The sequence below is a fragment of the Coregonus clupeaformis genome, chromosome 23 (genome assembly GCF_020615455.1).
Source record: "Coregonus clupeaformis isolate EN_2021a chromosome 23, ASM2061545v1, whole genome shotgun sequence".
Lineage (NCBI taxonomy): Eukaryota > Metazoa > Chordata > Actinopteri > Salmoniformes > Salmonidae > Coregonus > Coregonus clupeaformis.
The window spans coordinates 34,416,326-34,526,283 of NC_059214.1; the positions used below are offsets into that span (position 1 = coordinate 34,416,326).

Consider the following 109,958-nt stretch of genomic DNA (forward strand, 5'->3'; position numbering starts at 1 on the left):
AGTAGGCTAGCTAGAGGATCAATTGTAGAGAATGAGAATGTGAAGATTATGCAAGTCAAGACCACATTCATATGATTACATTGGTCACTGTAACTGTATATGCCCGAATCACCTCAAAGAGCTGAAAAGGTTGAAGTGCCAATCCCATCAGCTTCGTCTGGACTATGTTGTTGGAGAATTACGTCAAGTGTGGTGTGTTACTGTAAATGACAACCAGGTAGAGAGACAGAGAGGGAGGGAGGGAATGAGAGAGACAATTGGCAACATAATGAAAGAGAAAGAATCAGGCGAGGTAGAAGGGTAAAAGGCCTATACATTTTACATTTACATTTTAGTCATTTAGCAGATGCTCTTATCCAGAGCGACTTACAGTTAGTAGAGATAAAATCATAGGGTGGAGTGGAGAACAGTGAAACATAAATGAGAGGGGAGGGAAATAGAGAGACAGAGATATTGCGCAAATGTGTACAGTGCAGTACTTCTTGTAGACCCAACCAGAAACTTGCATAGGCCATAGGCATAGCAGTGTATGGTATCCATGACGAGAGTGTCACGGCCGTCTACGGAAGGAGTGGACCAAAGCGCAGCGTTTGTAGCGAACATGACTTTATTAAAGTTAAAGTGCACGAACGAGAAAACAATAAACAATGACGGATAGTGAAGTCCTCAGTACACAGACTGAAACATGGAACAAAAACCCACAACCACAAGGTGAACACAGACAGTTTAAATATGGCTCCCAATCAGAGATAACGAGCCGACAGCTGACACTCGTTACCTCTGATTGGGAGTCACTCGATCAACCAAGAAAACACAACCAAAGACAACCAACCAAAACACAACAAAACGAACACACCCTGGCTCAAAATACAAAGTCCCGGAGCCAGAGCGTGACAGTACCCCCCCCTAAAGGCGCGGACTGCGACCGCGCCTCAAAAACCCCAAACAGGGGAGGGCTGGGTGGGCATTACTCCTCGGAGGCGGCTCCGGCTCGGGCTTGACCACCACCCTTCTTCAATCCCCCGTAGCGCCCCGGTCCGATCTGACCCAGCTGGTAGGATCTGGACTGACGATACGCACCCTAGGCTTGGTGTGGGAGCCGGAACGGACCTCACCAGGCTGACGACTCGCATCCCTGGCTTGGTGCGAGTAGCAGGAATGGGCTGGATCAGGCTGACGGCTCGCACCCTTGGCTTGGTGCGAGTAGCAGGGACGAGCTGGACCAGGCTGACGACTCGCACCCTTGGCTTGGTGCGAGTAGCAGGAACGGGCTGGACCAGGCCGACGACTCGTACCCCTGGCTTGGTGCGAGTAGCAGGAACGGGCTGGACCAGGCCGACGACGCACACCGTAGGCTTTGTGCGTAGAGCAGGGACAGGCCGGGCTGGGCTGTCGACGCACCCCGTAGGCTTGGTGCGTGGAGCAGGAACAGGCCGGGCTGGGCTGGCGACGCACCCCGTAGGCTTTGTGCGTGGAGCAGGGACAGGCCGGGCTGGGCTGGCGACGCACCCCGTAGGCTTGGTGCGTAGAGCAGGGACAGGCCGGGCTGGGCTGTCGACGCACACCGTAGACTTGGTGCGTAGAGCAGGAACAGGCCGGGCAGGGCTGTCGACGCACACCGTAGACTTGGTGCGTAGAGCAGGAACAGGCCGGGCAGGGCTGTCGACGCACACCGTAGACTTGGTGCGTAGAGCAGGAACAGGCCGGGCAGGGCTGTCGACGCACACCGTAGACTTGGTGCGTAGAGCAGGAACAGGCCGGGCAGGGCTGTCGACGCACACCGTAGACTTGGTGCGTAGAGCAGGAACAGGCCGGGCAGGGCTGTCGACGCACACCGTAGACTTGGTGCGTAGAGCAGGAACAGGCCGGGCAGGGCTGTCGACGCACACCGTAGACTTGGTGCGTAGAGCAGGAACAGGCCGGGCAGGGCTGTCGACGCACACCGTAGACTTGGTGCGTAGAGCAGGAACAGGCTGGGCAGGGCTGTCGACGCACACCGTAGACTTGGTGCGTAGAGCAGGAACAGGCCGGGCAGGGCTGGCGACGCACACCGTAGGTTTAGTGCGTGGAGCAGGAACAGGCCGGGCTGGGCTGGCGACGCACACCGTAGGTTTAGTGCGTGGAGCAGGAACAGGCCGGGCAGGGCTGTCGACGCACACCGTAGGCTTGGTGCGTGGAGCAGGAACAGGCCGGGCTGGGCTGGCGACGCACACCGTAGGTTTAGTGCGTGGAGCAGGAACAGGCCGGGCTGGGCTGGCGACGCACACCGTAGGTTTAGTGCGTGGAGCAGGAACAGGCCGGGCAGGGCTGTCGACGCACACCGTAGGCTTGGTGCGTGGAGCAGGAACAGGCCGGGCTGGGCTGGCGACGCACACCGTAGGTTTAGTGCGTGGAGCAGGAACCGGCCGGGCTGGGCTGGCGACGCACACCGTAGGTTTAGTGCGTGGGGCAGGAACAGGCCGGGCTGGACTGGCGACGCACACCGTGGGCTTGGTGCGTGGAGTAGGAACAGGCCGGTCCGTACCGGGAACACACACCACTGGCCTTAACTGGGGATCAGGAACGGGCCGGACCGGACTGGTAACACACATCAGTCTCTCACGCCGTGCCACAACAACTTCCCTCCCTCTACTCGCCAATGGCTCCCGTAATCCGATAGCCTTCTCTCCACATCTCCCTGTGGCAGCCTCCTGCTGCCCAGTCGCCCATGCCGTGTGCCCCCCCCTAAAAAATTCTTGGGGGTGCCTCTCGTCCTTCCGACGATGGCCCTGCTGGACGCCGTTGCTCCTCTCCTGCCAGGTTCTCCCCCTTCATCGCCCTCCGGTACCGGACGGCCTCCTCCTGCGTAATATGTCCCCAGCCGAGGAGGACATCCACCAGCGTTCTCTCCTGCGGGTGTTCCTGTATACGCTGCTTGGTCCTTTTGTGGTGGGTTTTTCTGTCACGGCCGTCTACGGAAGGAGTGGACCAAAGCGCAGCGTTTGTAGCGAACATGACTTTATTAAAGAACGAGAAAACAATAAACAATGACGGATAGTGAAGTCCTCAGTACACAGACTGAAACATGGAACAAAAACCCACAACCACAAGGTGAACACAGACAGTTTAAATATGGCTCCCAATCAGAGATAACGAGCCGACAGCTGACACTGGTTACCTCTGATTGGGAGTCACTCGATCAACCAAGAAAACACAACCAAAGACAACCAACCAAAACACAACAAAACGAACACACCCTGGCTCAAAATACAAAGTCCCGGAGCCAGAGCGTGACAGAGAGTCCCATCCATGTGAAAGGAAAGCAGTAGGGGTTTTGTTAACATGGATGGAGGGAAACAAAGGCAATCGTATGGTGATATGGGTTTATAAGGAAGTGTACAGGAGATGTCATAACCACTGTGACTATTAAAATCTACCGTAACCAGAAACCGTGGACAGAAAGAAGCATTCGCGAAAAACTGAAAGCAAGAACCACCGCATTTAACAACGGCAAGGTGACGGGGAATATGGCAGAATACAAACAGAGTGGTTGTTCCCTCCGCAAGGCAATCAAACAGGCAAAACGTCAATATCGAGACAAAGTGGAGTCGCAATTCAACGGCTCAGACAGGAGACGTATGTGGCAGGGTTTACAGACAATCACGGACTACAAGAGGAAAACCAGCCACGTCGCGGACACGACGTCTTGCTGCCAGACAAGATAAACAAGTTCTTTGCCCGCCATGAAGATAACACAGTGCCACCGACGCGGCCAGCTACCAAGGACTGTGGGCTCTCCTTCTTAGTGGCCGACATGAGTAAGAAATGTAAACATGTTAACCCTCGCAAGACTGCCGGCCCAGACGGCATTCCTAGCCGCGTCCTCAGAGCATGCGCAGACCAGCTGGCTGGTGTGTTTACGGACATATTCAATCTCTCCCTATCCCAGTCTGCTGTCCTCACATGCTTCAAGATGGCCACCATTGTTCCTGTATCCAAGAATGGAAAGGTAACTGAACTAAATGACTATGGCCCCGTAGCACTCACTTCTGTCATCATGAAGTGCTTTGAGAGACTAGTCAAGGATCATATCACCTCCACCTTACCTGTCATCCTAGACCGACTTCAATTTGCATACCGCCCCAATAGGTCCACAGATGATGCAATCGCCTGCACACTGCCCTATCCCATCTGGACAAGAGGAATACCTATGTAAGAATGCTGTTCATTGACTATAGCTCAGCATTCAACACCATAGTACCCTCCAAGCTCATCATCAAGCTTGAGGCCCTGGGTCTCAACCCCACCCTGTGCAATTGGGTCCTGGACTTCCTGACGGGTCGCCCCCAGGTGGTGAAGGTAGGAAACAACATCTCCACTTCGCTGATCCTCAACACTGGGGCCTCACAAGGGTGGGTGCTCAGCCCCCTCCTGTACTCCCTGTTCACCCATGACTGCGTAGCCATGCACGCCTCCAACTCAATCATCAAATTTGCAGACGACACAACAGTAGTAGGCTTGATTACCAACAACGATGAGACAGCCTACAGGGAGGAGGTGAGGGCTCTCGGAGTGTGGTGTCAGGAAAATAACTTCTCTCAACGTCAAAAAAACAAAGGAGATGATCGTAGACTTCAGGAAACAGCAGAGGGAGTACCCCTATCCACATTGACAGGACAGCAGTGGAGAAGGTGGAAAGTTTTGAGTTCCTCGGCGTACATATCACTGACAAACTGAAATGGTCCACCCACACAGATAGTGTGGTGAAGAAGGCGCAACAGCGTCTCTTCAACCTCAGGAGGCTATAGAAATTTGGTCTGTCACCTAAAACCCTCAAAAACGTTTACAGATGCACAATTGAGAGCATCCTGTCGGGCTGTATCACCGCCTGGTACGGCAACTGCACCGCCCACACACGCAGGGCTCTCCAGAAGGTGGTGCGGTCTGCACAACACATCACCGGGGGCAAACTACCTGCCCTCCAGGACACCTACAGCACCTGATGTCACAGGAAGGCCAAAAAGATCATCAAGGACAACTGCAAGATCTCACCCCGTGGGGTCAAAATGATCACAAGAACGGTGAGCTAAAATCCCAGAACCACACGGGGGGACCTAGTGAATGACCTGCAGAGAGCTGGGACCAAAGTAACAAACGCCTACCATCAGTAACACACTACGCCGCCAGGGACTCAAATCCTGCAGTGCCAGACGTGTCCCCCTGCTTAAGCCAGTACATGTCCAGGCCCGTCTGAAGTTTGCTAGAGTGCATTTGGATGATCCAGAAGAGGATTGGGAGAATGTCATATGGTCAGATGAAACCAAAATAGAACTTTTTGGTAAAAACTCAACTCGTCGTGTTTGGAGGACAAAAAATGCTGAGTTGCATCCAAAGAACACCATACCTACTGTGAAGCATGGGGGTGGAAACATCATGCTTTGGGGCTGTTTTTCTGCAAAGGGACCAGGACGACTGATCCGCGTAAAGGAAAGAATGAATGGGGCCATGTATCGTGAGATTTTGAGTGAAAACCTCCTTCCAACAGCAAGGGCATTGAAGATGAAACGTGTCTGGGTCTTTCAGCATGACAATGATCCCAAACACACCGCCGGGCAACGAAGGAGTGGCTTCGTAAGAAGCATTTCAAGGTCCTGGAGTGGCCTAGCCAGTCTCCAGATCTCAACCCCATAAAAAATCTTTGGAGGGAGTTGAAAGTATTGAGAAACTTTTGTTATTGACCAAATAGTTATTTTCCACCATAATTTGCAAATAAATTCATAAAAAATCCTACAATGTGATTTTCTGTATTTTTCTTCCTAATTTTGTCTGTCATAGTTGACGTGTACCTATGATGAAAATTACAGGCCTCTCTCATCTTTTTAAGTGGGAGAACTTGCACAATTGGTGGCTGAATAAATACTTTTCCCCCCCACTGTATATACTGTATTCTATACTATTTATTGCATCTTAGCCTATGCCACTCTGATAATGACATTGCTCATCCATATATTTATATATTCTTATTCCATTCCTTTACTTAGATTTGTGTGTATTAGGTTTTTGTTGTGGAACTGTTAGAAATTACTTGCTAGATATTGCTGCACTGTCGGAACTAGAAGCACAAGCATTTCACTACACTCGCAATAACATCTGCTAACCATGTGTATGTGAACAATACATTTTATTTTATTTTATTTGATATCAGTTGCCAGGGATTGCCCTTGAACTGTGGAAGGTTGATTTTACTCAAATCCAAGCGACAATGTTCAACTTCCCCTAATGGTAATGGTGGGACACAAAGGAGGGTCCTCCATGTGTAGTAAGTTAATAGCCAGGCAGGGAGAGAGAGAATACCCCCTGCCCCTTTTTTCACCATAGGATCCAGTGTCGGGCTGTGTAACAGGATATTGCAGGCTGAGTGGCTGACTTTACAACTAAGATATGTCCATTCATGACCAGGTTTCATCTTCTATTGTGAGCTGAATGGAGCATAACCTGCTTATAGGCCTGGTGACAATAGTGTCAGTGTGATAAATTAAACAAAGCAACAACACAATGTAACAGTGATATATAACACATTTCTAATTGTCACTGGACATTATATTAAATGTGTAGGATTGTTGGGTAGCCTATGAAAGCCCACCTATGCAAAATGCCCCCCACCCCATTTTACAAATGTAGGCCAAGTCTCTACTTTCTGCTCTTTTGATTTCTGAGAGTGAACCATAGGAGAGGACCAAGGGGACACCCACGTAGAGGGACACACACTACCGTGAATAAAGCTTTTTTTCATTCTGGCAATCAGCATCAGCGCAAGGCTTGTCCTGTGCCCTGTTTCCAAGGAGACTTCGTTAGTGAAGAGGGCTGTATTACAGCGTTGTACATTGGGGAAATGAGTGGTCCCCCTCATGCTTTCGCAACAAAGACAAAATTATACCTATTATATATCTTGACTTTGAAGAAGAAAAAACTAGTGCGTTAAAACGTCAGCAAATCGATGAAAGCCAAAGCGCAGACGTGCGAGTTTAGCTGCAAGTGACACTGTTGGTCCGGGATTCGGACCATTTGGAAAGGGAACCTGCTCGTGATGCGATTCTCTCTGAGGAGGTGTTACTTTGAAAAGTAGCCTACTATACATGTAAGTAGGCTTTCAAATATATTCCTTTGAATGTAGCAATTTGGAAGATGATGGCCCTTGCTGATTACAGTAGCGGTTATCTGTTGAGGGATACGGAACGATGCGAGCTGTGATTGTAGCTAATGTCGAAGTAAACGATAGGCTTTATATTATATTGTTTTGTGACTGAATGTGTCACCTATTTGGGATGATTTTATTGCATTATATTAGGATTCTATTGTTGGGAGGGCAACAATTATACAGCCGTTATGCATGCACTGTACAGTAGGGTAGCCTCACCTTTCCACTCATTAGTGCTCATTCCGAGAAAAGGTGACAACAGGAAAAGCTTGCCTTTGTCCATGCCAAGATAAGAGTGTATAAAGACAGGTTATGGGCTCATTGGGCTGACCAGTAGCTCTGTCTTTAATATTTTTGTCCGATGAGTATAATTTGGCTGGGGAGCTGTAGGACCATTTATAGGCTACTTCCATCAGTCTGTGTGGTCTGCTTGTTGTGTCTACCACCTATCTATCTCACACACCCTATCTAGGTGCAGGGAGAAGTGAGAGCTGCAGGAAAGATAATAAACAAAGCAACCTATGCCGCCTGCGTGCCTGTAAATAACTTAAGCGCATTACCTGAATAAAAGGTGTCAGGGCTGGAAACAGCTGCCACACTGAGCTGTAATCTCACCTGGGGAGTTCTGCTTTAGAGCAGCCTGCACTCTGCCATCAATGGTACCAGGGCTGGCTCTAGCCTTTTGGGGGACCATTCACGATTGACAGTGATGATGGCCTATTTTGAAATTTGGGATGCCTAACTTGGGTTTGAGGGTATTAAAAATATAACATTTTCTTGAGACAATATGTGTAGACATAGGCAGACGTTGCAATTGGAGGATGCATTTTATGCATATTCTACTGAACGAAAATATAAACACAGCATGTAAAGTGTTGGTCCCATTTTTCATGAGCTGAAATAAAAAATCCCAGAAATGTACAAAAATGTTGTGCACAAATTAGTTTACATCAATGTTAGTGAGCATTTCTCATTTGCCAAGATAATCCCTCCATCTGACAGGTGTTGCATATCAAGAAGCTGATTAAACAGCATGATCATTACACAGGTGCACCTTGTGTAATGACTCCCGAGTGGCGCAGTGGTCTAAGGCACTGTCGTAGCCGGCCGCGACCGGGAGACTGGGGCGGCGCACAATTGGCCCAGCGTCGTCCAGGGTAGGGGAGGGAATGGCCGGCAGGGATATAGCTCAGTTGGTAGAGCATGGCGTTTGCAACGCCAGGGTTGTGGGTTCGATTCCCACGGGGGGCCAGTATGAAAAATAAAAAAATAACTGTAAGTCGCACTTGATAAGAGTGTCTGCTAAAATGACCAAAAAAATAATAATAATAATTGTGCTGGGGACAATAAAAGGCCACTCTAAAATGTGCAGTTTTGTCACACAACACAATGCCACAGATGTCTCAAGTTTTGAGGGAGCGTTCAATTGGCATGCTGACTGCAGGAATGTCCACAAGAGCTGTTGCCAGAAAATGAATATTCATTTCTCTACCATAAGCCACCTCCAATGTTGTTTTAGAGAATTTGGCAGTACGCCCAACTGGCCTCACAAATGCAGACCACGTGTAACCACGCCAGCCCAGGACCTCCACATCCAGCTTCCTCACCTGCGGGATCGTCTGAGACCAGCCACCCGGACAGCTGATGAAACTGAGGAGTATTTCTGTCTTTAATAAAGCCCTTTTGTGTGGAAAAACTCATTCTGACTGGCTCCCCAGTGGGTGGGTCTGACCCCCAAGTAGGTGGGCCTATGGCTGCACCCATGGCTGCGCCTGTCACGGTTTCGGCCGAGGCTGCCTCTCTCCCTTGTTCGGGCAGGCTTCGGCGTTCGTCGTCTCCGTGTCACGATCGTCTGAGGAAACGGACCAATACGCAGCGCGTGGAGTGAACATGATGACTTTATTTAAATAAAAGCAACCACGAAAACAACAAACAAATGACGAATGTGAAGTCCTACGGTACACTGACCAAAAGGAACAAAAACCCACCATACCCACGAGAAAACACACAGTATAAATATGGCTCCCAATCAGAGATAACGAGCCGACAGCTGACACTCGTTACCTCCGATTGGGAGTCAAAGACCAAACCTAGAAATAAACGTGACAGAAATGCAACCATAGAAAATCACCCAAAACCCAACAAAACACAATACACCCTGGCTCAAATATAAAAGTCCCGGAGCCAGAGTGTCACAGTACCCCCTAAAGGTGCGAACTCCGGGCGCACCAGCATACAGTCTAGGGGAGGGTCTGGGTGGGGCGTCTGTCCATGGTGGCGGCTCTGGCCCAGGTCGTGGTCCCCACCCCACCTTAGTCACTATCCGCTTCCGTAGCCCCCTCCACATGACCACCCCCAACTAAACCCCACTGGATTAAGGGCGGCACCGGACTAAGGGGCAGCACTGGACTAAGGGGCAGCACCGGACTAAGGGACAGTACCTGACTGAATGGCGGATCCTGGCTGGCTGGCTCTGGCGGATCCTGGCTGGACGGCTCTGGCGGATCCTGTCTGGCGGAAGGCTCTGGCTGATCCTGTCTGGCGCGGAAGGCTCTGGCTGATCCTGTCTGGCGGAAGGCTCTGGCTGATCCTGTCTGGCGGAAGGCTCTGGCTGATCCTGTCTGGCGGAAGGCTCTGGCTGATCCTGTCTGGCGGAAGGCTCTGGCTGATCCTGTCTGGCGGAAGGCTCTGGCTGCTCCTGTCTGGCGGAGAGCTCTAGCGGCTCCCGGTCTGGCGGACGGCTCTGAAGGCTCATGGCAGACGGGGCGGCTTTGCAGGCTCAGTACAGACGGGCAGTTCCTGCGGCGCTTGGCAGACGGACAGTTCAGACGGCGTTGGGCAGACGGGCAGTTCAGACGGCGTTGGGCAGACGGACAGTTCAGGCCCCGTTGGGCAGACGGCAGACTCTGGCCGTCTGAGGCGCATCGTAGGCCTGAGTGCGTGGTGCCGGAACAGGAGGTACCGGGCTGAGGACACGCATCTCAGGGCTAGTGCGGAGAGAAGCAACAGGGCTTGCTGGACCCTGGGAACGCACATAACGCCCTAGTGCGGAGAGCCGGAACAGGGCATGCTGGACCCTGGGGACTCACATAACGCCCTAGTGCGGGAGAGCCGGAACAGGGCATGCTGGACCCTGGGGACTCACATAACGCCTAGTGCGGGGAGAAGGAACAGGGCATGCTGGACCCTGGGGACGCACATAAGGCCTAGTGCGGAGAGCCGGAACAGGGCATGCTGGACCCTGGGGACTCACATAACGCCTAGTGCGGAGAGCCGGAACAGGGCATGCTGGACCCTGGGGACTCACATAACGCCTAGTGCGGAGAGCAGCAACAGGACGCACAGGACTCGGGGAACACACAGGAGGCTTGGTGCGTGGTGTAGGCACTGGTGGGAAAGGGCTGGCGACGCGCACCGTTTCCCTGGTGCGAGTGGCCGGAACAGGCCGGGCCGGGCTGGCGACGCGCACCGTATCCCTGGTGCGAGTGGCCGGAACAGGCCGGGCCGGGCTGGCGACGCGCACCGTATCCCTGGTGCGAGTGGCCGGAACAGGCCGGGCCGGGCTGGCGACGCGCACCGTATCCCTGGTGCGAGTGGCCGAACAGGCCGGGCCGGGCTGGCGACGCGCACCGTATCCCTGGTGCGAGTGGCCGGAACAGGCCGAGCCGGGCTGGAGACGCGCACCGTACACTTGGTGCGAGGGGTCGTAACAGGCCGGACCCTACTGGAGGCACACACCACTGGCTCTACCCCGGGAACTGGAACGGGCCGGACCGGACTGGTAATACACCCCAGTACCACTCGCCGTGCCTCTACATCTCCTTTCCCTACTTTGCCCAGTGACCCCCGTAACCTGGTTGCCTCTTGAATTCGCCCCTTCTCTGCCTCCGTCAGCCCTGTGGTAGCCTCCTGCTGCCCAGCCGCCCAAGCCATGTGGGGTTGCCTCTCGACCTTCCGACGATGGCCCTGCTGACACCGTTGCTCCTCTCGCCGTCGCCTCTCCACCGTTTCGCTCCATGGACGGCGATCCATCCCATCCAGGATCTCCTCCCAAGTCCAGGACCCCTTTCCGTCCAAAATCTCCTCCCATGTCCAGGAAGCCTTTGGAGCTGGGTCCTGTTGCCGCTTGACACGCTGCTTGGTCCTTTGATGGTGGGTTTTTCTGTCACGATCGTCTGAGGAACGGACCAATACGCAGCGCGTGGAGTGAACATGATGACTTTATTTAAATAAAAGCAACCACGAAAACAACAAACAAATGACGAATGTGAAGTCCTACGGTACACTGACCAAAAGGAACAAAAACCCACCATACCCACGAGAAAACACACAGTATAAATATGGCTCCCAATCAGAGATAACGAGCCGACAGCTGACACTGCGTTACCTCCGATTGGGAGTCAAAGACCAAACCTAGAAATAAACGTGACAGAAATGCAACCATAGAAAATCACCCAAAACCCAACAAAACACAATACACCCTGGCTCAAATATAAAAGTCCCGGAGCCAGAGTGTCACACTCCGGAATTCTAGCTGCCACCGCTAGATGTTTCATGTTTGTTTGCTTTTGTCTGTTTGTTTACACACCTGTTTCTGTTTTGACGTAATTAGTGTCCTATAAGTTTCTCGTTGTGTTTGTCTAGTGTTGTGTGTGATTGTTTCCGTCAGTGTTGTGTTTTGCTCGGTTGAGCGTATTGTCTCCACTGTGCTGGAGCTTATTTTTGCACTTGTGTGTGCACCGTTACATTTTGTCGCACCTGTTAGTGCGCATTTACCTTCGCCTTCGTGCGGGTTTTGCTGTCGGGCTTAGTTGTCCTGTTGCCTGTGTTGGGCCAGTAATACAGCCTTTGGAACATTCAGTCTGCGTCCTGCGTTTGATTCCTACACTACACCTACAACACGCCCTGACAGAATCACACACCGCAACAATGGAATCAGCAGGAGCCGAAGCAGCCCAGACGAGACTGGAAGCCCAGGTTCGGGACCAGCAAGAGCAGCTCCTGCAGATGGGGACCGCCCTGCAGGAGGTGATTACCACACTCCGAGGCTGGGGTTCGCCTCCACCGCCGCCCGCCCTGCCAGCACCATCGGCCAGCCCGCCCATTCCAGCGCCGGAACCTCGAGGAGTCCGACTATCTCTCCCGAGGGCCTACGACGGGACCGCGGCTGGGTGTCAGGGATTCCTGCTCCAGCTAGAGCTATACCTGGCCACAGTGCACCCGGCACCTTCAGGGCATGAGAGCGTGTCCGCCCTGATCTCCTGCCTGGCCGGAAAAGCGTTGGAGTGGGCCAACGCGGAGTGGAGGAAGATCGACGCCACGACGATTACGTACACCGAGTTCTCCCGCCGCTTCAGGGCGGTGTTTGACCATCCCCCGGAGGGGAAAGCGGCGGGGGAGCGTCTGGTCTTCCTCCGGCAGGGGAGGAGAAGTGCCCAGGAATTTGCGCTCGAATTCCGTACTCTAGCGGCAGATGCAGGGTGGAATGATCGGGCCCTCATCGATCTATACCGATGCAGCCTACGAGAGGACGTCCGTCGGGAGCTGGCTTGTAGGGACACCAGCCTCACTTTCGACCAGCTGGTTGATATGTCCATCAGGCTGGATACCTTGCTGGCTACCCGCGGGACGTCCTGCGGAGGGTCCGTCCATTCCACCCTCCAGCGTCTCCGAGCCTTGTCCTATGGAGCTCGGGGCGCTGGCGCTAGAGAGAGGAGGAGTCGGCAGGCTAGGGGGTCCATCCACTGCACCAACTGTGGTCGGGGAGGACACACCGCGGCTAGGTGCTGGGGATGGCCTCCTAGGGGAGATGACGACAGGTCCCGCACTGGGGATTCCCTCCAGGTGAGTAGGCGCCCCACTCACCCAGAGCTCACTGTTGCCCATTTTTGTATGCCTGTACGTTTTCCACAGGTAGCACCTCATTCCCAGCATAAGGCGCTGGTAGATTCAGGCGCAGCTGGGAATTTTATTGATAAAAAGTTTTGTTTAGCGTTAGGGATTCCCCTCATTCCTGTTGATGTTCCTTTTCCCGTTCACGCCCTAGATAGTCGTCCGTTGGGTACGGGCTTAATCAGGGAGGTCACGGCGCCACTTAGGATGTGTGCGCAGGGGGATCATCAGGAGATGATTCAGCTGTTCCTGATTGACTCTCCTGCGTATCCGGTGGTGCTGGGCATGCCCTGGTTGAGTACCCATAACCCAGCGATTTCGTGGCAGGAGAGGGCTCTGATGGAGTGGTCTGCTCAGTGTGTGGGTAGGTGTTTGGGCGTTTCCGTAGGGGGCTACCTCGGTGGAGAGTCCAAACCAGGTGCCCGCATTGCACGTTCCACCTGAGTATGGGGATTTGGCTATTGCGTTTAGTAAGGCGAGGGCGACGCGGTTGCCACCCCATAGGCAGGGGGATTGTGCGATAAACCTCCAGGCAGGAGCTGCGCTCCCACGGAGCCATGTGTATCCTCTGTCTCAGGAGGAGAAGAAAGCTATGGAGATTTACATAGACGAATCGCTGAGACAAGGATACATACGGCCGTCCACTTCCCCCGCGTCATCGAAGTTTCTTTTTCGTGAAGAAAAAGGATGGTGGTTTGCGTCCGTGCATCGATTACCGTGGTCTCAATCAGATTACGGTGAAGTATAGTTATCCACTCCCGCTGATTGCGACCATGACTGAGTCGTTGCATGGGGCGCGTTTCTTCACGAAATTAGATCTCAGGAGCGCGTACAACTTGGTGCGCATCAGGGAGGGTGATGAATGGAAAACAGCCTTTAGTACCACCTCGGGCCATTACGAGTATCTGGTCATGCCATACGGGTTGATGAACGCTCCATCAGTTTTCCAATCATTTGTGGATGAGATCTTCAGGGACATGCAGGGGCAGGGGGTGGTGGTGTACATTGATGACATTCTCGTGTACTCACCTACCCGTGTCGAGCATGTGGCCCTGGTGCGCAGGGTGTTGCGGAGGCTGGTGGAGCACGACCTGTATGTGAAGGCAGAGAAGTGTCTGTTTTTCCAGGAGTCGGTCTCCTTTTTGGGTTATCAGTTGTCTGCGTCAGGGGTGAAGATGGAGGTAGACCGGGTGTCGGCCGTGCGTAATTGGCAAACACCAACCACTGTGAAGGAGGTGCAGCAGTTTTTGGGGTTTGCAAATTACTACAGGAGGTTTATCCGGGGTTTTGGACAGGTGGCAGCTCCCATCACGTCTCTGTTGAAGGGGGGTCCGGTGCGTCTGCAGTGGTCGGCCGAGGCGGACAGGGCGTTTGGGAGGCTGAAGGACCTGTTTACCTCGGCCCCGGTGCTGGCGCATCCGGATCCCTCTTTGCCGTTCCAAGTAGAGGTGGACGCGTCGGAGGCCGGTTTAGGAGCCGTGCTTTCACAACGGTCTGGCGCGCCACCTAAACTCCGCCCCTGTGCTTTTATTCTAAGAAGCTCAGTCCGGCGGAGCGGAACTATGACGTAGGGGACAGGGAGCTGTTAGCCGTGGTACAGGCTCTAAAGGTGTGGAGGCACTGGCTTGAGGGGGCTCAACACCCTTTCCTCATTTTGACGGACCACCGTAACCTGGAGTACATCCGGGCGGCGAGGAGGCTGAACCCTCGCCAGGCAAGATGGAGTATGTTCTTGACCAGGTTTACTTTTAAGATCACGTACATCCCTGGGTCACAGAATGGCAAGGCAGATGCGCTGTCTCGGCGGTATGACGCGGAGGAGAGGTCCGTGGAGCCCACTCCCATACTGCCTGAGTCGTGTCTGGTGGCACCGGTAGTGTGGGAGGTCGATGCTGAACTCCGAGCGGGCGTGCACGCACCGACCCTAGTCCACCACAGTGCCCGGAGGGTCGGAAGTACGTTCCGCTCGAGGTTCGGGATCGATTGATCTATTGGGCTCACACGTCACCCTCCTCTGGACATCCGGGTATCGGCCGGACAGTGCACTGTCTTAGTGCCAAGTACTGGTGGCCCACGTTGGCAAGGGATGTGAGGGTTTATGTTTCCTCCTGCTCGGTGTGCGCCCAGTGTAAGGCGCCTAGACATCTACCTAGGGGTAAGTTGCTACCCCTGCCCGTTCCACAACGGCCATGGTCCCACCTATCAGTGGACTTTATAACAGACCTTCCCCTCTCCCAAGGGAATACTACCATCCTGGTCGTTGTGGACCGGTTCTCTAAGGCCTGTCGTTTGCTCCCCATGCCGGGTCTTCCTACGGCCCTGCAAACTGCCGAGGCACTGTTTACCCATGTGTTCCGGCACTACGGGGTACCCGAGGACATTGTGGCTGATCGGGTCCCCAATTCACCTCCAGAGTCTGGAGAGCGTTTATGGAGCGGTTGGGGGTCTCGGTGAGCCTCACCTCGGGTTACCACCCGGAGAGCAATGGGCAGGTGGAATGCGTAAACCAGGATGTGGGTAGGTTTCTCAGAACATACTGCCAGGACCGGCCGGAGGAGTGGTCAAGGTACGTTCCCTGGGCCGAGATGGCCCAGAATTCCCTACGCCCTTCCTCCACTAACCTAACTCCATTTCAATGTGTGTTAGGTTACCAGCCGGTTCTGGCACCCTGGCAGCAGAGCCAGATCGAGGCTCCTGCGGTGGATGAGTGGGCGCGGCGCTCGGAGGAGACTTGGAACGCTGCACACGTCCACCTGCAGCGGGCCCTCCGACGTCAGAAGGCGAGCGCTGATCTCCACCGCAGTGAGGCACCGGTGTACGCACCTGGTGATCGAGTCTGGCTCTCTACCAGAAACCTGCCCCTCCGCCTGCCCTGTCGGAAACTGGGTCGGCGGTTTGTAGGGCCATTTAAAGTCCTGAGAAGGTTGAACGAGGTATGTTATAGATTACAGCTACCTGTGGAGTATAAGTGTATTAACCCCTCGTTCCATGTGTCCCTTCTCAGGCCGGTGGTAGCGGGCCCACTCCAAGAAGATGAGATCTTGGAGACTCCTCCGCCCCCGTTGGACATCGAGGGGGCACCGGCGTACTCCGTAAGATCCATCTTGGATTCGAGACGTCGGATGGGGGGTCTCCAGTATCTAGTGGAGTGGGAGGGGTACGGTCCGGAGGAGCGGTGCTGGGTGCCGAGGAGAGACGTGTTGGACCCGTCGCTCCTGACGGAGTTCCATCGGAGGCATCCGACGCGCCCTGCGCCGCGTCCCCCTGGTCGTCCCCGAGGCCGGAGTCGGCGCACGTCTGGAGCCGCGCGTCAAGGGGGGGGGTACTGAAACGGTTTCGGCCGAGGCTGCCTCTCTCCCTTGTTCGGGCAGGCTTCTGCGTTCGTCGTCTCCGGAATTCTAGCTGCCACCGCTAGATGTTTCATGTTCGTTTGCTTTTGTCTGTTTGTTTACACACCTGTTTCTGTTTTGACGTAATTAGTGTCCTATAAGTTTCTCGTTGTGTTTGTCTAGTGTTGTGTGTGATTGTTTCCGTCAGTGTTGTGTTTTGCTCGGTTGAGCGTATTGTCTCCACTGTGCTGGAGCTTATTTTTGCACTTGTGTGTGCACCGTTACATTTTGTCGCACCTGTTAGTGCGCATTTACCTTTCGCCTTCGTGCGGGTTTTGCTGTCGGGCTTAGTTGTCCTGTTGCCTGTGTTGGGCCAGTAATACAGCCTTTGGAACATTCAGTCTGCGTCCTGCGTTTGATTCCTACACTACACCTACAACACGCCCTGACAGCGCCCTTGCCCATTCATGTGAAATCCATAGATTAGGGCCTCATTCATTTATTTAAATTGACTGATTTCCTTATATGAACTGTAACTCAGTAAAAATCGTTGAAATTGTTGCATGTTGCGTTTATATATTTGTTCAGCATATAATGATTGTGATGAGTGTGATGGAAGGAGTCAGGCGCAGGAGGGTAATCACCGAATACAGAGTTTATTCCTTCGTTACACAAAATACGCTGGAATAGCGACAAACAAAACAGGCACAGGGGAAACTATCTACCCTGGCAATACACTGTAACGGTATCTCCATACAATACATAGGCACAGGGGAAATATCTACCCTGGCAACAAAATGGTACGAGTAGCTCCACTACTCTCACGTTCAAACAATCACCCACAAGGACAAGGGGGCAGAGGGAACACTTATACACAGACTAATGAGGGGATTAGAACCAGGTGTGTGTGATTGACAAGACAAGACATTTACGTCATTTAGCAGACGCTCTTATCCAGAGCGACTTACAGTTAGTGAGTGCATACATTTTTTTCATACTGGCCCCCCGTGGGAATCGAACCCTGACGTTGCAAGCACCATGCTCTACCAACTGAGCTACATGGGACATTGTGAGATGATAATTGGGGCGGCAGTGGTTAGTAAGCCGGTGACGACGAACGCCGAAGCCTGCCCGAACAAGGAGGGGAGGCAGCCTCGGCGGAAGTCGTGACAATGATATTTAATAGCCTACATCTGTCAGTAGAAACTTTGTTTGAGAAATGAAGACATCATAAAAAAAATGTGGGGGCGCTCCGCACCTAAAAAAATAGCACTACACGAAAACATTTTAGTGGCTTCCCTCTTGACGGCGGAGAGAAAAATGTACGTTTTAAGGTACATTTCCTGCAGTTCTACACATTTTGCGGCAGAGAGAAAATTTTGAAATTTTAAAACTAATTTCATGCAATTCTATAGATTTTGTCATTAGGCAGAGAGAACAAATTGGCAGTTTACAGCTCATTTTCTACAATTCTACCCATTGTTCCATGGGGTGGAGATCAGTTTATTTTTTCAGTTTTAAAGCTAATTTCCTGCAATTCTACACATTTTGCAATGACTTATGCCATGTTAATGACAGCTAAGTGAGAGTGACTAAAAAAGTCAATGGGGGCCCCGCTGGAGGTCAGGGCCCCTGGATATGCGCCCTGTGTGCCAGGTCGGTATTCGGGTATGATTACTGACTAGACTAACTTACCAACCACATTTTTTTTTCCTGACATGGCTAATTGAGTGACTGTCAGTGACTGACATAACAATAATAACAGCATAACATAATAGCCCTGTGTAGCTCAGTTGGTAGAGCATGGCGCTTGCAACGCAAGGGTTGTGGGTTCAATTCCCATGGGGGGCCAGTATGAAGAAAATAAAAAATTATGCACTCGCTAACTGTAAGTCACTCTGGATAAGAGCATTTGCTAAATGACGTAAAACAAGAGAAAAATTGCTGATGCACAACCACATTTGTAACTACTACTATTCTAATACGTACAAATGTATGCACACATGACTGTAAGTCGCTTTGGATAATAGCGTCTGCTAAATGGCATATTATATTATTATTATAAATCTCAACAGTAAGTTCAGCCCCCCGACTGAGCTCCTAATAAAAAGCTTTACTTTTTAAATAATGGGGCCTTAAGTGACCGCTTATGTTGCTTATGCCTGGAGCCAGCCGGCCCTGAGTAGTGCTAAGGCTTAGAATGACATGTAGGGCTAAAGCCAAGTATCATGATTTTGGTAGAGCAGGAGGAGTCGATGCACTCCAGCCTTTAGGGAGCGACACGGGTAAATGATGACTAAGCTCCTGGCGTTGATAGGGCCCAAGAGGGGTAGAAGTTTTATAGAGCCAGAAGCTCCTGTTCAAACCTGCAATATGTAACTTTTTGGGCGATCCAAACAAATTCACATAGGAATGTGAGTTATAGATCTGTCATTCTCATTGAAAGCAAGTCAAAGAAGCAGTAGATTTGTTGTTTGTGCGCAATTTCTATGCTTCCCGTTCTTAAGTTTTGTTTTTGCGTCTTTTACTTTTGGTTTTGTACACCAGCTTCATACAGCTGAAAATACAATATTTTTGTTTATTGAAAATGTCTTTGATAGCGGTTTAGATGGTACAATGATTCTCTACATTATACTTGCTTGTTTTGTCACATAAACTGAAATTAGGCAAACTATTAGAATTTTTGCAACCAGGAAATGTTAAATCATTGGGCCAGGATGAAATGAATCAGGAATGATGTGTATCAGGAATGATGGCGATTGAACTTTGTTCACAAGACCACACAATACAAGCAAGAAAATCATTGATAGAAAACATTCATTCTATCTGAGAACATTATTCTCCATCCTATAAGCCCATGAAATATTGATGAAGATTGATATTTTCTTCTGAGTGGTTTGAATTGAAGATGAGACCTCCCATGGTCAGCTGACTGGAGATGCATTGACTCTGGTCATGAGTGCACTTAAAGCATATAGCCAGTGGTGATTTTAGCATGTAAATCTTGGTGGGGCAAACTCAACCAATTTTTGTAGATGCATGCCAGCAAAGCCACTACACAACACAACACTAAACAATACATGAATTGTGCTATAACGGTGACCAACGGTGCCCACAAACTGTTAGTGCCTACATAAAGCTGTCCCGACATCGGAACATTCCTTTCAGCACCATGAAGTGAATCCTTACCACCGCTACACCAGGCTATCAGCGGAGCCTCGTCTGGCAGCGAAACAATTCATTCAGCCACATTTACTGCCCTTTTAAAAACCATAGCTGATATGGCTGACTTGCTTAAATAAAAATGGTTTCTACTGACTCCTTGTGGATATGTGTAACTCGATAAGAACCACATTCTCCTTCAATAATAACGAATGCTGACATGAGTTTAGATGTTTGAACCATACACAAACATTATTACATTTATGTTCAGTAAATTCATAAGGTTTTCTCTTATATCATTAACACTTAGCTCTAAGTATAAACAAGTGTAAGCAAACGATCTGCGACAAGGTAGGCCTATTCGTTCAGCACTTTCGAAATGGACACCAATAGAAATTCAGATAGATGTTGAGGCCTTAACTTTACTCTTCTTTATGTCACCACATAGAGAGAGAGAGACGAGGGGGACACAGTTAGCCTACCATTTGAATAATTTTATTAGGCCTATTTCATCTAAAAAGTAAGGAAATTACAATCACGAGCACATGGCGCAAACAAAACAACCTCCGCAATATCAACTGGAATTACATGGGTCTATTACTGAACATTTTGTGAGAAAAATTATATTTGAATGGGAAGAGACTGTCACTGGAAATGGTTACAGACCCAACAACATTATATAGTATCCCCTCCTCATGGAGAAAAGCACATGTTAATTATAATACACAAAGTAAGCAAAACAATGAAATGCATCATTCCAACATTGCCTAAAATAATGAATAAGGTACTAATGAGATAGACCTATATAAGCAATATAACAATGGAGATGTACAAACTATGGCATAAGAGAACAATGAGCGGATCAGAGGCAAGCTGTAATTTCCATTAAGACAATAATGAGCGAGCTAAGACGGACGTTGTCTATATGCCTATTTGTTCAGCACTTTTGAAATGGACACAACAGAATTCAGAACAATGGGCAGTTCTTATAGTATTCTCCCTGTACACCAAGTCAGAACCGTAGGATAAATAATAGGGGCATATAAGCAGACAATGAAAGCTCTTGCAATATTTGATGATGACATTTCTCTAAAACAGGCTAATGTTATAGGCTACATGTGCACCACCAAGTCAGAACAGTAGGCTAAGTTCTGAGGGGGAGAGGGACCAAATTCTTAGGGTGAGACACATGGGCTACTAACAGCTTACCACACAACATACAGTCGTGGTCAAAAGTTTTCAGAATGACACAAGTATTTATTTTCACAAAGTCTGCTGCCTCAGTTTTTATGATGGCAATTTGCATATACTCCAGAATGTTATGAAGAGTGATCAGATGAATTGCAATTAATTGCAAAGTCCCTCTTTGCCATGAAAATGAACTTAATCCCCCAAAAACATTTCCACTGCATTTCAGCCCTGCCACAAAAGGACCAGCTGACATCATGTCAGTGATTCTCTCGTTAACACAGGTGAGAGTGTTGACGAGGACAAGGCTGGAGATCACTCTGTCATGCTGATTGAGTTAGAATAACAGTCTGGAAGCTTTAAAAGGAGGGTGGTGCTTGAAATCATTGTTCTTCCTCTGTTAACCATGGTTACCTGCAAGGAAACACGTGCCGTCATCATTGCTTTGCACAAAAAGGGCTTCACAGGCAAGGATATTGCTGCTAGTAAGATTGCACCTAAATCAACCATTTATCGGATCATCAAGAACTTCAAGGAGAGAGGTTCAATTGTTGTGAAGAAGGCTTCAGGGCGCCCAAGAAAGTCCAGCAAGCGCCAGGACCGTCTCCTAAAGTTGATTCAGCTGCGGGATCGGGGCACCACCAGTGCAGAGCTTGCTCAGGAATGGCAGCAGGCAGGTGTGAGTGCATCTGCACGCACAGTGAGGCAAATCATTTTGGAGGATGGCCTGGTGTCAAGAAGGGCAGCGAGGAAGCCAATTCTCTCCAGGAAAAACATCAGGGACAGACTGATATTCTGCAAAAGGTACAGGGATTGGACTGCTGAGGACTAGGGTAAAGTCATTTTCTCTGATGAATCCCCTTTCCGATTGTTGGGGCATCCGGAAAAAAGCTTGTCCGGAGAAGACAAGGTGAACGCTACCATCAGTCCTGTGTCATGCCAACAGTAAAGCATCCTGAGACCATTCATGTGTGGGGTTGCTTCTCAGCCAAGGGAGTGGGCTAACCACTGCAGCTAGTATTGACATTATAAATAAATCACAATGGATTAGCTAGTTTCCATGAAACAGCAGCCTGTGTTAGCTGCCGAGTTAGTGCAGTGTCCTTAGCTAGCTAAATTGTGCTAACGTTTGCTAGCTAGTGTGGGATTATGGCGAGTTAATTAAATTGCATCTTCGTCATCTTGCTAGGTAGTTATCTAGCTGAGGCCATCTGGCTAGTATCAGCAAGGGCTTTCTACAAAATAGCAACATTAGCGCAGCTAGCTAGCTAACATTAGAATCTAGACACACACAAACATGCATTGCCAAACAACGCTACTGCCACCTTCTGGTTTGGAGTATTTTATCAAGGCTGAGTGGCTGACGACTTCAAGGTCTTTGCTGTGTGAATACAAAAGAGATTGACTGGCAGGCAAACTTTTTAAAATCCTACCGGTGTGTCTGAGCTTTAAGACACAGGCTTGACATTGAACAACAAGAGTGACCATGGCTGGCTCATAGCCTTAACAGGTGGATTATTCACGCTGTGCCTCTCAGAGCTCAACAGGGATTTAATCAAGCGATGTGCTGTGGACAAAGGTCAGGTAATGTTGCTGTGGGTTCCTACACTACAGTAAGTCTCTAGCTGGCCACACATTCACTCACACACACACACACACACACACACACACACACACACACACACACACACACACACACACACACACACACACACACACACACACAGTGTAGGTCACTAAAAGGAGTCAATAGCACTAGACGTAATTAGACAGACAGGCAGTTTACTCAGGCTGAAGCAGCAGATATCCCTGGCAGGCAAGTAGGTGAGGGGACTTATGCTGATGTACACTTGAGACAGTCATCGTACCATAATGCAATCTATTTTCATTTGGAGCATGTTGGCATTACTTTTCTGCTCTGAGTGTAATTGTGTTCATTCCATTAAGCTATTGGCTAAGATCAGGACTTTTAGGTCCATTGACTTCCAAATATATAAGTAAAAGCTATTAGAGAACAGTCATTAGGTGATTACGGTAATAACTCATATTCTGCTTTTGCATAGTATACCAATCAAGATGCAGTTACACCCCCATATTCACTGCATAACTGAGCAGAATCATGTACTGAATCTTACCGTAAGGTTTGAGGCTCCTTAATCTCTGTCCTTCTCAAATTGTTTAGGTTAAGCCTATTTACTGTATCTAGCAAACACAGCTTGTGCTGCTGAGTGGATCTCTAACATACTGGCCTTTGGATTTCGGTATGAGTCATCAATTGGCTTCTTATTTACACAATCTCCACTGCTGCTGTCCAACATATTTGTGACAGACAGGAGATATTATATTTTCATACTTGGATGAAAATCATTGGGTGCCATAAATATTGCTTCATGTGTAGCTTATTTGGAGATGGTCTGTGTCCTCCAGCATTGGTGGAGACTGGAGCGCTTTGGTCCCTCCTTCCCAGTGCAGCAGCTCCAGTAGCCCTGACTGGACTGATGGAGGGGAGGGTCTACCGTGTACCCCCCGCGCCTTGAAAACACAGACGTCAAATCAATTTCTTGGCACTTGCCCTTGATCAGAGGAATGCTGCCTTCTTTCAAGAGCACCATTATCCCTCTAATGTAAAAAGAATGTGGAAAATGACAAAAATGACAAACTGATAAAATAACTCGATCTCCACTATCAAGTTCCCTTGATATGGCTGCCTCATAGGGTGAAGTTCGGAATAAGTGGGACACTTTTTGCATTTCCGCCTTCTGTAACCTCTTTTGACATTTGTCCAACATATTAGCCCAACACATGATACATTTCTGAAATGTTCAAGATGTTTCCTAGTCACAAAAAATAACAACACAAATGTTGATATCGTATTCACAGGAGGCATGACACACCCATTTGTGTACGCTGAGTCAAAACCATATTTTCAGTTCGCATTTGGTAGACTGGGACAGCAGGTTAGATAAACTGGGACACCGTTATTATAGTCCTAATTGTACCCCAGTGACAATTCAATTCAATTTTGTGTAATTAGGAAACATCTTAGGATTTCAGAAATGGGCTAATATGCTGGATAGATCTCTGAAGAGGTTACAGAAGACAGAAATGCAAAAAGTGCTACAATAAAATGTAGGACTACAAAAACCAGAGCCCTGCCTAACCTATGTACAGGTGGTACTAATGTAAACTGGATCTCTTTCCTCCATTGGAAAAGCCTATGTAAGACTGTCCCACTTGACCTACTCCATGCCTTCCTACTTTAGCAAGCTATGGTTGATAAATCGAGACAACAATGTTTTTTTGTAAATTACAGTGGCGCAGTGGTCTAAGGCACTGCATCACAGTGCTAGCTGTGCCACTAGAGATCCTGGTTTGAATCCAGCCTCTGTCGTAGCTGGCCGCGACCGGGAGACCCATGGGGCGGCGCACAATTGGCCTAGCGTCGTCCAGGGTAGGGGAGGGAATGGCCGGCAGGGATGTAGCTCAGTTGGTAGAACATGGTGTTTGCAACACCAGGGTTGTGGGTTTGATTCCCACGGGGGGCCAGTATGAAAAATACAAAAAATAATGTATGCACTAACTGTAAGTTGCTCTGGATAAGAGCGTCTGCTAAAATGTAAATTACAAAATGTAAACATAATATTGGTAACTTGTATGTATTTTAATGGACCAGTACATAGTATGCACGTTTACATCACAATTTGGCACAGTGGATTATTTATGACAGTTTTACAACCTTAACATCAAAACAGAAAAAAGCTATGTCACTGATCTTACCGTGTGCTTTGTGGGGTGAGCTTCCTGTTTGAAGCTTGCTCTGCCCCCCTCTATGATGTCACACCAATTGTCACGACTTCCGCCGAGGCTGCCCCCCCTCCTGGTTCGGGCAGGCTTCGGCATTTATCGTCACCGGAGTACTAGCTACTGCCGATCACATTCTCATCACTCCACTTGTCATGTCTTGTCAATCACACACACCTGGTGCTCATTCCCCTAATTAGTATGTGTATAAGTGTTCCCTCTGTTCCCCTTGTTGTTGTGAGTGATTGTTTGTTGTGAGAGCGTGTAGCTCGGTTGAGCTACTATTCACTGTGTTTATGCCAAGATGGATGTTTTCCCTTGTAATAGTTTCGTTTGACGCTTGGAGTGTTTGATTTATGTAAACGGAATAAACTCTGGACTTCGGTATTTTACCTCCTGCGCCTGACTCCTTCATTCACACCTCGTCACACCAATGAGGTGATGTGATTTTGATCATGTGGTTTCTCTGCAAGGGCTTAGTAACAATAGTTTAGATTTTCTCTTGTCAAGCCAAGATAAAAACGCGTTAGGATTAAGCAGTCCCAGCTTATATGATGTCCCACTCTTTCCGAATTCAGTTTTGCTATAATTTATTGGTTACTGGTCAACGTTCTAATGGAAAAACAAAACAATACAATGGCAATTTGATAGTGTCAGCCAGGTAAATAACGACTGCAGAAAGCCTGTTCATTTTAGAGGGCACACTCCTCCTCCCCCCCCACCTCCACAGTAACCTCTTCCCCAGGGACCTCAAAGCAACCTTTTTTCCTGGCTGGTGGCTAAACAGATCCCATTGTGTCTTGTTAAAACATCAGTCACAGCTGCATGAAGAGAGGGAGAGAGAGAGAGAGAGAGAAGGATAGGGGTATGAGAGAGAGAGAGAGAAGGATCCCCCTCCCAGATATACAATCAACAAAAGGGCATCAGGCTAGGCAGGCCCGGGGCGGTGGTGCAGCAGAGAAAACACACACACACACACACACGGCTGTTATGGAGAGCCAATAATTACCATCACTGGGGTATTTAAAGACTATACAGCTGGGGCAACAACACACCACTAATGACAGACTGCACTCTGATCTATAGCTGTTTAGGATAGTGAAATGGTTAATTAACACACACGCACATACACACAGGCACGTACTCACACACACATAAGGCTTGTTTTCAGCTGTCATCAGTTGACAGGGTTTCCATCCGAGAACAAGGAGAAAAAAAAGCCAAGTGGAAAATAAATGCCACTTAGTCAAAGAGGAAAGCAGCAAGGTCACCAGTCAGTCACCACTAAATAACATGCTAATACCCCTGCACTTACTGTACTACCCATGCTCTGCTCTGTCAAACAAAACAAACCAAACAAGGCCTGTCTGTTGGGGGTTAGACTTTCCCCAATCTGTAATTTGGTTCTGCGTTGCTGAGATTAGTTGGAGGTTAAACCTCTCAAAATGGGAATGGCTACAGAACATACGTCATGGGCCTTTTAGACTGACTACTGATATGTATGAACTACACTGAACGAAAATATAAACGTAACATCTAAAGTGTTGATCCCATTTACATTTTAGCAGACGCTCTTATCCAGAGCGACTTACAGTTAGTGAATGCATTTTTTTTTCTTCATACTGGCCCCCGTGGGAAACGAACCCACATCGCTGCCGGCCAAACCCTCTCCTACCTTGGACGACGCTAGACCAATTGTGCGCCGCCCATGGGTCTCCCGGTCGCGGCCGGCTGCAACAGAGCCTGGACACAAACCAGGATCTCTAGTAGCACAGCTAGCACTGCGATGCAGTGCCTTAGACCACTGCGCCACTCGGGAGTCATGTTTCATGAGCTGAAATAAAAGATCCCAGAAATGTTCCATGCGCACAAAAAGCTTATTTCTCTCAAATTTTGTGTACAAATTTCTTTACATCCCTGTTAGTGAGTATTTCTCCTTTGGCACGATAATCCATCCACCTGACTGGTGTGGCATATCAAGAAGCTGATTAAACAGCATGATCATTACACAGGTGCACCTTGTGCTGGGGACAATAAAAGGCCACTCTAAAATGTGCAGTTTTGTCACACAACACAATACCAGAGATGTCTGAAGTTTTGAGGGAGCATGCAATTGGCATGCTGACTGCAGGAATGTCCACCAGAACTGTTGCCAGATAATTTAATGTTAATTTCTCTAACATAAGCCGCCTCCAATGTCGTTTTAGAGAATTTGGCAGTACGTCCAACTGGCCTCACAACCACGCCAGCCCAGGATCTCCACATCCGGCTTCTTTGATGTGGGATCGTCTGAGCTAGCCACCTGGACAGCTGATGAAACTGAGGAGTGTTTCTGTTTGTAATAAAGCCCTTTTGTGTGGGAAAAACTAATTCTGATTGGCTTGGCCTGGCTCCCCAATGGGTGGGCCTGGCTCCCCCCACCCAACCCATGGCTGCGCCCCTGCCTAGTCATGTGAAATTGACTGATTTCCTTATATGAACTCTAACTCAGTAAAATCATTGAAATTGTTGCATGTTGCGCTTATATTTTTGTTCAGTATAGTTAAACATAGGCGTGGTCTTAATGGGTCAATCCATTCCTACTGTAGGCCTACAAACAGGCCCCTACCTGTCATGATGTATGTTGTTTCACCGTCCATCGGAATTCCACTATCGCATTCCCATGCACATGCTATAGATTGTTTTGTCATCACATGATGCCCCTGGTCCACTGACAGCCTTTGTAATGATGTCAGTACCTTTTCTCTACAAGATTCAACCTAGCCTATGGTACTAGGACCTGTTTGCATTTACAACACGCTATTAGTAAGATAGCTTGCAGACCAGCGGGAAAATATGACCCATAACACCCATTGTTGGTGTCTGACTGAGTCACTGCAAAAATATTATCTCCCATTAATTATCTCCCATTAATAACCTAGAGATTAGCCATTGTGCTAGTTTAATCCAGCCAGGTTTATTACGCTCTAGCATTAGCATATTTCTGAACAAAGAAACTAGCAGGATTATCTTTGTTCAATGCATGATTTAACAATTTTCTTTGTTTCTTAAAGAACATTCAAGGTGGATGAAATCTATAGGTGTAGGCCTGTACCTATTTTGTGATACCTGTGGTAGCCTATAGCTGTTCTGTCATAATGAAAGTCCCTCTTGCGCTAAAAGGCAGACATATCACAGTTCACAGCTCTCTGCTCGGTAAAAGCTCCCCCAGTGTGCACACATCATTGGACTAGCCATGAGTAAATATATAGAGAGGCTCCAGCTGTGCTCTTTCCCACCCCTGTGCCTCAGCCCTCTTAACCCCCTCCCACCCCACCTCAGCCCTGCCTGGCTGGCTGGCTGGTCCTTCTGCCTGCCTACGGACTGGCTGTGGTTGAGTGGCTGGAAGGCTGAAAGGTAATGACTAATGACTCTTCTCTGTGGGGTGCCCATGCCAGCAGCCTAGCACACAAGACCCAGCCTACAGACTACAGCCAGCCACATAACAGCAGTAGCTCACCAGGAAATCCCATCAGCTCCTCTGGTGGAATTAGCCGCTAGCCACAATTCACTGTACCATTATGACTGAGTGGTTTGAGGTTTGGCCTTAAGAACATTTTAGAGGAAAGAACAAAGAAAAAAATATCATACAAAGAGCTATTGTTCTTTTATGCCTATACTCCATATTTTTCAACTGTTGTAGAATATCTCCACAGTTTCTAAATGGCCCGAAAGGTATTCCTCACAGAGGGAGATGCATGTAAGCATGCCGAGAGAGCAATCAGCACACAGATGTGGAATGGTCATAACTTTAAAGGCATGCAGCATATCTCCTTTACCTGCACGGTTGAAGGCAGGCAGTGTGTAACCTACGAGCAAAGGAATACGTTTCCTGGCAAAGTAATACATTGTTGACTCCCAGTACAACAGGATAACTATTGAGATTCAGGCCAGGCTTCAGACTCTGGCCCTTTGTTGTTGAGTTGGGAGGATTATCCTCAAACGAGCTGAATCATCATGCTTCTGGTTCTGCTCTCCACTGACTGTGTTTAGGTAAAAGGGTCAGTCTCAGTCAGTCAACGTCCCTCCCAATGATAAGAGAAGCATTCTGATTAAAGAATTCTAAGGCTCTGTCTGGTTTAATAGCACCCCTTGATAGTTGCTACTCACTGCATATAATTATTTTCAGGGACTGGTGAAGCAGTAAAATCAAACGGCTGGTCTGACGGACTGTAATCTCGGTTAACTCAGAACTAAAGTCTCACATAATTGGTCAGCAGCTCGATTAAGTTCTGTAGTCCCGTGTAGCTCAGTTGGTAGAGCATGGCGCTTGCAACGCCAGGGTTGTGGGTTTGATTCCCACAGGGGGCCAGTATGGAAGAAAAAAAATATATATATGCGCTCACTAACTGTAAGTTGCTCTGGATAAGAGCGTCTGCTAAATGACTGAAATGTAACATAAATGTTAATAGAAGAGTTCAAGAAATGCTAGAATGAGAAGTGTAACCAGAACGAGGAGCTCCACCCTCCCTCTTTGCAAGTTAAGGGCAAATCTCCACTCTACTTCCGAAATATGAAAGATGCGCCTAACACCTGCGTAATCATGATTTTTCCAAATAACCAGAGATGAAAAACACCAGAACTACTGCTGGTTTTATCCTACACATCCCATTTAGTCCCGACATATTCTCTTGGTTTACACACAGAATCTTTCCACAAGAGGTTAGACGGACTGGAACAATGTCCTTTTCTTTCTTTCTCTGTGGCTCCCTGAGGCTACAGTGGCTTCTGTAGGATGGTAAATGACCATGCAACCTCTCAGAGTGGGACGTCCATGTTGGGTCTCTCTCTCCAAAACAGAAATGGAGCCATTCTGTCATGAAAAACAATAGAAATTCTCTCCTTATCTGGGCTGAATGGATAGAGATAGAGACTGTAAGCATGAAGCTCTCCAGTGTGTGTTTGTGTCTTTTGTTCAGAAAAATGAAACCCCACAGGCACAATATAATCCTGTGATACTGTACTGCCTGTAAACTCTCCCTACCGTAACAAAGGATGTTTTAATGGTGTTGTATTGTTTCTGCAAGTTAACATTATCACTTTTCAAACAGGCATAGTTTTTATTCAGTTCATAGCAGCTTCTACTCTCATGGATGCTGCTCTTCGTTTGAGCTGTCTGAGGTGGAATACATTGTTGATTTTCAGTAGTCAAGATCTGTTTCTCAGGAGTGGCCTTTTTTTCTCAGGTGCATTTCCTAGTAAACATCCATGTGTGTTCTTGAAGGTTTTTTACTGTAATACTGAGTGTTCTGTGTTGAGTTCTAGAAGCAGGAGGCTGGAGAGGTATTATCAAGTCATCAATGATACTTGTTGTCCTCTTTAGTATGACACATCATTTAGGGCTGAGATTATGGTTTCAAAAGCAATGAGATGGACATAGACCACAGTGCAGGGTTTTTTCTGGATCAAAATGGGGCTTAGGTGGTGGGTGTGGCGGGGCATGGCCAATGGCGCGTTTGGCAACCGGAACTTTTAGATGCCCTCCTATTGGCCACAGAGACAAAATGTTGCTGTTTTAAAGCTAATTTCCTGCAATTCTACTCATTTTGCCATGGGGCGCAGATAACATTTTACAGTTTTAAAGCTAATTTCCTGCCATTCACATTTTGCAATGGCTTATGCTGTGTTCTTATACTATTTGAGTGATTCAAACATTATAACAAAATCAATGGGGGCCCCATGCCATAACAAAAATACTCCTGAATGCATCATTTTTTGAATTCTATATTCTCCCTGACTGTCTAGTTTTTATTTTGGTGATTGTTAGTTATTTACATTTTAGTCATTTAGCAGACACTCTTATCCAGAGCGACTTACAGTTAGTGAGTGCATACATTATTTTTTATACTGGCCCCCCGTGGGAATCAAACCCACAACCCTGGCGTTGCAAACGCCATGCTCTACCAACTGAGCTACATCCCTGCTGGCCATTCCCTCCCCTACCCTGGACAATTGTGCGCTGCCCCATGGGTCTCCCGGTCACGGCCGGCTACGACAGAGCCTGGATTCGAACCAGGATCTCTAGTGGCACAGCTAGCACTGTGATGCAGTGCCTTAGACCACTGCGCCACTCGGGAGATATCGAAGATGATCTTATAAAAAAATATATAGATCCATGATCTTTTCTACATACTTTATATCTGGTTTTAGCAGTTTAAGTTTACACTGAAAACGTTTTACCATCCCGACTTAGGCGGACCGAGAAAAAACGTAGGTGGCCCGCCCAATACTTTTCTATGCAGAAAAAACCCTGCAGTATCTGTAATGGACTCATCCTTGCCCATTGCCTTCATCAAACCGTCGTGAGCCCAGCACAATGCCTTGAGCACACTGAATATTCTGCATCATAATACTCCCATCTCGGTGGCTTCCTTACTATTACCATAAATTTTTATGTGGATGGCTAAAGTGTGTGGGTCTTAAGTTCCTCCCCCTCAACACACACACATACGGGCCAGTGGGTCCTTAAGGATGAGGGATTTGGATTGGTTACTCAGAGAGTAACCAGCCAGGTCTATTTGCTGTGCAGTGAGACTCCTTAGGGTTGAGTATGGAACAATACTGATCTAGCTGTGATGTGATGTGATGACCCTCATCTGGGTATGAGAGGCTAAGCTCCTCCTGGCTGTGAGAGGATGATCCATGGATGATTCCATTGGCAGATTGTCGTCTGTATCGCCTATTCAATGCTGCTTCCCCTCTGTCTGTATGGCTTGTTACTGAGGCAGATGCATGGACACACACAAACGCGAGCACATGTGCACACACACACAGACAGATGCACCATTCCATTCCTAGACATCATCAGTGGCTTGGGGCCAGTATTTAATATATATCTGGTGAGACAGTTGATTAGGCTTCCCAATGTAATTGTCAGCCATTTTGCAGATGAGTGAAACTCAATCATAATATTGTGCCCGGTAGAGAGGATTAACCATACCATGTCATTTCCCTGTAGAGATTGTCTGGTCTGGTTATATTCAGTATTCCTAGTCATAGTAATAACAGCACTTCTAGCCACCAGAGGGTATATATTTGTATTCAGATATATAAGCCACTGGTAGCCACTAGCCTAGCCACTAGCCTATAATTACCTTACAGCAGTGGTATTACCTGACTGTGGTATCAGCCAGCTACTGATTACTAGTATAGTGAAAGGCAAGCCATGGATGCTTCCTTTAGCGCGATCGTATTCCCAGGCAGTGTACTGCAGAGAGATAGAGATGATGGATAGATAGGGAAATTGGATTTCATGGGTTCCCATCAGGACCCTCTCCCGTGCCCAGCGTGATTGTGTTAGCATGCTCCCTCAACGTAGATAACATTTAATCAGGACCCCAGACCTGGCCGTGCTAGGGATCTGCTGTAGCTACAGTATGCAGGGAGCCAGAGAGTCACGTTATGGACAGACAGACTCAGAGGTTGTGTCCCAAATGGCACCCTATTCCTACATAGTGCACTACTTTTGACCAGGGCCCTATAGGGAATAGGGTGCCATTTGGGAGGAAGCCAGAGAGCTACAGTATGACCTCTAGAGCCACCATGTTGCCAGGGACTATACAGTAGGTTACAATACTGTCTGTGGCTCTATGCAAAGGATGGCATGTCCCTCCCTCCTAGTGAGTTGTGTGGTGTTGTTAGTGAAAGCCATCATCACCCACAGTAAGAGTAAAATGGAAAACGCTAACCTAACCTTTATTCTTATATTGGATATTTTTTACAACGTCTGGTGGTCCTGTGTTTAGGTATCCCCCTCAGTAAACAAACATTTCCATGTAGCTTTAGTGAGGCCACAAACAATGCATTGTTCCTCTCTAGGGGTATCACACTAGTAGCCATTGTGTGGTCCTGACTGTAGCAGAATGCAGCGGAAGGGGTGCTCTGTTAATTTACACAATGTGACTATAAACACAGTGCCTGTAAAATGGTTCCTCTTCCTCTCTGCAGTACGGAAAAGGTCTATAGATGGTGATGGTCCTAAGCAGACTCTTATAACCTGTGTGCGTGTGGTGGAATGAATGTATTTCCTGTTGTGCTCATTTGTATTGTGTTGGGGGAAACCCTTTTCCATGCTGCATTCTCTCAGCATCATGGGCTGCTAACGTCATACACCTGAGAAAGAGATGGGCCACCCATAATTCAGCATTATTCTCACACTGTGCCAGTCCCTGCTACACCCCCTGAGTCTTGAGCCACACTAAATGTAGTATCCCTAAAGAATACTCTCTCTCTCTCTCTCTCTCTCTCTCGCTCTCGCTCTCGCTCTCGCTCTCGCTCTCGCTCTCTTTCTCTCCATCCCTCCCTAAAAGGCTGTCCGTGACTCAAGGCCCCATGCATTATTGAGTCCGGTGGTGGAGCCCTCATAAATTATCTATCTCTGAGTCGCTGGCCGGGTCAGGTCGGGCAGAGTAGGGCAGCGGACGCAAAGAACATCACAACGTCCCTGGGTGTCACACACAAACACCCCTCTGTCCCCCAGCGGGACACACTCAGACTCAGCCCAGAGATCACATTTAGCCAACCAGCTAGCCAGCCAGACAGCCAGCCACCTAACCAACCATATAGGCAGTCAGCCAGCCAGCTAACCAGCCAACCAGCCAGCCAGACCAGAGAAGATAAATCTTTCTCACCCCAAAGCTGAAGGCCACACACGGCATGTCGCCCTGCTAATCTTTCTCCTTTAGTGTCATGTACAGTGATGTGTTTGAATTTAATGGGCAGATCAATAGATACATTTTATATAAAAAATTTAATTTCAAGCTTTTACGCTGTATTGGCTATGCAAATGTTCACTGTGAATAATTTTTCAGGCAATACCCTTTGAGATGTGGGACGACTGTGTGTTGATGGTTGGTTGTGTTAAGTGGTTTTTGATAATATGAATCTCAGGTGATTATTTGCTATACATAATCCCTCTCTCCTCCTCCATGCCACAATCGATCCCCTGACTTGTGACCTCGCCGAGCCGTAAGCCATTACACACCATAGAAGCATTTTAACAGGGCTGCATGCCTTTAGTGTGTGTGTGTGTGTGTGCTCCAACCCTGGCTTGGAACAACCGACAGTGGAGGGAGTATTTTGTGTATGCAGCCCCCCCTGGAGAGATGGAGGGAGGCCTGACCCTGTAGCTGTGTTGAGTGCTGACAATGGACAGGCTGGAGGCTGATGCCAAGGTTTCTCCTTTCTACATCACTAATGTATTACTGAGAGACAAACCAAAACAATGAAGTTTTTATAAGGTCCAATGGTATTGACCAGGGCTAGTTCAGTACAGATGTAGGATCTTAATTTGATCACTCTTTTGTTGCTATGAATTTTCCTGCACAGCAGAAAATGCAAACTTGTAGTGTATTCAAGGTTTAAAAAGGCTTCTAAAGTTTAAAATGTCAGACTTGATTTGCCCTAACAACAAATGTATCAACGCCCTAAGAAAATATCCATTCATTATAATCCACATAATAATTCACATTTCCTGTTGCTGCAGGATTATTTTCCTGCTGTAGCAAACTTGCTCAAATTTAGATCCTACATCTGTAGATTGGCGTTGACTGGTAGGCAAGGGGTGCAGGGGCACTACTGTTGCTCAAATAGGTGGTGTGGTACCCCGAACACACACACACACGCACACACACACACAGTCCCCTACCCCCTGGCTTTCACCCATTCGACCTTATGGCTGCTGTCTTTTGCTGTTCAGTTTCACTGCAGGCTATGGGCGCTGTTGTTCCCATAGGAAACAGGGCGGGTGCTTGGGTCATAGCTGCTGGAGGATTATCCCTGTGGTCCATATGCCCTGTAACTATAACAGGCTGTAAATACCAAGCATCATTATAGAGTAATTACTAGAGCAACCTGCAGGCTAAATACCCTCAGTGAGCTGACACTGACCCCTGGGAATGCAATGCATCAGAATGCTGTAGGACCATCCCTTGATTTTGTATATTTTCACCTGAAAAGAGCAGTGAATTTATCCCTTCTGGGACATATGAGATTAATTCTGGTACATAACATTGGTCATTTGTCGCTCAGTGGGTAGAGCATGGCGTTTGCAATGGCAAGATTGTAGGTTTGATTCCTGGGACCACCCATACGTAAAATCTGGATAAAAGCATATATTATATCAGTTATAACTTCACCAATGTCATATTTGTACGATTAAGATAATAATTTCTTTCAGCACAAATATCCATGTAATTTAAATAATAAATGCTTTTGATTACATTAATTTGTTTAGGTTAATTTAATTCAATTTCGGTTAATGGGACAGATTAGTGCTATTCAGGACACATTGTGAATAAATGGGAAGCTTTTATTTAGCAACGGTCATTATAATTGTTAAAATGTTTTCAAAACAATTCTAATAAATGCAACAGTTCGACAATGGATGAAGATACTCCAAACTTTTTGAATTTTAAAAATCCATCAGATATTGACTGAATTATAGCACATAAAACATTTTACTGGCACGGTCAAATAATGAATGGATTTCAGGGATTTTGGTGGAAATTCATGTATTCAATTTATTGTAAAATTTCACTTGCCTTTTCTTAGAATTCATTCATATGTACATTTTGTGTTAAAATAAAGAAAATTACAGACCCGGGTTCGATCCCAGGCTGTGTCATAACCGCTGTGACCGGGAGTCCCATAGGGCGGCGCACAATTGGCCCAGCGTCGTCCGGGTTAGGGGAGTGTTTGGCCGGGGGGGCTTTACTTGGCTCATCGCGCTCTAGCGACTCCTTGGGGCGGGCCGGGCGCCTGCAGGCTGACCTCTGTCGTCAGTTGAATGGTGTTTCCTCTGACACACTGGCTTCCGGGTTAAGTGGGCGGGTGTTAAGAAGCACGGTTTGGCGGGTCATGTTTCGAGGACGCATGACTCGACCCTCTCCCGTGCCCATTGGGGAGTTGCAGCGATGAGACAAGATCAGAATTGGATTGCAATTGGATATCACGAAATTGGTTGGATATCACGAAACCCCCCCCAAAAAATTATAATATATATATATATATATATATATATATATATATATATATATATATATATATATTATATTGTTTGACAGGTCAGTGTACAGTTTAAAGTGTTTGACGGGTCATTACAAACATTTCCGCGGTCGTAAAATTAACGGGAAAAAAGTACAGGCGCAAGCAACAGTATGAAAGAGTCGCAGGAGTAAAATGAAAGCAATCAATCCAGCAAGATTTAAATGACAAGTGGATTTTGCACCCCTCAAACACAGGAAATAGATTGCTGAAAAAGACACAGGGCATGCGTGATGCTACTTTATTAGTCAGGTTGTCGTTACATCACTGTCAGGCTGTGTGATTAAGGAGAATGAACAGAATTAAAGGACCATGAAACAGCGCCCCTGCCTTATATGTGTGTGTGCAGGCATGTGTGTTTGTGAGAGAGAGAGAGAGAGAGAGAGAGAGAGAGAGAGAGAGAGAGAGAGAGAGAGAGAGAGAGAGAGAGAGAGAGAGAGAGAGAGAGAGAGAGAGAGAGAGAGAGAGAGAGAGAGAGAGAGAGAGAGAGAGAGAGAGAGAGAGAGAGAGAGAGAGAGAGACAGACAATGTGTGCACACTGGGGAATAGAGAAGAGGGAATACCCTTTTAGCCCCCCCGTGAGTTGAGCATGTGTGTTTCAGAGAGAGAGAGAGAGAGAGAGAGAGAGAGAGAGAGAGAGAGAGAGAGAGAGAGAGAGAGGAATAACAGAGAGAATAAAGAGGTTGAGTAGAAAGCACCTCAACACTTAAACAGGGCTGCTGCCTGCCCGCTTCCCGGTTTCCATGCCGACGGGGAGGGTTGTTCAGTTGGAGCATGCTCAGTAGGGCTCCCTACCGCTGCCTGTAACAATAGCCAGGCAGAGAGAGGGCTGGAGTATTCATACACACATACACACACGCTGCTAGAGGAGAGAGCAGAGGAGAGGGTGTCTGCCTACCTGCTGTACTAAACTGAACTCGTAGGGACGGCTACACACTCTTACTCACAACAAAGGTGGGTCGGCAGAGCTTCATGTCTCTCATGTCTTATGCATGTTTACAATTTTGTTGTGTACTATTTTTCTCTTTCATGGGAAAAGGACTGGAGAGAAGACTGATGACAGTTGTTGCTAATGAATGGGCATTTCATGAAAGGGCATTTTGCTGAATACTCTGTCATGGTTAATGATTTGAGGAATGATTGTGTGAACTGTACTCATTATGTAGTAAATTAAAACATATATTTTTTTGTGAGCAATCTGACTGTGTGAGATAGTCAGCCTTCTGCATCAGTAGGCTGTTGATGGTCTGTAGGTGCCGTACCAACATGCAGCTATGTAGAATATCCAGAGCATTATTGTTGGTGTGAAGTGCACATTTTGATTTTATTCTGAATGGTTATAGTAAGCATAGCTTAGGGAAAGCATCTCTTGCAAGGTGTTGTGTTTTTAAGGATGCATGTATTTGAGAGATACTTTAAATCAATTATTCATCAAGTAACGTTGAATAGCAAACTCCTCGGATGACACATGGTGAATTGTGTGCTCTGCATGTACCACAGTGCAACCTCTGTGTTCTGTACTGTACACACTTCTGACAGGACTGGAGACAAACACGATTTACATGTTTGCTTATTCAGAACAGACATCAGATGTCAGCCTTTAGCCCTGGGTTAGCTGTGTGTGTGTTCTCATGTCCTTCCCCTCCGGTGAGCAGAAAAATGCTGAATATAAGGATCTTCATCCAACACCCCTGTCACATGACTGGTGTAGGGTTGGGCGATATTTGGGGAGACCTCTTGCTACTCCAAGTATCCTGATATTCAATATAATCATTTTGCTCTGTTAATGACTAGATAATTCCAGACTCTGACGTTTTTGTGCTTATTTACAATATTATAGTCACATTCTTATTAGATAATCTTAGTATGCTGAAAAACTAAGGCTTGTTAATTCATTTAGACTTCATTTTAAACATATTGATACAGCCTAACAGATAAAACTGCACCGTTTTTTTTGCGAAGTTCAAATAGAGTATAGTCTTGCACATCACGATATATCGTCTTGCACTTCACGATATATCATCAATGTCAAATATCACAATATTCGATTTAATCATGTATCGGCCCAACACTAGACAAGTGTGTCGTGAGAAGGAACTTTCCAGTCACTGACCCTTGCTGACCCTCTGACGCTTATGTTGTGGCAGAGCAGGGCAGAGGCAGGGCCCAGGGTCATAACCATAGACATAGCAATAGAATTACCAGTCATTCAGTGTACCCAGGAGTCAAATTCCTGTGGTCTGAGGGGCATTTTCCGTTCTAGTAATTCTATGTTTATGGTCATAACACTGAAGGGCTGGTCTGTTATCCCATTATACTGTATGTAATCTCTCATCTCGCTCCATTTCTGTCTGGCCCACATGGATTGGGATTAGTCACCCGGCCTCCCACCAGATGAATTGGGCAAGCTCGATGGGAGGATCGATGGTGTGTTCCTGTGCACTGGATCGTATCATGGTCTCATCTGATCTGGTCTGCAGCCTGCAGAAGAGACAATGCTGTGTCTATTGGCTCTGGTCAAAAGTAGTGCACTACATAGGGAATAGGGTGCCATTTGGGATGCAGATATTGACTGGCTCTGTCTTCTGACCTCAGTCGCACCAGGACGACCAGGGAGTAGGGAGCAGCCAGAGGAGAGGAGAGGAGAGGAGAGGAGAGGAGAGGAGAGGAGAGGAGAGGAGAGGAGAGGAGAGGAGAGGAGAGGAGAGGAGAGGAGAGGAGAGGAGGTAGCAGAGCAACAGCAGTCAGAAGCGTTAGGTGTCAGCTACCAGCCATGTGGTGGAAACAGCACAGCATGCCGGCTCCCCTGAATATTTCATCTACTGAAAGAGAGCGCGAGAGAGAGAGCAGGAGAGAGACAGAGAGAGACCGGGAGCAGGAGAGAGAATGAGAAAGAGAGCGAGAGGGGAGAGAGAGAGAGCGGTAGAGATAGAGAGAAAGTAGGAGAAAGGTAGAGATAGATGGAGAAGGTGAGATGGGGGGTGGGGTTAAAAGAAAGGGGAGAGTCACCTCACAGGAAATGGGAAAATATTTAGTTGACATGGCCAGGTTTGTACAGTTTCCGTCAGAGGAAAATGGAGGTTGTGTAAAGGGTTTGGGGCCAAACAGGTTCAAATGGTTTTGATGCCTACCAGTCAGGACTAGTAACTAGAGGATATCCTAGGGTCATTCACAATATATGGCTCCCCCACTCACTACACAAAAATGGCACTTGAGCTACCTGCTAAAAGGGTAGATTTTTACATTTTTTAAAACATTTTAGTCATTTAGCAGACGCTATTATCCAGAGCAACTTACAGTTAGTGAGTGCATACATTTTTCATACTGGCCCCCCGTGGGAAACAAACCCACAACCATGGTGTTGCAAGCGCCATGCTCTACCAACTGAGCTACAGGGGACTCTTTTTCAGTTGGCATATTTATGTTTTTTATTCAGTATTAATGGAAACCCCCTCTGATGTTAGCTACAATTGAAGAAATCAGACACACTAATGCTGAACATGCTTCCAGGATGAGAAGGAGTTGTCACAGCTCACAGGTAAAAATACTGTACTCCTATTTTTGGCTCAGTAGAATTGAAATAGTGGTAGACAGTTCAGGCTGCCAAATTTCATTCCTAAATGGTACAGCATGTTGTGTAGGACTCTATGTGGCTCTGAACTGGCAGATAGTGTGACTGTCTGTCTCCCTGTAACCCAAATATGATGGCAGCACCATATCCCTACTGTGCTCTGTTGTCCTGGGTCTGTCTGGATGATAGTGATTGTAGAGCTGTGAGGAGTGATAGACAGCTCTGTGTTCATCACACCAGCACGAGTGAGAGAGAAGGAGAGAGACAGAAAGAGAGAGAGAAGGAGAGAGAGAGTTATACCCTTTACAGACAGACTTTACGGTATGTTGCCTGTAAAAAAAATAAACAGCCAATGTTTTTAGAGCCCAATTCATACAGTCAATATTTTTACCACATTTTTACTAGTATAAGCCTTTCATATCTCCCGTGCACATGCTGGCAAGTTTAGGAGTGGGGGTAGATGTGGGCCGATGTGGGTGGACATCTATTTTAATAAATCCATTGAATATACACCATCACAAAGAAATCCATTATTAATGGATTTTAGGCAGGTCCTAAGAAACATTATAAGACTAATAAAATATATTTTCTGAAGAATAGAATCGCATATTTTGAATGTAATTATGTTACTGGTCTGTGCAGCCTATATGCTAAATGGCTGCGCCATGCACAATCAATAGTTATTTTGTTCATTAAACAGACAAGACACACTTCGGCTACCCTGATCACAGTCAACACACATACAGGCTATTTAATAGTAGGCTAAGAATATAAGGAAATATAACAGAATATAATACAAATAATATTTTTCCCATACATCTTGCGTCACGGCAATGGGTGGAACCGCTGTCATATAAAAAAAGTTATATTTTGAAACAGAGCCCAAGGCAAGCCCATGCTTTTTTGATCCACATTTCATATTTTTCCTACCCTCACTCCGCTTTGTTAGGGAGTGTCAATGCTGAGGTGTATGCGGCGGTGAAGTCAGGCGCAGGACACAGAGGATCAGTAACGACTACTTTACTTTCCAAAGTAAAATACGCACAAAACAAAAGCCTCCAAACACAAGAGGAGAAATGTACGCAGAGTGCGTAATAAACAAGATGGTCAATGCCGAACATACATACAAGAGACGCGGACAATAACACACAAAGGCAAACATAAAACAAGGGAACTTATATGGTAAATAATCAATACAGAATACTGAAACAGGTGTACCAACTAGACAATACAAGACAAACATCGAAACATCGAGCGGCAGTAGCTAGTACTCCGGGGACGACGAACGCCGAAGCCTGCCCGAGCAAGGAGGAGGAGCAGCCTCGGCGGCATCCACGACAGTACCCCCCTTGACGCGCGGCTCCAGCCGGCGCGACCCGGCCTCGGGACGGCCAGGAGGACGCGGAGCAGGGCGCGTGGGATGACTCCGGTGGAACTCCGTCAGGAGGGAGGGATCTAAAATGTCCCTCCTAGGCACCCAGCACCGTTCCTCCGGACCGTACACCTCCCACTCCACGAGATACTGCAGACCCCCCATCCAACGTCTCGAATCCACGATGGACCGGACTGAGTACGCCGGAGCCCCCCGATGTCCAGTGGGGGCGGAGGAGTCTCCCGTATCTCATTGTCCTGGAGGGACCAGCTACCACCGGCCTGAGGAGAGACACATGGAACGAGGGGTTAATGTGATAACCATTAGGCAGTTGTAACCTGTAACATACCTCGTTCAATCTCCTCAGGACTTTAAATGGCCCCACAAACCGCCGACCCAGCTTCCGGCAGGGCAGGCGAAGGGGCAGGTTTCGAGTCGAGAGCCAGACTCGATCTCCAGGTGCGTACACAGGACCCTCACTGCGGTGGAGATCGGCGCTCGCCTTCTGCCTACGGATAGCCCGCTGCAGATGTACATGTCTCCTCCGAGCGCCGAAACCACTCATCCACCGCAGGAGCCTCGATCTGGCTCTGATGCCATGGTGCCAGAACCGGCTGATACCCCAACACACACTGGAAAGGGGTCAGATTCGTAGAGGAATGGCGAAGGGAGTTCTGGGCGATCTCTGCCCAGGGGATATACCCCGACCACTCCTCCTGCCGGTCCTGGCAATAAGATCTCAGAAACCTACCCACATCCTGGTTCACTCTCTCCACCTGCCCATTACTCTCAGGGTGGAAACCCGAGGTAAGGCTAACCGAGACCCCCAAGCGTTCAATGAACGCCCTCCAGACTCTAGAGGTGAATTGGGACCCCGATCAGACACTATATCCTCGGGTACCCCGTAGTGCCGGAAGACGTGGGTAAACAAAGCCTCAGCAGTCTGTAGGGCAGTAGGGAGACCCGGCATTGGGATGAGGCGACAGGCCTTAGAGAACCGATCCACAACGACCAGAATAGTGGTATTCCCCTGGGAAGGGGGAAGGTCCGTGACAAAGTCTACCGATAGGTGAGACCACGGCCGTTGTGGAATGGGTAGGGGTTGTAACTTCCCCCTGGGCAGGTGTCTAGGCGCCTTACACTGAGCGCACACCGAGTAGGAGGAGACATAAATCCTCACGCCCTTAGCCAATGTTGGCCACCAGTACTTTTCACTAAGGCAGTGCACTGTCCGGCCAATACCAGGATGTCCAGAGGAGGGGACGTATGAGCCCAATAAATGAGACGATCACGAATCTCGAGCGGAACGTGACGTCCGCCCGCTGGACACTCTGGAGGAGTAGGGTCGGCACGTAACGCCCCGCTCGAGTTTCGCATCGACCTCCCACACCACCGGTGCCACCAGACAAGACTCCGGCAGTATGGGAGTGGGCTCAATGGACCTCTCCTCTGTGTCATATCGCGGGACAGGGCGTCTGCCTTAACTTCTGGGACCCTGGGATGTAAGTGAGAAAAACAAACCGGGCCAGAAACATGGCCCACCTAGCCTGACGAGGGTTCAGTCTCCTAGCTGCCCGGATGTACTCCAGGTTACGATGGTCAGTCAGAATGAGAAAAGGGTGTTGAGCCCCCTCAAGCCAATGCCTCCACACCTTTAGGGCTTGAACCACAGCTAGCAGCTCCCTGTCTCCCACGTCATAATTACGTTCCGCCGGGCTGAGCTTCTTCGAGTAAAAAGCGCAGGGCCGGAGTTTAGGAGGCGTGCCTGAGCGTTGAGACAGTACAGCCCCAATACCGGCCTCAGACGCGTCCACCTCCACCTGGAACGCTAAAGCGGGGTCCGGATGCGCCAGCACCGGAACCGAGGTGAACAGGTCCTTCAGTTGTCCAAACGCCCTGTCCGCCTCAGCCGACCACTGCAAACGCACCGGGCCCCCCTTCAGCAGGGAGGTGATGGGAGCTGCTACCTGTCCAAAACCCCGATAAACCTCCGGTAGTAATTGGCAAAACCCAAAACCGCTGCACCTCCTTAACCGTGGTTGGAGTCTGCCAATTACGCACGGCTGAAATGGGTCAATCTCCATCTCCACCCCTGACGCGGACAACCGATGGCCCAGGAAGGAGATGGCCCTCCTGGAAAAAACAGACATTTCTCTGCCTTGACATACAAGTCATGCTCCAACAGCCTACCCAACACTGACGCACCAGGGCTACATGCTCGGCTCGTGTAGAAGAGTAAACTAGAATGCCGTCAATATACACCACTACACCCTGCCCATGCAAATCCGGAAGATCTCGTCCCACAAAGGATTGGAAGACTGAAGGAGCATTCATTAACCCGTATGGCATGACGAGATACTCATAGTGACCCGAGGTGGTACTAAATGCTGTCTTCCATTCATCTCCCTCCCTAATGCGCACCAAGTTGTAGGCGCTCCTGAGATCCAGTTTTGTGAAGAAACGAGCTCCGGTAATGATTCCGTCATACTCGCAATCAGAGGGAGAGGATAACTGTATTTAACAGTGATCTGATTGAGACTACGGTAATCAATACACGGGCGCAACCCTCCATCCTTCTTCTTCACAAAAAAAGAAACTCGAGGACGCAGGAGAAGTGGAGGGCGTAGTATCCCTGTTCAGAGACTCGGCTATGTATGTCTCCATAGCCGCCGTCTCCTCTTGAGACAGAGGATAACATGACTACGCGGAAGTGCAGCACCTGCCTGGAGGTCTATCGCACAATCCCCTGTCTATGAGGTGGCAACGCGTCGCCCTCGTCTTACTGAACACGAAGTGCCAAATCATCATACTCAGGAGGAATGTGCAGTGCGGGATTTGGTTGGACTTTCCACCGTGGTCTCCCCTACGGGAAACACCTAGACACCGCCCCGACACACTGGTCAGACCACTCCTTGAGAGCCCTCTGTTGCCACGAAATGGTGGGGTCATGGGAGATTAACCAAGGAAGTCCCAGCACCACGGGATACGCAGGAGAGTCGATCAGATACAACTGAATGATCTCCTCATGACCCCCTGCGTCCTCATCTTTAGTGGCGCTTGTGACCTCCCTAATCAACCCAGATCCCAACGGACGGCTATCTAGGGCATGAATAGGAAAGGGCACATCTACTGGTAGGAGGGAAATCCCTAACTAACACAAAAATTACGATCAATAAAATTCCCAGCTGCGCCTGAATCGAATAGCGCCTTATGCTGGGAATGAGATGCAACCTGGGGAAATACTACTTGTATACACAGGTGAACAACAGAGAGCTCTGGGTGAGTTGGGTGCCTACTCACCTGGAATGACTCCCCCAGTGCGTGACCTGTTGCCTCGATCCCCTGGAGACCCTCCCCAGCACCGAACCGCAGTGTGTCCTCTACGGCCACAGTTGGTGCAGAGGACGGCCTCCTCCGGATCTCTCTCCTCCTCTCTCTAGCGCCCAGCACCCCCTGAGCTCCATAGGGCTCGGCTCGGAGGTGCTGGGGGATGGAATGGACGGCCCCAACTCCGGACGTCCGCGGGTAGCCAGCAGGGTATCCAGACGGATCGACATGTCCACCAACTGATCGAAGTTTAGATTGGTGTCCCTGCAGGCCAACTCTCGCCGAACGTCCTCTCGCAGGCTGCACCGATAGTGGTCGATGAGGGCCCTCTCATTCCACCCCGCATCCGCCGCTAGAGTCCGGAAGTCCAGGGCGAACTCTTGTGCGCTCCTCTTCCCTGTCGGAGGTGGAACAGACGCGCCCCCGCCGCTTTACCCTCTGGGGATGATCGAAAACAGCCCTGAAGCGGCGGGAGAACTCTGCGTAGCTGATGGTGGCGGCGTCTATTCCCCTCCATTCGGCAATGGCCCACTCCAAAGCCTTGCCGGATAGACAGGAGATGAGGGAGGAAACGCTCTCGTATCCCGAGGGCGCCGGGTGTATGGTTGCCAGGTAGAGTTCCACTTGAAGTAGGAAACCCTGACACCCGGCTGCGGTGCCATCATATGCCCTCGGGAGCGAGAGCCGAATCCCACTGGACTCCGGAGATGATACGATGGGGCTGGCCGATGGTGGTGGTAATGTAGGAGGAGGTGTGGGCAAGCCTCCTCTTTCCCATCGGCGCAGGGTGTCCATCACGTCTTGCATGGCGGAGCCGAGTCTATGGATCATGGCGTCTGGTTGCTGACCCGATCCTCCAGTGACTCGGTCACCGCCGCTGCTCCTGCTGACTCCATGGGTGGTGTGTTATTCTGTCAATGCTGAGGTGTATGCGGCGGGGAAGTCAGGCGCAGGACACAGAGGATCAGTAACGACTACTTTACTTTTCCAAAGTAAAATACGCACAAAACAAAAGCCTCCAAACACAAGAGGAGAAATGTACGCGGAGTGCGTAATAAACAAGATGGTCAATGCCGAACATACATACAAGAGACGCGGACAATAACACACAAAGGCAAACATAAAACAAGGGAACTTATATGGTACATAATCAATACAGAATACGAAACAGGTGTACCAACTAGACAATACAAGACAAACATCGAAACATCGAGCGGCAGTAGCTAGTACTCCGGGGACGACGAACGCCGAAGCCTGCCCGAGCAAGGAGGAGGAGCAGCCTCGGCGGCATCCGTGACAGGGAGCCGGTGTAGGCTCTTGCATTGAGAGTAGGCCTATCTTCGTCATGATAATGATAGAAAATAATAGCAATCTATATTTTCAAAAGTCTTGTGTTCATATTTCACAACCTCCGCGGGCTTTTGCAGTTGCCTATACGTGATCGAGCAAAATAATAGGCCTACACTTGATTTAGGCTACATTATTGCATGCTAAATGTTTCTGATCAGTGATAGATGAGCAAACAAATAGATGAGCCAAACCTATACCACCTCCACTTATTTGCCCAGCCAGAAACACATGAACCAAATAGCCTATACAGACAGAGATTTAGTGAAACAAAATCACATTGATTGATAAAGCAAAGTCACAGGCTTTTGGTCGGGAGTAGGCCTAGGCTACTAAGTGACTGTGAGTGAAGAGCAAAATAATCCACTTGTTAAGCTAAATAACATGCTGTTCAGATCACTAGCTAGGTTTCCATCCAATCTACAGATTTTCATGTGACTATTCAAAAATCTGCATAAAAACAATATGCGTATTTCCCCATCCATGTGTTTCCTTCCATCAAATTGACTTGTTGCGGATAAAAGGCTGTGCGTGATGACATAGTGCACATAAAAATTACTTTTGCGGTTCAATTCCCATGTACTGAATAAAAAAATACAAGTTAAATGGATTTCCATTGCATTTTCAACTCTACTGATGGTTTTCTCACAAAAAATGTTGCGTTATATAGTGAGTGTGCGCTCTAGCCAACAGCTTGCAGATACAGATAGCCTACATGATAAGATTATTATGGACAAAAGAACGAGATCATTTTATGTCAAACGCCAGCAAAGCATATGTCACCAGAATAAGACCCTTGATATTTATTGGAAAGGAGCATCAAGCTCATCACCTTGCACTTTCACCACCCTGTGAAGTTCATCATAACTTATTTAATCTATAGCCTAATAAACTGCATGCTTTCCGGACAAGTCATATTGTCACGACCGTCTTCAAAAGGAGCAGACCAAAGCGCAGCGCGTTGAGTGAACATGACTTTATTAGAGTAAAGACACGAACGACAAAAACAATAAACAAAGACGGCTAGTGAAGTCCACAGTTACAAATACTGAATACGGAACAAAAACCCACAACACCCACAGGAAAACATACAGATAAATATGGCTCCCAATCAGAGATAACGAGCCGACAGCTGACACTCGTTACCTCCGATTGGGAGTCATTGAACCCAACAAAGAAATACAACACATAGAACCACCCAACCAAACAAAACACCACGAAACGAACACACCCTGGCTCAACACACAAAGTCCCGGAGCCAGAGCGTGACACATATACAGTGGGTCAGCCACCAATTGTGCAAGTTCTCCCACTTAAGAAGATGAGAGAGGCCTGTAATTTTCATCATAGGTAAACGTCAACTATGACAGACAAATTGAGAAAAAAAATCCAGAAAATTACATTGTAGGATTTTTTATGAATTTATTTGCAAATTATGGTGGAAAATAAGTATTTGGTCACCTACAAACAAGCAAGATTTCTGGCTCTCACAGACCTGTAACTTCTTCTTTAAGAGGCTCCTCTGTCCTCCACTCGTTACCTGTATTAATGGCACCTGTTTGAACTTGTTATCAGTATAAAAGACACCTGTCCACAACCTCAAACAGTCACACTCCAAATCCACTATGGCCAAGACCAAAGAGCTGTCAAAGGACACCAGAAACAACATCGTAGACCTGCACCAGGCTGGGAAGACTGAATCTGCAATAGGTAAGCAGCTTGGTTTGAAGAAATCAACTATGGGAGCAATTATTAGGAAATGGAAGACATACAATACCACTGATAATCTCCCTCGATCTGGGGCTCCACGCAAGATCTCACCCCGTGGGGTCAAAATGATCACAAGAGCGGTGAGCAAAAATCCTGGAACCACACGGGGGGACCTAGTGAATGACCTGCAGAGAGCTGGGACCAAAGTAACAAAGCCTACCATCAGTAACACACTACGCCGCCAGGGACTCAAATCCTGCATTGCCAGACGTGTCCCCCTGCTTAAGCCAGTACATGTCCAGGCCCATCTGAAGTTTGCTAGAGTGCATTTGGATGATCCAGAAGAGGATTGGGAGAATGTCATAAGGTCAGATGAAACCAAAACTCAACTCGTCGTGTTTGGAGGACAAAGAATGCTGAGTTGCATCCAAAGAACACCATACCTACTGTGAAGCATGGGGGTGGAAACATCATGCTTTGGGGCTGTTTTTTTCTGCAAAGGGACCAGGTCGACTGATCCGTGTAAAGGAAAGAATGAATGGGGCCATGTATCGTGAGATTTTTGAGTGAAAACCTCCTTCCATCAGCAAGGGCATTGAAGATGAAACGTGGCTGGGTCTTTCAGCATGACAATGATCCCAAACACACCGCCCGGGCAACGGAGTGGCTTCGGAAGAAGCATTTCAAGGTCTGGAGTAGCCTAGCAGTCTCCAGATCTCAACCCCATAGAAAATCTTTGGAGGGAGTTGAAAGTCCGTGTTGCCCAGCGACAGCCCCAAAACATCACTGCTCTAGAGGAGATCTGCATGGAGGAATGGGCCAAAATACCAGCACCAGTGTGTGAAAACCTTGTGAAGACTTACAGAAAACGTTTGACCTGTGTCATTGCCAACAAAGGGTATATAACAAAGTATTGAGAAACTTTTGTTATTGACCAAATACTTATTTTCCACCATAATTTGCAAATAAATTCATAAAAAATCCTACAATGTGATTTTCTGGATTTTATTTTCTCATTTTGTCTGTCATAGTTGACGTGTTCCTATGATGAAAATTACAGGCCTCTCTCATCTTTTTAAGTGGGAGAACTTGCACAATTGGTGGCTGACTAAATACTTTTTTTTCCCACTGTAGGAGGACCACACAACATGTCATCACGTGACTCCAAGTTTACTTCGATATGATGGTTATTATATTATATATTTGCGTATAAAAGCGATTCCACCGACAATTTCGCATAATTCATTTTACAGACACAAAAAGATCCCACCTTGTCTAGCGTATTTAATTGTGTCGACATTTGGAAAGTTTACCGACAAAGGTTCTGATTCCATCAGGACTGTCCTGACATTTTTTATCCAACATCTACTTTACTCGCATAAAAAGGTTGGATGGAAACCTGGATAGTGCTAATAAATGAGCCAACTAGACAAGATGATCATGAGCAGCACTGACCTCAACTTAGCTAACAGTTCCACAGCCTAATTATAGCCTAACCAATATCCAAACAGTGAAAAGAACAATCTAAGATTAATTGATTTATCAAGACCCCACTCTTGTCTCAAAGCAGCGCGAAACGTGCGAAATGGATCTGAAATAGTTGACCACACGTGAGTAGGCTATTGCTTCAAATGTATTATAACAGTTGGATGACTTTGGGAGTTTCAGTAAGCAACCATTTGATGCCGTCAATTGCATTAGCCTACTTGAATACAATATTTTCTTAATTCAGTGATATTTATTCCCACAGTAATTCTTTATGGATCCATCCAGTTGTGGTTAAAAACAACAGTGCATGTGGTGGGCTATGCGAAGAGATGGGTGAAGTGACATGCCTCGCAAAGTTTAGAACTGCCAGGAGGATAGTAGTAACGGGCGCTGCCTAGCAACCATCAAGAGCTTAAGAGCGTAGTGTATTATGGCTCCATTTCATACTAAGTCGTAGGCAGAACTTTGCCGCAATCATGACTAGGTCTGTTGGCATAAAAGTAGAGGCTTTGTCACCGGCAATACCTTTCATATATAAAGAAAGGTTGGCAAAAAGTTGGCGGGATTTTAAAGTTGGCGGAAAAACATATTCGTTTGAATGGTGTGAAAGAGAGAGAGCGAGAGAAAGATGGTTGTTAGCTCAGGGTAAAAGATGGCGCCGACAGACATGGCAGCTCTGCTTCTAGCTCCTAAGCAACTTTGCAGTATTTCATTTTTTTGTGTGTTATTTCTTACATTATTAGCCCAGAACGTTTTTGGTGTTATTACATACACCCGGAAATAACTTTTGGATATCAGAGCGGCGGTAACTCATCTGCATTATGACCAGGAATACGACTTTCCCGAATTGGATCCTTTGTTTGTACCCCCCAGGGCAATTGAACTTATCCCAGAGGCTGCTCCAAGGCGCCGCCGGCAGAAAATAGGTATTCGGAGTGTACTTCTAGTCTGACTCAGGAGGCGGGCACACCATCCACCGCTTCTTAATATATTACTCATGAATGTTCAGTCTCTGGACAATAAAGTAGACGAGCTCAGGGCAAGGATTTCCTTCCAAAGAGACATCAGGGACCGTAACATACTCTGTTTCACGGAATCATGGCTCTCTCGGGATATACTTTCCCCGTCCACACAGCCAGCTGGGTTCTCAGTTCCTCGCGCAGACAGGAATAAAGAACTCTCCGGGAACAATAAAGGTGGGTGTGTATGTTTCATGATTAACTACTCATTGTGTGATTGTGATAACATACAGAAACTCAAATCCTTTTGTTCACCCGACCTAGAATACCTCACAATCAAATGCCGACTATTACCTCCCAAGAGAACTCTCTTCGGTTATAGTCACAGCCGTCTATATTCCCCCTCAGGCCGATACCATGACAGCCCTCAAGGAACTATACTGGACTTTATGCAAACTGGAAACAACATATCCTGAGGCCGCATTTATTGTAGCTGGGGATTTTAACAAAGCAAATTTGAGGAAAACGCTACCGAAGTTCTATCAACACATTGACTGTAGTACTCGCTTAGGAAAAACACTAGACCACTGCTACTCGCCTTTTCGAGACGCCTACAAGGCCCTCCCTCGCCCTCCCTTCAACAAATCAGATCACGACTCCATTTTGCTCCTCCCTTCCTATAGGCAGAAACTCAAACAGGAAGTACCCGTGCTAAGGTCTATTCAACGCTGGTCTGACCAATCGGAATCCATGCTTCAAGATTGTTTTGATCACGCGGACTGGGATATATTCCGGGTAACTTCAGAGAATAACGTTGACATTTACACGGACATGGTGACTGAGTTCATCAGGAAGTGTATAGGGGATGTTGTTCTCACAGTGTCTATTAAAACCTACACAAACCAGAAACCGTGGATAGATAGCAGCAATCGCGCAAAACTGAAAGCGCGAACCACCGTATTTAACCTTGGCAAGGTGACTGGGAATATGGTCGAAAACAAAGTTGTAGTAGTTATTCCCTCCGTAAGGCAATCAAACAGGCAAAACAAAACCTCAGTACAGAGACAAAGTGGAGTCGCAATTCAACGGCTCAGACACGAGACGTATGTGGCAGGGTCTACAGACAATCACGGATTACAAAGGGAAAAACGTCTTGCTCCCAGACAAGCTAAACACCTTCTTCACCCGTTTTGAGGATAACACAGTGCCACCGATGCGTCCCGCTCCCTAGGACTGTGGGCTCTCGTTCTCCGTGGCCGACGTGAGTAAGATATTTAAGCATCTTAACTCTCGCAAGGCTGCCGGCCCAGACGGCATTCCTAGCCGCGTCCTCAGAGCATGCGCAGACCAGCTGGCTGGAGTGTTTATGGACATATTCAATCTCTCCCTATCCCAGTCTGCTGTCCCCACTTGTTCAAGATGTCCACCATTTCTGTACCCAAGAAAGCAAAGGTAACTGAACTAAATGACTATCGCCCCGTAGCACTCACTTCTGTCATCATGAAGTGCTTTGAGAGGCTAGTTAAGGATTATATCACCTCTACCTTACTTGACACACTAGACCCACTTCAATTTGCTTACCGCCCCAATAGATCCACAGACGATGCAATCGCCATCGCACTGTACACTGCCCTACCCCATCTGGACAAGAGGAATACCTACATCAGAATGCTGTTAATTGACTATAGCTCAGTATTCAACACCATAGTACCCTCCAAGCTCATCATTAAGCTCGGGGCCCTGGGTCTGAACCCCGCCCTGTGCAACTGGGTCCTGGACTTCCTGACAGGAAGTGAAGGTGGTTAAGGTAGGAAACAACACCTCCACTTCGCTGATCCTCAACACAGGGGCCCCACAAGGGTGCGTTCTCAGCCCCTCCTGTACTCCCCGTTCACCCATGACTGCGTGGCCACGCACGCCTCCAACTCAATCATCAAGTTTGCAGACGACACAACAGTAGTAGGCCTGATTACCAACAATGACGAGACAGCCTACAGGGAGGAGGTGAGGGCCCTGGCGGAGTGGTGCCAGTAAAATAACCTCTCCCTTAACGTCAACAAAACAGCAGAGGGAGCACGCCCCTATCCATATCGACGGGACCGCAGTGGAGAAGATGGAAAGCTTCAAGTTCCTCTGCGTACACATTACTGACAATCTGAAATGGTCCACCCACACAGACAGCGTGGTGAAGAAGGCGCAACAGCGCCTCTTCAACCTCATGAGACTGAAGAAATTTGGCTTGGCCCCTAAGACCCTCAGAAACTTTTACAGATGCACAATTGAGAGCATCCTGTCGGGCTGTATCACCACCTGGTACGGCAACTGCACCGCCTGCAACCGCAGGGCTCTCCAGAGGGTGGTACGGTCTGCCCAACGCATTACCGGGGGCACACTGCCTGCCCTCCAGGACACCTACAGCACCCGATGTCACAGGAAGGGCAAAAAGATAATCAAGGACATCAACCATCCGAGCCACGGCCTATTCACGTCGCTATCATCCAGAAGGCGAGGTCAGTACAGGTGCATCAAAGCTGGGACCGAGAGACTGAAAAACAGCTTCTATCTCAAGGCGATCAGACTGTTAAATAGCCATCACTAGCCGGCTACCACCCGGCTACTCAACCCTGCACCTTAGAGGCTGCTGCCCTATATACATAGACATGAAATCACTGGTCACTTTAATAATGGAACACTAGTCACTTTAATAATGTTTACATACTGCTTTACTCATCTCATATGTATATACTGTATTCTATTCTACTGTATTTTAATCAATGCCACTCCGACGTTGCTCGTCCTAATATTTATATATTTCTTAATTCCATTGTTTTACTTTTAGATTTGTGTATTGCATTTCGCTACACCCCCAATAACATCTGCTAAATATGTGTATGTGACCAATAAAATGTGATTTGATTTGAGCTCCTCAGCAAACAGATGACAACTGATCAAGACTCTCCTCCCCTTTAATTCCATATCACCTCCCCTGACCTGTCCTCATCCTGTCCTTCTCTCCCCTCCTCCCCTGGCTCTCACCTCCTCACCCCCTGTGTGTAAGACCATTACCAGCCTGTCCTTGGTTTAGGGAGACTGGGAGACCCAGGGAGCCCACCACTCCCCCGCTTTGATCTCTCCTCTCCCCCCTTTCCTCTCCTCTCCTCTGTGTTGGTTGTCACAGTTGGCTGTGTGATCCCTGTTCTGACACCAGACCCCAGAGCAAGGAATGAAGGCCTCTGGGGGAGCGATCCTCTTTAGGTGTACGCCAATACTTTGATCAGCACCTCATGGGGAATAGTTACTACTTACATGACATTCTCAGGCAGCAGGGTGAAAGGGCCATCATTGATCTGTTCTTTAAAAAGACACAAACCCACGAGAGCATGTGGTTGTCTGATTGAGTGTTTTGAATGCAAGTATTGGTTTGTAGTCTTATTTAGTATGCATTTTTTACGATGGCATGTCTAACCGTTTTCTATTGTAAGGAGTTCCCATTATCTTATTTGATGTTCCGTCCCACTGTAACAGAGTGATTTCTCTGAGAAGAGAGCCTTTGAAACAGGAGGTTTATTAATAAGCAGACTAACATCGGTAGAATTTATATTCATATTTTTTTCTCGTGTGAAGTCAAGGACAGAGCAGTCAGATACACCAAGGGTGGTGATGTGATGGAAGACATGAATGATATTAATCACTCTAGACAGGATCTACTGTAGGCCCCCCTTCTCCCTCCTCTCCTTCTCCCTCACTGCCCCTATCTCTCTCCATCTTTCTCTCCTTTCTCCACTCTCTCTCTCCATTCCCGTCAGTGATATGAGTGAGTAATTCTGCCATCTGTTCCTGAGTAAATTTTCCCTTATTACCCTCTCTTTGTTTATCGACAACACTCCTGGGATTAACTCTCTCGTTCTCTTTCTTTATCTCTTGCTCCCTCATTCTCTCTCCTATCTCTCTCTCAATCTCTCTCTCTCACACTCTTGCTGTGTCTCTCTGTCTCGCTCTCTCCATCTCACTCTCTCCGATTCACCCTGTCTCTCTTTCTCGATCTCTCTCCGCCCTCTCTCTCTCCCTCTATCGCTCTCTCTTTTTCTCTCTTTCATGCTTCCTCTCCCATGCTACCTACCATCTTTCGTTCATGCTCCATCATTATTTGTTTTCTCTCTACCTCTCTCGCTTTCTCTCTTATCCCATTTCCCATGCCGCCCTCCTCTTCCTCCTCCTGCTCCTCCTCCTCCTCCTCCTCCTGCTGCTCCTCCTCCTCCTGCTCCTCCGTTTCCTCAACACATATTCTTTCCACAAAGCTTTTATGTTCCCCCCTTCCCCTCTCTCTCTCTCTCTCTCTCTCACACTCTACCCCCGGCTCTCTCTCCTACTCTCTCTCTCTCTCTCTCTCTCTCTCTCTCTTTCTCTCTCTCTCAGGAGATTTATCGTGTAGGAATGGTCACACTCATCTCACAGAGGTCCCTAGATTGTTTTTGTTATTGTTACCGTTGCCGCGGTGGTGTCGGTGTTGATGTCATTACCCCCTGTAGCAGTAACAACAACAAAAATAGGAAAACACTGTAGAGGCGACAGCCGAGCCAAGAAGCCTCACTACTACACTACACTACTGCCTGGGCTTACAGAGACATCTACCTGAACCCAAATACTGTACTATACTGGATCAGATCAGGTTGTTTTGTTTTCATCAGCCTGGAAAACAACAAAGTGTTGATTCCATTGCATTATACATTTCTATAAGGCATAAGGCATATTTAAATGAGACAGCAAACATACATATTTGATTTCAAGTAGTTTATCAACAACAAGAAACATACAGATGTAGGATCGTATTTGATCACCCTGTTGCAGGAGAACTTTCCTGCAATGCCGTGTATTTTAGGTTTAAAAAGGCTTCTGAAGTTTGTAATTTCCACTTTGAAATTTCAGACTTGATTTTCCCTTATGAAAAATGTATCAACCCCTACAAAAATGTCCATGAATTATAATCCACATAATAATTCACATTTCCTGTTGCTGCAGGATTATTTTCCTGCTGTAGCAAACTGGCTCAAATTAAGATCCTATATCTGTAGTTCCCAACGCCGGTCCCTGAGTACACCCAACAGTACACATTTTCCGGGGATACAACAAAAATGTGTGCTGTTGGGGGTACTCGAGGACTGGAGTTGTCCATTGCATTAAATATTTCTATAGGGCTTATTATTTAAATGAGACAGGAAACATATTTGATTTGAGGTAGTTATCAACAATCAGGTCCTGTGTTTATACAACGAGCCATTGAATTGTGATACTCTTGCATATAAACTAGGAATTAAATGCCTCATTGACAGAGCGCCCCAAGCCCTGAGCTAGGATAGTGTGCTTCATTTAAAAAATGGTGCAGCTCTTTGTCTCAGAAATGCCAAAAGTGTCCGAAGACGAGGGACGGGAGCGCGGCCACCATCTCTGCCTCCTGTTGTCCATGCAGCTGAACAGACCTAGGTCCAAAAAGTGAACACTATCCGAAATCGTTCAAATACTTTGAGCGATTGGTTTAGCCTGTCTGGAATGCCTGGTGGGCGTGTGTATAATTTCATGACAATTCTATTGTTTCCATTTCGCCAGGCAAGCTCAATAAAACACAGCTGAAGCATTTCAAATGATGTCAAATAGTATTTGAACCCAGGTGTGCAACGGACAGAGCCCAGGGTTTCATATTCTGTAATCTAATCAGGGTGATCACAGGAGAAGAAGAACAGCCTTCAGGGATGGAAGAGAGAGAGGACTGCTGCCTGCATGGCCAACATTGATTCATAAGTCTTCATTCAGAGTCCTGGCGAGGAAATCAGCTTACTATTGGCTTATGTTACATGATATACTGTACAGCAGCCATGCTCCCTGCATGCCTACTGCACTGTCACATGTGGATAGGAATGATTATATTACCAACAATACAGTAGCATCTTCATCTCACTAAGGGCTGTCTGACTGTCTGCCTGCCTCTCTCCAGGCCTACTGTACTTTATTCATCAGCTTATGCACTGTCACATGTGGTTAGCAATTATTAGGCTACTGTACAGTACAGTACCATGTCATTAAGGGCTGTCTGTCTGGAACTCGATGGACTGTTTGATTGCGTAAGAGGGGAGAGCAGTCTGCAAATGGGAAAAAGGGCCCATAGGGCTCTGGTCAAAAGTAGTGCACTATTTACAGAATAGGGTGCCATTTGGGACACAGACACTGTTATTGGGTTGGCTGCTATTTACAGTGGGGGAAAAAAGTATTTAGTCAGCCACCAATTGTGCAAGTTCTCCCACTTAAAAAGATGAGAGAGGCCTGTAATTTTCATCATAGGTACACGTCAACTATGACAGACAAAATGAGAAAAAAAATTCTCCAGAAAATCACATTGTAGGAATTTTTATGAATTTATTTGCAAATTATGGTGGAAAATAAGTATTTGGTCAATAACAAAAGTTTCTCAATACTTTGTTATATACCCTTTGTTGGCAATGACACAGGTCAAACATTTTCTGTAAGTCTTCACAAGGTTTTCACACACTGTTGCTGGTATTTTGGCCCATTCCTCCATGCAGATCTCCTCTAGAGCAGTGATGTTTTGGGGCTGTCGCTGGGCAACACGGACTTTCAACTCCCTCCAAAGATTTTCTATGGGGTTGAGATCTGGAGACTGGCTAGGCCACTCCAGGACCTTGAAATGCTTCTTACGAAGCCACTCCTTCGTTGCCCGGGCGGTGTGTTTGGGATCATTGTCATGCTGAAAGACCCAGCCACGTTTCATCTTCAATGCCCTTGCTGATGGAAGGAGGTTTTCACCAAAATCTCACGATACATGGCCCCATTCATTCTTTCCTTTACACGGATCAGTCGTCCTGGTCCCTTTGCAGAAAAACAGCCCCAAAGCATGATTTTTCCACCCCCATGCTTCACAGTAGGTATGGTGTTCTTTGGATGCAACTCAGCATTCTTTGTCCTCCAAACACGACGAGGTTGAGTTTTTACCAAAAAGTTCTATTTTGGTTTCATCTGACCATATGACATTCTCCCAATCCTCTTCTGGATCATCCAAATGCACTCTAGCAAACTTCAGACGGGCCTGGACATGTACAGCTTAAGCAGGGGGACACGTCTGGCACTGCAGGATTTGAGTCCCTGGCGGCGTAGTGTGTTACTGATGGTAGGCTTTGTTACTTTGGTCCCAGCTCTCTGCAGGTCATTCACTAGGTCCCCCGTGTGGTTCTGGGATTTTTGCTCACCGTTCTTGTGATCATTTTGACCCCACGGGGTGAGATCTTGCATGGAGCCCCAGATCGAGGGAGATTATCAGTGGTCTTGTATGTCTTCCATTTCCTAATAATTGCTCCCACAGTTGATTTCTTCAAACCAAGCTGCTTACCTATTGCAGATTCAGTCTTCCCAGCCTGGTGCAGGTCTACAATTTTGTTACTGGTGTCCTTTGACAGCTCTTTGGTCTTGGCCATAGTGGAGTTTGGAGTGTGACTGTTTGAGGTTGTGGACATGTGTCTTTTATACTGATAACAAGTTCAAACAGGTGCTATTAATACAGGTAACGAGTGGAGGACAGAGGAGCCTCTTAAAGAAGAAGTTACAGGTCTGTGAGAGCCAGAAATCTTGCTTGTTTGTAGGTGACCAAATACTTATTTTCCACCATAATTTGCAAATAAATTCCTTTAAAAAATGTGATTTTCTGGAAAAAAAATTCTCAATTTGTCTGTCATAGTTGACGTCTACCTATGATGAAAATTACAGGCCTCTCTCATCTTTTTAAGTGGGAGAACTTGCACAATTGGTGGCTGACTAAATACTTTTTTTCCCCAATGTACATCATACCCTTGCCTCTAGTGCATGTGTGATAATTGGGTGATTACTTTATTTGGGTGATTCTACAGAAGTGGTGCAAATTGCAGTACCACCCCCCCAAAAAAACGATTTTAAAAAACGGTTAAGTCTCCAAACTTAGGACATTTATTTACATCATGATATTTTCTAATTCAATCCAAGTCAATAACAAACATATTGTTAAATTAATATAGTACAAAGTCATTGTTTATATACCTATTTCTATCGAGGTGGCTGTCTCAGCTCTTTAAGGAATACCTGGGATAGGATAAAGTAATCCTTCTACCCCCCCTTACCCCACCCCAAAGAAAGAAAGAAAATAAAAAAACATATTGTAAAGTGGTTATCCCACTGGCTATAAGGTGAATGCACCAATTTGTAAGTCGCTCTGGATAAGAGCGCCTGCTAAATGACGTAAATGTAAATGTCTCAAACCCTGACTCCTAAACTTCATGTTTAAAAATAAAGGAATTAATTATTTTAAAAAATTGTTAACACCATTATTTCAATAGAACATCTTGAGGTGTTCTATTATTACATTGAAAGATACTGATCTAATTAGTTGTTTTGTTTATTTTTAAACATATTTCTCAAACAAAATGCTGTTGCACCTTTTGATGTCACTACTGAAACACACACATTAAAATCCCTTAAAATTAATGTGCCTTAAGCCACACCCCTACAAATATCAACAGGTGATGGGATCCCACCCCTCTCCAGCATGGCCACATTATGAATAGTATGTCTGCAAACATTTTGGAGAAATTAGTGAGAAAGTTGGTAAATCTTCATGTATTTTTGAGAAGTGTCACTACTGAACATCTAATATATCAAGAAATATGTAAAGTATGGATTTGGGACTAAAATATATGCTTGCTGGGATGTATATCTGTCCTAATGAAAGATACCCAGCCATATGTTAGCTATGGGAATTCTTTAAAATCCAAAATAATTCTAAATTGTCCAAACCGAAACATTAACAACCAAAATAACTGACACCCTAGATAATAATATAATAATATGCCATTTAGCAGACGCTTTTATCCAAAGCGACTTACAGTCATGTGTACATACATTTTTACGTATGTGTGGTCCCGGGGATCGAACCACTACCCTGGCGTTACAAGCGCCATGCTCTACCAATTGAGCTACAGAGATATACACTACCAGTCAAAAGTTGGGACACACCTACTCATTCAAGGGTTTTTCTTTCTTTATTTTTATTTTTTACATTGTAGAATAATAGTGAAGACATCAAAACTATGAAAAAACACATACGGAATCATGTAGTAACCAAAAAAGTGTTAAACAAATCAAAATATATTTTATATTTGAGATTCTTCAAGTAGCCACCCTTTGCCTTGATGACAGCTTTGCATACTCTTGGCATTCTCTCAACCAGCTTCATGAGGTAGTCACCTAGAATGCATTTCAATGAACAGGTGTGCCTTCTTAAAAGTTAATTTGTGGAATTTCTATCCTTCTTAATGTGTTTGAGCCAATCAGTTGTGTTGTGACAAGGTAGGGGGGTATACAGAAGATAGCCCTATTTGGTAAAAGACCAAGTCCATATTATGGCAAGAACAGCTCAAATAAGCAAAGAGAAATGACAGTCCATCATTACTTTAAGACATGAAGGTCAGTCAATACGGAAAATTTCAAGAACTTAAAGTTTCTTCAAATGCAGTCGCAAAAACCATCAAGTGCTATGATGAAACTGGCTCTCATGAGGACCACCACAGGAATGGAAGACCCAGAGGTCTCTGCTGCAGAGGATAAGTTCATTAGAGTTACCAGCCTCAGAAATTGCAGCCCAAATAAATGCTTCACAGAGTTCAAGTCACAGACACATTTCAACATCAACTGTTCAGAGGGGACTGTGTGAATCAGGCCTTCATGGTCGAATTGCTGCAATGAAACCACTACTAAAGGACACCAATAAGAAGAAGAGACCTGCTTGGGCCAAGAAACACGAGCAATGGACATTAGACCGGTTGAAATTTGTCCTTTGGTCTGGAGTCCAAATTGGAGATTTTTGGTTCCAACCGCTGTGTCTTGTGCGGTGTGGGTGAACGGATGATCTCCGTATGTGAAGTTCCCAACGTCAAGCATGAAGGAGGAGGTGTTATGGTGTGGGGGTGCTTTGCTGGTGACACTGTCTGTGATTTATTTAGAATTCAAGGCACACTTAACCAGCATGGCTACCACAGCATTCTGCAGCGATACACCATAATAATATAATAATAATATGCCATTTAGCAGACGCTTTTATCCAAAGCGACTTACAGTCATTCCACCTGGTTTGGGCTTAGTGGGACTATCAGTTGTTTTTCAACAGGACAATGACCCAACACACCTCCAGGCTGTGTAAGGGCTATTTTACCAAGAAGAAGAGTGATGGAGTGCTGCATCAGATGACCTGGCCTCCACAATCCCCCGACCTCAACCCAATTGAGATGGTTTGGGATGAGTCGGACGGCAGAGTGAAGGAAAAGCAGCCAACAAGTGCTCAGCATATGTGGAACTCCTTCAAGACTGTTGGAAAAGCATTCCAGGTGAAGCTGGTTGAGAGAATGCCAAGAGTGTGCAAAGCTGTCATCAAGGCAAAGGGTGGCAAATCTCAACTATAAAATGCATTTTGATTTGTTTAACATTTTTATGGTTACTACATGATTCCATATGTGGTATTTCATAGTTTTGATGTCTTCACTATTATTCTACAATGTAAAAAGTACAGTATATAGGGGTCTCATCTTTGTATCTTTGCCATTATGGTGTCTGTGACAGCATGGGCAGCGTCATTGAGGCCATCCCCATGTTAAAGTTGCATGCGCCATGCTCTACCAACTGTGCTACATAGGACCACCATGTGCACAATTCAGGAAAAAGTGTAGAGTATTGAGATGCATAGCCAGCAAGGGGGCTCCAACCCTCCAAGATCCCAAGCATTGACATCTAGCTGGCCAAACATAGATGTCTATAATGTGCTATACTGTACTGTAATGTACTGCACTCTACGGCGCTCTACTGTACTGTACTCCACTCTACTGTACACTACACTACTGTACTCTACTATACTGTACTGTTCTCGAGTTTACTCTACTAGAGTTTCTTGCAATTGAGGAAAGGGCCCATGGACTCTTGATCTAGTGGTCTTGGTCTTGAGACCACTCAAGACCACATACATTTGGTATTTAACTTGTCATGGTCTTAACTCACTGGGTCTGGATCTTGGGACCAATGTCATGGTATAAATCTTGGTCTTAGCTCCTGGATATTACCTTAGTCTTTGGCAGTGGTGGAAAAGGACCCAATTGTCATACTTGAGTAAAAGTAAAGACCTTCATAGAAAATGGCTCAAGTAAAAGTAAAAGTCACCCAGTAAAATTCTACTTGAGTAAAAGTCTAAAAGTATTTGGTTTAAAATATACTTAAGTATCAAAAGTCAAAGTAAAAGTATAAATAATTTCAAATTCCTTACATTAAGCAAACAAGATGGCACCATTTTCTTGTTTTTTTTTTAAGTGTAGGGATAGCCAGGGGCACACTCCAACATTCAGACATAATTTACAAATGAAGCATGTGTGTTTAGTGAGTCCACCAGATCAGAGGCTGTAGGGATGACCAGGAATGTTCTGTTGATAAGTGCGTGAATTAGACCATTTTCCTGTCCTGCTAAGCATTCAAAATGTAACGAGTACTTTTGAGTGTCAGGGAAAATGTATGGAGTAAAAAGTACATTATTTTCTTTAGGAATGTAGTGAAGTAAAAGTTAAAGCAGTTAAAAATATTAATAGTAAAGTAAAGTACAGATACCCCAAAAAATGACTTAAGTAGTACTTCAAAGTATTTTTACTTAAGTACTTTACACAACTGCTTTGGTTTACAAACCATAGGCAACCCAATTTGAAGAAGATAATGCTCTCTGATCATTGGCTGATCACTCCCAATCCATTGGAACCCAGTTGACTACTTTTAAATGGGGGAAGCCCTCAATGGTAATGTCTATACTAAAATTAGATCCATGTACAGTTCTATTTATCTCTATGATTGACACTTCACACAGAAACACCTGTTATTTTGCCAAAATAAAGATAGGTAAAGCGATAATTTAAATATCTAACAACATAATTAATTAGATGCGTAAGTAATTCAATCAATCAACAAGTTTCAGATTCATACAATCAACATTGAACATTTTACAGAGAACAATGGAGATTTATTTTGTTAATTTGGTATGCAAATACAATTTCAAAAATGTATCTGTAATACAATGTTAATCAAAAGGATCACACTGTGCATGGTTCTCCCTTTACTGAAACATTTTCACTGTGTTAGGGTAGTGACAAATTTAGTGGGGTGGTAAGGAATTCAGTTTGGGAGAAATAGGATTCCAACCCCCAATTTGCACCACTTCTGTAGAATGACCCATAGCAGCATTTGGCATCTGAACCGTCAATTAACCATCACGACTAACTATGTTGACATGGAAAATACACTGCTCAAAAAAATAAAGGGAACACTAAAATAACACATCCTAGATCTGAATGAATGAAATAATCTTATTAAATACTTTTTTCTTTACATAGTTGAATGTGCTGACAACAAAATCACACAAAAATGATCAATGGAAATCAAATGTATCAACCCATGGAGGTCTGGATTTGGAGTCACCCTCAAAATTAAAGTGGAAAACCACACTACAGGCTGATCCAACTTGTTGTAATGTCCTGAAAACAAGTCAAAATTAGGCTCAGTAGTGTGTGTGGCCTCCACGTGCATGTATGACCTCCCTACAATGCCTGGGCATGCTCCTGATGAGGTGGCGGATGGTCTCCTGAGGGATCTCCTCCCAGACCTGGACTAAAGCATCCGCCAACTCCTGGACAGTCTGTGGTGCAACGTGCCGTTGGTGGATGGAGCGAGACATGATGTCCTAGATGTGCTCAATTGGATTCAGGTCTGGGGAACGGGCGGGCCAGTCCATAGCATCAATGCCTTCCTCTTGCAGGAACTGCTGACACACTCCAGCCAAATGAGGTCTAGCATTGTCTTGCATTAGGAGGAACCCAGGGCCAACCGCACCAGCATATGGTCTCACAAGGGGTCTGAGGATCTCATCTCGGTACCTAATGGCAGTCAGGCTACCTCTGGCGAGCACATGGAGGGCTGTGCGGCCCCCTAAAGAAATGCCACCCCACACCATGACTGACCCACCGCCAAACCGGTCATGCTGGAGGATATTGCAGGCAGCAGAACGTTCTCCACGGCGTCTCCAGACTCTGTCACGTCTGTCACATTTGCTCAGTGTGAACCTGCTTTCATCTGTGAAGAGCACAGGGCACCAGTGGCGAATTTGCCAATCTTGGTGTTCTCTTGCAAATGCCAAACGTCCTGCACGGTGTTGGGCTGTAAGCACAACCCCCACCTGTGGATGTCGGGCCCTCATACCACCCTCATGGAGTCTGTTTCTGACCGTTTGAGCAGACACATGCACATTTGTGGCCTGCTGGAGGTCATTTTGCAGGGCTCTGGCAGTGCTCCTCCTGCTCCTCCTTGCACAAAGGCAGAGGTAGCAGTCCTGCTGCTGGGTTGTTGCCCTCCTATGGCCTCCTCCTCGTCTCCTGATGTACTGGCCTGTCTCCTGGTAGCGCCTCCATGCTCTGGACACTACGCTGACAGACACAGCAAACCTTCTTGCCACAGCTCGCATTGATGTGCCATCCTGGATGAGCTGCACTACCTGAGCCACTTGTGTGGGATGTAGACTCCGTCTCATGCTACCACTAGAGTGAAAGCACCGCCAGCATTCAAAAGTGACCAAAACATCAGCCAGGAAGCATAGGAACTGAGAAGTGGTCTGTGGTCACCACCTGCAAAACCATTCCTTTATTGGGGGTGTCTTGCTAATTGCCTATAATTTCCACCTGTTGTCTATTCCATTTGCACAACAGCATGTGAAATGTATTGTCAATCAGTGTTGCTTCCTAAGTGGACAGTTTGATTTCACAGAAGTGTGATTGACTTGGAGTTACATTGTGTTGTTTAAGTGTTCCCTTTATTTTTTTGAGCAGTGTATATTGATTCTGGTTGGTATCGACATCGTCCGTCTGTCTCTTTGACTTCCACAAGGGCACGGCCGCAAACAGCACCCTATAAACAGGTACAGTATATTACTATTGCTAAACCAATGCAAAGCTATATAATCTTTTACCCTAAAGGCACAGACACACCGGTAGCGTTTGCTGGCCGAGAGTAGGAAGCACCTCTGAACAGAGTGCCAAACGTCATTTGCAAACCAAATCTACATGTAGGAACGGCCGAAAACGTCGGCAGTCAGATACCACTGGCGGGTGGCCCCTAAAACACACCGCGCCAAATGAACAGCGAACAAACAGCAAATTAAAGGCAGTTCGACATTAGTCGTGGTGTGTGTGGTTCTTAACACCGTTACTGAGAATGATGTGTATATCAGTCGCTGAAGAATATACCAGTACATTAGGCCTGCCATTTTCCACTCAATCAAATTGAAACATCCTATGTGCCTTACAACAAGCAAATATATGAAGAGGTCCACAGAACAAGCACATAGTTACTGCTCTGATAGTTTGGGACATATTTGACATCCCTAGTCATCCCTTCGTTTAAACCATCATCCCAAGCTTTTTATCTTTATCTATATAGCATTTGGCTACTCTGTGCTCATGGAAAAAAATCATACAAAATAAGAAAGGTGGCAGTGGCTGTGCTATCTATGAGTGCCCAAATGGCAGTTGCACCCTATTCCCTATATAGTGCACTACTTTTGACCAGAGCCCTATGGGCCCTGGTCCAAAATAGTGCACTATATAAGAAAAAGGGTGCCATTTGCAAGGTAACCTACATATCACCTCATTCCCTGTCTGTATTATTCATAGAGTCAGTTAACAACTCAGACTGGTGAAATATTCATGGAAAAGTAATGAATGGCCTCCGCCCACTTACCGTCCAGGAACAGAACAGAGACATGCCCAGCCTTCACCTGAGGTGTAATCAGTGATGTGAAACGTTCTGCACAACGCAGATAGAAATAAAATGAATAGAGCTGACACGATTCCGTATTATATCAATCATAAAATCATATCTGTTCTACACAATACATTTGTATGTGATCGTTCTGTAACGTTACATTCTCCTGAACAGGCCTGTGCACTACTACACAGATAACCTTTTCACACTGACCCGTACTGTGCTGTTCTGGCTCATATATTTTTCTTTCACATTGTCCTTTCCAGCACGGTTCAAGCAACTATGGTGGATTCATAACCAGACAAGCACAGCACTTGGCTCAACTCAGCTCAATAATGAGAAAAGGGTAACACAGTATACTCTTTGAAAAAAAGGTGCTATCTAGAACCTTAAAGGGTTATTTGGCTTTCCCCATAGGAGAACCCTTTGAAGAACCCTTTTTGGTTCCATGTAGACCCCTTTCCATGTAGAACCCTTTCTACAGAGGGTTCTACCTGGAACCAAAAAGGGTTCTCATATGGGGACAGCCGAATAACCCTTTTGGAACCCTTTTTTCTAAGAATGTAGAGTGCCCTTCTCTGTGCTCTGAGTCTAAACTACACCCCCTCTACACAGCCTCTCCTCCCCATGGCCTTGTAGTTCACACATATCCCAGGGACATGTTTCCTAATTAACTTCAGACTTCCACATTAGACCTTTGATGTTGCCAGAACGCTACTGTGCTAGTCGTATATATACCCTGGTGGTGCTCGGTAGAGAGACTCTGTAGATAGTTGTAGTAGGTGTTGATGACTGCTGAGCCTGGGATGATTCTTATTAACCCACATTTCTCTGATTGATGAGAGGGGAGAGAGGTGGGGAAATGGAGGTTATTCCTTATTTTTTGTCTCCTGGCATCTCGCTCTTGCTCTCGCTCAGGCTCTCTCTCTCTCATCTGGTTGAGTATTCTGTCTCCTCCTACTTTGAAGAGTGTTCATCTGTCTGCACCTACAGTAAGGATGGCTTGTCAGGATCCACTCACCCCTTCCCTCCACTTCTCTCTCTGTACCCTCTCATCTCTCCTACTTTTCCCCTCCCTCCTCTCCTCTCCAATCCACGCTCTAATTTCCTCTCATTCCCTTGCCTTCCCTCCTCTCTCTCTCTCCCCATCCACCTCTTTCCCTCCCCTCCTCTACTTTCAACTCCTCTCTGTCTACCCTCTCCTTCCCTCCTTCCTCCCTCCTCCCCCCTCCCCTCCTCCCCCCTCTCCTCTGCTCTACGGCTGACAGGAGACTGACAGGTACTCCACTTCATCAGGATCCCAGGATCTTATTACCCTGCCTGAACCTATATCAGCCTCCTGTGTTTGACTATTTAATCAGCCTCTCCTGTTTACATGTTAGTCATTTAGCAACCGCTCTTATCCAGAGCTACGTACAGTTAGCCATTATACTCAGTGTACTTAGTGTCTGTGAAGGCGTTGTGTCCTATGTGCTCGTATTAGAAAAAGAGAGGCCGGAAGAATCAGCCATTTAATAAACCTGTGTAATTTCAGTGCTTTCCAAGGGCAATTAATGTTATTTCATATATAGACCTACATCAAGCTCACCATTTCATTGGTGTAAGTTCAGCTATGCAAGGCCTACAATTAAGCAATAAGCCCCGAGGAGGTGTGGTATATGGCCAATATACCACGGCTAAGGGCTGTTCTTATGCACAGCGCAATGCGGAGTGCCTGGACACAGCCCTTACCCGTGGTATATTGGCCATATACCACGTCTGTCAGCCAATCAGCATTCTAGAACCACCCAGTTTATAATGCGTTTTAAATTATTAGATTCCATCAGTAACTGTTTAGTGCATATGGTTTGTTTTAGTGAAATTATCTGGAAATTGATTCCCTCAGTGAGACCAGTATTCCATTGAAGGGTCATGTGAATGAATGGTCGTGTTACATAAGATATTGGAGATAAGCATCTCTAGTCGATCTATAAACCCTTGGTATCCAAGGCTTCCAGCCTATCGGATTTCTACAGGATCAGATCAGATGCAATCTCTGGGATTAATATTCACCACTGGATCCTTACCCTCAGCCCGCAAGACAGACAGTTTGTAGAATCGAACGCCACCATGGCCACTCTGTTGTTAGCCTAGCGGTTAACAGTGTTGTGCCAGTAACTGAAAGGTTGCTGGTTCGGATCCCAGAGCTGACTAGGTGAAAAGTCTGTTGATGTGCCCTTGAGCAATGCACATAACCCTAATTGCTCCTGTAATTTGCTCTGGATAAGAGTGTCTGCTAAATGACTAAAATATAAATGCATGTGTTTTTAAGAAGAGTGGTATTCCACCCTGCTTTTGTAGTATTAGAGCTTTATTCAGACTGTATGGAAATAGAGGCAGGAGACAGATCAGGAGGAAGCAGAACATGTGGAAGTAGGGATTGAACCCACGACTATATCGGGTCTCTAATAATGTGCTTACTGTCAGGAGTGTTCCCACTTGACCATACATGCTCTCTAAGACAGAGCTTGTCTTACTGACTGACTGACTATCTGACTGACTGACTGTCTGAATGTCTGTCTGACTGACTTTCTGACTGACTATCTGACTGAATGTCTGACTGACTGACTTTCTGACTGTCTGACTGACTGCCAGTCTGCCACATACCAGCAGATCAGATCAGTCATCACAGGAACCTGGTCTGAGTGAGTTAATTCCTAGTGGAGCAAAGGGCCTCAACAGTGCATCTCCAGTGAACCTTGTTCTGGCATTTTTTTTACTTCAGTCCTGGTAGATTACTAGCCTCATTTACTGAAGGACACTGCTGGTACTGGTGCTCCAGTGACCTAGTAATGTTACTGCACCTGTATAATGGCAACTTCCCCGTACGTCTGTCTCTGCTTATTGTAAAGCACATCATGAAAATACCGTTTATGGTATAGGTGACACACCAGTGGATAGACCTAGATCACATGTCAAACTCATTCCACGGTGGGCCGAGTGTCTGCGGATCTTCGCTTCACCCTTGTACTTGATTGATCAATTAAGGTCACTAATTAGTAAGGAACTCCCCTCACCTGGTTGTCTAGGTCTTAATTGAAAGGAAAAACCAAAAACCCACAGACACTCGGCCCTCTGTGGAATGAGTTTGACACCCCTGGCCTAGATGATACATGTATTTGTACTGTTATCCAATGCCCAATATATTGCATTCACTGACGGTAGGACAATCTGGATAAGAGATTTTGCTGAATTATCAAATGCAGGTCTAAAAGTTTAAACATTTCTCATAGTCCAGTTACCTCTCAACCTTTTACCTTTTAACCATCCACATAGCTGTCCTACTTCCTAACTCTTGTCTTGACCATAAATTTGTCATCAGAAGTCAATGTTATTATGGCAGCAGTGACACATGACACAGTCATTGAGAATCAAATCAAATCAAATTCTATTTGTCACATGCGCCGAATACAACAGGTGTAGACCTTACAGTGAAATGCTTACTTACAAGCCCTTAACCAACAATGCCGTTTTAAGAAAAATACGTGTTAAGTAAAAAATTGATTAGTAAAAATAAAAAAATAAGACAAATAGAAAAATAATAAATAATTAAAGAGCAGCAGTAAAATAACAGTAGCGTGGCTACTTTGAGTGCCTTGCAAAAGTATTCATCCCCTTTGGCGTTTTTCCTATTTTGTTACATTACAACATGTAATTTAAAAGGATTTTATTTGGATCTCATGTAATGGACATACACAAAATAGTCAAAATTGCTGAAGTGAAATGAAAAAAATTACTTGTTTAAAAAAATTCTAAAAAATAAATAACGGAAAAGTGGTGCGTGCATATGTATTCACCCCCTTTGCTATGAAGCCCCTAAATAAGATCTGGTGCAAACAATTACCTTCAGAAGTCACATAATTAGTTAAATAAAGTCCACCTGTGTGCAATCTAAGTGTCACATGATCTGTCACAAGATCTCAGTATATACAGTGGGGAGAACAAGTATTTGATACACTGCCGATTTTGCAGGTTTTCCTACTTACAAAGCATGTACAGGTCTGTAATTTTTATCATAGGTACACTTCAACTGTGAGAGACGGAATCTAAAACAAAAATCCAGAAAATCACATTGTATGATTTTTAAGTAATTAATTTACATTTTATTGCATGACATAAGTATTTGATACATCAGAAAAGCAGAACTTAATATTTGGTACAGAAACCTTTGTTTGCAATTACAGAGATCATACGTTTCCTGTAGGTCTTGACCAGGTTTGCACACACTGCAGCAGGGATTTTGACCCACTCCTCCATACAGACCTTCTCCAGATCCTTCAGGTTTCGGGGCTGTCGCTGGGCAATACGGACTTTCAGCTCCCTCCAAAGATTTTCTATTGGGTTCAGGTCTGGAGACTGGCTAGGCCACTCCAGGACCTTGAGATGCTTCTTACGGAGCCACTCCTTAGTTGCCCTGGCTGTGTGTTTCGGGTCGTTGTCATGCTGGAAGACCCAGGCACGACCCATCTTCAATGCTCTTACTGATGGAAGGAGGTTGTTGGCCAAGATCTCGTGATACATGGCCCCATCCATCCTCCCCTCAATACGGTGCAGTCGTCCTGTCCCCTTTGCAGAAAAGCATCCCCAAAGAATGATGTTTACACCTCCATGCTTCACGGTTGGGATGGTGTTCTTGGGGTTGTACTCATCCTTCTTCTTCCTCCAAACACGGCGAGTGGAGTTTAGACCAAAAAGCTATATTTTTGTCTCATCAGACCACATGACCTTCTCCCATTCCTCCTCTGGATCATCCAGATGGTCATTGGCAAACTTCAGACGGGCCTGGACATGCGCTGGCTTGAGCAGGGGGACCTTGCGTGCGCTGCAGGATTTTAATCCATGACGGCGTAGTGTGTTAGTAATGGTTTTCTTTGAGACTGTGGTCCCAGCTCTCTTCAGGTCATTGACCAGGTCCTGCCATGTAGTTCTGGGCTGATCCCTCACCTTCCTCATGATCATTGATGCCCCACGAGGTGAGATCTTGCATGGAGCCCCAGACCGAGGGTGATTGACCGTCATCTTGAACTTCTTCCATTTTCGAATAATTGCGCCAACAGTTGTTGCCTTCTCACCAAGCTGCTTGCCTATTGTCCTGTAGCCCATCCCAGCCTTGTGCAGGTCTACAATTCTATCCCTGATGTCCTTACACAGCTCTCTGGTCTTGGCCATTGTGGAGAGGTTGGAGTCTGTTTGATTGAGTGTGTGGACAGGTGTCTTTTATACAGGTAACCTGTTCAAACAGGTGCAGTTAATACAGGTAATGAGTGGAGAACAGGAGGGCTTCTTAAAGAAAAACTAACAGGTCTGTGAGAGCCGGAATTCTTACTGGTTGGTAGGTGATCAAATACTTATGTCATGCAATAAAATGCAAATGTATTACTTAAAAATCATACAATGTGATTTTCTGGATTTTTGTTTTAGATTCCGTCTCTCACAGTTGAATTGTACCTATGATAAAAATTACAGACCTCTACATGCTTTGTAAGTCAAATACTTGTTCTCCCCGCTGTATACACCTGTTCTGAAAGGCCCCAGAGTCTGCAACACCACTAAGCAAGGGGCACCACCAAGCAAGCGGCACCATGAAGACCAAGGAGCTCTCCAAATAGGTCAAAGACAAAGTTGTGGAGAAGTACAGATCAGGGTTGGGTTATAAAAAAATATCAGAAACTTTGAACATCCCACGGAGCACAATTAAATCCATTATTAAAAAATTGAAAGAATATGGCACCACAACGAACCTGCCAAGAGAGGGTAACCCACCAAAACTCATGGACCAGGCAAGGAGGGCATTAATCAGAGAGGCAACAAAGAGACCAAAGATAACCCTGAAGGAGCTGCAAAGCTCCACAACGGAGATTGGAGTATCTGTCCATAGGACCACTTTAAGCTGTACACGCCACAGAGCTGGGCTTTACGGAAGAGTGGCCAGAAAAAAGCCATTGCTTAAAGAAAAAAATAAGCAAGCAAGTTTGGTGTTCGCCAAAAGCCATGTGGGAGACTCCCCAAATATATGGAAGAAGGTACTCTGGTCAGATGAGACTAAAATTGAGCTTTTTGGCCATCAAGGACAACGCTATGTCTGGTGCAAACCCAACACCTCTCATCACCCAGCATCATGCTGTGGGGATGTTTTTCATCGGCAGGGAATGGGAAACTGTTCATAATTGAAGGAATGATGGATGGCGCTAAATACAGGGAAATTCTTGAGGGAAACCTGTTTCAGTCTTCCAGAGATTTGAGACTGGGACGGAGGTTCACCTTCCAGCAGGACAATGACCCTAAGCATACTGCTAAAGGAACACTCGAGTGGTTTAAGGGGAAACATTTAAATGTCTTGGAATGGCCTAGTCAAATTCAAGACCTCAATCCAATTGAGAATCTGTGGTATGACTTAAAGATTGCTGTACACCAGCGGAACCCATCCAACTTGAAGGAGGTGGAGCAGTTTTGCCTTGAAGAATGGGCAAAAATCCCAGTGGCTAGATGTGCCAAGCTTATAGAGACATACCCCAAGAGACTTGCAGCTGTAATTGCTGCAAAAGGTGGCTCTACAAAGTATTGACTTTGGGAGGGGGGTGAATAGTTATGCACGCTCAAGTTTTCTTTTTTTTTTGTCTTATTTGTTGTTTGTTTCACAATAAAAAATATTTTGCATCTTCAATGTGGTAGGCATGTTGTGTAAATCAAATGAAACAAACCCCAAAAAAATAAATTTTAATTCCAGGTTGTAAGGCAACAAAATAGGAAAAATGCCAAGGGGGGTGAATACAAAAAAATACAAATAAAAAATATGTTCACAAGCCACTGTACAGGGGGGAAGGGTACCGAATCAATGTGCGGGGGCACAGGTTAGTCGAGGTAAATGAGGTAATATGTACATGTGGGTAGAGGTAAAGTGACTATGTATAGATAATAAACAGAGCGTAGCAGCAGCGTAAAAATAGGGGGTGGGGGGGACAATGCAAATAGTCCGGGTAGCCATTTGACTAGCTGTTCAGGAGTCTTATGGCTTGGGGGTAGAAGCTGTTAAGAAGCCTTTTGGACCTAGACTTGGCGCTCCGGTACCGCTTGCCTTGCGGTAGCAGAGAGAACAGTATGACTAGGGTGGCTGGAGTCTTTGGCAATTTTTAGGGCCTTCCTCTGACACCGCCTGGTATAGAGGTCCTATGATGGCAGGAAGCTTGGCCCCAGTGATATACTGGGCCGTACGCATTACCCTCTGTAGTGCCTTGCGGTCGGAGGCCGAGCAGTTGCCATACCTGGCGGTGATGCAATCAGTCAGGATGCTCTTGATGGTGCAGCTGTATAACTTTTTGAGGATTTGAGGACCCCATGCCAAATCTTTTCAGTCTCCTGAGGGGGAATAGGCATGGTGGTGGTGGAAGAACCAAGACATTTTCCTGTGTGTGGATATTGTCTAGTTTCTAGCCACTTCATCTTAGTGCAGAGTGACTGAGGCTGAGCCTTCAAATCTCCAAATGGCCAGGTTTTGTCTGTGTTTTCAGGCTCAATGCCACCTACTGTCACAGGCTGTTGCATACTGTACAGAGCTTGGCTTGCACACACACCACCACAGATCCCACCCAAGTCTGGTACTGAGAAGTCAGTGAGGGGAACACTGAACACATCACCTTACTTCACGTCACACCAGTCCACACCTCACCAGTAGCACTGTGACCATCCCATGGTGTCCCAGAGTGAGGGACGGCCATTCCCTGCTCTCCAGCTGGGTTTGGCTGGTGCTTCCTGTCACTCACACAGTAGTCACACAGTATGGAGAATTAGCCTAAAAACACCTGCTGGGCCATCATAGTGGTCCATGATGTGTAGACCGACAGACACAGAGTATACACATGAGCACACATGCACATGTGCGAGCATGCACTCACAAGGGCAAGTATACACATACAATCACACACACACACGCTAGTACAAAAGCACATACAAAGACAGGCATTTTCAGACACACAGACACACACACACACATACACATACACACACACACACACACACACACAGAGAGACAGTCCCTGAGCCATTATTCCTGACAAAGTGGTTTTCTCCTTCTTGGTTGTCCTCCAGGGCAGGGAGATGATGTGAGACAGGCAGACTCACGTGTGTGTGTGTGTGTGTGTGTGTGTGTGTGTGTGTGTGTGTGTGTGTGTGTGTGCGTGTGTGTGTGCGTGCGTGCGTGCGTGCGTGTGTGTTTCTGGTCTCCTGGATAGGAACGGCTGGAGGAGGTGTCACAACTATCTGGCATGTTATTATCACATAATTATAGACTGGGTAAGAGTGCTCAGTGGGTTAATGCTCAGTGGGATACTGATACACACAGACAGACACACACACGAAAAGTAATTCATACACTATAGTCAACTCAATGGGGCAGTGGCATCCTGTCATATGGTACAGTGATGTGATCTCCAGAGCAGCGTAGTGAAAGCGTCCTCAATATCACATGAGATAAGAGGAGAAGGGGGAAACTGCAGGGGATGAGGGATTTATACCCTTACTGGATAAAAAAAGACTTTCTGACGCCTGTCCAAAGAGACTACACACACAGCTGCAATATTTCAGATGAGGATATTCTTAGTGTGGTTAGCAGGAAGTGAAGTGAGCAGTACCACCGTGGTTCTAAAGATAGATGAAAGAAGCTACTGGGCTTCAGCTCCTTTGTGTGTGTGTGTGTGTGTGTGTGTGTGTGTGTGTGTGTGTGTGTGTGTGTGTGTGTGTGTGTGTGTGTCAGCTCCTCTGACGCTGCTGCTGCCTCACGTCCTACAATCTATAGGGGGAGGGTCCGCAGGGGGCGGGACTACAGGGGACCTGTCACTTATACCAGGGGGTGGGGCCAGGCACTTGGCTATCACAAGCACTTGGCTTGTCAAACCTCAGGCTTTCGCTACTCCCTTCTCCACCCTCCCCACTACCTACCAATGGGGTTGTCACAAATTGAAACTGGCTGGCTTCTAAAAAAAGTAACATGTGCCGTCAGTGACTGTGCTGTGCTGCTTTTAGACTCCCTGTCTCTCCCAGGTAGCTAGGATGATTGAGGATGCAGAGATGTGTGTGCCAAGGATGGGATAGGGTCCTTTGGAATGGAAGTCATAGGAATATATTCTAGAGGCTTGAAGCAAGATTAGAACTGGGTAAGCTTCTGTGATATTTCTGCTACTATTTGGGTGATCCTTTCAGTTCTTTAGAGTTGTCTGTTAGATGTAGTTTGACAAGAGATGTGTGGTTTCGACTGTCCTGGTTTGTCTTGTATTTGTGCAGTTTTATCATGGTGGAAAATGTTGTGTTATGTTGTTTAATTATTCAGCTTTGAATCTCAGTGGTTGAATTGCAGTGATGAGAGTTGGATGTGTGAACATCAATGTGTGTGTGTTTCCCTGAACTAGTAATCAAACTCTAATGATGTTACTCACTTACGGCTAATTCAGTAAAGTTCGGCTTGTTTTACAGTATCAAATACATCTAGAAGTATCTCTATCGCTCGATCTCTCTCTCTCTCTCTCTCTCTCTCTCTCTCTCTCTCTCTCTCTCTCGCTCTCGCTCTCCCCGCACTCCCCCACCCCCACCCACTTGTGCTGTGAATTGCCAGGGACCTCACGGTACGGTTTTATCATGATACGATATGTACTGTGATTCTCAAGATTCTATATGTATTGCTGAAAACAAATTGGCTTCCTATTGAAAAAGAAGATGGAGAAGAAGCTATAAAGGAAAAATACTGGTGTTTTGGTGCAGGTACAGCCAACTAGCGCAAAAAGAATATTGCGATATTGTCAAAATGATACAATACGATATATCATCAAAAATAATATCCCAATATGTAACTATACATTTTTTCCCCCATCACTACCTCATAGAAGACAGAAATACTAGTTTCAGCTGTTTCTGCTGGTTTGTTTATTTGACTCTGTTGAGTCCACTTATTGATGGACTTGTATCTCTCTCTTCTTGCTCCAGGCCAAGACTGTCTGGGTATCTGGATGATGTCATCTCTAGACTAGACACACTGGTGTTCTTCACTGAAGACAGACTGTGAAGAAGCCAAAGAGGCTGTGTGTTTGGGATAGAGCCAATGACCAGGAGGCTAAACTGAAGGAGAACAAGGCCACAGAGACTTGATTAAAATGGGGTAAGTTTAGACTGCTACTGGGCTTAACGGGTGGTGATTGGAGGATTGGGTTACCAACCTGATAGATCACTGGAGTATGATGCTTGAGGTTGTTGTGTAACCTCCTGAGAGCTAGACACACACACTGACTCACCTAGGTGATCATCACACACACACACACACACACACACACACACACACACAGAGATGCACACACACACTGAGACACACATACACACACAGACACACTGAGGAGTGCTAAGAAGAGATCAATTACTATCTTGACCTGATATTATCAAATGCGACTAATAAAACTTGAAACTTGGTGTGACGCAGTAGTATTTGGAGAATTACTTCAACCATCATTGAAAGGAAGTCACCTTCCAGAAAAAAACTAAATATTCCCATATAGTGCCTTGCAAAAGTATTCATCCCCCTTGGCATTTTTCCTATTTTGTTGCATTACAACCTGTAATTTAAATAGATTTTTATTTGGATTTCATGTAGTGAAATGAAAAAAATAACTTGTTTCAAAAAATTCAAAAGAATAAATAACGGAAAAGTGGTGCGTGCATATGTATTCACCCCCTTTGTTATGAAGCCCCTAAATAAGATCTGGTGCAACCAATTACCTTCAGCAGTCACATAATTAGTTAAATAAAGTCCACCTGTGTGCAATCTAAGTGTCACATGATCTGTCACATGATCTCAGTATATATACACGTGTTCTGAAAGGCCCCCCACCACCAAGCAAGCGGCACCATGAAGACCAACGAGCTCTCCAAACAGGTCAAAGACAAAGTTGTGGAGAAGTACAGATCAGGGTTGGGTTATAAACAAATATCAGAAACTTTGAACATCCCACGGAGCACAATTAAATCCATTATTAAAAAATTGAAATAATATGGCACCACAACAAACCTGCCAAGAGAGGGCCGCCCACCAAAACCCACGGACCAGGCAAGGAGGGCAGTAATCAGAGAGGCAACAAAGAGACCAAAGATAACCCTGAAGAAGCTGCAAAGCTCCACAGCGGAAATTTGAGTATCTGTCCGTAGGACCACTTTAAGCCGTACAATCCACAGAGCTGGGCTTTACAGAAGAGTGGCCAGAAAAAAGCCATTGCTTAAAGAAAAAAATAAGCAAACACGTTTGGTGTTCGCCAAAAGCCATGTGGGAGACTCCCCAAACATATGGAAGAAGGTACTCTGGTCGGATGAGACTAAAATTGAACTTGTTGGCCATCAAGGAAAACGCTATGTCTGGCGCAAACCCAACACCTCTCATCACCCCGAGAACACCATCCCCACAGTGAAGCATGGTGGTGGCAGCATCATGCTGTGGGGATGTTTTTCATCGGCAGGGACTGGGAAACTGTTCAGAATTGAAGGAATGATTGATGGCGCTAAATACAGGGAAATTCTTGAGGGAAACGTGTTTCAGTCTTCCAGAGATTTGAGACTGGGATGGAGGTTCACCTTCCAGCAGGACAATGACCCTAAGCATACTGCTAAAGCAACACTTGAGTGGTTTAAGGGGAAACATTTAAATGTCTTGGAATGGCCTAGTCAAAGCCAAGACCTCAATCCAATTGAGAATCTGTGGTATGACTTAAAGATTGCTGTACACCAGCGGAACCCATCCAACTTGAAGGAGCTGGAGCAGTTTTACCTTGAAGAATGGGCAAAAATCCCAATGGCTAGATGTGCCAAGCTTATAGAGACATACCCCTAATAGACTTGCAGCTGTAATTGCTGCAAAAGGTGGCTCTACAATGTATTGACTTTGGGGGGGGTTCTGTTTTTTTGTCTTATTTCTTGTTTGTTTCACAAATAAAAAATATTTTGCATCTTCAAAGTGGTAGGCATGTTGTAAATCAAATGATACTAACCCCCCAAAAATCTATTTTAATTCCAGGTTGTAAGGCAACTAAATAGGAAAAATGCCAAGGGGGGTGAATACTTTCGCAAGCCACTGTATCATTTACGGACTAGCTCCTCTCCTCTATCATATTAACTGGGGCCCTCTTCTCCTCACAGAGTATCAGTATGACTGATTTACTATGGAGCCGGAGGAGATTAAATACACCCTGGTTAGTGGCAGTGACAGTAGGAGCAGAGAGAGCAGGGAGAGTCGAGGCCCCTAATAAAGCCTGCCTCACTGTGTGCCTTTAGATTAGCAGTAATTCAATCAGAAAGGGAGAGTAAAGCTTCAGAGACATTGGTTCTTACACACACGTACGCCACGCATGTACACACACACATACACACACACACACACACACCTAGGAGCCGCTCGCACGCTTATCAGACATACGCAAATGAAGTCTGTTTATTCACATCAGCGCTTTTTTCTAAGAAAAGCGAGAGATACACACAGGCGAGAACACACACAACACGGGGCAAAAAGTGCTTTCACAAGAATGATTGACAACGACAGCCTCCAGCGCTGAAAGGATCCACTTGCCTGCATACATTTAGATGCAGAGATAAATAACAGAGCCTTTGTCAAGGCACGTAGCTCATTCAATCCAGCCTAACAAATTATATTGGAGGACGCCTGATGTTTTTCCAGGAGCAGAGTTTTCAATTAAACCTGAATATCATCCTTTTACCTCCAGCATGTTAGGAATATTAATACACTTATTATCTACCATCAGCTATTGTTTTTCTCTAGCGCCATAGAGCATTGGTAAATAAACCTAATCTTATTGCATTCATCTATGCATCAGGGAGGGATGACGATTCTGCCTAACGCAGCACTGTTTCAGTGACCCTGATTTGTGTTGAAGATTACAGAGAGGTAGCTAGCTACCTATATGGATGGCCCTGTCCTGGCCCCCAGCCATGCAATTTGTACTAATTACAGCGAGAGAGAGAGGAGTTAGTCCACTACGCAGCACTATTGCTCTCTTTCATTCTTTCTCTTCTCTCTCTCTCTCTCTCTCTACCTCTCTCTGTCTCTCTCTGTCTCTCTCTCTCTCCCTGTCTCTCTCTCTCTTTCTCTCGCCCTCTCCCTATCTCCTCTCCTCCTAATCCACTGCTCCTCTGATTAGTAGAATGGGTGCCGAAGGCGAACTGCAAAGTGGCAGTCTTTATTACTGTCCGTTCAGAGCTTCATGTTTTATTTTCCTCCTCTTGTTTTTCATCATGGCCTGAGCGGAGAGAGAAGGGAAATAAATCTCTTATTTTATTCATTGCTGCGGAGCGAAGACATTTTTAGATAATTAATGCGATTATTCAAGTTAAGGGAAGGAACCACGCATCAGGGACAATGAGATTGTGTGGAGGAGGGGACAGTGGTTATCCACATGGCCAAAACCACAGTATCAACATCAGTGTTGTAGTACTCGAGTCCTGTCTCGAGACCACATATTGAGTGTCTTGGTGTCAGATAACTTTTTACTCGGTCTCAGACAATGAGGACACATCATTTCTTCCCTAGACCAGCCAAGACCAGTGAAAAACTCATAATTATCAGCTTCCATTCAGTCAGCGCATAAGAATTTCCTTGATTCGCTGGTAGGGAAGAGTGGGGAAAATTGTTAGAAAGTTGTACGCTCACTATTAGTAATGGGAGACCGGGGGAAGTTGTAACATATTTTGTCTATTATAGACCTGTTTGGGTTAGCAATCATTTGTAGAGTGGCTCTCTATTTGCCATCAGCATGCATTTTTTCGTCATTCTGAATGTCTAAAGAATCTACATGTTCTTCTGAAATATCAACACAGAAATACTGGACATTTTGAACTGTTATTATGGTATCGATTTGACACAATTACAATTGACACAATTACAATCATGGTCTTGAATTTGACTTTTTCTGGTCTCAGTCTTGACTCGGTCTCGGACCCCTCGCCCCCCTCCCGGTCACGGTCTTGACTCGGTCTCACCACCTCTCCGGTCTTGGTTTTGACTCGGACTCTATTTGCTCCGGTGTTGATCTTGAATCGGTCTCGAACACAACACTGATCAACATGTTTTTGAAAATAATATTTATCTCATTCATAACATGTACTGTATGTACAGTATGGAATGTATTTGCCATTTCAAGGATTATCTCAACAACCCTCAGTGTCTGTCCTTCAAATGAAATTCCTGAAATGTATTAGTACAGCTCACGTACAGATGCACTGTGGCAGTGTGTGTGTGTGTGTGTGTGTGTGTGTGTGTGTGTGTGTGTGTGTGTGTGTGTGCATCTCCCAGCTCATTCCCCTGTGTCTCCTCTCTGTCCTTTAGGGCCAGTTTCCCGGAGCCTCTCTCTGAACTATGGTGGCTCATACTGCAGCCATGCCGGACGTGAAGGCCCCTTCACCATGTGATTACTCCTCAGCGGGCTTCTCCCCCGGCCACGGCCCCGCGGGCTACACCTGCACCGCTGGTCTCACCATGGACCTGGAGCCCTGCCTCAGCCTCACCGACCTGCCCCTTCCCCAACCCCTTTCTGGCTTCAGAGGCCACAGCGTACCCCCCTACCCTCCTTACCCAGGCCAGTTCCCCGTCATACCCCGGTGTAACAGCAGTGCCCTGTTGACTAACCTTGGCCTCCGTTACTGCTCCACCAACAGTGTGCAGCACCCACCCAGAGGTCCTGACTCTGGGCTGGGGTTGGGGTCAGGGTTAGGCCTGGGGCCAGACCACGCAGGGCCCTGTGGGAACATGAACCCAGGCAGCGGGACTAGACTCTACCGCAGCATGGAGAACCTGAACTGGAGTCATTCTGTGTCTGAACCAGGCCTCTACTCTTCCCCCTATAGCGCCCCCTACAGGGGCAGCATGGACAGTGAGTTCATCTTCCGCTGCACTGCCACCAGCCACTGGTACAATGGGCCTCCAGTGGGGACAGGGCCCCAGGGCTACAGTCCTGAGAGCCTGGCCTTCTACCCCAACGCTCGCCTGGGGGGAGGTCTGGGAGGTCTGGGGAGGAAGGAGCTGCCCCTCTTCCACCAGTGGCTGTTCCCCGTTGTGGATGACTGGGGGGTGAACGCTACCACCAACGCCAGGAAGGGGTTAAGGGAGAAGCTCCGCCTCCAGAGTGCCCGGGCAGCGGCGGAACCCCTGAAGCCTCTTCGACCTCAGATAACCTCAGGCAGTACCACTCCCATCCTGGGGGGGTGCTCAGAGAGGGACTTGTCACCCTACCAGGGGTACGTTGAGAGACACCTGTGTGTCCGGCGCCTCACCAGCCCTGAGGAAATCAAGAAAGAGGTTCTGAGACGCCTGCAGCTCCACCGGCAGAACAGCACCCCGAACCTGGCCCTCCACGCCTCCCATGAGACCCCTCAGACCCCGGACATGACCAAGTCCTACACCACCGATTCCATCTCTGTCACTGGGAGTAGTGCAGAGATAATAGCCGAACGCAAGAAACCCCCCATGGGCCGCCTGCACATCCCCACCTTTGAGGAGTTTAAGAGGATGCGGCAGAGAGAGGGAGACAGTGGACAGACAGAGAGCCAGGGTAATGCTACTACAGTAACAGCTTCAATAGACCAACAGCCAGAGCCTGGTACTGGCAGTCAGACCCCAGGAACAGGCAGAGACTGTAAGACTCAGACAGCTAAATTGGGATGGCGAGACTCTCAGTCTCCCAGTGTGGGAGAGAAGGAGGAGGAGAGGGGGAGCGGAGGGAGGACAGGTAGTGGAGAGATGGAAGAGAGGGGGAGCAGGAGGAGGACAGGCAGTGGAGAGGCGAGGCAGAGTGACAGCTCCCCTGGGGCTCCCCCACCACCACCCTGTCATCCAGACATAAGAGCAGAGGAGAGTGTGATGGTGGTTGCTCCAGCTCCCACAGCCAGTACTACCAACTCAGCCACTCCCATCTTTACCGGCCCTACTCCCCAGCCAACAGCCAGCATTCAGACCACAGTCTCTACAATGGCTATATGTACCGGCCCAACTCCCCGCTCGCCCCTCCAGCCCTCCAGTCAGACCCAGGGGGAGGGGACCATGGACCATACCCAGGCCCAGAACAGCAGGCCCAGTGTGGAGCTCACTGTCCCCTTCCCTCCTCCACGCAGGGAGAGTGCTGAGGGCCCCTCCAGCTGCTGCCCAGCCCTGCTCCTGGACAGGACTGATCTCTCCAGCTACGGAGCCAAGATTTACAAGATGAAGGATGGCTTTATCGGATCAGCCTTGGACCTCATTAAGAAGAGGTTAGTAAGAAGGTGGAGTTAGGGGTAGTTGTCATCATCAATATGATCATCAATGGGTAATATTGTACAGTAATGAGCTGTTTATCTAACTCAGTTTGACTCCTTATCTTGTGCTACTTACTTTGTGGAAGTTATGCATACTCAGATGAAAGGTACAATTCTAAATGAAATGCAATATTGAACCTTAGCCATGTAAAGAAATCATTAACTAGAAAACCCATTTATTTACTAGTTTGTCAATCTGTGTAGTCTTCATTTAAGATGAACACATGCTTTTGATAAAAAGCTTGTTTTGAAATCTTGTAATGCTCTTTGATGGCTAAGTTGAAACTCATGGGTTCCCAGCAAACATGACCCCATTGACCCATGTGGGTATTCGGTGGGCACGGGTTAGCCCACACCAAGCCCACATCAGAGCCCAACACAGGCTAGCCCACACCAGCCCGACACTGGGTAGCCCACAACAAGCCCAAAGCAGGCTAGCCCACACCAAGCCCAACACTGGCCAGCCCACACCAAGCCCAACACAGGCAAGCCTACACCAGCCCAACACAGGCTAGCCCACAACAAGTCCACACCAGCCAAACACAGGCTAGCCCACACCAGCCCAACACAGGCTAGCCCACACCAGCCCAACACAGGCCAGGCCACACCAAGCCCAACAGAGGCTAGCCCAGACCAAGCCCAGCTAGAGGCGGGGGCTCATTAGAATATTTGGGAGCGTGGTTTGCACACAGTTCTTTTTGTGCAAACATTACTGAGTGTCACGATCGTTATGAGATGAAGCGGACCAAGGCGCAGCGTGATAAGCATACATTCTTTATTGCGTACACAACACGAACAAAAACAACAAAACGATACGTGAAGTCCTAGGTTATACACAAAACCTTACGGAACAAGATCCCACAATAAACTGGTGAAAACAGGCTGCCTAAGTATGGTCCCCAATCAGAGACAACGAGCTACAGCTGTCTCTGATTGGGAACCACCCTGGCCAACATAGAAATAAACGATCTAGAACAAAACCCATAGAAAACTAAACATAACAAGTCCACACCCTGGCTCAACATTTAAGAGTCCCCAGAGCCAGGGCGTGACACTGAGTTTGCTGTTCCTGTTTAAGTGTTCCGTTGTGTGATGCCCAATTTTTCTTTATCTTGTACACTGCCAATGATAAAGTCTTTAAAAATACTTAAATAAGTGCATGTGATATATGACAAACTTAAAATGTTATCTTGTAAAAAATATTAACACAACATGCAACAATTTCAATGATTTTACTGAGTTACAGTTCATATAAGGAAATCAGTCAATTGAAATAAATAAATTAGGCCCTAATCTATGGATTTCACATGACTGGTCAGAGGTGCAGCCATGGGTGGGCCAGGGAGGGCATAGGCCGACCCACTTGGGAGCCAGGCCCACCCACTGGGGAGCCAGGCCCAGCCAATCAGAATGAGTTTTCCCCACAAAATAGCTTTATTACAGACATAAAGACTCCTCAGTTTCATCAGCTGTCCGGGTGGCTGGTCTCAGACGATCCCACAGGTGAAGAAGCCGGATGTGGAGGGCTGGCGTGGTTACACGTGGTCTGCGTTTGTGAGGCCGGTTGTACTTACAGCCAAATTCTCTAAAACAACGTTGGAGGCGGCTTATGGTAGAGAAATGAACATTCAATTATCTGGCAACAGCTCTGGTGGACATTCCCACAGTCAGCATGCCAATTGCACGCTCCCTCAAAACTTGAGACATCTGTGGCATTGTGTTGTGTCACAAAACTGCACATTTTAGAGTGGCCTTTTATTGTCCCCAGCACAAGGTGCACCTGTGTAATGATCATGCTGTTTAATCAGCTTCTTGATATGCCACACGTGTCAGGTGGATGGATTATCTTGGCAATGGAGAAATGCTCACTAACAGGGATGTAAAAAAATGTTTGCACAAAATTTGAGAGAAATAAGCTTTTTGTGCCTATGGAACATTTCTGGGATCTTTTATTTCAGCTCATGAAACATAGGACCAACACTTTACATGTTGCGTTTATATATTTTTTCAGTATACAGTGGGGGAAAAAATTATTTAGTCAGCCACCAATTGTGCAAGTTCTCCCACTTAAAAAGATGAGAGAGGCCTGTAATTTTCATCATAGGAACACGTCAACTATGACAGACAAAATGAGAAAATAAAATCCAGAAAATCACATTGTAGGATTTTTAATGAATTTATTTGCAAATTATGGTGGAAAATAAGTATTTGGTCATTAACAAAAGTTTCTCAATACTTTGTTATATACCCTTTGTTGGCAATGACACAGGTCAAACGTTTTCTGTAAGTCTTCACAAGGTTTTCACACACTGTTGCTGGTATTTTGGCCCATTCCTCCATGCAGATCTCCTCTAGAGCAGTGATGTTTTGGGGCTGTCGCTGGGCAACACGGACTTTCAACTCCCTCCAAAGATTTTCTATGGGGATGAGATCTGGAGACTGGCTAGGCTACTCCAGGACCTTGAAATGCTTCTTACGAAGCCACTCCTTCGTTGCCCGGGCGGTGTGTTTGGGATCATTGTCATGCTGAAAGACCCAGCCACGTTTCATCTTCAATGCCCTTGCTGATGGAAGGAGGTTTTCACTCAAAATCTCACGATACATGGCCCCATTCATTCTTTCCTTTACACGGATCAGTCGACCTGGTCCCTTTGCAGAAAAACAGCCCCAAAGCATGATGTTTCCACCCCCATGCTTCACAGTAGGTATGGTGTTCTTTGGATGCAACTCAGCATTCTTTGTCCTCCAAACACGACGAGTTGAGTTTTGGTTTCATCTGACCTTATGACATTCTCCCAATCTTCTTCTGGATCATCCAAATGCACTCTAGCAAACTTCAGATGGGCCTGGACATGTACTGGCTTAAGCAGGGGGACACGTCTGGCAATGCAGGATTTGAGTCCCTGGCGGCGTAGTGTGTTACTGATGGTAGGCTTTGTTACTTTGGTCCCAACTCTCTGCAGGTCATTCACTAGGTCCCCCTGTGTGGTTCTAGGATTTTTGCTCACCGCTCTTGTGATCATTTGATTTCTTCAAACCAAGCTGCTTACCTATTGCAGATTCAGTCTTCCCAGCCTGGTGCAGGTCTACAATTTTGTTTCTGGTGTCCTTTGACAGCTCTTTGGTCTTGGCCATAGTGGAGTTTGGAGTGTGACTGTTTGAGGTTGTGGACAGGTGTCTTTTATACTGATAACAAGTTCAAACAGGTGCCATTAATACAGGTAACGAGTGGAGGACAGAGGAGCCTCTTAAAGAAGAAGTTACAGGTCTGTGAGAGCCAGAAATCTTGCTTGTTTGTAGGTGACCAAATACTTATTTTCCACCATAATTTGCAAATAAATTCATAAAAAATCCTACAATGTAATTTTCTGGATTTTTTTTCTCTATTTGTCTGTCATAGTTGACGTGTACCTATGATGAAAATGACAGGCCTCTCTCATCTTTTTAAGTGGGAGAACTTGCACAATTGGTGGCTGACTAAATACTTTTTTTCCCCACTGTATATGTATGATAGTAACAACTTTGTTGTCTTTCTGATACAATCTATCAAGTTCCCTTAATACCTTTAAGGCTTGAAAATAATCAAATGTATGCATTGAATTAAATTGTAATAAATACATTCTAATAAAATTAATTCCTATTAAATTGAAAAAGCGCATCGGCCCAATGTGGGCAGCCTACATGGGGCCAATGTTTTTGCTGGGAAAAGATGGCCATATTTCAGGCAAAGTGAGTGCTGCCTTCACCAGATATGGGCTGGCAACACTGGGTAAATGCCTTGGGGGCCGATGTGGAGCCGATGAGCAAAGGCGCATTGGCCCAATGTTGGCAGCCTACATTGGGCCAATATTTTAGCCCGCATTGGGCCCACATCGTGCTGGGGTGTGCTGTAGTGTTTTTCTGCAGGGGCGACATTAGAGTTAGTGTTGGCATTGATTAATCACAGCTTATTGTGAACAGATGTTGGAGCAGACAGGTTTGGCTACCAGAGGAGACTGTTGTGGCTGTGCCAGGGTCTCCCATTTCCAGTCTGACACATCATCTCCATAGCAGACCTACCTGGGTTCAAGTAGGATTTGTAATCTTTCACATACTTTGAGGGTTTGTCTTGAGCCTGATGGATAGGGTATGCACTTTTGGGACTATTGCATTGGTTCCATTGCACTAGGGTAGTTCCAACAAGAACGTCTTAATACCGTTTGAACCCAGGTCTGAGAAGAGTTAAACTAGAGAAGAGTTCAAGGAGTGTAAGTGTCAGTGGTGACTATGAGAGAAATGGATAGCCTTGTATTCTTCTTTCTCTCATGTCATAAATGGCCCTCTCCCTGACAGTCAAAGTCAGGGTGCTCCACTGTGCTTGTTCTCACCCATAGATATCACTGTGTCTCTCACCTCTCTCAGACAGTGCTATAGAGGTGATGATGGATGATACAGACTGCAGACTGAACTGCATGATACCACAGAAGATATACAGTGCCTTGCAAAAGTATTCATCCCCCTTGGCGTTTTTCCTATTTTGTTGCATTTACAACCTGTAATGGATTTTTATTTGGATTTCATGTAATGGACATACACAAAATAGTCAAAATGTCTGAAGTGAAATGAAAAAAATAACTTGTTTCAAAAAATTCAAAAAAATAAATAACGGAAAAGTGGTGCGTGCATATGTATTCACCCCCTTTGCTATGAAGCCCCTAAATAAGATCTGGTGCAAACAATTACCTTCAGAAGTCACATAATTAGTTAAATAAAGTCCACCTGTGTGCAATCTAAGTGTCACATGATCTGTCACATGATCTCAGTATATATACACCTGTTCTGAAAGGCCCCAGAGTCTGCAACACCACTAAGCAAGGGGCACCACCAAGCAAGCGGCACCATGAAGACCAAGGAGCACTCCAAACAGGTCAGGGACAAAGTTGTGGAGAAGTACAGATCAGGGTTGGGTTATAAAAAACTATCAGAAACTTTGAACATCCCATGGAGCACAATTAAATCCATTATTAAAAAATGTAAAGAATATGGCACCACAACAAACATGCAAAGAGAGGGCCGCCCACCAAAACTCACGGACCAGGCAAGGAGGGCATTAATAAGAGAGGCAACAAAGAGACCAAAGATAACCCTGAAGGAGCTGCAAAGCTCCACAACGGAGATTGGAGTATCTGTCCATAGGACCACTTTAAGCCGTACACGCCACAGAGCTGGGCTTTACGGAAGAGTGGCCAGAAAAGCCAAAAGCCACGTGGGAGACTCCCCAAACATATGGAAGAAGGTACTCTGGTCAAATGAGACTAAAATTTAACTTGTTGGCCATCAAGGAAAACGCTATGTCTGGCACAAACCCAACACCTCTCATCACCCCGAGAACACCATCCCCACAGTGAAGTGAAGGATGTTTTTCATCGGCAGGAACTGGGAAACTGTTCAGAATTGAAGGAATGATGGATGGCGCTAAATACAAATAAAGGAAATTCTTGAGGGAAACCTGTTTCAGTCTTCCAGAGATTTGAGACTGAGACGGAGGTTCACCTTCCAGCAGGACAATGACCCTAAGCATACTGCTAAAGCAACACTCGAGTGGTTTAAGGGGAAACATTTAAATGTCTTGGAATGGCCTAGTCAAAGCCCAGACCTCAATCCAATTGAGAATCTGTGGTATGACTTAAAGATTGCTGTACACCAGCGGAACCCATCCAACTTGAAGGAGCTGGAGCAGTTTTGCCTTGAAGAATGGGCAAAAATCCCAGTGGCTAGATGTGCCAAGCTTATAGAGACATACCCCAAGAGACTTGCAGCTGTAATTGCTGCAAAAGGTGGCTCTACAAAGTATTGACTTTGGGGGGGGTGAATAGTTATGCACGCTCAAGTTTTCTGTTTTTTGGTCTTATGTCTTGTTTGTTTCACAAGAAAAAATATTTTGCATCTTCAAAGTGGTAGGCATGTTGTGTAAATCAAATGATACAAACCATTTTAATTCCAGGTTGTAAGTTAACAAAATAGGAAAAATGCCAAGGGGGGTGAATACTTTCGCAAGCCACTGTACTATATAGGTGGTGTGTTTGCCAGATAGGAAAGCTATGTGACATACTGTACATTCAAATATTACACTCCTCACACATGTTGGACATGGGGCATAGGGGACAAGGGACAGGTGGAGGTTTAATCGTTTTTCATCCTCATGCTTAGGAATTGCTAGAATTTATGAGGTAGCTTTTACCAAGTGTATTATTACATGTATGTAGGCAATTTTGCTAATATACAGTATGTTTATATTCGAACACAACATTTATTCTTAATGGGTTTTAATTTGACCTCCGTTACGTAGCCGTGATCTTTGTGAATATTTTATTAGTATAAAGTTGGTAATTAAAAATGAATCATTTTCTAATGTTATGCGTGTACCCCAAGGGTCTAGTTTTAACCACTGTTTCTCTCGACTCCACTAAACAAGTCTTGTGTTAGCGCTCCTCTGTGTCCCATACAGACTTACGATCACAATGGCTATCGAACTGTGGCTAGTCTGATGGGTTTTTCACAATGCTTTTCCCATGTATTATACTGGAGTGTACACCTGATGGGATGGTGGAGCAGGAATCTATTAACGGTGGGAAGTTCTAGAACAGTGCTCTTGGGTGTGCTTAGTGTGCATTAAGATGTGGTCGCTCTCGCTCTCTCCTATTGACAAATACACAGGTTAGGTTTGGGTGTGTTTTTCTTTATCCTAACAGGGCCTTTAATATTTAAAGACATTAACAGAGAGATTACAGAGAGAGTCACCATCCATGTTTAGAATATACAGTATGGATTCCTTATGAACAAACATGATATGTGTCACGAACGTCGTATGAAGGAGTGGACCAAAGCGCAGCGTTAGTTGCGAACATACTTGCTTTATTTAATTAAAGCATACACACGAAATAACAAAACAATAAACGACTCGTGAAGTCCTCAGTGACAATGACCGAACACGGAACAAAAACCCACAAACACAAAGTGAAACACAGACAGTTAAATATGGCTCCCAATCAGAGACAACCAGCACACAGCTGACACTCGTTGCCTCTGATTGGGAGTCACTCAGTCAAACATAGAAATAAACAACCTTGAACACCCAACATAGAAACAGAAAACATAGAATGAACACACCCTGGCTCAACATAATGAGTCCCAGAGCCAGGGTGTGACAGTACCCCCCCCTAAAGGCGCGGACTGCGACCGCGCCTAAATACGAGCAAAACAGGGGAGGGCTGGGTGGGCATTCCTCCTCGGCGGCTCCGGCTCCGGGCTTGCCCACCACCCTCCAACAAACCCCCCATAGCGCCCCTGGTCCGGTCTGGCCCCGCTGGCTGGAGCTGGACTGGGACGTAGCAGGAGCGGTAGGCTTCAGCTCCTTAGTGGAGCAGTAGAGCGGTACCTGAATTGGCACCGATGACCCAGGCACGGGTTGTGCCGGACTGACGACTCGCACCCCTGGCTTGGTGCGAAGTGGCAGGAACGGGCCGGGCCGGGCTGGCGACGCGCACCGTAGACTTGGTGCGAAGTGGCAGGAACAGGCCGGACCAGGCTGGCGACGCGCACCGTAGACTTGGTGCGTGGAGCAGGGACAGGCCGGGCCGGGCTGGCGACGCACCCCGTAGGCTTGGTGCGTGGAGCAGGGACAGGCCGGGCTGGGCTGACGACGCACACCGTAGACTTGGTGCGTGGAGCAGGGACAGGCCGGGCCGGGCTGGCGACGCACCCCGTAGGCTTGGTGCGTGGAGCAGGGACAGGCCGGGCTGGGCTGACGACGCACACCGTAGGCTTGGTGCGTGGAGCAGGGACAGGCCGGACAGGGCTGGCGACGCACACCGTAGGCTTGGTGCGTGGAGCAGGAACAGGCCGGGCAGGGCTGGCGACGCACACCGTAGGCTTGGTGCGTGGAGCAGGAACAGGCCGGGCTGGGCTGGCGACGCACACCGTAGGTTTGGTGCGTGGAGCAGGGACAGGCTGGGCAGGGCTGGCGACGCACACCGTAGGCTTGGTGCGTGGAGCAGGGACAGGCCGGACAGGGCTGGCGACGCACACCGTAGGCTTGGTGCGTGGAGCAGGAACAGGCCGGGCAGGGCTGGCGACGCACACCGTAGGCTTGGTGCGTGGAGCAGGAACAGGCCGGGCTGGGCTGGCGACGCACACCGTAGGCTTGGTGCGTGGAGCAGGAACAGGCCGGGCTGGGCTGGCGACGCACACCGTAGGTTTGGTGCGTGGAGCAGGGACAGGCCGGGCAGGGCTGGCGACGCACACCGTAGGCTTGGTGCGTGGAGCAGGGACAGGCCGGACAGGGCTGGCGACGCACACCGTAGGCTTGGTGCGTGGAGCAGGGACAGGCCGGGCAGGGCTGGCGACGCACACCGTAGGCTTGGTGCGTGGAGCAGGAACAGGCCGGACCGTACTGGGAACACACACCACTGGCCTTAAACGGGGATCAGGAACGGGCCGGACCGGACTGGCAATACACCTCAGTACCTCTCGCCGTGCCTCTACAACTTCCTTCCCTCCTCTCGCCAATGGCTCCCGTAACCCGGTGGCCTTCTCTCCTCGTCTCCCATTTCGCCCTGTGGCAGCCTCCTGCTGCCCAGTCGCCCATGCCGTGTGCCCCCCTAAAAAAATTATTGGGGGGTGCCTCTCGTCCGTCCGACGATGGCACTGCTGACGCCGCTGCTCCTCTCTCGCCAGGGCCTTAATCCTACCCCAAGGTCCCTTGCCCCCGAGCATGTCCTCCCAGGACCACGATTTGCCCACCTGGGCCATCGCCAGCCTCTCCATCTCCTTTCCTGGCGCTTCCTCCCATGTCCAGTCTGCCTGCTCCTGGACACGCTGCTTGGTCCTTTTATGGTGGGTTTTTCTGTCACGAACGTCGTATGAAGGAGTGGACCAACGCGCAGCGTTAGTTGCGAACATACTTGCTTTATTTAATTAAAGCATACACACGAAATAACAAAACAATAAACGACTCGTGAAGTCCTCAGTGACAATGACCGAACATGGAACAAAAACCCACAAACACAAAGTGAAAGTCACTCAGTCAAACATAGAAATAAACAACCTTGAACACCCAACATAGAAACAGAAAACATAGAATGAACACACCCTGGCTCAACATAATGAGTCCCAGAGCCAGGGTGTGACAATATGGCTATATGGCGACTATATACTAATTTCAACATCACATTATGCCGCAGGCAGAGACAGTGCCTTCGGAAAGTATTCAGACCACTTGACTTTTTCCACATTTTGTTACGTTACAGCCTTATTCTAAAATTGATGAAATTGTTTTTTCCCCTCATCAATCTACACACAATACCCGATAATGACAAAGCAAAAACAGGTTTTTAGAAATGTTTGCTAATTTATACAAATAACAAAAACGGAAATATCACATTCACATACGTATTAAAACCCTTTACTCAGTACTTTGTTGAAGCACCTTTGGCAGCGATTACAGCATCGAGTCTTCTTGAGTATGATGCTACAAGCTTGGCACACCTGTATTTGGGGAGTTTCGCCCATTATTTTCTGCAGATCCTCTCAAGCTCTGTCAGGTTGGATGGGGAGCGTTGCTGCACAGCTATTTTCAGGTCTCTCCAGAGATGTTCGATCGGGTTCAAGTCCGGGCTCTGGCTGGGCCACTCAAGGACATTCAGAGACTTGTCCCGAAGCCACTCCTGCGTTGTCTTGGCTGTGTGCTTAGGGTCATTGTCCTGTTGGAAGGTGAACCTTTGACCCAGTCTGAGGTCCTGAGCGCTCTGGAGCAGGTTTTCATCAAGGATCTCCGTTCATCTTTCCCTCATTCCAGACTAGTCTCCCAGTCCCTGCCGCTGAAAAACATCCCCACAGCATGATGCTGCCACCACCATGCTTCACCGTAGGGATGGTGCCAGGTTTCCTCCAGACGTGATGCTTGGCATTCATAATGGCCAAATAGTTCAATCTTGGTTTCATCAGACCAGAGAATGTTGTTTCTCATGGTCTGAGAGTGTTTAGGTGCCTTTTGGCAAACTCCAAGGGGGCTGTCATGTGCCTTTTACTGAGGAGTGGCTTCCGTCTGGTCACTCTACCATAAAGGCCTGATTGGTGGAGTGCTGCAGAGATGGTTGTCCTTCTGGAAGGTTCTCCCATCTCCACAGAGGGACTCTAGAGCTCTGTCAGAGTGACCATCGGGTTCTTGATTTCTTTCCTGACCAAGGCCCTTCTCCCCCGATTGCTCAGTTTGGCCGGGCGGCCAGCTCTAGGAAGAGTCTGGGTGGTTCCAAACTTCTTCCATTTAAGAATGATGGAGGCCAATGTGTTCTTTGGGACCTTCAATGCTGCAGAAATGTTTTGCTACCCTTCCCCAGATCTGTGCCTCGACACAATCCTGTCTCGGAGCTCTACGGACAATTGCTTCAACCTCATTGCTTGTTTTTTTCTCTGACATGCACTGTCAACTGTGGGACCTTTATATAGACAGGTGTGTACCTTTCCAAATCATGTCCAATCAATTGAATTTCCCACAGTTGGACTCCAATCAATTTTTTGTAACAATCCATTTTAGAATAAGGCTGTAATGTAACAAAATGTGAAAAAAGTCAAGGGGTCTGAATACTTTCCTAAGGCTCTGTATCATACACAGTCCATGAGCTAATAAATTAAGTTTCAGGTTATTACCCCACATGCATCATCTACAGGCTGACAGGTAATATCTGGAAGGAAAGGTTTTATTGACAGTTATTCCAACTGGAAGGAAGGATACGCACCAGTGTCTGGTTTTATTGCCTCTTTCTAGGCTATATCCAAATGGCACCCTATTCCCTGCATCAGGGTTCCCTAATAGGCGTCCCGCATACCAAATTCAACCCGCAGGTGATTTTATTGGGCCCACCAATTTTTCAGAGCAAAAATAAATCAAATAAAAAATAATGATAATTTATATAATTTTTGTTGTTGGGCAGAAAAGACTGTAAAATCACCAGGAAATCACCTCAAAGTGATTTTAATTTAGGAAATCTGTTCCCACGTATTCCCACACATAAATAGAGATGCATATGTGATCCTATTCAAATGTAATCAAGGTTTGAAATGTCAAATACTATATCTGTTTGGGATTCTTGAGGTCAGTTTGCAGTGTACAAATTATTTATAACTATGTTCCGGCCCCCTCGACCATCCACTCAATAAAAAATCGGGCCACGGATTAATGTAATTGGGGACCCATGCCCCACATAGTGCACTACTTTTGACCAGAGCCAAATGGGAATAGGGTGCTATATAGGGAATAGGGTGCCATTTGGGATGCAGTCCTAAAGAAGGGCCATATTAATTATTCCTGTTATGCCCATGGCACCTGCACCATCTGAAGATTAAGGTTTCGCTTTGTTGTTGCTTTGTTGCATTTTAAAGACTTCAAAACATTAGCAAATGCTAGTGACTGTTGCTAGTGTGTAGGTCAGTTGGTGTGTGTTTGTGTGTGTGTGCATACGTGTGTATGTGTGTGCGTGCGTGTGCGTGTGTGTGTGTTACTAATGGGAAGTTCGGCTCTTTTTACTGACTCTGATCTTTTCAACTCGTTCAGTCAAAAGATTGAATCTTTCGACTCATTTCGTTAATTTGAGTCAGTAATGCCCAGAGCATGCAAGACCCTCTACCGGCGAACGATGAACTGAAAACTCGAAACAGTGATGATTCTACACGCCTCTCGTTCACGTCATTCAACATGTTCAATCCGACCTGCTTCACCGAGCAGCGCAGAGCTGTTGAGCAGAGCTGTTGTGAAGGAAGTTGTCAAGGAAGTGAGTTGGTGTTTATACAGGACCTCCCGCCCCCACCTACCGTCAACCAATCATGTCAATGCGGAGCTATACGGAGCTATACGGAGCCCTCCGCATTGTTACAACATTTGAGAGGCGCACTGTGATGTGGTACAGAGCTTGATTTGGCCTCTGCATGCCTCAAGAGGCTCCGCAATTGCGTCACACCCTCCATACAAAGCATAAATTGGCTTTTAATCCTGCTGTAGAACTCATTGCAGCCAGCAGGTCAAACGAACGACTCAAATTAACGAGTCACTCCGAAAAACGAATCATGAGCATTGAGTCAGTAAAAAAAAATATTTAAAAAAGAACAAATCGTTCGCGAACTGAAGATCACTAGTTCGTGTGTCTGCTTGTGATCGTGTGGGTCTCTGCAGGTGTGTGTATTTTCTCTGATTGTGTTTTCTCTGATTAGTGTGTAACGGCAGCGCAGTCAGATTTTACTCTGGTTTGAGACGTCAGCAGTAGGATATCTCTGGATTATTTGTATGCTAATGACGGGTCCATGACGAGTTGAGTACTAATGAGTTAGAGAGGGAGGCTTCAGACAGGGGGTCTCAATGTACTGTTTAGAATTAGAATAATAGAATACACAAGGTGCAATTTTGAAATTTGGTTGTGCATCAGCAGTCACTCAATTGGCTGATGTAAAAAAAAAAAATGGATTGGTAAATTAGTCTAGTGGCCAGCTATCTAAACTTGTAGTAAGCATGGTCTAATTACCGACCGGCCTGGGGCCCATTGATCATCAGTTATCATATTAAAAACTGCAAACATTTGCCTCCACCCCGTGGAAAAATGAGTAGAATTGCATGAAATTAGTTATACAATTGCAAAATCTTCTCTCCACACCATGGCATAATCTGTAGAATTGCAGTAAACTTGCTTTAAAACGGCAAAATATTCTGTATGACCCATGGCAAAATGGGCAGAATTCCAAGAAATTAACTTTAAAATATGGATGGATATGGATAGGGGTATGGATGTGGGTACGCATACCCAAGAGCCACTGCGGCCCCTCATGATGACTTACGTCAAAGTTGCCCATCCCTGAAATACACAAACAAACATGATGTAAATAATGACTTTCACGCATTGATGATTGACAGAAATGAATAAAATGTAGAATATTGCAAATGATTAGAGTACAATTTACATCCCTGGCCAAATTGCTAGGCTATTTTCTTGCCAGCAGAGATACATTTAAATGGAGCTTTGGGAAGGAAATTGTGATTTTCCTTCTCCATTGTCTGTGTAGTGCAGTCAATCACAATGTGACATGTGAACGGACGGCATGATTGTGGCAGGCAGACTGATCTGTTCTCATGTTCATTCAGCAGTTAGCTCATACTGTGTGTGCGTGTGTGTGCATGTGTGTGTATGTGTGTGTATGTGTGTGTGCATGCGCACATACATGCATGTCTGTATGGAGAGAGCTCAGGAGCAGGCAATGTCCCTGGGTGCGTACACACACAAGGCTGACACATGCTCAGAGCATGGCTGGTCAGCACTCAAAGGAACCAGAGGCAGACAGAGAGGCAGATGTGTGATGCATGTAGAGAGCTGTAGAGTGAGGGAGGTAGCATCCTGCCATCCTGCCCAGTGGTCCAGGAGTTCAGGTGTTAATGGGAATTGATGCGTCAAATTACCCAGCCCCTGAGCCCCTCTGCTGGGGAGAGAAGAAGGAGAGGAGGGGGAGAGGTCCCTGGAGAGGGAGAGAGGGAAGGGAGGAGGTGGGGGGAGGTCTGATAAAACTGAATGATTTGGATGGTGGGAGGAGAGGAGAGAGGTGCCAGGAATCATAATTCTATCCTCTGCCATTCTGCCGTCTCTAACACCCCTCATCTCTTCCCCTCGCTCCCTCTCTCTCTCTCTCTCTCTCTCTCTCTCTCTCTCGCTCTCTCTCTCTCGCTCTCTCTCCCCTCTCTTCTTTCCCTCTTTCTCTCCCCTCTCCCCATCTCTCTCCACCCCCCTCTCCCTCTCTCTCTCTGTCTCCAGCTGCAGTGCAGAGATTGCAGCGGCGGAGGCCCCCGTCAGGCTGTCAGGTGACCAGGACGACAGCACTGACATCACCGCTCCCCCGCCGGACTGTCACTCCTCTGCTGTTTCCATGACAACCACGACGGCCTGCGGAGCGGAGTCTTGCGATGAGCCTGTAGCAGAAAGAGAGGAACTAGCTGCAGAATGTGTAAGGAGAATCTCTCGCTCTCTCTCTCCCTCCCCCTCTACCTCTCCCTCTCTCTCTCTCTCTCTCTCTCTCTCTCTCTCTCTCTCTCTCTCTCTCTCTCTCTCTCTCTCTCTCTCTCTCTCTCTCTCTCACTCACTCCATATGCTGGGGATAGTGGTGGGCTGTAGCACACACACAGACAGGGGCATGTGAGAATGGTTAGGGAAGAACAGAACAGAATAGAGGGATTGCGTATCTAGGCAGGCAGGCGGACTACATACACACACACACACACACAGCCAGGCAGGCAGAGGTATGTGATGAGCCCCTGACAACTGCAGGCATGCAGGCATGCAGCTACTGCCTCAGTCTCAGCGTCTTCCTCCCAGCTCAGCTCTGCATCTGCCTGGGAACAGGACTCCGCAGAGAGAGAGGATTGAAGAGCAGGTTCATGGTGGTAACTAACTGGGCTTCTTCATCTAATCTTTGTGCTGTGCTGCTCTGCTGGCTCGGCTGTCTGTCTGGTCCTCTCTGTGTGAAACGCAGCTACCCAGCCGCTAGCCGTCCGTCAGTAGCTGTCGGTGCATTGTGTTAATTTGTGCTATAATCCGAGCAACACGTCTTAGCCTCTGCTGGGGTTGAGGTTACAGCAGCATCATCGACAGCCAGGGTCGTTGGGTTTATGGCCGTCATGTATTTTGTATGAGGAAGGATGCTATAGGTGAGAACGAATGCTAACGTTGTATATTCCAACCTTGCTTTTTGCTCATAGTCATTGTTGCTGTTGCATGCACTGGTTTATTAAATGCATGGAGAATGGCTGTGCATGTTTCCAGTAATGGCCAACTGCAATTCATTAGTACCCGCATTGAACTGCGTCATTAATTGTTCTGTGCGATACTAGAGCCTTAGCTACATGTCTTATTTCCCATCCTCGTCTTGTTGGATATGAAAACTTACCCCAATGCCCTTCAGTTTTATCCACAGTCATGTTGTTTATCATGTAACGGTCTGCAGCTATCTGTTGTTTATCAAGCTGATGCTAGGAACCACAGAATCTAGACATTAGCAGTTTGGGGGCCGATCAATGATGACCTGCAATCAATGAGCTGCTATCACTCAATGCTGTCAATCCCCTAATGATGCTGAATGTGCGTCTGTAGAGAGTTGAGGGGTAAGGGGTGAAGGTTCAGGGGTTACGAGTCAGTCTGATGACCTTTCACCCGATCCATAGTTCCATAATGAGGCCCACCATGATGTATGCAGGAATAATTTGACAGACACCAACGCAATCCACCCAATCCATCCTTGAACAGCACCTAGCATTGGTGCCATTGTGTCAAGCTGTTATGCGTTGTTGGGAAATTCCATTGTTTATCTAAAAAGGATAGACTCTTCCTGTTGTCTCTGCTATTTGGGATATTTTCTGCAATCTCAAAGGCTTCCCTTGCATTCCTATTCCCTAGAATTCCCATTCCATTCCATTCCAAGGCTTCCCAAGTCATTCTGTGAAGGAAACAGATACAGATATGTGCCCTTAGTCAGTCTGTCTGTCTGTCTGTCTGTCTGTCTGTCTGTCTGTCTGTCTGTCTGTCTGTCTGTCGGTATGTCTATCTCAGTACATTCAACAATGAGAGCCTCTCAGAGTCAAGAGTGTCATGTTTAAAGTACAGTCTGTGTCTCAGGATATTAAACACAATTTCATTAGTCAAACCTACCAGGTTCAGAATGGATTAATATCTGTTGCAATTCAGCCCATGATGGCACCATTAACACGGGTAGTCTATGCTACAGAGAATGCTCTCTCAGGCCCCTGAGTGTATGATACAGTGAACCCACTTCCTATAGCCTCTCACATGACGCTTACATCTCTCTTTATTTCTCTCTCTCTCTCTCTCTCTCTCTCTCTCTCTCTCTCTCTCTCTCTCTCTCTCTCTCTCTCTCTCTCTCTCTCTCTCTCTGTCAACCTCTCTCTATCAACACTGACCATGCCTCTTTCAGCCAATAGCAGATGACATGTACAGTTGATTGACAGGTGTGTCTCTCCAATCAGCATTACTCTGGCCTGGGCTGCAGGCGCTCCAGCTCAGACGCAGCCTATGAGCCGGCCGAGTCGGTGAGGGCCCAGCGCGAGTGCCGCCTCCGGCCCCACTACAGCGACCCCATGCCAGCCGATGCCACCAAGCGCAAACATCTGGAGATGAAGATCGCTGCAGCTGCACGCCTCCACAGCCAGCGTCGGGACAGGGACAGTGGTGAGGGGAGCTACATATCAAAGATCCCTATTCAGCCCATATCAAGCATCCCTGTTCAGCCCATATCAAACATCCCTGTCTAGCCCATATCAAACGTCCCTGTCTAGCCCATATCAAGCATCCCTGTTCAGCCCATATCAAGCATCCCTGTCTAGCCCATATCAAGCATCCCTGTCTAGCCCATATCAAGCATCCCTGTTCAGCCCATATCAAGCATCCCTGTTCAGCCTATATCAAACATCCCTGTTCAGCCCATATCAAACATCCCCGTTCAGCCCATATCAAGCATCCCTGTTCAGCCCATATCAAGCATCCCTGTTCAGCCCATATCAAACATCCCTGTCCAACCCATATCAAATCAACAGTCTAACTTAATCATAATCACACATTATCCTCAGGAATAGTATTTCCTAACACAAGTCTCTCTTCGTGTGTTAATTCCCCTTGACCAATCCTGACAACGCACCATTCCACAAAACTACCCACACGAGTCATCACACTCATCCTTCTCATCCTACTTACCGTTTGGGCAGTCTTCCCAGCGGCCTTGTCTGGCATGGAGCCCATGTTGTGCAGTCTAACAATGAGCCAGGTTAAGAAACCAACACCCACATGAACCCAACCTCAGTTCTACTGCCACAAACGTTATTATTCTTGAATGTGACCTCACTTACTCTCTCTAAAGTGCTGTCCTCATCTTTACATTATGGACCTCAACACTGCAGTGTGACTGTCTCTTTGCTATTGAAACATTCTGAATCACTTATTTAGAGCCTCAGCCCCCTCTCTGTTTTCCTCAGATTGTGTTCAGGGCAGCCAGCTGAATCACTGTAAAGGAGCTAGCTATCAAGTAGGATTTTAAATGGCAATCTTCAGAGGCCCTTACACTAACATACCCTGCAATTTTAAGATTGGGTCTGTTTTGAAGAGTAGGAGCCTATTAGTATTGTCTCTTCAGGATAGGGCTGCTGTGTCGAGTTATATAACAACATATTGTAGTTTTCTCAGAATGTTTGTGACCTTTCACTCCTCAATTCCCTTATTGATAACAGGGTAACACCCTGCACCCTCAACACAAAACTATCTGGCATGTTAGGGCATGTAAGTCTATATGCTATATGACAGGTTTTGGCATAAGGTCAAAACTGGCTCACAAGTGATTTTTTATTTTACCCCTATATACAGTACCAGTCAAAAGTTTGGACACACCTACTCATTCCAGGTTTTTATTTTATTTTACTATTTTCTACATTGTAGAATAATAGTGAAGACATCAAAACTATGCAATAACACATATGGAATCATGTAGTAACCAAAAAAGTGTTAAACAAATCAAAATATATTTTATATTTGAGATTCTTCAAAGTAGCCACCCTTTGCCTTGATGACAGCTTTGCACACTCTTGGCATTCACTCAACTAGCTTCATGAGGTAGTCACCTGGAATGCATTTCAATTAACAGGTGTGCCTTGTTAAAGGTTAATTTGTGGAATTTCTTTCCTTCATAATGCGTTTGAGCCAATCAGTTGTGTTGTGACAAGGTAGGGGTGTTATACAGAAGATAGCCCTATTTGGTAAAAGACCAAGTCCATATTATGGCAAGAACAGCTCAAATAAGCAAAGAGAAACGACAGTCCATCATTACTTTAAGACATGAAGGTCAGTCAATCCGGAACATTTCAAGAACTTTGAAAGTTTCTTCAGGTGCAGTCGCAAAAACCATCAAGCGCTATGATGAAACTGGGTCTCATGAGGACCGCCACAGGAATGGAAGACCCAGAGTTACCTCTGCAGCAGAGGAAATTGCAGCCCAAATAAATGCTTCACAGAGTTCAAGTAACAGACACATCTCAACATCAACTGTTCAGAGGAGACTGCGTGAATCAGGCCTTCATGGTCGAATTGCTGCAAAGAAAACACTACGAAAGGACACCAATAAGAAGAAGAGACTTGCTTGGGCCAAGAAACACGTGCAATGGACATTAGACCAGTGGAAATATGTCCTTTGGTTTGGTCCAAATTTGAGATTTATGGTTCCAACCAACGTGTCTTTGTGAGACGCAGAGTAGGTGAACGGATGATCTCCGCATGTGTGGTTCCCACCATGAAGCATGGAGGAGGAGGTGTGATGGTGTGGGGGTGCTTTGCTGGTGACACTGTCTGTGATTTATTTAGAATTCAAGGCACACTTAACCAGCATGGCTACCACAGCATTCTGCAGCGATACGCCATCCCATCTGGTTTGCGCTTAGTGGGACTATCATTTGTTTTTCAACAGGACAATGAACCAACACACCTCCAGGCTGAGAAAGGGCTATTTGACCAAGAAGGAGAGTGATGGAGTGCTGCATCAGATGATCTGGCCTCCACAATCACCCGACCTCAACCCAATTGAGATGGTCTGGGATGAGTTGGACCGCAGAGTGAAGGAAAAGCAGCCAACAAGTGCTCAGCATATCTGGGAACTCCTTCAAGACTGTTGGAAAAGCATTCCAGGTGAAGCTGGTTGAGAGAATGCCAAGAGTGTGCAAAGCTGTCATCAAGGCAAAGGGTGGCTATTTGAAGAATCTCAAATATAACATATATTTCGATTTGTTGAACACTTTTTTGGTTACTACATGATTCCATATGTGTTATTTCATAGTTTTGATATCTTCACTATTATTCTACAATGTAAAAATAAAGAAAAACCCTGGAATGAGTATGTGTGTCCAAACTATTGACTGGTACTGTTTATTTTAGGAAATGTGTTTCTAAGTATTCCCACAAATAAAAAAATATGTGTGATTGTGTCTCAATGTAATCAAGGTATGAAATGATAGTTATCTTCAAATTCAATCTCTTTTTGGGCTTACTTGTATTCAATTTGCAGTGTACAAATTATTATAATTACTGTATGTTCCGACAAAAATCGGGCTGCGGCTGAATCTAGTTGCCTACCCCTGCCATATGGTAATGTTGACCTTATACTATTGACATTATTGCCAGAACAGGGGTCAAACCTTAGAGGTGAGGGGATGGTGTGGGGGTAAGATAGTTTTTTACATATCTGACCATGTTATCCATTTATATAATTTTGCGTTACAACAATGCGGGATTGATTGGAGACAGGGAGGTCTCTTGTACACCTGTTAACAATGACGTGTGACTTGAATCTAGCCCATAGGCATATTGTGTGTTTATAAACATTGGTTGGTCTAACCTGTGTGTGTGTGTGTCCCATAGCACCTGCCTCGGTGCGGGTGCGCTCTGAGCCCCGCGGTGAGGAGCGTCTTGGGGTTCTGGGCGTGACAAGTGCTGGGCATAACCGCTGGAGCACTGTGAGCAGCCTCAGTGCCGACAGCGGTGTGGTGGGCCTGTGTGATGACCGCGACGATGACGATGAACCCCGGAGAGTACATCGCAGTGGAGGGGCAGAGGTAGAACGGGTGGACAGTGGGATTGGACCCTGCCTGGCCCGCGGCTGGAAGAGACCCTCTAACTCCCTCCGGGCCTGGGAGGCCCAAAGACCCTGCCCAGACTGTGGCCAGAGAGACGGGCATGGGGTGGCCCGGACGGACGGGGAGGGTACCAGTATGTGTGAGCGCTGCTCCAAGTTGAGGACGGAGAGGAAGGAAGCCATCTTGGAGTTCCTGAACACTGAGTCAAGCTACGGGGAGGACCTGAGGATCATCAAGGAGGAGTTCTACTGTCCCATGCAGAGTGCCGGGCTGCTGACCTCAGAACAGCTGACTGTGGTGTTCAGCAACGTTCAGGAGCTCATAGACGTCAATGAACGCTTCACTGAACATCTGCAGGACAGCATCGATCAGGCCTTCGACCAGGTGAGGTGACACTTTTGAACCTAGACCACCAGTCAGCTCAACAAATGTTTAAAATTATCATGCCAATCTCATAGGCAGCAAATCGTTACATCCATGGCTCTGAATTTGAGTTGTGGTTACACAGTGATCAATGTAATCATTGTCATTGTTGTTGTTCCCTTTCAGGGAGATGAGGACCTCCTAACAGTGTGCATTGGAGAGATTTTCCTGGAGTTTGTCAACATGCTGCCAGCCTTCCAGACGTACTGCCTGCAGCAGTCCATCTCTGTCAACATGCTCAACACCTTGGAGAAGGAGAAGGAACTGCTCAGGTAAAGACTGTGTAAAAGTGCACTTCAAAGACAAATAAGGGAACTTTGGTTTTTATTTTTCCTAATTCATGATTGAGATCAAGATAACATTTACACCAAATGTATTGTATAGAACCTTTCCACTGACCAGAATTCTCTGCGCTCTTGCCCTCTTCTGTCCTCCGAGGACTGGAACAATAACTTCGAACCCTAAGTTCCCGCTACGCTGTGTGGAACTTAGTGGAAGAGACGGAAAGTTATCATTAATTCATAACTAGTCCTATTTTGAGAACGGTGCTGAAGTCAATACTTTTTTTAGATCCAGCCAACTACATCACATCTCACCCATAATGACTCAGCCTGCCTTGTCTTCCCACTGGGCACAGACATCAGTTCAACGTCTAGCTTTGATTTACATATGGTTGAATTGTCAACTAACGTGAATTCAACATGAAATCAACAAAAAATGTCACCATGTCATTGGATTTAGATTTAAAAAATATGAACTTCCCTTACATTGATGACTTTCTTTTAAATCACATTGAATTGTTTTGTTGAAATGACGTGGAAACAACGTTGATTCAACCAGTTTTTGCCCAGTGGGTTGTGATTCCCACTTCTCTCAAATTTAGAATTAGGTCTGAGACTCTCTGGCCTACCATTGCAATTAAACAGTATGGTAATATCATTCTCTGTCTCTTTATTTCTCTTTCTCTTTCTCTCTCTCTCGCTCCCTCTCTTTCTCTCTCTTTCGCTTTCTCTCTCACTCTTTCTCCCTCTCCCTCCCTCTCTCTCTCTCTCTCTCTCTCTCTCTCTCTCTCTCTCTCTCTCTCTTTCTCTCGCTCTCTCTTTCTCTCTCTCTCCCTCTCTCTCGCTCCTCGCCTCCCAGGATCTTCCTGGATGTCTCCCAGAATGACAATACAGCCCTGCGGCGTATGAACCTGCGGTCCTTCCTCATGGCCCCCCTCCAGAGGGTCACCAAGTACCCCCTCCTGCTGAGCCGCATCAGCAAGGCCACCACAGAGTGCCACCCGGACCACGCCCGGCTCCGAGAGGCCAAGAGCCGTGTAGAGTCACACCTGGAGCACATCAACATGAAGACCAAGCAGGAAGGAACCCTTACCTGGTCGCTGCGTTCCTTCCGCCGTGACAGCCGCAAGAACCGCGAGGTCATCAACATTGAGATGCGAGAGATGTCCATGAAGACGGTGGGCTGGGCCAGGGAAAACACACGCTTCGTCATGGAGGGGCCCCTGCAGCTCTCCCAGCCCGCAGACGGACAGTGGGTGAAGAAGGGCAGTAAAGGCCTCAAGTTCCAGAACGTCCAGAGCCTGCTGATGGTTCGTACGCAGCGGCCTGGGGAGGGGCTGTCTCCGACGGACGGCGGGGCTATGGTGGAGCAGCAGGAGCACGGTGTGTGGGATGGTGTGATGGTGCTCATCAAAGACAAGAGCAGCGGCAAGTTCACTGTGCTCAGAGAGCCCATCCGCCTAGCCAACTGTGTGGTGTCGGCCGATCCTGACTGTGAGGACACCTTTGAGGTGCTGGATATACGGAAGGAGGCCTTTGTTTTCAGGGCATCTGACAAATCCCGCACGCAGCAGTGGTTCCGGCAGATCAAGAGGTATACCCGTGACCTGGGACCATGGAGGAAGAGGCGTAACGCGCTCCCCAATATCATGATAAACACAAACCAGGGCAGGTCCTGAGACTGAACCCTGAGGAACACTGTTTTACTCTTTGGCTGGATACCAGTGTAAATAGACGTACTACTCCTGCAAAAAGAACTGACCATGCTTCTGGATGGTGGACCAATTGTTTCTGAAGTTTTAGTGTGGGGCTTGTCTGAGACTTGTGAGGTTCCATGTTATGATGAGGATAGCACTTTTTTCTAAGAAAAACTACAAGTGCACCATATTGTAACGAAACGTATGAAGATATACACTGGACAAAAATATAAACGCAACATGCAACAATTTCAAAGATTTTACTGAGTTACAGTTCATATAAGGAAATCAGTCAACTGAAATGAATTAATTAGGCCCTAATCTATGGATTTCACATGACTGGGAATACAGATATGCATCTGTTGGTCACCGATACCTTTAAAAAAAAGGAAGGGGCGTGGATCAGAAAACCAGTATCTGATGTGACCACTATTTGCATCATGCAGCGCGACACATCTCCTTCGTTTAGAGTTGATCAGGCTGTTGATTGTGGCCTGTGGAATGTTATCCCACTCCTCTTCAATGGCTGTGTGAAGTTCATCAAAAAGAAAGGAGGACCAAGACACTCTTCATATAATTAATTAAAATGCCTTTATTTTTATGGCATGTTCAATGGAAACAAAGTTTAAAAACTCAGATGCGAAGTTGCTGGATATTGGCGGGAACTGGAACACACTGTCGTACATGTCGATCCAGAGCATCCCAAACATGCTCAATGGGTGACATGTCTGGTGAGTATGCAGGCCATGGAAGAACTGGTACATATTCAGCTGAATTGTGTACGGATCCTTGCGACATGGGGCCATGCATTATCATGCTGAAACATGAGGTGATGGCGGCGGATGAATGGCACGACAATGGGCCTCAGGATCTCGTCACGGTATGTCTGTGCATTCAAATTGCCATCGATAAAATGCAATTGTGTTCGTTGTCCGTAGCTGATGCCTGTCCATACCATAACCCCACCGTCACCATGGGGCACTCTGTTCACAACGTTGACATCAGCAAACCGCTCTCCCACACGTCTGCCATCTGCCATCTGCCATCTGGCCAGCACAGTTGAAACCTGGATTCATCTGTGAAGAGCACACTTCTCCAGCGTGCCAGTGGCCATCGAAGGTAAGCGTTTTCCCACTGAAGTCAGTTACGACACCGAACTGCAGTCAGGTCAAGACCCTGGTGAGGACAAGCACGCAGATGAGCTTCCCTGAGACAGTTTCTGACAGTTTGTGCAGAAATTATTCGGTTATGCAGACCCACAGTTTCATCAGCTGTCCGGGTGGCTGGTCTCTGACGATCCCACATGGTGAAGAAGCCGGATGTGGAGGTCCTGATCTGACATGTGGTTTGCGGTTGTGATACTGCCAAATTCTCTAAAATGATGTTGGAGGTGGCTTATGGTAGAGAAATGAACATTCAATTCTCTGGCAACAGCTCTGGTGGACATTCCTGCAGTCAGCATGCCAATTGCATGCTCCCTCAAAACGTGAGACATCTGTTGCTTTGTGTTGTGTCACAAAACTGCACATTTTAGAGTGGACTTTTATTGTCCCCAGCACAAGGTGCACCTGTGTAATGATCATACTGTTTAATCAGCTTCTTGATATGCCACACGTGTCAGGTGGATGGATTATCTTGGCAAAGGAGAAATGCTCACTAACAGGGATGTAAACAAATTTGTGCAAAAATTTGAGAGAAATAAGGTTTTTGTGCGTATGGAAAATATCTGGAATCTTTTATTTGAGCTCATGAAACATTGGACCAACACTTTACATGTTGCGTTTATATTTTTGTTCAGTGTAGTTCTTAGCTTCTGTCAAAAAAACGATCAGCCACTTGGATGACCAAAAAAGAGACTTGGTTGGTTGGGAACACTGCCGGCCTTGATTGTCAAAACGGTTTGCTCTTGAAGAAAGATAAGTGTTTTCATATACTGACTAACAAGGTGTCTGTGTTGAAAAGCATGGTTGAAGTTGATGATTGAAAAACAATTAAAAGGATTACTCTGTAGTGTTCATGAAAATGCACAAATGAGTGAAAAACTATGTTAAGTTATACAATGGAGACGTGGACTACAGCTCAGTAAAAAAAAGACAGGAACTTTAGTTTTCATTTACCTGACCAAGGTAAGTCAAAGCACTGGGCTCCTCCCTTTTATTTTTTGCCCTCTGTGTCAGTAGAACTGTCCACTGCCAGGAGAGAAGAGCAGCTATACGGCATCCATATAAGAAAGTCACTCAGTTGTCAGACAAAACTCCCTAATACCCCATGAGACTTCCTACTATGGATGCCAGGCAGACAGTGTCTGTCAGACACATTGGGTGGACATACTTATATCACTGGGCTGGGTTCAAGTCACAAAGCAGCAATAATTTGTGCAATTTTTGCTATTTATTTTTGTTTCTTCTGGTCAGACTTTGTAATTGTGGTAAATCGAGAGCTTATTATCCCACCTATGAGTGACAGTGATGTTATAGACACAAATGCGCTACAGAGGTTAAGACCCTAGAATAATGTGCACTTGAACTTCAATTCTAGGCCTGGTTTTGCCCGTACCAGTATTTTCAACTGCTTATTCAAACTCTCAAAGCCTTTACCTGATACTGAATGTGGTAGTAGAGCATGGCCAAAGTGGAGGTGGAAAGGCCTCAAACACTGGTTGGTCAACCTGGACCATGAGTTAAGTAGCTAAAGCGAACAGTAGCTCCACTCAAATGTCCCCACAGTGCGCTGTTCCACGACAAGCAGATGGGGAAATTATGAGCTTTTGTGCCTTGGGTATTTATTTCACTCTAAATTAACAAAAAGTATTTGTTCTGTTGTCAGTCACAGTAATGTTAATAAAATGTTGAGTATCTGGAAATGGTCACAGAGTCAGACTGCCCTCTGCCCCTAGGTAGCAGAAGTTACATATAGCCTGGTTATACCAGTCTGAACACTGCATTTACCAATCTGGATGCCAGAATAGACCTTACAGGCAATACTTATCACTCCATCTGGCTACTAGTGTTACTACATTATTACATCATAGTTTACCTGAGCCCTTATCTCAAGTGTGACTTCCCTACTTCTAACATGTGTTTTTGTGTCGGATGTTTTTGAATCTGATGGTTCTTCTTTCTGTTTGATGCACTTTATAATTAAGACTACAAACTAGATCCAGAGAATGGTGTGACTGTCACTCTCCAACAACGCTACAATGGCTTGCGAAAGTATTCACCCCCCTTGGCATTTTTTATATTTTGTTGCCTTACAACCTGGAATTAAAATTGATTTTGGGGGGGTTTGTATCATTTCATTTACACAAGATGCCTACCACTTTGAAGGATGCAAAATATATTTTTTTGTGAAACAAACAAGAAATAAGACAAAAAACCAGAACTTGAGCGTGCATAACTATTCACTCCCCCGAAGTCAATACTTTATAGAGCCAGCTTTTGCAGCAATTACAGCTGCAAGTCTCTTGTGGTATGTCTCTATAAGCTTGGCACATCTAGCCAATGGGATTTTTGCCCATTCTTCAAGGCAAAACTGTTCCAGTTCCTTCAAGTTGGATGGGTTCCGCTGGTGTACAGCAATCTTTAAGTCATACCACAGATTCTTAATTGGATTGAGGTCTGGGCTTTGACTAAACCATTCCAAGACATTTAAATGTTTCCCTTAAACCACTCAAGTGTTGCTTTAGCAGTATGCTTAGGGTCATTGTCCTGTTGGAAGGTGAACCTCCGTCCCAGTCTCAAATCTCTGGAAGACTGAAACAGGTTTCCCTCAAGAATTTCCCTGTATTTAGCACCATCCATTATTCCTTCAATTCTGACCAGTTTCCCAGTCCCTGCTGATGAAAAACACCCCCACAGCATGATGCTGCCACCACCATGCTTCACTGTGGGGATGGTGTTCTCGGGGTGATGAGAGGTGTTGGGTTTGCGCCAGACATAGCGTTTTCCTTGATGGCCAAAAAGCTCAATTTTAGTCTCATTTGACCAGAGTACCTTCTTCCATATGTTTGGGGAGTCTCCCACATGGCTTTTGGCGAACACCAAACGTGTTTGCTTATTTTTTTCTTTAAGCAATGGCTTTTTTCTGGCCACTCTTCCGTAAAGCCCAGCTCTGTGGAGTGTACGGCTTAAAGTGTTCCTATGGACAGATACTCCAATCTCCGCTGTGGAGCTTTGCAGCTCCTTCAGGGTTATCTTTGGTCTCTTTGTTGCCTCTGATTAATGCCCTCCTTGCCTGGTCTGTGAGTTTTGGTGGGCGGCCCTCTCTTGGCAGGCTTGTTGTGGTGCCATATTCTTTCAATTTTTTAATAATAGATTTAATGGTGCTCTGTGGAATGTTCAAAGTTTCTGATATTTTTTTATAACCCAACCCTGATCTGTACTTCTCCACAACTTTGTCCCTGACCTTTTTGGAGAGCTCCTTGATCTTCATGGTGCCCCTTGCTTAGTGGTGTTGCAGACTCTTGGGCCTTTCAGAACAGGTGTATATATACTGAGATCATGTGACAGATCATGTGACACTTAGATTGCACACAGGTGGACTTTATTTAACTAATTATGTGATTTCTGAAGGTAATTGGTTGCACCAGATCTTATTTAGGGGCTTCATAGCAAAGGGGGTGTATACATATGCACGCACCACTTTTCCGTAATGTATTTTTTTGCATTTTTTGAAACTAATAATTTTTTGCATTTCACTTCAGCAATTTGGACTATTTTGTGTATGTCCATTACATGAAATCCAAATAAAAATCCATTTAAATTACAGGTTGTAATGCAACAAAATAGGAAAAACGCCAAGGGGGATGAATACTTTTGCAAGGCATTGTATCTGCAGTTCATGAATTCAAAAGCTTTATTCTGTCTGTTGTATTGTTTATTTAAAGAACTCTTTATGTTAGGGAAACGTATAAGACCCCAGCTGACTACATACAGCAGGTCAAGGCAATACTTATCAACCAAATCTAACCTATGTATACTGTTCAGTCTGATTAGGTTTAGTCCAGGAGTAGCACAGGTCAATGAGGTAGTTAATCTACTTTGGGGCAGAGAATGGTGTACAGAGTAGACTACTGCCTATCTCGTACTGTTCATCACCTTCCAATGGCGTTACCACTGTTACAATCATAGAATTAGAATCTCATTATATTTCTAGAACCCCAATCTATTACTATGGTTAGAATTCTTTCAGCTTCCATCTTGTTTCACTAAATTATTACTACCGTACAGTATATGAGAAGACTGATGCTGTGTAACAGTTTGAAAATACCCTTTTCAATATCCTAGACCTGCTGAACTGTCAAATGTTTTTCCTCTGTATTTTAAAGACCTAATGTAATATTTCCTTTATGTAAGATATTGTGAATTATATTAAAAAATGACATGTGAAATACATATGTCATTGTACATAACCCATTTCCACTTATTGCTATCCATTGGCATCCACTGTGTCTTGAGGTAAGTGATATTCTGAAATACTGAACAAGGTGTTCTCTTATGCAAATGAGGCTTGGTTCATTCAGAAAAGGTACATGGCAATTGCAATTACAGTGGCTTGCAAAATTATTCACCCCCCTTGATATTTTTCCTATTTTGTTGACTTACAACCTGGAATTAAAATGGTTTGTATCATTTGATTTACACAACATGCCTACCACTTTGAAGATGCAAAATATATTATTGTGAAACAAACAAGAAATAAGACAAAAAAACAGAACTTGAGCGTGCATAACTATTCACCCCCCCCAAAGTCAATACTTTGTAGAGGCACCTTTTGCAGCAATCACAGCTGCAAGTCTCTTGGGGTATGTCTCTATAAGCTTGGCACATCTAGCCACTGGGATTTTTACCCATTCTTCAAGGCAAAACTGCTCCAGCTCCTTCAAGTTGGATGGGTTCCACTGGTGTACAGCAATCTTTAAGTCATACCACAGATTCTCAATTGGATTGAGGTCTGGGCTTTGACTAGGTCATTCCAAGACATTTAAATGTTTCCCCTTAAACCACTCGAGTGTTGCTTTAGCAGTATGCTTAGGGTCATTGTCCTGCTGGAAGGTGAACCTCTGTCCCAGTCTCAAATCTCTGGAAGACTGAAACAGGTTTCCCTCAAGAATTTCCCTGTATTTAGCGCCATCCATTATTCCTTCAATTCTGACCAGTTTCCCAGTCCCTGCTGATGAAAAACACCCCCACAGCATGATACTGCCACCACCATGCTTCACTGTGGGGATGGTGTTCTCAGGGTAATGAGAGGTGTTGGGTTTGCGCCAGACATAGTGTTTTCCTTGATGGCCAAAAAGCTCAATTTTAGTCTCATCTGACCAGAGTACCTTCTTCCATATGTTTGGGGAGTCTCCCACATGCGTTTGGCGAACACCAAACGTGTTTGCTTATTTTTTTCTTTAAGCAATGGCTTTTTTCTGGCCACTCTTCCGTAAAGCCCAGCTCTGTGGAGTGTACGGCTTAAAGTGTTCCTATGGACAGATACTCCAATCTCCGCGGTGGAGCTTTGCAGCTCCTTCAGGGTTATCTTTGGTCTCTTTGTTGCCTCTCTGATTAATGCCCTCCTTGCCTGATCCGTGAGTTTTGGTGGGCAGCCCTCTCTTGGCAGGTTTGTGGTGCCATATTCTTTCTATTTTTTAATAATGGATTTAATGGTGCTCCGTGGGATGTTCAAAGTTTCAGATATTTTTTTATAACCCAACCCTGATCTGTACTTCTCCACAACTTTGTCCCTGACCTGTTTGGAGAGCTCCTTGGTCTTCAAGGTGCTGCTTCCTTGGTGGTGCCCCTTGCCTAGTGGTGTTGCAGACTCTGAGGCCTTTCAGAACAGGTGTATATATACTGAGATCATGTGACACGTAGATTGCACACAGGTGGACATTATTTAACTAATTATGTGACTTCTGAAGGTAATTGGTTGCACCAGATCTTATTTAGGGGCTTCATACAAAGTGGGTGAATACATATGCACGCACCACTTTTCCGTTATTTACAGTGAGGGAAAAAAGTATTTGATCCCCTGCTGATTTTGTACGTTTGCCCACTGACGAAGAAATTATCAGTCTATCATTTTAATGGTAGGTTTATTTGAACAGTGAGAGACAGAATAACAACAAAAAAATCCAGAAAAACACATGTAAAAAATGTTATAAATTGATTTGCATTTTAATGAGGGAAATAAGTATTTGACCCCCTCTCAATCAGAAAGATTTCTGGCTCCCAGGGGTCTTT

At 46.4% G+C, this 109,958-nt stretch overlaps 1 protein-coding gene across 1 annotated transcript; it reads left to right on the forward strand.

The window, feature by feature from the left end:
- Window positions 1-36,484: 36,484 nt before the first annotated feature.
- LOC121537013 lies at window positions 36,485-103,017 on the forward strand. The gene is made up of 8 exons (XM_041844743.2): window positions 36,485-36,585; window positions 74,285-74,456; window positions 78,675-80,590; window positions 94,462-94,651; window positions 96,684-96,885; window positions 100,111-100,709; window positions 100,875-101,020; window positions 101,889-103,017. The coding sequence occupies exons 3-8, from the start codon at window positions 78,705-78,707 to the stop codon at window positions 102,706-102,708; spliced, it is 3,843 nt and encodes a 1,280-aa protein (XP_041700677.1). The 5' UTR covers window positions 36,485-36,585; window positions 74,285-74,456; window positions 78,675-78,704; the 3' UTR covers window positions 102,709-103,017.
- The last annotated feature ends 6,941 nt before the right edge of the window (window positions 103,018-109,958 follow it).

Bases quoted from the DNA above. Each gene is read 5' to 3' on its own strand.
- LOC121537013 (XM_041844743.2), top strand. From the start codon at position 78,705: ATGGTGGCTCATACTGCAGCCATGCCGGACGTGAAGGCCCCTTCACCA. The intron at 94,652-96,683 runs GTAAGGAGAATC...CTCTCCAATCAG, and splicing joins AGGAACTAGCTGCAGAATGT to CATTACTCTGGCCTGGGCTG. The intron at 101,021-101,888 runs GTAAAGACTGTG...CTCGCCTCCCAG, and splicing joins AAGGAGAAGGAACTGCTCAG to GATCTTCCTGGATGTCTCCC.